Here is a 110,165-nt window from a genome sequence, read left to right as displayed (position 1 = left end):
AGAGGTGTTTACCTCAGTGTATTGGCCATATTCCAGTTGCTGGGTAAAATGAAAGAAAAGTGCTAAAACAAATAGGATTACAGGTAAGCAATCTTCACTTATTTTTACACTTTCACATTTACAAATTGTAATCCTGATCTGCTGTCAACCTTGGTGTTGGAGTCATCAAAGAGGTCTGTGGACAACCTGCAGTATCCATAAAGATGACTTCTCTAGTGTGTTTCCTTGGAATCTCTTATGTCAGATTATTGACAGTGATTCTAAAGAGATATAAATCCACATGCATCAATCATAGCAGGTTAGACTTCTCCAGGAACAGATTATCTCGTAACTGTCTACATCTGGGCTTTGCGCACCATCCTTTGAATCCTTTGAAAACAACCATCTGGTGTTGGCAGCTGTTAGATTGGATATTGGACTAGTTGGACCAGGGTCTGATCCAGTAGGTCTCTGAACCCATATGCACAGAGATATTAAATCTTACCCTTGTTATAGATGTGCATATTGGGAGTGTAGGGAGCAGCACTTTGTTCTGGTCTAATTATCACTAAGGCTAAGATTTGGTCATGGGTAGTTTTAGTAAAAGTCATGGACAGGTCACGGGCAATAAACAAAAATTCAGGGAGTCCGTGACCTGCCCGTGACTTTACTAAAATTAACCGGGGGCAGGGCTAAGTAGGGGGAAAGGAATGGAGTTCCATGGGGGGGGCAGGGCATGATTGACAGGCCGAGACCCCCGCCATAGCAAGTGGCACAGCCCCAGCTCCAGTCGGGGGCGCAACAACGAGGGGTGCACAACCCCCAGTCCAGAGCTGGCCGCAGCTGCAGAACAGGGGTGCACAGCCCAGCTGTAGCCCTTGCCAAGCCTTGGCAGCAGCCGGGAAAGAAGCACAGGGCTCTGGGAAGCTGAGAATGGAACACACGGCACCCACTGCAGCCCTACAATACACAGACCCAGCTCCAGCCCCTGGCAGAAGCTGCAGGGCTAGGGCATAGGGCCCGGCTGCAGCACGGCCCCAGCCAAAGTTGCAGGGCTGGAATGCAGCAGGGGATGCAGCCATGGGAGGGACGCGCAACCCCCGCTCCGGAGCTGGCTGCAGCTGTGGGACAGGGGTGCCCAGCCTGGCTGCAGCACCCCCCCCCCGCCCCGCCTGCAAGCTTCAGGCAGCAGCTGCAGGATCCTGGTTCCAGCCATCCAGCCCCAGTTGCAGCAGGGCAGGGACGCACAGTTCCGCCTCCTGCCCCAGCTTCAGCTGCTGAAAGCTGAAGCGGAAGAAATCACCGAGGTCCAGTAAATGCACAGAATCTGTGACTGCCATGACCAAATCGCAAGGTTAATGACCACTTCCACCAGGTAGTGGCACAGGTCTTTCAACCACCCCTTTGCCTTTGGAGACTTATAGATCTTGCTGGACTCTCAAATTCTCTAGGGCAGCCACTGCACCAGTGAAGTGATGGGCTGGAAGGGCATTAGAAACATCTGTTGTCATCAAAGCATTAGCTCTCAGATGTCCCCTTCCTTGATGTGTTCTTCACAAGACACCATGATTTATGGATGCCAAAGACAGATACAGCACAAGAGGAAGCAGGGTCTAGTGCCTTTGCCTGGAACTCGGACAAACCTGGTTTCAATTCCTTGCTCTTTCACAGGCTGTGTGAACATGGGGTATGTGACACAATGTGTCTATGCCTCAGTATCTCCTTTGTAAAAAGGGAACAATAAATAGCACTTCTCTACCTCACAGGGGTGTTGTGAAGGCGAGTACATTAAAGATTGTGCAGATACTACAGAAATGGAGGCCATATTGACAGAGAGAGGGAAGGGGACAGGAACAGCAGCAGGGAGCACTGATTGCGGAACTGAGAGATTTTACAATCGAAGGCCAGGGCTCTGATGAGGACTTGGAGGTCTCCTCTCTCCTCTGTTACATAACATCTGTGAATTCCCTAGCAGCAGAACAGCCACAGATAGTGAGCCATCTGATTAAGCTGGACTGTCTTCCCCAGGGCTCAGTCTAATGTTTCCTGCCCTCAGGAGCTTTCATCTTACTTTGCAGAGAAGATAGACTGGATACAGGACAGGGTCCCTATTGTCACCGTGGGGCAGCTCGAGGAGCCCTCATACCAGCGAGCACTTGGTTGGAATGGAATGACACCCATCAGTAAGTGATGATCACCAACACAAGGGTTTCACAATTCAGCCGTTCAAGCAAGCTAGAGCAAACGCACTGAACAATTCAGTGGGAGTTGGAATCCTAAACACTATCAGCTCCTTTAATAATCCCAGCCACAGGTCCATCCCATTTCACAACAGGGTAAGCAGGGGAAATCTGCTGTACTGTGTGTGATGATCTATTGCGCCATAATTGATGAAAGCTAATGAGAAATGCCTAGATCTACTGCTGATGCGGGGGATCATTAACACTTCCCTTAAATATGGTTTAAAACTTTTTCTTGGGTGAACTTTAATTTCAATGACAATGAAATTGTCCCTGTGCCTCTGTCCCTGTCCTTTGGTTACTCACTCTATGCATTACCTGAGGTTCTTTGAGATGGTTGTCCGGTGGGTGCTCCACTTTAGATGAATATGTGCTCCTGCACTTGTAAACAGAGATTTGTAGTAGCAGCGCCTGGTTGGGTATCACATGCGCTGATCCCCTCTCACACCGTCTCTGGCAGTTACATAGCACTGTGACACCAACTCCCACTCAATTCCTTCTCTACCGCAGAGTCACTAGCATGAAAACTCAAAAGTAGAAGGGAGGGTAGTGCAGCACCCACAGGGACAACCATCTCAAAGAACCTCAGTTACTGCACATGGTGAGTAACCTTCTCCTCTTCTTCAAGGGATGTCCCTGGGGATGCTCCACTTTAGGTGATGGTAGAGCCGTGTCCCTCAGAGGAAGGGAGGGGCTTAGGAATTGCAGTCGTGGCGGATGATAAAACCACTGAGGTCGAGTGCTGCTCTATGGCATAGTGCTGTGTGAACATACGAGCTGGTTCCTAGGTTGCTGCTCTGAAGATGTCCACAATGGGCACATTGTCGAGGAAGGCAATTAATGTAGAGAGAGCTCTGGTGGAGCGTGTCCAGGTCCCCGGTGAGGGTTGTAGCTATTGATGGCGATAGCAAAAGTCAATGCAGCTGGAGATCCATTTCAACAGCCTTTGTCTGGATACAGCATCTCCCTTAGATTGTTCTGTGATGGAAAGAAATAACTTTGGTGACTTTCTGAAAGACTTTGTCCTTTTAATGTAAAACGCTAGTGCCCTTCGGATGTCCAGAATATGAAGCATTGCGCTTGCTCCGTGAGGATTTGGGAAAAACGATGGGAGATGGATGGGTTGATTCAAATGGAATGATGGAACTATTTTAGGTAGGAACTTGGAGTGTAGTCGTAGGGTAACTTTGTTTTTGAAAAATATGTATGGGGGATATGCCATGAGGGCCCGCAGTTCTCCCACTTGACAGGCGTAGAGCTGCCAACTTTCTAAATGCACAAAACCAAATATGCTAGCCCCGCCCCTTCCGAGGCCCTGCCCTTCCCCAAGGTCCTGCCCGCACTCACTCCAGCCCCCCTCCCTCTCCCCAACCCTCACTTACTTTCACTGGGATGGGATGGGGGTTGGGGTGCAGGAGGTGAGGGCTCTAACTGGGGGTGCAGGCTCCGAGATGGGGCCAGAAATGAGGGGTTCAGGATGTGGGAGGGGGCTCAGGGTATGGGCTCCATCTGGGGTGCAGGCTCTGGGGCAGAGGGGTTCAGTGTGTGGGAGGGGGCTCTGGGCTGGGGCAGCAGGTTGAGGTGCAGGGGGTGAGGGCTCCATCTGGGGGTGCAAACTGCAGTGGGGCTGGGGATGAGAGGCTTGGGGTGGAGGGGGCTCTGGGTTTGGGGGGGTGCTCAGGGCTGGGGCTCGAGCTTACCTCTTTGGTGGTTTATATAAAACATACAAGTGGCATTGTTGTCAGCACCTTTATGACCTTGTCCCTTATCATGCGTAGGAAATGTGAACATGCACTGAGGACTGCCCAGAGCTCCAGTAAGTTTGTGTGTAATGTTGCTTCTAAGGGGACCAACAGCCTTGGATCACGTGGTTGCACAGGTGTGGCCGCCCCTCCCCACCAGCAGAGAGGCGTCTGTTGCATCATCACTGGATGGGTCTGTGCGAAGGGAATTCCTGTATAGACGTTGTGTGGTTGAGTCCACCAATGGAGAGATGATTTTTTATTTTTATTTTTTTTACCTTGCTTGCCATCGTAAGATGCTTGTTTGTACTGTGTCTATGTGGAATATATACTGTCCTGAGCCATGCTTGCAGGCATTGCATGTGTAGTCTAATATGATTGATGACAAATGTCATTCCTGACATATGGCCTAATAGTTGGAGGAAAATCCTGGCCAATGTCTGTGGGCTGCTTGTGTTATAGCAATTAGGTTGACTAGAGTGGGCAACCTGTGCTGGGGCAGAGAGGCTGTAGCTTCCAGAGAGTCGAGGTAGGCCCCAATGAACTCCAGTCTCTGCACTGGTGTGACCATTGATTTTTGTTGGTTTATCCTTAGACCCAGCTTTGTGAAGAGAGCTACTGTCTTTTGGGTAGCTTCTAGCTCTTCCTGAGTTGAGGCTTTGAGTAAGTCATCATCTTACTCAAATAGAGGAATATTATGACCCCTTGTATGTGGAGGTGAACGGCCACCATCGCGAGGATTTTCAAGAATACCTGTGGAGCTGTAGACAAGTCGAACGGAAATAATTTGTATTGGTAGTGATCTTTGCCAGAACAAATCTGAGAAACCACCTGTGTGAAGAATGTATCATTATGTGGAAATATACATCTTGTAGGTCGAGGATCCGAGAACCAGTCTCCTTGTTACAGTGCTGGAGTTATTATTGCTAGTGTGACCATCCTGAATTGCTGGGTCTTCATGAATTTGTTGAGTCTTCTTAAGTCGAGAATGGGCCTCCATCCTCTGGTTTTTTTCTGGGTTAGAAAATAATGGGAGTAGAAACCCTTCCCCCTGTGTTATGTTGGTACTGGTTCTACTATGCTCAGGCATTTGAGATGGTTTACCTCCTGTCATAGTAGATGTAGAGAAGAGTCCCTGGAGAGGGACGGGGAGGGATGATGGATTGCAGGGATGGAGGTAAATTGGATTGAATAATCAGTCTTGATGATTTCTAATACCCATTTGTCTGATGTGATGTTTCCCCACATTAGGTGGATGGAGTCAGACGGTCTCTGAATGGGTAGATGGTATTGGATGATTCCAGCAATAGAAGATGTGGGAGATGTTTCAGGTCCCTGACCAAACCCTCAAAACTGTTGTTTAGAGGGAGGCTGTTGGGATGTCGAGGGCTGAGAAGGGAGTGGTCTCCTCTATTGGGTCTCTGCCTCTGCGTGTCATATTGCCTCTGAGGTTGGGGGTAGAGCACAGATTAGGTTCTTTATGCTGAGTAATATTTCCCCCGTTTTTTCCTTTTGAGTAGGTTTGTAAATACCCAAGGATCTGAGGGAAGCCCTGGAGTCCTTTAATGTGAAGCAACTCATCCATCTTGGCTGCGAATAGCTTTGGGCCCTCAAACAGAAGATCCTTGAAGGTAGATTGTACCAATTTTGGGAAACCCAGAGATGGAGCCAGAAAGCTTGTTGCATGACTACAGCCGTGGTAATGGAACGTGCTGTTGTGTCTACAGAGTCCAGTGAGGCTTGTAAGGCTGTTCAAGCAAGAAGGTGGGCCTCCAAGATGGTTGCTTTGAATTGCTCTTTTTTGTCCTCAGGTAGAAAAACCAATACATTCAGTCATTTTTGAATAATTTGTTCAATTATATTTGGCGATCAAAGCCTTGCAATTGACATTCCTAAATTGTAGGTTGCTGACGAGCAGACCTTATGTCCAAAAAGGTCCAACTGTTTCCAGTCCCTGTCATGTGGGGTGGTTCAGGAGTGTTGTCGTCTGTCCCTTTCTTTCATGGCCTCTACCACCAGAGAGTTTGGTGTGGGATGTGAACAAAATTTCCATGCCGGGGTCTGCCAGATGGTCTTGGTCATGTCCACGAGAACCTCATATGTTGGTAGGGCAATCTTGTAAGAAGTTGAAATCTGGAGGATGTCCAAAAGCTTCTGTTGGGACTCTGCAACTTCTCCCAACATAATCTCTAATGAATCAGTGATCCTCAAACAATTCTGGAACTGTTTAAAGTCGTTCCCCGTCATGGGTGGTGAGGGCATAATAGCTTCATCCGGAGAAGGAGGAGAAAAAAATTGGTAGCTGGAGTTAGTTCTTGATCCAAAGTCCACCCAGTTCCTCAACTGCCTCTTCTGGAGGTTCAAACGGTCCAGGTACAGAGGGTGATGGGGAATACCTTACTCTCTCTCTCTTTCTCTGTGAACTGGGAGGCTTAGCACAGAGTTAGTGGTATGCTGCCCATGGGCCGCAGTAAGGCCACTGTGATGGGAACGGCATTGGTGGTGGCATCCATGGGTGTCTGCATCATCCTGGAATTTCAGGTCTGGGGTGGTATTCGTGGTGCTCAGGCGGACCTGGTCTAGTAGTTGTGTGGATAGACAAGGAGTGATGTGAGGAGTAGATTTCCCCTTCATCATTATCATCCTCGTTGCTGGATAAAGGAAAGCCCGTAGGAAACCAGGATTGATGATCAGCAAATGAGGCAACATTTAAAACCTGGGGAGCTGACCATGCCCCTTAGAATACGGTTTCTCCCATGAGGGAGGGTAACTTTTCTATACTATGGGGTGTCTAATAACTGAAACTTAAATTCTTAAAGTTAAGAGGTTTTTTTTTTTTTTTTTTAAATAAACGGGGAAGAGGTAGGGTAGTAAACTAAACTACTAATTAACAAACTAGCATTCTAAAGTTAAACTAGGATAAAGATAAAGTGCAGAGGCGCTGCCAAATGCTCTGTCTCAACCAAGGGCGGTAGAGATGGAACTGAGGCGGGGTTGGTCGCACAGCACTATGTAACTGTCAGGGGTGGCGCTAGACGGGGACAGCGCATGTATGACTCAGCTAGATACTGCTGCTAAAAATCTCTGATTACAGGCGCAGATTCACCTAAAGTGGAGCACCCACAGGGACATTCCTAGAAGAACAAGCCTTTGTTAAAGAATAACCGTACTACACGTAAGGTGCAAGTGCCAACAGTCTACATTCTCCAACAAGTCTTCCAGCAAAGCCAGGAAGACCAGAGCTGCTGTTCCTGATGCCCTTAAAGAGCAAATTAAACAAACCAAAACCAAAACCCCCTTTACTAAATCCTGACTAGAACTTTCTACATCATGGGAAACACGAAAAGGGCCACTGACCTGTCTCCTCCATGTGCGTGTTTGCCTCAGCCACCTATTATGTCTTGTCCTTTAGATTATAAGCATTTTGGGGTAGGGACTTTCATTTTATATTTTTTACACAGCACTTAGCATAACGGGGGCCCAACATGGCTGGCCCCTGGGTACTATCAATGTTAAATGAGTTCAATTAAAAAAAACCAAACACATTTGCAGATCACCTTTAAGGGCTTTAAATATGACAGATTGCAAAATAGTAAGGAATTATATTTATATTACACACACACACACACACACACACACACACACACACACCCTCCCCCCACCCCAGTACCAGTGTTTTAGCTTTATAAAACACTGGTACACATTCTAGCTGGTTATACTCATGCAATTCCATTGACTTCAGGTTGAATGGGTGTAATTAAAGGCAGAAATTGGTACCTTTAATTAACAGTTTATAAAATTTTAATATGAGATTTAACCTCCTATAAATAAAAACTATCCTAAAATGCAGGTGGATAAGTGTGTTTCACAACCATATTAGTGCAAAAAGTTGTTGGTATTGGCGTATGACTGGAGGAGAATTTGAAGCTTTATCTTCTTGTGATTAAATCCTAGGCAGCATTCATGTTGGAAATTACACCAGATGGGTTCCAGCACACTGCAGCTCAAGGTCATCTAAAAGCTGCGTTCTGCTCCAAACGGTAAGCATGATCATGATGAACCACGTAAGGCCATCAACAGAAATTTAATACACTGTCAGACGGTGGATAATCCTCAGCTAGAGCATTTTAAAATGCTGCTTACCACCCAGGACAAGGACACAAATAGCCCTCATGTAAAGGTGATACTGGAGGAACTAAAGACCTCTTCACGTGCAAATCTATTTAAAAAAGAAAAACTACATTTACGTTGCTGCTCTTTAAACTGTTTATAGCACAAGAGCTAGTTATTCATGTGATGGATTCCATTATGCCCAAAGTTATTATTTTCCGCCCTTAGGCATATTAAAAAGGAAATTGCTTACCTGTAATTATATATTCCTGAAGATAGTATGCTCTACAGAGCTACATTGCTAGAGCAGTCTGGATGCCATGCAGTTGATAATCTAATAAAAACAGCCAGAAATATGAAGATATAACCCACTGAACCAAATTTAGCTTTCTTTAAAATGGGGTTCTACTATATTTGAAACATAGGTACTTACAAAGTACTTTGTAATAGTGTTCTAGGATTTTATATTTCAATTTTATGGAACGATGCCCTAAACTAACAATACATCCCTGGATGACAATTACATTATTTTTTTTAGCTGTAAAACTTACTCTGTCTACTGTTTATCTCCAGGTACAATTCTAATTTTATAGACAGCGGTTAAAGAGAAATAAATATGCAGGGCTGGATTCTGGTCTTATAGCAGTGTACTTTTCAGAGTGGGAACAAAACGTAAATTTTTAACAGTGAGAGTAATTAATCGGTGGAACAATTTACCTAGGGTCATGATGGATCTTCAATCACTAAATTTTCAAATCAAGATTGGATGTTTTTGTAAAACATCTACTCTAGGAATTATTTTGGGGAAGTTCTATCGCCTGTGTTATATAGGAGGTGAGATTAGATGATCACAGTGGTCCCGCCTGGCCATGGGATCTATGGATTCCACTGACTTTTGCTTGCAGTTTATACCAAGACAGAGATCATGTTTTGGCCCACATGTAGAAAATACAGGTCTGCCAGCTTGTGCCAGAGACTAGGTCTAACACCACAGATGCATGCTATTATTTGCCTCCCTGAAGGAAATCCATTTTTACTATGTACAGTGGCAATTAGCCTTTCCATTAAGACAAAGCTGATATTTCCAATGAAATCTAGTTTTTCTGGAACAGAAGTACTAAAAGACTAATGGCTTAGCAAACTAAGACATTATATCTGCTGACTACAGCTAATCCCACGTTTCGAGTATTACACAAATGATGTGGCAATGTGTATTTGGGAAAGAATATTTAACTCAGCATTTAAAGTGAGACAATTTCAGCGAAGATCTGTTAAGTGTATTCTTTCACAAAGAATATGCACATTTTACATATCTTGATTTGGTAACTGACTACTTCCTCACTTCAAATCTTTTCAAAATATTTGTTCCTCACGCAGCTATTATGTAAATTCACTACACAGATGTAAGAATCCTTTCCTATATAGGTCAGGAAGAGAAAAGACAACTTGTAGTCTTTTAGAGAGAAAAAACCACACAGATGGATATAGAACTTGAAGTATACGTTTAATTTCTTTAAGTTCCCCTCTTAAGTACTAGAGGAATTTTTTCAAATGTAAAGAAATCAGTGTTTGCATATATGTACAAAAATTCCATTGACATTTTTAACCACCACCTTCTTCTGAATAACAAATTTGATGTAAGTAAACAGATTATAAAAACGCTCAATAGTGCATTTTCTATTAGGACAATTCGACCTAATACCGTATTTAAAATAAAAATCCTAAAATACAGAGTGAATCCCTTTATAAAGCTGACAATTGCTGATGTGAACCATAAAAATATAACATTCTAGCAGTATGCTTTGGACTGGTATAATTACTAGTTGACAGTATTTCTATTGCACCCCGTTTTTCTAGCTTTAAAAGTCAACTCTAGGGTGAAATGTGACAAAAGTTATAGCCTGGGAACACTTTGTTTTTACTCCATGTGATATGGCAGTGTTTAAGATTTTGGATGCCTTATTTCATGTTTAACACTCAAAATAAAGTGAAAATTTAATATGAATTAATCCCTTGCAAATAAGGTGACATATTCACTTACTTTTGCATTTAAAATGATGGATCTGCATGAAATAACCTTCTTTTGAGTTAGCAATGACATATTCATTCATGATTCTGATTAGCAGGTTGCAACTTTATTAGAAACATTTATGTAAGCCTGCATGACCTGCTAGAACACAACTATTTTTAGCTTCAGTTGAATGTACATTTCAAGTACTTACAAAATATGGATTTAAAAGATTGTGGGTGTGCTTTTTCTTTTAAAGCTACCATAAGTGTTAGAAGGGTTTAATCCTAACTTTTGGGATTAAGAACCTGATTTGAACCTATGTTTGAAAACTGGATATTCATCTCTCAATTAGTTCAGTTCTAAGTATCCTAGGACCTTGCAAACTAAATGCCCCCTCTTATCTATGCACAGAGCGTAAGTGGAGTATGACATTAAATATTCAAGCTTCTTTTTGAATTTCCTTTGCATGTTTCAGCTGAGCGCCTAAAGACTAATTTTTAGTAATTTAATACTATCAAAAATTTTTGTATTAACTAAGAAAAAAAGACAACTTTTTACACTTCAAAGCTCCTGATGAGATACAAAAAAATAATTGTCACTATTGCAAAACATTTGAGAAAAGTAAACAATCTCAAAATATTACAGAAAGTTAATAAAGCAAGCTATTATAGTACACTGCAGTACTCATTAGCATTGCTAAAGCTATATTAGTCAGCTTTGCCATTATAAACCCAGAGTTTATTACTGCCATTTAAATAAAAAAAATCATTTCTTAGTATACAAATTCTTAAACAATGAAAAATGTATTTATTTACAAGTAATTTTGAATCAGTTGAACCAGAGTTTTGCAAAAAAATTATTCAACACAACTTTTGCAAACCATTTGTCCATAATGTGGATTCACTTTTGGTATTAAACTTCCAAAGTACTGTGGATACTTTTTTATTAAGCATATCACTTTTATAGCAATGCCATATTACAGATTAATAAATAGTCCAAGAACCACACAATGACATCTCCCTAATACAGAAGAGATACATCCTAACTTAGAAGACAATGTTTTACCTACAAACATTTTGGAATGGGCCATTATGATTTAATCTGTCAAAACTAATTTTCCATGTCTATTTTCATGGACTCGTAATGTGACTCAAAGATTTATAATGTTCAACTTCAAAGACAAACTGATGTACTCCACGCACAGCAGCATGAATTGAAATAGGACTGCCTAGAAGCAATTTTTTTCCTGGGGTCTTAAACATTGGGCTAATTATCACAAAGAAAATCACTTAAAAACTTTTAAGTTCTTAGACAACAAGTCGGATATTAAGAATGAACCCTGATTCATCACCCTTTTCTTTGCACATTGTGCCTAATTATTACAAGCGGCATGGTATACAATATCTCACCCTTTTCCTCATACCTCTGCAATATCAAGGTACAAAGGGGTTGAGTGCTAAGACAGTGTGGCAGTCTGTTTTCATCACCTTGCTACTGTTAATCAAATCTATGTTTATAAGAAGTATGTACAAGACACCACTGAACTGACAGCCAGCTTTTAAAAATTAGCATTTTAATAAAATATACAGATGGCAGCCTTTACAAATATTTTTCTTCAAAGTTTTATAGTTATCAGCATTTATTTCAAAATAATAGGCTGAGAGCCCTCTGGTATTTATAGGGATATTTTGAGACAGTACAGATTGCTGCATTCAGAAAAGGAATACCAGCAAATGCACATAAATGTAATTTCATGGCTTGGAAAATGTGATTCAATCACATAAAGTTAGTCTTCATAGTTTGTTACAGTAGCATTTGGCATAAGGGAAAAAACCCAAAACCTTAGTGAGTTGTGCTCAAAATGTCCATTCGTCAATGCAGCCAGTCAAATGAATCCACTGCTAATAAGCAAGTTTCACCTCACTCAGTAAACATCCTTCACTTGTGACACTGACAGAACAAAGGTATTACAACATTTACATAGAATTACTAAATACAGTCTACATTGCTCAGGAGACATTTTCAGCTAGATCTGCTGCTTTCACTGGGGCTTCGGTTGTTAGAGTAACTGCGATCACTTTCACTGTCAGAGCCATAAGACCTACAATTAAAGAAAAGAAAAGATTAAAACTCCTTACAAATCAGATTTCAATGTTTTTGTTTCAAGTTCAAAACTGTGGCAATCCAAATCTTAGAAGATGAGTGTAGGTGAGAAGAAAAAAAAATCTGTGGAAACTTCTACAGGAACACAATGTATATCCATTCTGAAGCACTCGGAGGAGAGGAAGGTGATCAGGAACGGTCAACATGGATTCACCAAGGGCAAGTCATGCCTGACCAACCTGATTGCCTTCTATGATGAGATAACTGGCTCTGTGGATATGGGGAAAGAGGTGGACATGATAGATCTTAATTTTAGCAAAGCTTTTGATACGGTCTCCCAGAGTATTCTTGCCAGCAAGTATGGATTGGATGAATGGACTATAAGGTGGATAGAAACCTGGCTAGATCGTTGGGCTCAATGGGTAGTGATCAACGGCTCGATGTCTAGTTGGCAGCCAGTATCAAGCAAAGTGTCCAATAGGTCGGTACTGTAGTGTTCAACATCTTCATTAATGATCTGGATGATGGGATGGATTGCATCCTCAGCAAGTTTGCTGATGACACTAAACTGGGGGGAGAGGTAGATATGCTGGAGGGTAGGGACAGCGTCCAGAATGACCTAGACAAATTGGAGGATTGGGCCAAAAGAAATCTGATGAGGTTCAACAAGGAAAAGTGCAGAGTCCTGCACTTAGGACAGAAGAATCCCATGCACCGCTACAGGCTGGTGACTGTCTGGCTACATGGCAGTTCTTCAGAAAAGGACCTGGGGATTACAGTGGATGAGAAGCCGGATACAAGTCAAAACAAGTGCCCTTGTGTTCAAGAAGGCTAACGGCATATTGGGCTGCATTTGTACGAGCATTGCCAGTAGATCAAGGGAGGTAATTATTCCGCTCTATTCAGCACTCACGAGGCCACATCTGGAGTACTGCGTCCAGTTTTGGGCCCCTACTACAGAAAGGATGTGGACAAACTAGAGAGAGACCAGCGAAGGGCAACAAAAATTATTAGGGGGCTGGGGCACATGACTTACCAGGAGAGGCTGAGGGAACTAGGGTTATTTAGTCTGCAGAAAACAAGAGCGAGGGGGAGATTTGATAGCAGCCTCCAACTACCTGAAGGGGGGTTCCAAAGAGGATGGAGCTTGGCTGTTCTCAGTGGTGGCAGATGACAGAATGAGGAGTAATGGTCTCAAGTTGCAGTGGGGGAGGTTTAGGTTGGACATTAGGAAAAACTTTTTCACTAGGAGGGTGGTGAAGCACTGGAATGGGTTACCTAGGGAGTGGTGGAATCTCCATCCTTAGAGGTTTTTAAGGTCAGGCTTGACAAAGCCCTGGCTGGGATGATTTAGTTGGGGTTGGTCCTGCTTTGATCAAGGGGTTTGACTAGATACCTCCTGAGGTCTCTTCCAACACTCATATTCTATGATTCCACTGAAAATCTGATCATTTTGATAGAGCTTCATCATTTCTAAGCCTATTTGTTACATCCAAAACGTTGCTAAATTTCCAGAGTGAAATCCTGTTTGCGGTGAGGGCATTTGCCATTAACTTCAGTGTGGCCAGGATATCACGCACCACAACTAAATTTTGGAAGCGGAACTAAAAAATATATTTTGTTTTGCTCGAGTTCAGTGAGCTAGCAGAGGCTGAACAGGTAGAGTCTTTTTGAATGGATCCTTACACTTGTTTTACTGTGTTTTCTCCATGGGCCTAATCCTGCAAAACCCTTACCTCATGTGAGTAGTGTCAAATCAACAGGTGAGTAGGGGTTTGCAAGACTGGGCCCCCTGAAATGATACAACTCGGTTTTGGAAATACCAGCATATCAAAATGAGAATAGGCATTCTGGGCTGTATAAACCAGAAGTGATGAATACTTGGCCAGTGGCCAGGATGCAACTTGCTTGATGTTCTTTTTTGGCCCTTTTGGTTGTGAAGAAAACCTTCCAAATGCAAATAAATGTACCCTGATCCAATGCTGTCTTCCCGATGTTTGCAGGCAGCCTGAAACAATGATTCAGAGGGGTCTACTTCCCACTCTCCATTATCCTCATGAGGATGTCAACATTAATGCATAATGAAACTTAACTTTAACAGTGTGGTAATGCACACCAGTGGGGTGTCAATTCTAATGTTGTGCACTAACTGACTGAGGCAGACCCTGTTGATGCACACTAAAAGTTCTCTAGTGCACAGTAGGAGCTCACATCAGCAGGGTTTACACAGGCCAGTTAGCATGCAACACACTGGTGAATGTTGGAATTCATACCTCACTGACGTGCATTACTGCACTGTGTAAGACAAGCCCTATGTCACCAATGGATGGGATGAGGAAGGGGTGGGAGTAATGTCCACAGGCTAGACACGGAATTGTTACAAGGAGAGAAATACAGAGGAAACAAGAAAATTGGGGAATGAAAAAGAAAGGAGAATGCAGAAGGAAGAGAAACAGTGATAATGCTAAACACTGGCACATTTTCCCACCTAGTGATGCTGGTTGAGAGAACAACTAAAACTTAAGTTACTACCAAAAGATCATATTCCACCCTTGATCTTTGTGCAAACCTCCCAAAGGAATTCCATTGTGGATTGAGGGTGCTATATAGTCCCAAATTTATATCACGGACCACACTGTACAGACAGCAATACCAGCAAAGCACTAGGCTTGTAGATAACGATTCTTTTTTGAACATGTGCTAGGAATGTCACCTTTAACAGCAATTGGACTGTGAAGAATGTAGCCAAAGTCTATAGAAGTGTAACTATAATTACACTTACAGTTACTTTAATTGTAGCTGTAATTACATTTCGATTGTCATTCCTGTTAGCATAGTTATTTTTCATCTCCCATTCACAAGTTTTTTGTATTAACATTGAGGTCTAGCTAAAAAAGAAGATCTACCATCCAGTAAAATCTTGACACTCAGGGTAGTATTCAGTATTTTATACCCATGGCGTTTAAGCACAAGCATGGTTACATTTAAATCCTGCAATTACTATTCCTCATTTAGCCAATGGGAATTAACTGGCAGATTTTAAAAAATATGTATATGCAGGTGTAGAGATGAACATATGCACACGTACACACAATGGATTACATAGAATAGTACAATGATTTATCTCTTCTCTTAAATTCCTCTGTGTTCGTCTTTCCTTTGGAATTCTTGAAGTAGGGATTGTGTGTGTTTGTGTTATCTCTTTATATTTCTGGTTCTTAATTTACCGTAAAACGAATTTGCTAGTAACAGTACATTTTATACTTGAAAAAGACTGCATCTGTTGAAATGTTGTTGCTTATAAACTTCCAATAAAGCACCTAAGGAAATTAATTATATACAGTTAAGTTTATGAAGTTGTGGCACTGAAAAATTACATACCTGGACCGTCTGTCATAACTTCGAGATCTGCGGTAGCTGTCACTCCTCTGACTTCTACTTCGACTACGACTTCTGCTATAGTAACTATCATAAGTATATGACCTACTTTAAGAGGAAAAAAATAATTGAAGACTTTGGAAAGTTCTTTTCTAAAATGATAAAAATTAGAATTTTGGATGTTTCTTGTGAAGACATTTATATAAAAGGAAAGATTTTTGTTGCTATATTCCTATTGCTACTTGAGGGATTTGGCAAATAAGGCAAAATAATTGTAAATGTAATAAAATGTTTATCAGGAAGAGTATAAAGTTTCTTCAAAAAGCAATGGCTTACCCAAATAAGTGGTTTACTTTTAAAAAATAATTCAATATATTTTAAAATAAAATAAAGAATTTTACAAATCTGTCTACAAATTTTGCACGAAGTATCAAGAATATCAAGCCTTGACTTCCCTCCTTGACCATACTCTTGTAAAATAAAAAGCAGAAAAATTTGGGGGGATTTAAAACGGAGGACAAAAGAGTAGAAAACAGCAGTAAGGGCACCAATCAATTCAATTCTTTTCAGGGCCTAATACCGTGCCCATGCCTGTGATATCTGGATACTCTGATTGCTCTTTTCCTCTTTTAAAGCAATCTGATTTAATTTCAGGAAATTAAGTTTGCTATATTATGGCTTACTATAAAGATGTACTTTGAACAATATCACTGTCTTAATACATTTGCTCATTATAAAAATTACTTTATTCCCAGTGGTTGTGTAGTATCATAATTCATACCTGGATCGACTGTGATGATCATATGAACTGCTTCTGGATCGACTTCTACTATAGGTTCGACTGTGACACAATCAAAGAAAACATTTTAATCATTAAATTCGGACCAAGGACTGAATTAGAAAAAAAATTTTAAGTGACTTGCTTGGATATTCCTTGTCTACACTGCATGACATTTAAACATATTCTTCAAAAATAAGCAGTTACAGTCTGTTTCTAGTCTTAAAAAGCATACATATTTCAGAGTAGATTGCTTCTAGGATGCACTTGCATAAGTACAACTCAACATCAAAAAAAGTAATTTAACTTACTAGGATATGTCTGATTTGTAGTTTGTGATAAACACATACTCAGGGCGTTCTTATCTCTATCACAGAAACTTACCTATGATTAAGGTTAAGATTTTGTCACAGGAATTTTTCAGTCATGGAAAGGTCATGGGCAATAAACAAAAATTCACAGAAGCCTGTGACCTGTCAGTGGGTGGCGAACTGACAGCCCAAGCCCTGCTGCAGGGGGTGGGGCTGAGAGCCGCTTCAGCCCCGAGATTCCAAGAGGGGGACAAAGAGCTGAAAGCCATACTACTCCAGACCAGGGGTGTGGAAAACGAGAAGAGGGGCCTGAGAAATGTTCCAGCCCTTCTGTTGCGGCAGGGCTGAAGCCAAAGATGTCACTGACATCCATTAAAGTCACAGAATCCATGACTTCTGTGACCTTCCTGACAAAATCGTATCCTTACCTATGACTCTTGTAAGTGTGGTAAGATCTACTTCGACTTCTTGACCAATCTCTACTGTACCATCCTCTGCTTCGGCTTCTTGTATAGCTTCTTGATCTATAATTGATAAACAACTGTGAAAAGCATATACTGAATTATTATTAAAATGAATAGTGATGGAAACAGAATTAACACTTCAAAATAAACTAGAAAAATAAAATGCTTTACTGAAAATTAGTTAGTGAAGACATATATTGCTAGTTTTTAGTTAGCACATTACTGTTGGAAAATGAGAGATCCTGTCAACACAGAACTTGTACTTTTATCTCAAATTTGTTTGCTTACTGTTTAAGTAAAACTGTAGATTACTAAAACAGAGATTACATAACAAATTGCTAACCTATATGAGTAAGTGGAACTTCGTGATCGACTTCTTGAGTGACTGTAGGATAGAGATCTTGTTCGATGTCTGGATTTAGATTCAGATTTACTTCGGGACCTACTTAGACTCCTGGATTGGCTGTTGTCATCTCTACTTGGAGGAGACTGTTCATCACTTGAACTCTCTTGGTTCCTTGGTCTCCGATTTAACCGTGCTGTCTTTCTAACTTCATCAAACAGAGATCCTGGCCTGACTTTATTTTTACTTTTTATTTCTATTCTTAAACCTTGTGGCTTAGAGTCAGGTGCTGAAGTACTGTTTGTAACTTCTGCAGCACTACTAGCAGTAGCAGATTGTAGATTACCTACACCCTGTAATGGTTTCCATTTATTATCTATCATACTGCTTTGTATATTTTCAGTTATTTCAGTTTTCAAAGTGTTTTCCACAGTAGCAACCATGGTGACGGAGCTACTGTCTTGAATTCCTATTTTTTTGACTTCTTTAACATTGATCAATTGTTTAATACGGTTTCCTTGTTTGGCTGTATCTGGTCCAGGGTTCTCATTCTGTAAATCTTTGTTTGCATTAATATTTAAATTCTGAGATTTAGCACTCAGGATGACAGGAGACAAAATGTCCACAACCACCTTCCCAGGAGAGTTACGATCTGGAGTACAAATCTCCATGTTATCATCTGTCTGCATAACATCCTCTGATCCATTTTGTTTACTTTCTTCACTATGTTTAACACCTTTCTTTGAAGTAGCCACATTTATTTCTGGATTTAATGTACTGTCTGAATAGTTGTGATCACTGTTGTCTTTATTAAGGTGACTATGATCTGGTGATGTATCGCACGTAGTGTTTTTATTCGAGAGGTTCTCATCTTCACAAGACTTTTCACCATTTCCAGTTTTATCTTTGCACATTTTGTTGTGTTCATAAGCTTGTTGGTTTTTATCTTTACTGTCCCTGGTAAGTTGCTTTTGTTTTTTATCATCTCTGGTAACAGGCTTTTCATTCATGTCCTCATCTTCTTCCTCCCCAAACTCCAGTGGAGGCTGCCAGTGAAAAAGCTCTTTTTGTTTCTGAACCTTATGCTTCTTCTCTTTTTTATCCTTTGATTTCTCTTTGGCTTTTTTGGAATGTGACTTTTTGAGATTTTTTTTGGACCCATGTTTGTGTTTTTTTGACTTTCCTTTAATATTTGCCAAACTGGAGTGGGAATTCTCAGATGCAGAAGAGGAGGACTGTTGCTTGCTTGTTTTCCAAGTATGGTCAGAAGAATCCAGAAAACCTTCTGAAGAATTTGATTTAGTTTTCACCCTGCTTTTGGTAAGACTGAGCTCTGTATCAGATCCTGATGTGGCCTCACCTTCCTCTTTACTGGATGAGGGCCTAGAATCTTCTCTACTATTTCTAGTCTCGCCTCTTTCTGAATTTGATTCCGAGTCCCATTTACTGCCTGAATAAGTCTTTCTTTTTGTCTGTGCACCACTTCTATGCTGTTCAGAAGTTTTCTCCCTCAAAGATTTCTTTTTTGAATGGTCACTGTCCCATTCAGACTTGGATTTCTCCTCACTTCTGTCAGCAGTCAAATTGTTTTTATTCTCTTTCTGGTTGTCTCCTTCTGGTTGAGAATGTCCTCCTTTTTCCTGGACTGGCTGTATTTTAACAGAATGCTCACTATCTGTAGAAAAGTCTAAAGATGATCTTCTCTCACTCTCTTTTCGTCCTTGAGAAGACTCATCATAGGCTTTTCTCTTCCTGACAACTGTGCTACTTTCAGAGCTACTCTCTTGCCTTTTCTTCAATGATTGGAAATTTTGCTCACTGGATTCAGATTTCCTTTTGCTTCCATGTCTATCGTCATCACTAAGAGAGTAATAAGATGATGACCCGCTATAACCTGACTGGTCACTGCGGTATCTATTTGGTGATTGAGATCTGCCAGTTGACCGAGATCTTGATCTTGAACTAGATGGACTCCTTGATCTTGAATAAGATCTAGAGTAGGATCTGCTTCGAGAAGACCTGCTCCTTGATCTTAGCCAACTATCCGAACTTCTCTCACTATGAGACCTTGAATAATCACTTCGATCACTATCTGAACTCTTTTGTCGCTTATGGGAGGAGGAGGAAGGATTAATTTCTTTAATATTTGTTAAATTGTAGCTACTTTGGGTAGGCATTAAATGGGTTGTTTTAGCTTTCATTTCCTGAATTCGCTCATAGGATGGTTTCCAGGGCTTTTGTCCAGGTTTCCACCTAGAAGGTGGAGGACTGTCACTTAAGGGTATAACTGGAATATTTTCAGCTACAACAGGCTGTACTACAACTTTATCACTCTGTGGTATTACTGCTCTTACAGGTTCAGTTTTGTTTGGCTTATTTTCATTCAATTCTGCCCTAGTATTTCGTGGTGAATTTGAAACTGTCCTGTGGTGCCTGGAGTTAGTGCTAGATCTTGATCTGCTTCGAGATTGAGACAATTTAGATGCTGTTCTTGATCTAGAACTTCTTCTGGAATAAGACCGTGATCTAGATCTAGATCTGGGTCTACACCTGGACCTGTAATATGATCGAGAGTCTCTGCTTGATAGAGTTGATGAACTCTGGTCATCTTTGTCAGATTTAGACCAGTCTCTTCTGGATGAGCGTCTAGAAGATAATGAGGAAGAAGGAGACTTCCTCTCATGATCCCGAGATGACTTTGTCCTCCTGATAGAAGAACGAGAGGATTCTACCTCTGAGGAGGGTGAAGGTCTCTTTTTTTTAGTTTGTTTATGTTTCTTGAAATGCTTTTGCTTTTTGGCTTTTTTTCTGTGTTTTGTCTTCTTTTTCTCTTTTCGGTGCTTTTTGTGGTGGCTGGTATACCTCAGGGTACTGAGATCAGAATAGCCATTATGTGACCAAGACCTTGATCGCTGGGACAAACTTCTTTCATCCCATCTGCTTGAGCATGGGTCACTCAACCTTAAAAAAAAAAAGTACACGATGTTAAAGGAAATTCCCTAAAAATTAGTTTGCTTATTTTCTACATCCAATATAGAATATCAGTACAATTGGGTCTTCAGACTGCTGAATGAAACTAGGTACAGGAAAATGTTATATTTGGTAATAAATAAGGGTTTCTGTCACAAGGATACATATACATCTTTAAAAAAGCCTATTATACTATAAAAAATTCCCTTTCAGATGTGAAATGGCTTTATTAATTATGAAGTTATTAGATAGCTGTTCTCTCCCAGATGAGAAGTAGCTATCAAATATCAGTTAAAATCATTAGTTTTACAGCATACAGATAAGCTAAATGATATGAATGGCTTATATATTGCACAATCTCACCATCCAAAAAATATATGGTAGCTTATCAGTACAGTAACTGTTGTTCTTTGAAATGTATTGTGTCTATATACACTGCAGGTGTTTGTGCACCAAGTGCACTCGAGTCAGACTTTTGGGAGGAGTATCACCAGATGGAGCACGTGCTCTGCTCTCCTTGTGCTCTAGAGTGCAGGCATGAAACAGGTATGGCTACTGTCTCCCTCTTTGTACAACAATGCGAAAGAGCAGAATGTCCAAAGTAGCAGAGAAAGTGGGAGCGTCCTAGAATGCATATGTGCAAAACACATCTCAAAGAACTGTTTTTTCTCTTGTGTGATTGTACATAATACATTCCACTATAGGTGATGCATAAGCAGTTACCTTACAGGTGGAGGGACTTCAGATCATCTGAACAGAGATTGCAACATTGACTTGCCAAAGTTGGCATTGTCATGAGATGCTTGAGAGATGGTGTAATGAGCACAAAAAATACAGACAACCACATTGCTGCCTTGTAGACATCAGCAAATGCAACACTGCTCAGAAATGTTGATGAAGTAGACATGGAGTGAGAAGTTATTCCTGGTGGAGGAAAGACTTCCTACCAAACAATCTTACAATATATGAACAGGCAGAAGGAATTCATAGCAATTGGGAAGTTTTGTTTATGACGAATATGTTACTATTATTCAATAGCCATCAGATACATAAACACAGAAAACTGAGTAAGACTATATTCTGATGGTATAACAAGATTCACACCACAGTTACCAAGTGATCAGAATTTTTTCATAGAGCTACTTCTGTTGAAACATTTATAACTGTATAAGGACTGTTTACAATATTTGATATATTTCTTTTTGACTGTGCTTCCAAGAGAGACTGTGGCATAGTAACAATATGGAAAGGTTATGGAATAAGTCTTTTCTATTTTTATTATTCTGAACTTGAAGAGAGTATCTTCTCATTTTACAAGACAAACAACATATATAACAGTTTAAAATTTGTAGTAAAGATCTTACTTATCTCCTTTACTCCACTTCTCCCCACTGGGTGGTCTGTATGTTCTTAACCTCTGCATCTCCTCTTTCCAATGAGGAGGGGTTTCACTGCTCTCATCATCATCTGATTCAGAACAAGATCGTGATCGAGGTGGTGTGTGGTATCGCTGGAAGAGTACAAAAGCAGGCTTAAACAAAGGCAAAAAGGAAACCAAGTACCCTGCAGGAGAGAACTGAGGCAAAAGCATTATTCAGCAGGTCTCAATAACACAAGCAAAATCAGGAGTCTCAGCCATAAATTCATAGATTTTAAGGCCACAAGTGACCATGGTAATCATTTAGGCCTGGTCTACACTACTGCGGTAAGTCGACCTAAGTTATGCTACTCCAGCTACATGAATAAAGTAGCTGGACACGATGTAGCCTAGGTCGACTTACTGCAGTGTCTGCACTGTGCTGCGTCGATGGGAGACGCTCTCCGGTTAACTTAACTTAATCTTCTTTTTCCGGTGGAGTACCAGAATCGATGGAGAGCACTCTGCAGTGAATTTAGCAGATCTCTGCTAGACCCGCTAAATCAACCCCCGCTGCATCGATCGCAGCAGCGTAGACATGGCCTTAGTCTCACCTGCTCAATAACACAGGACAGACGAGTTCACCCAGTAATCTCTGCATCATAAAGCCCATAAAGAACAGTTACTTACCCTACAGTAAGTGTAGTTCTTAAAGGTATGTTGCGCACCAAAAGTGGAACCCATGTGGACATGTGTCCCTTGTGCATAAGATCTGATTCGCTTGGTCAGCAGTATTCACTTGAGGGCCCCCATCGAACGGCATAATGGATTAAGCGAATCCAACTCTCTCAGTTTCTTTGCCAAAACAGAACCCAGAGCAGTAGGATTCCATAAGAGCCGAGAAGGAGGGAAGGTTGCGGAATCCATGCAGACAACTCATCATCTCAAAGAACCACAGTTACTGCAGGATAACAAACCTTTCTTCTTCGAGTCTACATGTATTTCACTAACAAAGCAGTTGTCTGTCTGCTTGGTGGAGGGTGGTAGAAGTCCTATTTAAATTTGACTGCAGTACATCTCTTCCAAAATGAACATCCAATCTGGAAGCCTATATTAAGGAATAGTGTCTTGTAAATAAGCAGACCAAGCTCAATGTAGCTGTTCTACAAATTACAGCTATAGGGCCATTTGTCAGATAGTCTGAGCTCTAGTGCAATGAGCTCCAATATGGCTAGCTAGATCAAACCTGACTAACTCATAACGTGTCTTTATACAGCTGGAGACCTCCCTAGATAACATGAGTGTATATAGATTACTCCTTAGCTATATCAGCAAAGGCCACAAATGAACTGGGCGGTGCTCCTGAACAATTTTATCCTGTCATTATAAAGAGACAGTGCCCTTTCTGTGTGAAGTTTAGCTTCTCCCACGGTTAAGTGAGACTTGGGAAAGAAAACTGGGAGATGAATGGAGTAGTTTATTTAGAACTCTAAGACAATCTTCCATTTAGCTTTGTAAGTCTGTCTGGTTGAAAATTTCCTGCTTTGGAGCAGAATATTCCAAAACTCAGCTGAACAGCTTCTTTTGGTGTGTGTCATGCAGCCAGGATCCAGGCTGTCAAATGTAATAAAGCTGGGTCTAAGAGGCTATTGCTCTGCAAGACTATAGCAGGCAGGGTCAGCAGGGTGGGGGGTGCTGTGTTAAAAGGTTTGTCAGACCTGAATACAAGAACTGCCTGGCCCATGCTGGGGCTATCATAATCTGAGTCTTGCCTCAGTTTCCTCAGAACCCTCAGTATCATAGGGATCGGGGAAAGGCATACATCAGACTCAGTGTACAGGGGATGAGGAAGGCATCTATCAGGGAGCCTGGACTTGAACCCCTTCGGGAGCAAAACGTCTGACACTTCTTGTTCCTGGTCTTGGGCAAAAAGTCTATTTCTAGGAATCCACACTTGTGAACAATGTTCTGCAAGATGAAGTCTGACAGAACGCCCCGGTTGTCTGAGGATGCCTGCTGAATTGATCTGCCAAAGCGTTCTGAAGATTGAAAAGGTGGAGAGCCACCGGTTTGATCTGAGTCAGAATGCACCAACTACAGAGCCAAATGGTCTCCTTACAGAGCACAGACGCAATCTTTCTCCCTCTTATCTAGTGATATAATGCATGGCTATGGTGTTGTCTGTAAGCACTAGTATTGTGGATCTCCAGAGTAGAGAAGGGAATATTCTGCATGTGAGATAGACAGCTTTGAACGTTAAGATATTTAAATGGAAGCAAGCTTCCAGAGAGGACAATAGGTCCTGAATTTTAAGGTGACCTCGATAAGCTGCCCATCTCTGAGTGATGGAGTCTGCCATCAGAGTCATGGTAGACAGAAGTGTAGATAGAATACTCTGTTGCACACCTGAAGAGAGTCTCCTTCCATGAGCTTAACGAAGAGAGGTCTTCTTGAGGGATTGTAATCACTATGTTCATTCAGTGTCTCTTGGGTAGATACAACGTGCATAGAACATAGGTGAAGTCTGGCAATCACTTCACATGGGTACATGAGACTGCATGTTCTAGAAGCCTGAGGCAGGTTTCCACTGATATTCTGGGTGATCCTGAAGTTGGTTAATGATACCTACTATTGCTTGGAATCTATTTTGTGGAAGGTACACTCTCCACTGATCTGGAGTCTACCAGTCCTCCTATTAACTCTATGCTCTGAGTCCAAGTCATTGTAGATTTTTGTCTGTTGACCTTGAGGCCCAGTGTGGCATACAGGTGTGAATTACTTGAACTGAAAAGATGACCAGTTGGAGTGATCTGCCTCGAATTAGCCTGTCATTGAGGTAAAGGTAGAGTTGGATTCCTTGTCTCCTATAACTGCCAAACACTTGGAGAACACCCATAGTGCGGAAAGACCAGAGAGCCGGACCCTGTACTGATAATTAAATGTCCCACAGGAAATATCTCAGATTTCTTGTAGGGCTTGCTGGCTATATGTAAATAGGCAGCTTGCAGGCCACGAGCTCCAAACCAGTCTTGAAGACCTTATGTAGGAATTATGGAGGGTAGAATCACCATCCTGGACTTGAAATGGTGGATATAGCTGTTGAGATATCAAAGGTCCAGGAGGGGCCACCAACCTCCTCTCTTCTTTAGGATAAGAAAGTAATGGAAATCAAAACCCCAGCCCTGAACTCCAAGGGCAACTCCCTCCACTGGTCTGAGTTGAAGAAGGGAGTCTACTTACAACATTCAGGACCCACAGGTTCCAAGTAATCCCAGCCCAAGCTTCCTGAAAACAAGAGGCACTTTCCAAAGGGGCTGGGAATCTTAGAAAGTAAAAAATCCTTTATTGGTTCTATTAGGCTCTCAACATTGGCATCAAACTTGATGTCTGGTGGAAGCCCAAGACTGTGAGGCAATAGATGAGGAGGCAGAGGGTCATCTGCGATGGCCTCTCTGGCCAATGGTAATACTGGGCAGAGGAATGCTGTCTGAAGGATGGCTGCAGCTGTGGCTACTTCATTCTTGGAGCTGAGTCATAAAGACTCAAAGTATACTCAGTTACCTTTGAATCTTTCAAGGAGTAGAGGGCCTCAACAATTCCAAGGTTAAAAAGTTTGTTTGCCTCAAATGGGAGGATCCACAAGGATGGAAGCATGACGACGGCCTCATAGCTATTGCCATGATCATAATATGCATCATGGTGCCATTCAAAGAACTTCTGTCTGAGTGACAGTATTGCTTCCAGAAAAATATCCAGTATTGATTTAGAGATTTACTGATGGAGAATCCAACATATCCCTATGAAAATTGCTACAGTGGCTAATTACCTTCACTTAAAAATCTGCACCTTATTTCTAGTGTAAATTTGTCTAACTTCAGTTCTAACAAACTTCTTATGCCTTTTTCTGCTAGATTAAAGAGCTCTCTATTATAACTGTCTTTCCCCACGTAGGCTCTTGTAGACTGTGATCAAGTCACCTAAAACTTTTCTTGGATAAACAATGTATTTTGAGTTTCTGTGTCTCATTATAAAACGTTTTTCTGAGACCTCAAACCATTCTTTCAGCTCTTCTCTGAACCCCCTTCTAATTTTTCAACTTTCATGACTAAATTATAGGTGAATGTAACTATGAGATATTGACCTTGCATTAAACAACATTAAAACTTCACTTGTAGCTTATGTAACTCATTGCACAGTGGATCTAAGATGAGACCTATATTGACCAACTGACCTACAACTACACGTCTCTTACTTTGGCTACCCAAACCCATCAAAATAGAGACTGAAAGGCTAATACATCCAAAGATCCCTCCCCCCATACCACTGAATCCTCAGACCCCAACAATGTGACTCTACTTTCTCGACTACATATATACAGTAATCAGAAGAGCACAGTTACTACAACTGGAGACATGATCAACAGTTATCATAACAAAAGGCAAAAGAGACAGTACTTCCTTATCTCTGCACCTTACAATCCTGGGGTTCAACTAAGGCTATTGTGGGGCACTCTGACAAATGGAGAAAGGTAGCAGTTATTGTCATTGTGTCTGGCTGCTTCTGTAGTCTATCGTCCAGGGTGCCATATATTGGGATCCAGCGGTGATTATGGGATGAATCTAGCGGGCATTATTTACCATCTAAGTATGTCTGTTGTGATTAAGTGATTTTGATATCCACTCATGACTAAGGGCAAACATCCTGCTTTTCCCATCAATCTAATAGGTAAGCCTGTTTTTAGTGTAAGGGGTATAAAAATGTGATGGTTTTACAAATACAGTTTTAATTTTGCTGCAACATTTCAACACACCAACCGAGAAAGCTATGGCTCTTCAACCTGTTAAAATAAAATCACATGCAAACCATATGAGTTATTTAAAACTCTGGGAAGTAGGGGTGGGTAGGGGAAAGGGTGAGAGAAATATAAACATACGATTGTTCCTCTTCCTTTAATTTTTCTTCCAGATTTAGAGACTGACGGCTTCTGGTCAGTCAAAACTGGTGCAACATCAAGAAGTTTCCTAAAATAAGAAGAAAAAATGGGTTTAATGTAACACAGTAATAAAAATATGAATTTGTTCCTCATACATCATTAAGCTAATAATGTACAAAATATTTACCAAGAGGTCCAATAAAACAAATAAAGACTGAAAGTCAGTGTACTGAGAAAGCAATATTATGAGGAGAGAAAAAAAATAAGTGAATAGATAGCTTCCCTATGAAAGGTGGATCACTACCACAGTAATTTTCACGCAGCTAACAAGATTAGACTATCTACAGTAAATAATGCTGACTTACTAATGAACTTGCAAAATGATCTGTTAGAACAGTGCACCCTTTTTCTAGGACGCAGTCATTTTTATCACCTGTCTGCTAACCATATGTGCACTGAGTAATGCCTGGATCTCCGCATCCACAAATATATTACTTTAAGGGCTTGTCTATACAGAAATTAGATCACAGCAAATTGGGGTGTAAATCTAACCCATACTGCGCCTGCTACACACTAAGGTTCATGTGTACCCTGACAATGCACACTGACTAGAGAACTGTAAGTGCACATCAGGATAGTCCACACTGACCCTTACCGTGCAGCAAGCTAGCATGGGATAGAATTACATCCCAGCTTGCCACAAACTAAACATTCATGTACACAAGCCCCAAGGGGCATCCCTAGATTGCCACCTATGGACAACTGACCATTTCTAATGGTTTTTAGCAATGAAAGGCAATTCAACATTCCTGTAAATACACTTCAGTATGCTCAGTAGAAATGAATAGTTGTCAAAGCTTGAAGAAATGATTTATCATTTCAAGCAGGGACTTATCTGATATTGTCAACTTTATTATGTTCATGAATATTGTTTGAGTGTAAACAGGCTCTGTAGATGATTGACCAGTATTGTATATATAGCCATTTAGCCCATTACACAGAGTATGCTATAGAAAGAGCATTTGAACTTTGTATAATATTTCTTTTATATTTAATTTGAAACTATTTTACAAATTCATGATTATTTGGTTTCTCTAGAAAGATAGCGTTTTTGGAAAATAGGGAGAAGCATATTAACATCAAGGTCTTGACCAAATTCCAACTGATCACAAGACTGAAATCAAATTCCTCTTACAGTTTAAATTGGAAAGGTAATACTTCATTTTCCCTCTTAAACTACTCTGTTATATTGCTATGCACTGCTAAACAATTACTGCATTTTATCCTGGGGTTTCATACAGAAGCAATGGATGAACTAATCTATTTGTATTGTTTATATTTCAATTTAGGTTTGTAACACATTTGGGATCCTTCACAATGAGTGGCACAATTTAAAGTTATTACTAGGGCTGTCAAGCAATTAAAAAATTAATCTTGATTAATCACTCGATTAATCGTGCTGTTAAACAATAATAGAATACCATTTATTTAAATATTTTGGATGTTTTCTACATTTTCAAATATATTTATTTCAATTACAACACAGAATACAAGGTGTACAGTGCTCACTTTATATTTATTTTTTATTACAAATACTTACACTGTAAAAAAAAAGAAATTGTATTTTTTAATTCACTTAGTACAAGTTCTGTAATGCAATCTCTATCATGAAAGTTGAACTTATAAATGTAGAATTATGTACAAAAAAAACTGCATTCAAAAATAAAACAATGTAAAACTTTAGAGCTTACAAGTCCACTCAGTCCCACTTCAGCCAATCACTCAGACAAACAAGTTTGGTAACAATTTGCGGGAGATAACGCTGCCCACTTCTCGGTTACGTCAACTGAAAGTGAAAACAGGCGGTATCACGAGATATTTACTTGCCAGATGCGCTAAAGATTCATATGTCCCTTCATGTTTCAACCACCCTTCCAGAGGACGTGTCCATGCTGATGATGGGTTCTGCTCAATAACAATCCAAAGCATGTTCGAACAGGACCAAGCATGTTCATTTTCATCATCTGAGACAGATGTCACCAGCAGAAGGTTGATTTTCTTTTTTGGTGTTTCAGGTTCTGTAGTTTCCACATTTTCACTGTTGCTCTTTTAAGACTTCTGAAAGCATGCTCCACACATTGCCCCTCTCAGATTTTGGACAGCACTTCAGATTCTTAAACCTTGGGTTGTGTGCTGTAGCTATCTCTAGAAATCTCACATTCCTACCTTCTTTGCGTTTTGACAAATCTGCTGTGAAAGTGTTCTTAAAACGAATATGTGCTGGGTCATTATCCGAGACTGCTATAATATGAAATATATGGCAGAATGCGGGTAAAACAGAACAGGAGATAAACAATTCTCCCCCAAGGAGTTCAGTCACAAATTTAATTAGTGCATTAATTTTTTTTAACAAGCATCATCAGCATGGAAGCATGTCCTTTCGAATGGTGGCCGAAGCATGAAGGGGCATACGAATGTTTCCATATCTGGCACGTAAATACCTTGCAATGCTGGCTACAAAAGTGCCATGCGAACACCTGTTCTCACTTTCAGGTGACACTGTAAAGAAGAAGCAGGCAGCAGTATCTCCTGTAAATGTAAACAAACTTGTTTGTCTTAGGGATTGGCTAAACAAGACGTAGGACTGAGTGGACTTTTAGGCTCTAAAGTTTTACATTGTTTTGGTTTTGAGTGCAGTTATGTAACAACAAAAATTTACATTTGCAAGTTACAGTTTCCCGATAAAAAGATTGCACTACAGTACTTGTATGAGGTGAATTGAAAAACAATATTTTTGTATCATTTTTACAGTGCAAATATTTGTAATAAAAATAATATAGTGAGCACTGTACAATTTGTATTCTGTATTATAATAGAAATAAATATATCTGAAAAGGTAGAAAAACATCCAAAAATATTTAATACATTTCAATTGGTATTCTATTGTTTAACAATGCAATTAATCACGATTTTATTAATCACGATTAATTTTTTTGAGTTAATCATACGAATTAACTGCGATTAATCGACAGCCCTCGTTATTACGTAAGATTCGATCTGATGAGATTAGAGACAGAGGCTGAAGTGGAAATTCCAGTGGAAAATGTTACAAGCAGCTAAGTTACTTAATGTTAAGAACTTTACTTTCACCACTGGGTGACCCTCCGAGAGTCAGTACAGAAAATCCTTTATTAATGGAAAGTACATCCCCACTGAGTTAATACTATAGTGTAACAAAAAAGGTTAAATCTGCAGCTTACGGCTCAGGTTCTACTTTGACAACAGGCACATCTCTTCTCAGCAAAAATCTATTTTCAGGCACTGGGGGAATTTCTTCAGGTCGAACCACAGGTTTGTCCCTTTTTGTGCTCAAGTCAACTGATTTTCTCTCATTTACATCACTCTTGTCAGAATGGCTGCTGGGGGGTGGGAGGGGAAGAAAGCAATTTACAAAGCAAAACTGGTTTCAGAGTAGCAGCCGTGTTAGTCTGTATTCGCAAAAAGAAAAGGAGTACTTGTAAAACTATTATCTAAACCTAGGCTGAAAAACGTACAGATTATCAAAACTGATTTCAAAAAAATAATCATAAGTGACATATCCAACATTAAAGGTGATTGGGATAAGACTTTTATCACATTGTTAACTCATTTAATTTTATGCCAGCATCTACAAGTCAAGCTATCAAAGAACTAGAGAAAAAAGGCTCCTTTCACATTTAACAGACAAAAGTTATATTTCCTTCTTGGATCATCAGTTACCTGTTAACACTGTAATAAGTTATCTTAATATTCTAAAATATAGGAAATCATAATTGAAAATAAATATATCACATTTTAATATGAGCATCCTTAATACAGTACAGTAAATTTTCCTCTACTTTAAAAATTATGCCAAATAATTAAATCTTGTCTTCATGCATTAGTTTCTCCTTCCCAATGTATGTAAATATATTATGTCCCAAATGGCTGTCAGTGTGCAGAGATGCAGTTTATTAGTTAAGTTATTAATAGCTTCTCTATAAGTAGTAAAAAATATTTAATTAAATCTACAATAAATGGTAATTTCACACATGATTTCTTTGGGATTCTTAACAGATTAGTCACCCTCTTTGGTTTGATTTCCGTTTGCACCTTGGCTCCTCTTTCTTTCTCTCTTCCCGTCTTCGCTTTCTTGATTGTTTTATTTTAGTTCTTCTCTTACGCTTTCTTCTTCTACTTTTCTCATTTTCAGCTTCACTTTCTGATGAAAATTCTGAAGAGGTTGATGAGCTGGAAGAGGAATCTGAAGCTTCTGAGTGAGTAGACGCTTTCCTCTTTTTCTCTAAAACTTAAGACGACACTATTATAGAAACATGATTCTCCAAAAGAGCAGAGTGTAAACTATAAAAAAAATCATCATCAGCTCCTTTATTTCCCGATTAGCCACAACTGAAAAGAAACAGGACACTTAAATGTGCAATTACATTAAGTAAGTGTTCGGACCATACATATTAAATGAATGAAATATCAATGAAATGATTAACCTGAAGTATAATAATTTTTTAAATCAGAGTAAGGATGAGTGTGGTAAAATTCTTCAGTTTCTACCAAATGAACTATACAGCTCTCCAATATACATCTCTCTACCCTAAAAAACAGAGTGTACCACTTTATAACAAACATTTCAATTATACATAACACAGGATTTTTTTAATATTTCAACAAACAAATTATAGTATATGAACAAGATGAAAAGCTTGCCATATCAACAAATAAGCGTTTTATAAAGAAATGTTAATGTGTGGATATTTGGTCATATGAACAGAACAGTTACACAAATTAAACCATGTTTTTGTAGTTACTTTAAAATAGGGCTCTCAATTAATCGCAATTAACTCATGCAATTAACTAAAAAAATTGTGATTAATAGCATTTATAATAGAATACCAATTGAAATTTATTAAATATTTTTGAATGTTTTTCTACTTTTCAATATTGATTTCAATTACAACACAGAATACAAAGTGCACAGTTCTCACTTTATATTATTTTTATTACAACTATATGCACTGTAAAAATGATAAACCAAAGAAATAGTATTTTTCAATTCACCTCATACAAGTATTGAAGTGAAATCTCTTTATCGTGGAAGCGTGCAGCATGCTTTCAGATGTCTTAAAAGAGCAACGCTCTGATATGGAAACTATAGAACCCGAACCACACCCCCGCCCTCGCAAAAAAAAAAATCAACCTTCTGCTGTTGGCATCTGACTCAGAAGATGAAAATAAGCATGTGTCAGTCCACACCACTTTGGATCATTATAAAGCAAAACCCATCATCAGCCTGGATGCACGTCCTCTGGAATGGTGGTTGAAGCATGAAGGGACATATGAATCTTTATCGCATCTGGCAAGTAAACATCTTGCAACACCAGCTACAACAGTGCCATGCAAACACCCGTTGTCACTTTCAGGTGACATTGTAAACATGCAGCAGGCAGCATTATCTCCCACAAATTGTAACCAACCTTGTTTGTCTGAGTGATTGGCTGACCAAGAAGTAGGACTGAGTGGATTTCTAGGCTCTAAAGTTTCACATTGCATTAAAAAATAAAACAGTTTTTGTTTTAACATAATTCTACATTTGTAAGTTCAACTTTCATGATAAAGAGATTGCACTATAGTACTTGTATGAGGTGAACTGAAAATATTTGAACTGTAAAAAACCAAAAATTTGTAATAAAAATAAATTTAAAGCGAGCACTGTACACTTTGTATTCTGTGTTGTAATTGAAATTAATATATTTGAAAATGTAGCAAACATCCAAAATTATTTAAAATAAATGGAGGACTTGTGGCACCTTAGAGACTAACAAATTTATTTCAGCATAAGCTTTCGTGAGCTACAGCTCACTTCATCGGATGCATTTGGTGGAAAATACAGTGGGGAGATTTATATACACAGAGAACATAAAACAATGGGTGTTACCATACACACTGTAACAAATCTGTAATTGAGTGACCTAAAAGTGGCAATTCTTAACAAAAAAACTTCAGAAACAGACTCCAACGAGAGACTGCTCAATTGCAATTAATTTGCAAACTGGATACAATTAACTTAGGCTTGAATAAAGACGGGGAGTGGATGGGTCATTACACAAAATAAAACTATTTCCCCATGTTTATTCCCCACCCCCGCTGTTCCTCAGATGTTCTTGTCAACTGCTGGAAATGGCCCACCTCAATTATCACTACAAAAGGTCCGTCCCCCCACTCTCCCCGCCGCTCTCCTTTTGGTAATAGCTCACCTTACCTGATCACTCTCATAGAATCATAGAATCATAGAATATCAGGGTTGGAAGGGACCCCAGAAGGTCATCTAGTCCAACCCCCTGCTCAAAGCAGGACCAAGTCCCAGTTAAATCATCCCAGCCAGGGCTTTGTCAAGCCTGACCTTAAAAACCTCTAAGGAAGGAGATTCTACCACCTCCCTAGGTAACGCATTCCAGTGTTTCACCACCCTCTTAGTGAAAAAGTTTTTCCTAATATCCAATCTAAACCTCCCCCATTGCAACTTGAGACCATTACTCCTCGTTCTGTCATCTGCTACCATTGAGAACAGTCTAGAGCCATCCTCTTTGAAACCCCCTTTCAGGTAGTTGAAAGCAGCTATCAAATCCCCCCTCATTCTTCTCTTCTGCAGACTAAACAATCCCAGCTCCCTCAGCCTCTCCTCATAAGTCATGTGCTCTAGACCCCTAATCATTTTCGTTGCCCTTCGTTGTACTCTTTCCAATTTATCCACATCCTTCCTGTAGTGTGGGGCCCAAAACTGGACACAGTACTCCAGATGAGGCCTCACCAGTGTCGAATAGAGGGGAACGATCACGTCCCTCGATCTGCTCGCTATGCCCCTACTTATACATCCCAAAATGCCATTGGCCTTCTTGGCAACAAGGGCACACTGCTGACTCATATCCAGCTTCTCGTCCACTGTCACCCCTAGGTCCTTTTCCGCAGAACTGCTGCCGAGCCATTCGGTCCCTAGTCTGTAGCGGTGCATTGGATTCTTCCATCCTAAGTGCAGGACCCTGCACTTATCCTTATTGAACCTCATTAGATTTCTTTTGGCCCAATCCTCCAATTTGTCTAGGTCCTTCTGTATCCTATCCCTCCCCTCCAGCGTATCTACCACTCCTCCCAGTTTAGTATCATCCGCAAATTTGCTGAGAGTGCAATCCACACCATCCTCCAGATCATTTATGAAGATATTGAACAAAACGGGCCCCAGGACCGACCCCTGGGGCACTCCACTTGACAACACTCGTTACAGTGTGTATGGTAACACACATTGTTTCATGTTCTCTGTATATATAAATCTCCCCACTGTATTTTCCACTGAATGCATCCGATGAAGTGAGCTGTAGCTCACGAAAGCTTATGCTCAAATAAATTTGTTAGTCTCTAAGGTACCACAGTCCTCCTTTTCTTTTTGAAGATACAGACTAACACGGCTGCTACTCTGAAACTTAAAATAAATGGTATTCTATTGTTGTTTAATTGCACGATTCATTTTTTTAAATCACTTGACTACTTTAAAATAAATTTTAGCTTGCAATACTGTGACTTCATATCATTGGTTCTTCCTAGAACAAAAGAGAAAGATGAACAAGGACCATCCACATTCATCTGATTTTTTTTTACTCAAACATCTTAGATGAACAACGCACAAGTTACACTTAAAATCAATATCAAGACTCTCAGAGTCAGTCCCAATGTCCACCTCTTCTCGTAGAAGCCACATCAGTCTGCTCTATCATTCATCTTCATACTTGTATAGAATTTGTCCACTACCCTCTAGGACAGAGGTGGGCAAACTTTTTGGCCCAAGGGCCACATCAGGGTGTGAAACTGTATGGAAGGCTGGGTAGGGAAGGCTGTGTCCCCCAAATAGCCTGGCCTCTGCCCCCTATTCGCCCCCTCCCACTTCCTGCCCCCTTATTGTCCCCCTCAGAACACCCGACACATCCAACCCCTGCTGCTCCTTGTCCTGACTGCCCCCTCCTGGGACCCCCTGCCCCAAACCTCCCCCCTGCGACCCCACCCCCATTCAACCCCCCTGCTCCTTGACTGCCCCGACCTATCCACATCCCCGCCCCCTGACAGGCCCCCCGGGACTCCCACGCCCTGTCCAACCCCCCGTGTTCCCTGACCCCTAACTGCCCCAGAACCTCCTCCCCTGCTCCCTGTCCCCTAACCGCCCCCTTGGTACTCCCTACCCAACCCTCCCACAGCCACCCCCTTACCATGCCGCTCAGAGCAGCAGGATCTTGCAGCCGCTGCCTGCACAGCAGCCTGGCTGTGGGGGAGGGGAAGAACAGCGGGGGAGGGGCCAGTGGCTAGCCTCCTGGGCCAGGAGCTCAGGAGCTGGATGTGGCCCATGGGCTGTACTTTGCCCACCTCTGGTCTAGGACCACACCTAATCAACTAGGGGGAAACATTCACAAAAGGGAATGTCATCCTCCTCTCCTCTCCTCCCCTCCAGCAGGAATACTGTAAGCTGTCCCTCAGGCAACAAGTCTCTTTGTTCTACCCCTTTGAAAACGAAGCTTCCAGAGAGAGTGTTTTTCCTCTCTCTCAGACTTGGTGTTCACTTTCCCAACCAAGCCAGGAAGACTCAACAAATCTCTGCTAATCTTCACAAGATGACAGAAGGAAGTTGCTGAACCAGCAGTCAGATAAGAAATACTTTCCCTCCAATTCAAAAATCACTCCATCTCTCTTCCTGGGATCAGTATCATGTGAAATATTTTTTTGCTATATTGTCTGCCCATCTGTAGTCTCTCATTCCATAAGTCTTCACAATTTTAAATGTTTGCACCATTTAAAAAAAAAAATAAGAAAATCTTATATTTCACTCAAAATTTAAAGGGACTCAGTTTAAATACACAAAATCAATTTTGTCCTTTTTCAATTTGGCAAGCTTATTATTGTAGTTTATTCTGGGTAATTCAGAAACCTATGCTGACTGTCTTTAGTTTATTTGGCATGTAAAACCAATTTCATCGACACCAGCAAGAACGTATTTTGCACAAGTGTTTTGCAGAGCATTGGGGAAGCCTGCATATCATATTTTGGTGTACTGTCACTAAAATGGCAAGTGGTTTTGGTTAAGTTCAATTAAGTTGTGGAGAACTGGTTGTGGGAGAGGAAGGGGATGGATGGGAAAATATTTAGAATCCGTAGGCCTACCCCAATCTTTTAACAGTTTTCAGAAAGGTCAAATCTTGGCCTATACAAATTTCCAGTGATGCTTTGGATATAATTTTTACAAGTTATGGGATACTAGTAAAGTTTGGTCCTCGTACATTTTCCTCCAATGATTTAAGGGGAAAAAAATTCTGTTAACATTAATTTCATGACTAGTTTTATGTTAACAGCTAGTATATCCTGAAAGGTCTATAGTTTGTGCAGTACCAAGGACTATATTTAGAGCTCCACCTCTAAAATACTGGGAAAGAAATTAGTATTCAAGTTCAGTATGGCAATTCACAAAAATAGATGTAAGCAATGTTGACAGGAAATGGGCATGCCCTTTTTCAAGTGAGAGAATCTTCAGTTTAGAAAAAAAAAGTATCCAATTCTCAGCCATCTTTAAATCCAAATTAAAATGCCAGAGAACCACTAAGTTTTTAGAAATAAGTAAAAATTTTGTATTCTTTGCATACAACAATTTTCAATACATTTCAAGCAACATGTTTGCTTACCATTTTTTGCTGATTTTGTAACAAGCACCCCACAGTCAATAACTCGCACGTCTGCATATGGCCTACTTGCAGTATCAGTTTTCAGATTTTCTATTTGTTCTATCACTTCAAAACCAGAAATAACCAATCCAAAGACAACATGTACACTGCAGAAATACAAGATTCAGAAAGTACAACTGTTTAGGTATAGCTGGGATTCTTCTCCACTGACTTCTTCATAGACTGAAAGTCATATTCTTACATGGAATAATTCAGTTCCATCTGTATTACAGGATTGTTTATGTCCAAAATTTAGGGTTAGTAAAACCATCTTTCAAAAAAGAAAACAAAACAAACAAACAAAAAAAACACCGCAACATCATGTTATCTAAAATGTAAGGATTTCATGCAATATTTAAAAAAAAAAAAAGCGTTATGTCATGCATAGCTTCTTCTGTTTCAGAGTAGCAGCCATGTTAGTCTGTATTCGCAAAAAGAAAAGGAGTACTTGTGGCACCTTAGAGACTAACAAATTTATTAGAGCATAAGCTTTCGTGAGCTACAGCTCACTTCATCGGATGCATTTGGTGGAAAAAACAGAGGAGAGATTTATATACACACACACAGAGAACATGAAACAATGGGTTTATCATACACACTGTAAGGAGAGTGATCACTTAAGATAAGCCATCACCAGCAGCAGGGGGGGGGAAGGAGGAAAACCTTTCATGGTGACAAGCAAGGTAGGCTAATTCCAGCAGTTAACAAGAATATCAGAGGAACAGTGGGGGGTGGGGTGGGAGGGAGAAATACCATGGGGAAATAGTTTTACTTTGTGTAATGACTCATCCACTCCCAGTCTCTATTCAAGCCTAAGTTAATTGTATCCAGTTTGCAAATTAATTCCAATTCAGCAGTCTCTCGTTGGAGTCTGTTTTTGAAGCTTTTTTGTTGAAGTATAGCCACTCTTAGGTCTGTAATCGAGTGACCAGAGAGATTGAAGTGTTCTCCAACTGGTTTTTGAATGTTATAATTCTTGACGTCTGATTTGTGTCCATTCATTCTTTTACGTAGAGACTGTCCAGTTTGGCCAATGTACATGGCAGAGGGGCATTGCTGGCACATGATGGCATATATCACATTGGTAGATGCGCAGGTGAACGAGCCTCTGATAGTGTGGCTGATGTGATTAGGCCCTATGATGGTATCCCCTGAATAGATATGTGGACAGAGTTGGCAACGGGCTTTGTTGCAAGGATAGGTTCCTGGGTTAGTGGTTCTGTTGTGTGGTGTGTGGTTGCTGGTGAGTATTTGCTTCAGATTGGGGGGCTGTCTGTAAGCAAGGACTGGTCTGTCTCCCAAGATCTGAGAGAGCGATGGCTCGTCCTTCAGGATAGGTTGTAGATCCTTGATGATGCGTTGGAGAGGTTTTAGTTGGGGGCTGAAGGTGATGGCTAGTGGCGTTCTGTTGTTTTCTTTGTTGGGCCTGTCCTGTAGTAGGTGACTTCTGGGTACTCTTCTGGCTCTGTCAATCTGTTTCTTCACTTCAGCAGGTGGGTATTGTAGTTGTAGGAATGCATGATAGAGATCTTGTAGGTGTCTGTCTCTGTCTGAGGGGTTGGAGCAAATGCGGTTATATCGTAGCGCTTGGCTGTAGACAATGGATCGAGTGGTCTCGTCCCCTAATGCCCCTACTCTACTTGCGCTACATTGATGACATCTTCATCATCTGGACCCATGGAAAAGAAGCTCTTGAGGAATTCCACCATGATTTCAACAATTTCCATCCCAACATCAACCTCAGCCTGGACCAGTCCACACAAGAGATCCACTTCCTGGACACTACGGTGCTAATAAGCGATGGTCACATAAACACCACCCTATATCGGAAACCTACTGACCGCTATTCCTACCTACATGCCTCTAGCTTTCATCCAGATCATACCACTCGATCCATTGTCTACAGCCAAGCGCTACGATATAACCGCATTTGCTCCAACCCCTCAGACAGAGACAAACACCTACAAGATCTCTATCATGCATTCCTACAACTACAATACCCACCTGCTGAAGTGAAGAAACAGATTGACAGAGCCAGAAGAGTACCCAGAAGTCACCTACTACAGGACAGGCCCAACAAAGAAAACAACAGAACGCCACTAGCCATCACCTTCAGCCCCCAACTAAAACCTCTCCAACGCATCATCAAGGATCTACAACCTATCCTGAAGGACGAGCCATCGCTCTCTCAGATCTTGGGAGACAGACCAGTCCTTGCTTACAGACAGCCCCCCAATCTGAAGCAAATACTCACCAGCAACCACACACCACACAACAGAACCACTAACCCAGGAACCTATCCTTGCAACAAAGCCCGTTGCCAACTCTGTCCACATATCTATTCAGGGGATACCATCATAGGGCCTAATCACATCAGCCACACTATCAGAGGCTCGTTCACCTGCGCATCTACCAATGTGATATATGCCATCATGTGCCAGCAATGCCCCTCTGCCATGTACATTGGCCAAACTGGACAGTCTCTACGTAAAAGAATGAATGGACACAAATCAGACGTCAAGAATTATAACATTCAAAAACCAGTTGGAGAACACTTCAATCTCTCTGGTCACTCGATTACAGACCTAAGAGTGGCTATACTTCAACAAAAAAGCTTCAAAAACAGACTCCAACGAGAGACTGCTGAATTGGAATTAATTTGCAAACTGGATACAATTAACTTAGGCTTGAATAGAGACTGGGAGTGGATGAGTCATTACACAAAGTAAAACTATTTCCCCATGAAGAAAAGGAGTACTTGTGGCACCTTAGAGACTAACAAATTTATTAGAGCATAAGCTTTCAAGCTTATGCTCTAATAAATTTGTTAGTCTCTAAGGTGCCACAAGTACTCCTTTTCTTTTTGCGAATACAGACTAACACGGCTGCTACTCTGAAACCTATTTCCCCATGGTATTTCTCCCTCCCACCCCACCCCCCACTGTTCCTCTGATATTCTTGTTAACTGCTGGAATTAGCCTACCTGCTTGTCACCATGAAAGGTTTTCCTCCTTCCCCCCCCTGCTGTTGGTGATGGCTTATCTTAAGTGATCACTCTCCTTACAGTGTGTATGATAAACCCATTGTTTCATGTTCTCTGTGTGTGTGTATATAAATCTCTCCTCTGTTTTTTCCACCAAATGCATCCGATGAAGTGAGCTGTAGCTCACGAAAGCTTACGCTCTAATAAATTTGTTAGTCTCTAAGGTGCCACAAGTACTCCTTTTCTTATAGCTTCTTCTGGAAGTCAATAGCAGCTTTGGAAGACAAATCCACCTTTGCATGTGTACTTTATTAGGCCACAATTTGGCTCCTAATCACAATCAGGGTCAGCACCAGCCTCTTCTCACTGGAGGGGCTGAGATGGGTAGATAGAAAATTGGGGGGAGAGGTGGGAGGAATGCACCATCCCTCGTCACAAGATTCCGCCCCCTCTTGTGAACCAACTCCCGGCTCCTCCTCAATTAAGTGCTGGCACTGCCTCCTCCACCACTCCCCTGCAAGGTCTTGCCCCTGGCCAGGTCAGAGGCCAGAAGCCAAAACTAGGTAGCTGCTGCCATGAGGCGGGTGACTATGGCACTCCCCCATCTTCTCCTGCTGCTCAGGGCCCTGGGGCTGAAGCTGCTCCTCAGCTCCCCATTGTCCTTTGATAGGGTGGGGATGAGTCGGGATTTAGTCCAGGGCTGAGGTGCTGCCAGACTATGGCAGAGGGTAAATCCTTGGCACAAGCAGGGGCGGGGGAAGAATAGTTATCCTGATGGAGTGAGCCTCCTACTGTGTTTGCAAAAACAGGGTGGGTGGCAGAGGGCCTTTTTTATTTCCCCTCTCATAGGGCCATATGTCTAAGCACTCACTTCCCAGGGCTGTGTCCTTAAAGACACAGGGAATCCCAATGCCTAGAAACAGCAGCTCTTCTCTATCTGATATAACATACTCAGGTGCTAAAGGAGACCTGATTCAGTGAAATATTTTACATACACCCTTCAAAAATTGCATGTCACACATTGAGTGTTTAAAAGAGTCCCTTATCAGATCCCAGCCTGCCTGGCAAAAGGGTATAATGGCTCAGGAAGGTAGGAAAGGCATAGCCTGCTGAAAGAGGAGCACAATGACAACCCAGCAGACAACAGTGTGGGTTGCCCTTGCCACTGACAAGCCAAGGAAGAGTGGGATCATGGAGGCACCCTGTGGAGTGTTCGCAGGGCTCTAAATTGCCTTTATTGAGGGAACTACTCAATTTAGGTATTTGATATCTCAAGGCATTGACAAACTTATTTCTCATCGCATATCAGTAAGGTAGGTAATCATTATCACCATTTTAGACAGGAAATTAAAACAGAAGTTAAAGGGCTTGCCCAAAGACACATGGTAAATCAGCAATATAGATGGGATTATTCTTTACTCGCTATTCATTAGAGCACAATGACTTCTAAATTCTTCCTCCCATTTTCTAGTCCCATAATTAATATTTGCAGTGATTCTAAAGTATTTGGGGATACCATCTATATTGAAGACACTAGAGAAAATAAGTTTATTATAATTTTATTTTTATATTTTTAAACCCAGAGGCCCAAGGGTTAACAACAAAAGCTGGAAGTTAAAAAAAACCCAAAAAATAAACCCCTAAGTTAAAAATAAAGAATTTGATTACATTCATGCCTATGTAGGGTCTTTTTAAAAGATAGTCAAAAAAGCTGAAATGGCAACCCTACGCCACATTTTTCTACCAACCAACCAACCAACCAACCATTTTTTTGTTTCTAAGTTCTGTCCACCTTTAAATTGAGATGTGAACTACTTATTCCTGAAAAGAAAAGGAGTACTTGTGGCACCTTAGAGACTAACAAATTTATTAGAGCATAAGCTTTCGTGAGCTACAGCTCACTTCATCGGATGCATTTGGTGGAAAAAACAGAGGAGAGATTTATATACACACACACAGAGAACATGAAACAATGGGTTTATCATACACACTGTAAGGAGAGTGATCACTTAAGATAAGCCATCACCAACAGCAGGGGGGGGAAGGAGGAAAACCTTTCATGGTGACAAGCAGGTAGGCTAATTCCAGCAGTTAACAGATTGACAGAGCCAGAAGAGTACCCAGAAGTCACCTACTACAGGACAGGCCCAACAAAGAAAACAACAGAACGCCACTAGCCATCACCTTCAGCCCCCAACTAAAACCCCTCCAACGCATCATCAAGGATCTACAACCTATCCTGAAGGACGAGCCATCGCTCTCTCAGATCTTGGGAGACAGACCAGTCCTTGCTTACAGACAGCCCCCCAATCTGAAGCAAATACTCACCAGCAACCACACACCACACAACAGAACCACTAACCCAGGAACCTATCCTTGCAACAAAGCCCGTTGCCAACTCTGTCCACATATCTATTCAGGGGATACCATCATAGGGCCTAATCACATCAGCCACACTATCAGAGGCTCGTTCACCTGTGCATCTACCAATGTGATATATGCCATCATGTGCCAGCAATGCCCCTCTGCCATGTACATTGGCCAAACTGGACAGTCTCTACGTAAAAGAATGAATGGACACAAATCAGACGTCAAGAATTATAACATTCAAAAACCAGTTGGAGAACACTTCAATCTCTCTGGTCACTCGATCACAGACCTAAGAGTGGCTATACTTCAACAAAAAAGCTTCAAAAACAGACTCCAACGAGAGACTGCTGAATTGGAATTAATTTGCAAACTGGATACAATTAACTTAGGCTTGAATAGAGACTGGGAATGGATGAGTCATTACACAAAGTAAAACTATTTCCCCATGGTATTTCTCCCTCCCACCCCACCCCCCACTGTTCCTCTGATATTCTTGTTAACTGCTGGAATTAGCCTACCTGCTTGTCACCATGAAAGGTTTTCCTCCTTCCCCCCCCTGCTGTTGGTGATGGCTTATCTTAAGTGATCACTCTCCTTACAGTGTGTATGATAAACCCATTGTTTCATGTTCTCTGTGTGTGTGTATATAAATCTCTCCTCTGTTTTTTCCACCAAATGCATCCGATGAAGTGAGCTGTAGCTCACGAAAGCTTATGCTCTAATAAATTTGTTAGTCTCTAAGGTGCCACAAGTACTCCTTTTCTTTTTGCGAATACAGACTAACACGGCTGCTACTCTGAAACCTGTACTTATTCCTGAGTATTAGAATTTTATTAACTGTACAAGTTAAAAATAGAAGTCTTACCCATCAAGATGAGGAGCAGGCTTTGTTGTTCTAATTTGACATACATCAACATGGATATGATGGTAAAAAATCAGGGATTCAGATGAAGAGGTAAAAAGCAGAATGGAGAGTAAACAAAAAAGTGAAAGTAAAAGACAAAAAACAGTGAAAAAATCCAGTTAAAAATTTGATAAAAGTCTAAATAAAGATTAAAATCATACTAAATACAGAGAATTGTGAACATTAGTATAAAAAATAATTTACGTTAATGAGTACAACATTTACAAGTCCTATTTTTTAAAAAATCATTAAATGATGCAATATTCATAGATATGCAATAAACAATTTTTTCATGTATTAATGTCTGTATAAATATATACTCCAAGACATCTCATGGTAATATTTTTAAGGATAAAAAAACTATACCATTTGGCAATAAAAAAAAGAGTGGGTGAAGTACTTCTGAAATTATTACAGTATAAGAATGTAACTATTATTTTTAAGTGAGTTCTATTAAGCAACACACAAACCAACCCCCTCTCCCCCGCAAAATAAAACAAAAACAGGAGTTACAATACAGGAAAGCACATTTTTCCTACTTTTTCATTCTCCTTCTATTTTGCTGGCTCCATGAATCAGCTTCCAAAACAATACATCTATATATAACATCAAGACTACAATACTGCCTCTCCCATATTAAGTTTGCAGTCCTCCCTACAGCGGCAGATTGCTCTGCTGGGTAGGGAATCAGCTGTATAGTAACAGATGCTAACATTATCCATGATTAATGCCTCATATAGATATCTCCATTCATTTAGGTTAGAAATAGCTGGGTGTGTAGGAGCCAACAGAGAAACAGTCACTGCACTACATCCAGTACAACAGAGCTATGTCTGTCACATTTCTTATTTCCCTTCAAAATCAGAATATTAATTTAAAAAGATGCGACTCAAACAATTTTGTAAAAGAGATTTAATTTTATCATAAAGGATTGGAGTCACTCTTTAAATTCTCTCCCAGTGAGGAAAGGAAATTACTTCCAAGTTGCGAAACACAACCATGACATAATACTTGCATCCAAGTTCAGTCTGTTCAAAGCAAGGATGCATTAAAAGATGCAAGAGGAACTGTGCTATTTAGACACAGAAATTCAACAAGGGACATCATTTAAAAAAAAACAACAACCCACCATCACATTAATTTTACTCAGAGTATCAACATGACCTGTATGTGAATTTCTTTTCTCAAATTATTCCCTGAACCCGCAGAAATCATGATTTTCCTTTTCTATGCCCCTTCCACCAATTCTTTTCAAATCCTGGGGGGTCCAGAATAGATGTTCCATTTGAGGTTTCATTAAAGCAGACTTGATATCAACGATTCAGTACTTAAACCATCATTGAAAAGTTACTTTTTAATCAGACAGTTCAAAACTAGATTGGCGGCCATGAGTCTATCCAATAAAATCAATGGGGTGTTGAAGCACTAGATCACATCTGCCAAAAGATGGAACTACAAAAAATATTCATGCCTCACCTTTATTTGTGTCCAAACACCACCACTCCCCTCTTTCCCCACATTAAATAATGCAGGAAATCATTCTAGTGTAACTCCAAGACAAGAGCTGCTTACATGGAAGACATTTAATTTATTTTCCTGTGTTGCGTGTCCCTTCTGTTCGTTCATAAAATAAATCTTACTTTCTCGATGAAATATATTACTACGGATAAACACTCTCTTATGGCCATTGTAGTTTGATGAACAAAAAAAAAATTAATTACATTAACAATCTACATTCAAGTAAATATTTTATTTTAACCAGGTTTAATTATAAAACTGTTCTAAAAGATTGAAATTGAAACAAGCGGTTACTTTAGTGAAACCAGCACTGAAATGTATACTTTTAGTTTTTAGAAGTCAAGAAAATAATATGCAACAGTTAAAACACAATGAATATACTAGTGATTATTGAGTGACAAGAAAGACTTGGATACTGATTTGGCAAAGCACTAAGATGGGCTCAGGTACTTTGTTGAACTGGGGCTTTAGAGTCTTGGATTAACAAAGAAAAGGGCAGCCATTGTGGCAAAACCTATCAAGAGGTTTTTCTCCCTAATTTCACTGGCAGTTTGAGCCTGCCAAATAGATAAACGTTTTTCCTCATTTGCTTGCTCATGAAACAAAAAGAGGAAAAAGTCAAGGGGGAGATTTTCAAATGCACAAATGACAATTAGGTGAACAACACATAGGCCTTTAATGGAAGCTGGGTGCCTAACTGTTCATTGTGCCATTGAATATCTCCTCACAAGACTACTTCAAATTAGATTTATTATATTTCAGTTATTTTTTTAAGGTCGGCTAATATTTCCATAGGAAGAATACTCTGAAATTTCATCTGTCTCATTTCTTGCACTATCACTTTTCAAGAGCAAGAAGTAGGCTCTGTCTATCCACAGCTGTGCATAGAATTCATTCCCCAAGAAACATTTAATTTCATATAGAGAACTGTATTTCTACATAACTTCATTTTACTAACTATTAAACAAATTTCAAAAACTGCCATATAAGAGACAGTATTATCCAAGTTAATATTTACAGAAAAAAAGTAACCATAGTCAGTGAAGATAACTAGTAAATAGATTAAAAATATTATTGCCACACAGAAGAGAATACTTGTGATAAAGCAAGTTTATTTGTATTCTTAAAAGGACTTCAGTACTTACATAGGATTCAATGCATGTAATAACATGATCAGAAAAAGACAAGAAAGAAAGAAAGAAAAACAAGAAGAGAAGAAAAGAAGAAAGGACAGAGCCTTAGAGGAATGAGACATTACCTTTGGAGCGAACGATGTAACACTGTTTCTGTAAATTTTACACAAAAATGGCAAGAAGTAAATTGTAATACATTTTCAAACAAAATGGAGTCTGTTTTATTAAAATACAAATTTAAAGTATGCAAAACAAGGATGCTTTAAAAATAGAGGGCTCTAAATTTTCTATAGAACAAAAGGGTATTTGGAAAGCTAGAACAAGTTTTGCTTTTAAACACTAAAGAAATGCTCTGCTTGAGCACTGAATTACAAAGATAAACCATTGAGAAAATGGAATCCAGTCATACCCTGAATTAAATCCTCAATCCAGCAAAGCACTTGAAAACAAGCATAATTTAGTAAATGAGTAGCTGATTTCAATGGGACTACTCAGATGCTTATAGTTTCACAGGTGTTTAAGAGATTTACTGAAGCAAGTCCTAATTCTATACTTTATAGGATGCCATACTACTACATTTCTTATATAAATATGATACTGAAAACTACTGATTTACTAGTAAAACACATTAGAAATCTGTTAATCCACACTTTCACAAGTTCCAGCAACTGGCTAAGACCTCTCTCATGTTAATAAGTTTCCCTTAAAAAAGGAAAAATAGACACTATCACTAAAAAGCAAGGGAGGGCTATCATTTAACTAGAAATCTAACAGTGAAATCAAGATTGAAGATGCAAACGGAGGAAGTATTTTTACCCTATGACTTTACATTTTTGTTTTGACATACTTCTAAAACTGCAACATTATTTCAGTAATACAATTAACCTCTTTGGAATAAAGAAGATATATTGAACAGCTAAATATTGCTTAGTTAAATTAATCTCCAAATTAACAACTAAACAAAAAGCAGTTTTGTTTTGTTTTTTTACTCTGCCTTTACGCACATAGGCTATGATCCTGCAGTGCTTGGTATGTGCTTAACTTTACCCATGTGAGTCGTGCCAATCAATGGGATTATTCATGTGTTAAAATTAAGCACGTATAAGCATTTTGAAGGACTGTGGTCAAAAACAATGAAATATTGAGTCCCCTTTGATCTATTTAGTAGTTTAATATATTATTGTAAAATAGTACAAATAAAATTAAATAGAAAATTTTACTTCAAAGTAGTAATAATGGAAAATTCTGAATGTTATTTGGGACACTCACATTATAAGATCTTAACTGAAAAGCTTAGTAATTAACTGTTTTCAATTAGTCATTAGTAATATAAAGAAGTGGCTGTAATAGTTCTCATATAGCACAACCCTCAAAATGAGTTTTCGTCTTCACTCAGGAGTTCAAAGAGGTCTATTTATTCTATTTTTGTTACAAAACATGGCAATGTGCTTCAGAAATGTGACTTTCTGAAATATTAAAATTCTACCAGGTATTAATTTATCAGCATGAAAAAGTAGACATGTAATTCCTGTGGCTCACAGCATTAAACTGATACTAAGTAAAATTTTTTCCTCAAATGATGTTTAGTGCAGAAATGAATGGCTTCAGAACTTCATAAACTAGCTCTAAAATATAAATGCAAAAATTCCAAACACTCAAAATAATGGGGAATAATATTTAGGACTTTTCACACATCTTCAAGAAGCTTTGGAAAAAAAGTCACCTGAATTCTCAGTAGGCTAACTGATTAGTTTAAAGAAATACTGATAAGATCACAATATGAAAAATGTGTACCTATTATTGTTACAAATAGTATCTAGACTATGATAACAAAGAGAAAAATGTGTTTTCTAGCTTTTCAGTTTGGGGTTTTTTTGTTTTTTTACTTTGGGCCTGATCCTGCAATCAAACACGTGCTTATCTTACTATTTCAAGTAGTCCCACCAAAATTAATCAATGAGGTCTGTCTTTGGATTCTTGAACTCTCCCCCAGCCCCCCACCTCCTCAACTGTGTCTGTGAAAAGTAATGTTGCCAATAAGTGTTTGAAGGATCAGAGCCTTTGTGAATTTTATAACATTTTGTATGTACTCAGTTTCACTGTTTTGTTGATGGTCAGTTACACTTGTAGTCTCAAGTATTACCAGTATAATTATTACCACATTATACCCATACACCACTCTAGGATGGCTCACACATGTTCTTCCCCAGGCGTTGCAAGAAGATATTTACCAGCAACAGCAGCAGCACAGCTAAAACTGAGCAGGCACTGGGCAGTGAGGAGAAAGACGGATAAGCCTAGTATATCCACTATTGATTTCTGTCCCATCCAAAAACCACTTCTGAATATCAGCATGGGATCAGGAATATCTTTGTTTTTTTTCAAGGTTTAAAAAAAAGTCTGGACATACTATATTTAAAGGGTGTTCTCCCAGAACCCTGAATGATCTGAAAGTGGTTAATATAAAAAAATTGAAGTTGGCAGTGGTCCTTTATGAGAAAAATATCAATGGGTAATTTTTAGTTTTACACTATTGCTTTATAATTTGTTTTCAACATGTAACAGCCAAATCTAAGAACCTGCACCATAGTCTCATGAAATATTAGGAGTAACACCTTGAATATTTAAAATCAAATGGTATAGAAAGACTTCTTGAACATCTACTTAATTAAGCAACAATGTGCTTCAGTAACACTGGTAAACAGAATAACTCCTTTTAGTACATTTAAAGATTGGTTATTCTGATAAATGTGATCTTGTCTTCAGCTAAGTATTTTCAATTCATCCCAAATCATTCCCTGCATTTAATAATCATAATACAAAGTTAAATGGCAGAAAATAGTCTAACAATAAAAACCTTTTATTACCACTTGTGACACAAAGCACACTTCATTACGCTTCTGTGACCATATCTTATTCTCTACTAAAGGGTTTTTTGCCCTGTTTGTTCTCTCAAATTGATCCTTAATTTTCCCCCCTAATCTATTTCTTCAGTCTTTTCCATTTAAACTTCTCTAGCAGTACTTGATAACAGACCATTTTCTCTGCCCTACTCATTCACACCCATGACATTCCTGATCAATAAACTACAACTGAAGTGGTCTGAAATTAGTAAAATTCTGTGCTTATAAGATCAGAGCATTGGTGTCCAGTATAATCAATTTCAAGTAACTCACAATATAATAATTCAACTTAAATTTGTTTTTCATTGGGCATTTGATGGAGCATCATACTGGACAGTAGCAACTATGCTTTAATCCAGTCTATCAGCCAAGAGAATATTCACAGCCTAATAGGTTATTGAAAAGTCCACATTTATACCAAACAGCACTAATGCCTGATAAGAGGAAAGGCCCTTTTAAAATGAGGCCAACAAATACGTCATTTTGAACAACCATGTCTTTAAAGTTGTGCAATCCTTTATTTCTACTTAGGCTTCAGTCCGGCAAACACTTATGCTTAACTCCAAGCACTAATCCATGGTTTTAGAGTTCAGCACATGCATAAACACTTGACAGACTGGGGCCTCAATTTGTATGGAGAAACAGGGTGGATAGAATTTAAAATTAAAAAAAAACAGATTTTTTTTAATATAAATTGGATTTTTTTTTATAAAATGTTTTTTGAGGAAAAAACCTATTTTAATTAAGATACATTATAGCTCAAAGATATCTCATCATGGAATAGGGATTATTAATTCTAATTCTATAGTATGAGACAATATATTCATGTAATGTTTCAGAAAAGTTTTGTAAATGAGTTCCAATTGTTCATGGATTAGGGACCCAATCTTATGCTGTTCCACAGGCTTCTGTATAGGTTATTTAGGTTAATCTTTCTATTTACTCAGTGCTGAGTCTAGAAGATACCATCAGAGATGCTTAGTTTTGCAGTTCTCAGACTGTGGATTTGTGTCTCCAGAGGTAACATGCTTGTTAACAGCAAAAATGGTTTTAAATAAATAAATAATATATAGAGATGAGAAATAACAGACCTCAACTCTATTGTCCCTCTGCAAATTTGTGTACACAGGGACAATCCCTTACCTCTATCTAAAAGTGCAAAGTTTCAAAAAGTTCAATGAATAGAAGACTGTTGGTGGTGGAATAGATCTGGACAAGGAGAAGAAGTCTGGAGATAAATGTGAGAAGCAAGGGACATATGCTTATTTTGTTAAAATATTATGTTTGCTGTTGAAGAAAAAAATCCAGAATACATAATGTTGTTTTAGTTAAATGAAACAATTGAAATGTCTGTCTGGTGATGGTCTCCTCCTAATACAACATGGCAAGAAAATCCTGCAAATATTAATGATTAACCTGTTGAATTGGAGATAGTTCACCTCCCAATGACTTCATAAATATCTGCTTCAATTACCTTTGGTAAATGAAATAACCAATCAATCATTCATTTTCTGACATAGCTGTAAAACTAATCTGAAAAGTTTTCAAAATAAATCAGTTTAAAAATGTGTGTACCTTCAAAAAATGAAACCTGCTTCTAATCTCTGAGCTGTGAAGAATATGTATTAAGGTTGTAACAACCAACAAGAGTGCACTTTTACATAGAAAACCATGATTAAATCAAGTCTTCCTGACTTAGTGATTTAAATCATGATTGAAAATCAATTTGATTTAAATCAAATCCACCCTGTGGAGAAATATAAAGCTCTTGACATCAATACAAATATGTGCAATATCAAAATATGCTATCCAATCATGCACCAAACCCTGTATGTGCAGGACTGAAAAAAATTAAAGGAAGAGTTGACATATATCTCCTTCTATAAATCCAACAAGTTGGATGTATCATTTCAAAAAGGTTTCAGAGTAGCAGCCGTGTTAGTCTGTATTCGCAAAAAGAAAAGGAGTACTTGTGGCACCTTAGAGACTAACAAATTTATTAGAGCATAAGCTTTCGTGAGCTACAGCTCACGTGAGCTGTAGCTCACGAAAGCTTATGCTCTAATAAATTTGTTAGTCTCTAAGATGCCACAAGTGCTCCTTTTCTTATTTCAAAAAGGTATGACTGTGTTTTATTTAAAGTTTGAAAATGTCCTTTAAAACCTACCCAATAATCTTTGATTTGTCATCTTTGAAGAATTTAAATCCTTTTAACTATATAAATGGAATTCTAGATTTTAAAACAAACATTCTATTTAATATTAAATATTAAGATTATATTATATTAATTTTGCCTCTCAAACAACTTAAAGGATGAGGCCAGAAAAGGACTATTTTGGGTTTCAAGAATTGTATACTTTAATAAGGGTAAATCAGGCTGTACAAACTTAATGGCATTCAGCCTGGAGGAATATTGTAAGTTGAAGTAACTTTGCTGAGCAAGAGCAACTACTTTCATATATTACATTTTTAACTTTTAAACGATGAAATCATTGGGAGTGAAATCTGGAAATAATTACTTTTACGAGCTATCTAAAACCTGAAACTGTGCATGTTAGAAGCTATCTTATGAGCAGTTGCTATGATTTGTGAGTTTATACCCATAAAGGAGAGTTTGCATGAAAAGAAAGCCATGGTTGTAGTTTGTGGTCTTTCATGACCCATTCTTGCCCAACCACAAATCAAATTACTAAAGACGACCCTGCCTCTGCAACTGATCATGCATAGCCATACTGCTGCACCTGTGTAGCATTTCAATACAACTTGTATGGTTGCGGCCATCCCACCCTGTGAGCTATCAGTTGTGGGATTCACGCTTAACTGTAAAACTTTTTCTTTGAGAAACAAAAGTGATATCAATTCATGCAGTTTTTAAAATACACGTGCTCTTAAAAACATTTCATCTGTTTGAAAAATATAATAGAAACGTTTCTTTAAATATTTATCATTCAGTGATTAAATCAAATAATTTAAATTTTGTATTCAGTTACCTTAATGTTCTTTTTTATTTAAAAAAAGTAAAACTAAACACACCACTCAGCTTGTCTATTTAAGAAAATTTGATACACATATCTAAATATAATATGGGAAAGATAAAAGAAACTTTAGAGCCCTCAGATGGTAGCTTCTTGATTGATGTAGCTTATTAAATTTTCAAGTTTACAGTTCAGATAAACTCAAAAATGGAAAATTATGACTTGAAAATCAAAAAGCAAGTCACTATATATTACATTTAAAAGGAATAGTGAACTAATCTGTTTTAAATACTTATTTGTAAGTTATGTAATTTTATATATATGTAACATGTGTTATATATACACACAGCTAAATGTATAAAGTATACTGTACTCAGTAATACACAGCCATCTTCCAGCCAAACTGACAGAGATAACAGCAGGTGGCACCACAAAGCTGCAGCTTTTTGAGGAGCAGAGAGTTTGAGTGTAAAATCAGAAGTAAATCAATTTCCAAAGATTGCCTCTTGTGCTTCTGTTTTCCATTTTTAGGACATTCTTTAGGAAGTGACCTAAAAATGTCTCTTATCTGAACCTTATTAGATACGTTGAAGAACTCTTTTCAGGCAAAGAAAATGGGCATCCTTTTGGACAATTTACTCCTTTATTGAAGACAGTGAAGCGCCATTCATTCTTATCCATCAAGAAAGATGGCAAAGTAAACAAGGTTTTAATGTAGCAAACTATATGACTGTTTAATTTCTGAAGAACAACAATGTAAAGATACTTCACAATGAAAACCTCCTCCCCAACATAAACCCAAAGTTAGAAACCAGATTTTTTTCAGATATGCATAGCTGAGTGTTATGAGCATTGGCCTGCTAAACCCAAGGTTCAGAGTTCAATCCTTGAGGGGGCCATTTAGGGATCTGAGGCAAAAATTGGGGATTCGTCCTGCTTTGAGCAGGGGGTTGGACTAGATGACTCCTGAGGTCCCTTCCAACCCTGATATTCTATGATTCTATGAAATGTTAAAACAGAGGACAATTTTTAAAAGATAGTGAAGTAGATGCATAGTCAAACATTAGCAAATTTAGAAGAGATATTAGTAAGCCTAAAATTTGATGTCAGCCAAAACGTTAGTTATTTCTTTCAGTATAGAACAGTTATTCCTGTTAGAGCTGTACTTTAGTCAAATATCTTGCATATTGTAACAGAAGCATGCTTATAAACTGGGGTGTTTTATAATAGAAATAACTGTATGAGAAGGGATCTTCTACAGTTCCTTCAACAAACACCCTTAATTTAAATCCAGTTTAAGCGGTGTTGGCAGAAAAGCCATTTGTACACAGATATGTACAGTACTATGCAGCAATACAGAAGGAAGGTACTTCAGGGATAGACTAGAATAGTAAGTATGAATATCCCACAAAAACAGACCACATTTTGAAAACACATGCAACTGTTGACACGTAAACTATCTATATATTAGACATCTTGTCCTTTTTCACAGAAAATTTTGAAGTCTGGAGTTTACAGTTGCTCAATTATAATTTATTTCATGTGCATGATATTGAAGAAGAACACAAAGCAAAAACAATCTACCCCAGGGACACTAATGAACACAAAAGTCTAGGCCAATGTTATTTTAGAAAAACAAGCAATAAACAAGTAACATTCATATATGATCAATTCTCGTGCTCCAGGAAAACACAAATAAATTGAGACTATCATATTTAATGTTTCCTAATTACAACAGCTCACAGACAGCAGGTACCCATTGGATTGTAGTCAAACATCCATATATATATTTAATTTAGCAATACCATCTTTCTCATGAACAGCGCTTCTCTGTTTAAGAAAAGTTGAGCTCTCAAACTACATCTACTTACATGAAAAACTGGGAACCATTGGTATGTTTCCCTCGGTTTGCCATTGACAAAAGGAATGCTCTGTCATGTTTGAGAACAAAGTTTTCATCTGTTTGAAGAAAAAAAAAAACATGTTAGTCAGTTTCCCCCATAAATGAATACAAGTATAATTTTCTTAGCAGCACATGGACAGTACAATGAGAAATTCTTCTTCTGCTCACTAAGGAAACTTGAACACTTTAAAAAAAAAGAATGCTATGCAAAATCTCTCAAAAATTAAGAGCGGAGACAGATTTATATTTGTTAAGTCAGAAATACCAAGTAAAAAACACAGGAGTTTGCTTTTTTTTTTTTTTAAAGTCACAACTGCTTGAGAAACAGTCTGAAACATATTGTTAAGAATAAATGAATTTAAAATGTTTTGTTATTGTCTTCCAAACAACTTGAACTCATCATACGCTTCCAAAAACTTAAACCCAACAGTGTCTCCTGAAAGAAAGCCACTTTGATAACAGACTCTCCCTTTCCCACCCTAAAACACAGCTGAACATATTCAATGCTATCATTTACACATAATGTTGAGTATTACTTAGGTAGGAAGACACAGTTAAACAACTTTTTCCCTGCCAGGGTGTTAACTTGTGCACTACATCAATCTGCGGAACTCAAACTTGAAGTTTCAAAATCCAAAAGGAAATTAATTTAACAGTGACAGTTGCATGAGAGGAGTAAAACACGTCCTCCTCTTCAACCCAACTGTAAAAGACAGATTAGAGGTTGAAAAATAAGAATGTATTATTTAATCCAATAAACTAAGTAAAGAGGATCTATAGTTGTGCAGTCAAAATATTTTCAATCAGCAAAATGAAATAACTACACAACTAATTTACCACACACAACTAATTTACCACAGACAAAATCGTATTAGACTTAAGATTGTGCCATTAATGTTTAAAAATGCAGACAAATATACAGTACCAGATTTTTAGCACTTACCAATCCAAGTGTATTCTTTAGAAACAAGAGCTGAACTTTTTAGAGTAAGGATCTGTTCATATAGCTGCTTCTGATTAACAGCTGTAATATTCTGACATCTAACTATGCTTCCTTATTACATATTAAAGAAACTTCACAGCATGCACCTAACTACAAAGAATTGCTCACAGCACACAACATGAAACACCCAACAGTTTATGTACAGGCTTGTGTCAAGACTGGAATAGCACAGTAACTTCCCATTTTTTACACTTAAAAATTATACTGTACCTTGTCTCCTAAAAGCACTGATTACCATTACAAACTCTCACACCTCTTTCTTTCCAAAAAAGCTTTAGAAAGAAGGTGAATGGTGTACATTTATCTACGCTGTGCAAATAAATTACTTGCACAGAGTATAAATACAGCCACATATTTTTAGAAACCAACACTAAATATACAAACCTCGGAGGCAAAAAATGGACAGTGTTTTTAAAGAAATAAGAATGGTTTTGAACTGGGAATAATTCCAAGTATTTATTCTCCAAATAATTAATTTTCCCTCAAAAAAGTTAGATACAGAATTCTCCACGTCTCCAAGCAATACAGATATCCATCCACAAACTGATACATTATCAGTTGTCCATATATTTACTAGGGAGGGTGCAAGGGAACAGAGTTTGAATTTGTGTTACTGAGCTTGTGTCTCTTACCTTTTCATTTTGCAAAAGACCACATTCTCTATAAACAAAAGAATATGTTGACAGTTTTAGGCAGGAAGATAGGAGTTTTCATGAATCAAGTTGCCTAACCTCCATGCTGAAAGTCATGTTTAACCAGTAAAGTTAGCCTTAATTAATTTTGTCAGTTAACATTAAATATCTCAATAAATGTATCTGAAATCCATGCATATAAAAATAACTGTCATGCAATATTAGTTTCATGCAAAAGGTGACCTATAAGTAGACCTTTCTACATTAAATATCTTGGGAATCAAAACTTCTTTTATCTCTGAAATGAAGCAACAGACCATAAAGACATATTAGCCCTTACCTTTAAAATATCCACCATAAATAGATTCACCTCCTTTTCCATTACCTATGTAGTAAAAGCATGCATTAAATCTTATCCGAAGATTTTAAGTTTGCTTTATAAACAAACAGTTTTAGAATAGCAAGTAACAAATTATTTTTAAAAGGTACTATTTGCAAATACACCTCTACCCCGCTACAACGTGATCCCCAGGAGCCAAAAAATCTTACCGCATTATAGGTGAAACCATGTTATATTGAACTTGCTTTGGACTCGAGCATTTCTGTTATTAATACAGTATTTGACATAAGAAGTTTTATTCTTGGTATTGTTTTTAGAAAGAGCACATCTGATGTCATCCTTCACATCAAGCCCGGGGTCAGAGCTCGCAGTCCCGTGCCCGTCGGGGTCGGGGCTTGCAGCCCCGAAGCTCCACACGGGGTCAGAGCTCGCAGCCATGCGTCACGGTTGGGGCTCATAGCCCGGCGTAGGGGTCAGGGCTCGCAACCCCCCACATAACTGGGTTGCGACCCCCCAAGAGATCACAAACACCAGTTTGAGAGCCAATGTTGCAGACAAGACAGAAAACCGCTTTTGCTTTACCGCGTTATATCCGAATTCGTGTTATATCGGGGTAGAGGTGTAATATGAATTACAGGGATACACTCAAGTATATCAAATACCCAACATTTAGATTTTGTACACAAGTTTTATAAAAAGTCTAACATGAAGAGTTTCTTTTAATTTCATGAAATATTTTTGTTTGGCTTTAAATATTCCCCTATAGAGTCTGCAACCCAGACCTTTGCACCAGTGATGTAGTTCACAGTCCAATAAAGTTTGCCCGGGGGATGGAGGGAACTGGAGAAAACTCAAGTGAGGCTCCAAAGCAGTGGTGGGTAACCTGCAGCCCGTCAGGGTAATCCGCTGGTGGGCCGCGAGACAATTTGTTTACATTGACCACCCACAGGCACAGCCGCCTGCAGCTCCCAGTGGCCGCAGTTTGCCGTTCCCGGACAATGGGAGCTGCAAGAAGTGATGCGGGCTGCAGGGACATGCTGGCCGCCGCTTCCCACCGCTCCCATTGACCGGGAACAGTGAGCCGCGGCCACTGGGGGCCATGTTTGCGGACGGTCAATGTAAAACTGTCTCGCGGCCGGCCTGCCACTGGATTACCCTGACGGGCCACAGGTTGCCCACCACTGCTCAAAAGGCTATTCCTCTCCCTTAGCACTTATTGATCTCCATACAGGAGGAAACAGGAAAAAGTAGCAGCAGGTATCAGAGAAGAGAGCTAACAAACAAGGTTGACAGCTTTCCATGCCCACAGAAATCCAGCAGTGGCTCAGATGCCACAGAAGTGAAAAAGTAGCTACCAGTTCTTTCAAAGCAACCCCGCTCTATATCTGTCCCCTAGCTTCTTCGTTGGTACAACGTACCTGCAGAGGCAGCCTTTTACCAGTTGAGAGAGTTCAATCTGCAAGGCCAGTAAGTAAGAGTGCAGCAGTAAAGAAAAATCCACTTTGAGGAGGGCAAACATTTTAAGGAAGGGCTGAGGGAGGGACCCTAAGTTGTGTGTATATTGGGGGAAAAGAAGCAGAACAAGTCCTTGTTGCTTTGAATTTGCATTTGGAGGCTCATCCAATAAGTATTTTCAATGCACCTATCACCATTGTACTTATTCACACAGTTACATCCCTTTAATGCAGTATTGTACCAGCACAAAAGAATCAGAGTTAACATTATTAGCATTGCCCACACTGTGTAAAATGTAACAAGGAAAAGATTTAAAGTAAATTAGATTTAAGGTGTTTTCTTTAAACAACAAAAGATCATGTTAGCAACTTAGGCAAGGAAATCTGTGTTTTAAAACTATATATTTTTAACATCTAACAAGAACATTTTAGAATCTCAGTATCAAAAAATACTTAAAGGGATTCTTATGGTATTCCAAAGACTCCACAATATGTGCAACTCTAAATATAATCTTAATAATAATATATAAGAATGAAAAATAATGTAATATTTGGCTTTAAAAACTACAAAGTATAAAAACATTTAAGGAATTTTCTGGCAGTAATTTTAATTTCATAAATTAGAACTTCAATTAAATCTCTTAGCACAGAGAAAGAATTTTCTGTTTTACCTTCACTGAAGTCTCCACCCTGAATCATGAAGTTTTTAACCACACGATGGAAAGTAGAGCCTTTGTAACACAGCTTTTTTCCAGTTGTTCTTCCAATTCCTTTTTCACCTGGTAAAAGGAAATGTAAAAAATAACTACCACCAATTTATTTGCTAAAAAAGTCAAATTACTGCCCAAACCCCTAAGCAGGGATATTTTTTTCTGGGAAACTCGGAGCTTAAGAGAAGCCATCAAAACGGGGAACGTAAGACAGCCTCATACAGATAAGGAAAAAGGTATGAAGCCCCAGATACTATGACAATCAGACAGCATCTGGTCACAGCAAAGACAGTGCACTAAAGAGTATTTTAAGGAGGCTGACCGAGGAGGACAGCAGCACTGAGCACTGTTGCAGACAGGAACTATCTGCAAAAAGGTGATCATCTCCAAAGAGTTCAGAATGGCCTTTGTAACAAAGAAAGGCAGTATAGGCAAAGCAGCTACAGAAGGCAGTTCAAGCAAGTACTGCTGCATTACAGCCCCTGCTGTAAAATGGGGCCTCCTCCCAGCATCCTGCAAAACCACAACAGGGCAGGGGAAACTCTCCTCTTGAGGTTCAAGGACCCATGGGAAAGAAATTGCAGGAATAATCCAGTCAGAGTCTGAAGCCTGCACAACAGCTGCAGAAAGCAGGGACCAATGGACAGTGATGTCAAACTGCTTTCTGCGGTTCTTTCTGAACATTATCTTCCTGTGCAGATCCCGTTTGCTTCAGTTCCCTCCCAACTGCCTTCCTCATGGTCTCCAATCCATTAATCTCCTTCTAACATAATCCCAAGAATTTAAACACAAAACAAAAAAAAAATTGCAGAACAAATATGATGGTAGTAGCCATTGTATTGCTCACTCTGCTTGTATATTTTATCCCTTTTCACTTACCCTTTGTCTGTCTTGTTTGGTCTCACTATAAGATATTCGAGGCAGGGACTGCCCCTTATTCTGTTTGTACAGTGTCTAGCATAATGGGTCCCTATTCTCAGTTGGTTCCAATGCACTACCATAACAATGATGATTAATTAAATAAATAATAAATAATAATAATAATAGGAACGGGAGGGAGAAATATATGGAGCATCACTATGGACGGCTCAAAAAATTAAAGTTTTAAAGCTATCAGTTCCCCACCGGGCCATAGGTTGGAAGAACGAACCCAAGAGGAATAGAGATGGGTATTTTTGAAGAAACAATTTTCTCAGCCGAAAATTATTCTAATCCAGGGTTTATTGTAAAAGATTAGAGTATAATCATGCCCAACAAAGAAAAAAAAGTGTGAAAAGTAATTCAAAAATATTAAAATTAAAGGCCACGTTCCAATTTCCTCACCACCTTTGGATAGGTGATTTTGGACCTCCCCTAAAGCATTTAACAATTCTAGATAACAACTGGTGTTTCTGGAGAATGTGCTAACCTCTAACATTAAAAATAAATGCTGGAGTTTCCCTATTGAGACAGCATGCAAAGATGTCCCACTGAGGGGAAAAACCTGGTCAACAGAGTAGGTGTGCATGGCTAAGGCTCAACTCTATGCTCTGAAATGAATTTGTCTAATGGAAGCAAGTCTTCAAAAAGACAGGTTTCAGAGTAGCAGCCGTGTTAGTCTGTATTCGCAAAAAGAAAAGGAGTACTTGTGGCACCTTAGAGACTAACAAATTTATTAGAGCATAAGTGAGCTGTAGCTCACGAAAGCTTATGCTCTAATAAATTTGTTAGTCTCTAAGGTGCCACAAGTACTCCTTTTCTTTTTTCAAAACACTGTGTCACAGGTTAACTAATCAGCTGTCTATTTAATTCCAAAACAAAAAAAGACAACTGAATCCAATCGTGTGAATGAAAAGTTCTACACTGCCGGCCAAATGAATACTCTTCTTGGTTTAAAAAAAAAGCAGTTAAGTGCACAGTAATCAGAAAAGCAGAAAAAGAGATGATAAAATACTAAAGGACTGCACACTTTACTGCTTATGTAGGACGAGCTGCACACCCAATGAGACAGCAGCATTTACACTGCTTCTTGTGATATGTACATGCATTGGGAGGGGGCACCAGAGAGATTCCTCTGTCTGCAGCACCAAATGGATACACTGTGGGCCTGATTTTCTTTTCACAGCAGCGGAAATTGGGCTTTCATTGACTTTGGTCAAAATCAACAGGGTTATTTCCTAACATTTCAAAACTGATCTGATGTTCAGCACCACAACCCTTCAGGCCATGTTACTGCTAAGGAGTCAGCAGAATTGTATGTTACAGGCAGGTGGTGGGAGGGGCAGAAACAGAGTCTCTATCCCTGAACCCGAATGCCCTACCCTTAACCTTGTAGATCTCCACCCACATGAGAACCTAAAAGCACTTTATAGGGCTGAGGAAACTCACCTTCCTGCTTCCTTGGGCCAAGAGGAGAGAATGTAATGACAATTTCCTGTCAGTTCCTGACACTTTGACCCCCTCATGCTTCCCCGTGTCCCCACTACCCAGACTTGTAACCTCAATGTTGTCTTTTACTCTCACATACATTCCCACCCCAAACATCCTGGCTGCCACTGAATAATCTTTATTCTCCAACACAAACACAATCCCAACAAATCCTGACAGTTCTGCTTATGTAGGCCAAGCTGTATACCCAACAAGAAAGAGCAGCCTATTAAGCTGCTGCCGGTGATGTGTGTACACAAGAAGCAGGGAGTGACAGAGATTTCTGTCTGCAGCACCATATGGGCATTCTGTGGGCCTGACTAGTGGAAATCCGGCTTTTCCAATTTTCACCAAACTCAAAGTTCTGCCCATTGACGCCTACAACATTCCCTGAAATTTTAGAATTGATTGGATGCGGTGTTCAAAAGTCATCACATTATATACACAGAAGGACATGCCCCTGAGCCGAGTACAGGGTCTCACTTTACTTAGCCAATAGGCCGTATAGATAAGCATACTGTTAGCGAGAAAAAAGCTGACAGTTAATGTTAAAACACTATATTAAAATCTACTTAGGAGGTTTATATATTCAAATATGTGAAATATATCTATGTACTTCACAGAGTGGGATGAGATTTCAGAATACACCTTTCGTCAATTGCTCCGCTCAAGTTAGCTTTTAAACCCTCAAAAGCTGAAGCAGGAGTATATGCAGTCTCAACTAAACAGCAATGAGTTACTGAAAATGAGTAATTCATCTATGCTGCCACTCCCATCATAACATAAATGTGGTAACGCTACATTGCTAGTGCTCTGATCTCCATTTTCAGCTGTCAAACCCAGGCATAACCTTCCTATAGTCCCCAATCCATTCTCTGGTACCAAACCCTCACAATCTTTTATTCCCCTAATGAGCACCAGGAAATAGCCCACCCGCAATCCCCCTTTACCAATCTAGTATTCTGAATGTCCCGGAAAACTTCTAAAAACACACTTGTTCCACAAAACCTACCAGCGATAATATCCACTCAACATTGTCTGTTCTCTGTATGGTATGCATTTAGATTCTTAAATTTTGGGGGCTGGAATTGAGCTCGTCATGGTATTCTGCAGATTACATACTACCAAAACAATTACGGTGCTGTAGTTAATACTAAGAAACAACTGTAATGATAATTAACAATAAATGATTGATAGTAATAGGGAAAATTACTTACCTGAACATAAGCAAAGAAAGTTTTTGCAAGTTTTTGGACATACATCTGAGAACAGCTGAAACATAATTCGACCAACTGGAAGAAAATGTAAGTATATGGTGTTACAAAGTTTTCAGTTTGCCAATTTTTTGTCATAATAAACAAGTAAGCATGATTTTTACCATTTCACTGAAAATGTATTTTAACAAGTAGACTGAGAACTGAGCAAGTTCTGAAAATGTGGTATTAAAATAAGTGGCTGGAAAGAGAACAGTGACTGGAAACATTTACCTGAAATTAAAAATTAAATAACTTCACCATATGTTATTTATGAAAAATTCTAATCACTTAATAGTGGCTTGAAATTAAGAAATAAAGGTCAAATTATATCTACAAAAATATTTTATCTTGTTTATAACAACTGTTTTGAAACAAGGCACCTAAATTGCTTTGTGCTTTAGTTAAATATTTTCAGTATCACAGGGGCTGTGGGAATTTTTTTTAAGGTAGCACACTTTGTACAAGGATAGATAAATTTGAAGCTGTAAAGGTTATTTATATTTTGTTATCACCCAGAGGCCTCAACTAGATCAGGGCCCCACTGCATGAACTATTGTACAGATGTAAATCACAATCTCTGGCCCAAAAAGCTGAGTGCAGCACCTAACTAGCTGCTTTCAGACAGCTTTTTTCTTTATGCAAAGAGAGCTGCACAACTTCCATTAACAATAATGTTCAGTGTTTCTCAACAACCAGTCTGTGGAGCAGCAACGGTCCATGGAAGCCTCCTTGCCGGTCCCTGAGATTTCCCTGACACAGTTTAGGAAGGCAGCAAAAAGAAAAGGAGGACTTGTGGCACCTTAGAGACTAACAAATTTATTTGAGCATAAGCTTTCATGAGCTACAGCTCACTTCATCAGATGCATCGAAGGCAGCAAGCTGGTCTCTGGTATCAAAAAGGTTGAGAAACACCAATCTAGTCCATCTCCCTATTCAGGCACAGGCCAGTCACACGCATTCTTAGACTTAGGGCTCAGAATAAGTGGCAACTTACGGTGCCTTATATCATTACTTTATCAAGGCACATATTAATATGTTCAAGGCACAAAAAGTTTTTTTTAAAAGAAGTTTTCATATTTCATTTTCTATATTCCAAGCTACCTGAAATTGCATTCTATAAACCATAGATCTGCAAACATTGTTTATGAACAGTATAGTGAAACGCATAATTTGCGAAACAAAATTCACTTGATAGACTTTATTATAGCTTGTGAAATAAAAACCACAACAACTAAATCATTGCCAAATGTTATACAGATCTTTGTGATAACCTATTAAAGAGTATCCTCTAGTGGTATAAAACAGTAACACGTCAACACTGACTGTAAAAGCAGCAAAAGATTGTATTGCTCCTAGTTTGCTGAAAAGCTACTATGGAATTAGTTCTACTGTCCTGCCATGAAAAAAGTCTCTTGAAATTGAGACTGAAATTATTCTATACTTTGGCATCTAGGAATATTTTCAGATAACTTCCTTTCTAAGAAATTCATCAAGTTTTAATTCTGATTCTCTAAAAATACATGCAATTGTCAGAATGTCTTCCCAATAATTTACTGGTTTGAAAGTCAGGAGATTCTCTACCTTAGCGTAGGCACAAAGGTTCATCCAAGACAGACTGGAATGCCCCACCTCCCTCCCTTCTCCCACCAGCAGTCAAGGAAGAGAGGAGGGGAAAAAAGAAGGATGAGCTCACACTTCAGCAGAATTTCCCTCCCATTTGCTTGAAGTTCCCTCCACAGGACCAGAAGCTGCTCCTGAACCTGGTTAAGCGCCCTTTTTTTAATATTAACCCTAGCTAGAATGTTTTTAGCAATTTTTATTAACATTAGTTAATAAACTATTTTGCTTAGTTAAGAACACCGTAAAAGTCTTATATGTAACATTTACTGGTTAGTTTAATCTTAACCATCATTATGCAGTGCTTATTTTTAATTCCACGTCCTTCGTGACAACTGTCTCCCTTTCCGCATCATGACAAGGGCCAAGGAGATGGGTAAAAGAATTTAACACACTAAACTGAGGAACTCATCATCACAAGACACCACGGAGGTCAAGAGTTTAAATGGATTTGGAAAAAAAAATCAACGCCCATAGTTACATTTGATAGTATAAATAAAATATTTTTAGAAGAAAAATACTTCCTATGGAGGTAAATTATTCCATAATTATCCACAACAGCATTTGTTCCATCTTGAATCATCTGGTACTGACCACTGTTAGAAACAAGATACTGGACTAGATGGACCATTGGTCTGATGTGGTGTGGTAATTCTATGAATATTAGAGCTTAAAACTGAGAATTTATAATAGAAAAAAGACTACCCATCCTCATAGTACCACTAGAATATATGTTAATGAATCTAACTCAACTACTGTATATCCCAAATTTTGAACATTTTTCTTCATCAGCTTCCAGTATTACACCATGATTTTACTTAGTTTGGAACACCTACAGTCAGACCTGTGGCTCTTCATAGTTGTAGACAGATATTAAAAAGTACTTAAATAACTAAAGAGAGAAAAAAACTGCTTGGTTTGTAGCAACATGGATGTAAATGGTACCCAGCAAGGAAACAGTTTCATTCAAACAGCATTTCAAACACAAAGGCAAAAACAAATATTGCACATTTCCACTACCAGATAAAATGTTAAGATGCTCTTAAATGTTGAACAGGTTTCAGAGTAGCAGCCGTGTTAGTCTGTATTTGCAAAAAGAAAAGGAGTACTTGTGGCACCTTAGAGACCAACAAATTTATTAGAGCATAAGCTTTCGTGAGCTACAGCTTGAGCTGTAGCTCACGAAAGCTTATGCTCTAATAAATTTGTTGGTCTCTAAGGTGCCACAAGTACTCCTTTTCTTTTTTCTTAAATGTTGAAGTAACTCTGTCCCAATAATTGCTTTTTTAAAAGAGTGCATAACAAGGGTATAATTAAAGACACATGGGGGAAGAATTGGGACATAAATAAGTCTCCTCCTTAGATGAGCCCTGTTCTAGGAGCTAAAAAGTCACGATGTTGGGCATAGTATAACAAAGCCTTGTACTGACTTGAACAGAACTTTAAAAAGCATCTGTCACGGAGTCCCCGGTTGATGCTCTGGGACTGCTCCCTACGAAGCCAGTCAGGACGCTGGGGAAGTCTCCTTTCTGTGAGCAGACTGTCTTCAGGACATACAGCTCACACAACTTCCACCTTCCTGGGTCTGACCTCGGAGCATTCAGTATCCTCTGCCCCTCCGTGCGCTTCCCACACAGGTGGGCTCCTGGGGAAGCCAGAGGGTCCTGCACCCCAACTTCGCAGTCAGATGTGACTCTCAGCCAGCCAGTAAAACAGAAGGTTTATTAGACGACAGGAACATGGTCTAACATAGAACTTGTAGGTGCAGAGAATAGGACCACTCAGCTGGGTCCATTTTGGGGGGCAGTGAGCCAGACAATCACGTCTGCACTTCACTCCATGTCCCCAGCCAGCCCCAAACTCAAACTCTCTCCAGCCCCTCCTCCTCTGGGCTTTGTCCCTTTCCCCAGGCCAGGAGATCACCTGATTCCTTTGTTCTCCAACCCCTTTAGCTCTCTCCTTGCAGGAAGGGCCCAGGCCATCAGTTGCCAGGAAACAGTGCGTGGGCCATTCTCTGTGTCCAGACCCCTGCACACACCCACCCTTTAGGGCTCTGCAACGATCATACACTCTTATCCCACCACCTACATACTTAAGAACTGCATTGGGGAAACTGAGGCACCCCCACACTATTCAGAGGAAACATTAAGAACAGTCCCTCTTTGTCACATCATCTATCATCTGGTTTAAGTGCCCTGCCACAAATTAAAAATTCATTTCTTAAAACAAGTAGTCTCACCTCCATCCACAACACTGGACCAACCAAAACTATGGCAAACAAAGACAGCCCTCTTTCCTCATAAACACAATTCTCCCTCTACCTCCCCCAAAGCTAGTGAAAATAGCTGGGGATAGGAACAGGATGCAGTCAACTTGAAACAGCCAGGATGGGCAACTGTGATGCAAGGGTATCTGCTCCAGGGCTCCCTGGGTATGTCTACACTGCAATAAAATACCCTCAGCAGAGCTGCAGCTGGTCCAGGCTTGCGGACTTGGGCTTTTGGGGTTTGGGCTGCAGAGCTAAAAACTTCAGGCTTGGGCTGAAGTCTGGTCTCTGAAATCCCACAAGGAGGGTCTCAGAGCCCAGGCTCCAGCTTGAGAGGGAATGTTGATGCTGCAATATTTAGCCCAGCAGAATCAAGCCCCTGAGTCAGCTGACCCAGGTTATGAGACTCAGTGCTGTGAGTTTTTTATTGCAGTGTAGACACACCCCGAAGCCAGAAGGAGATCTGGGTCAAGAGCAAGCATCTTCTCTACCCTTCCAGGAATTCAACATTAATATTGGGAGATGGAAGAAAGACATGCAAACTTTCCTCACCCTGCCAGTAACCCACTGAGGTTCACCAGCTAATGACTCAAGGAGCCAGAGCAGGACATAGTTGAGGGACACTGTGAAGAGCACAGATAGCAGGGGTGTTGAAACTGTCTCAACCAGCAAACTAAAGGAGATTCAACAAGAACAGAGCTGGTAGCAGTATTTTTAACACACTCCTGTACTGTGAGGTCAACCTGAACAGTGTGTGCCAGCATCTCTGTCCATACTGGCACACAAATGACTGAGCCTGGAATGACTGAAGCTCAACTGTTGCCTAGCCCTGCAAAACTAAGGAGTTTCTGGAACGTTACAGTACTTAGTCCTGCAAAATTCTATACTGTAGGTAATGCTAAAGGTGTAGCTGATGTCAAGACCACAAACCAATCCCATGGATTTAGAGCTCCTATAGTTGAGGCTGTCATAATACCCAATTTGCATTTTCAGATAAATTATTGAGAGCTCTCCAGAATAGGACAAAGCCCTTCAGTTCTCTTACGGATAAGAAGATAACGAAAGCATAACAACTCCCTTCTTCAATGCTTCTGAAGGATCATTTCTGTTGTAGAAGAAGTTTGAATTTGTCCCCTAGCGGATTCTTTATCATATAGAGATCCTTGAAAAAAGATGTGTGTATTAATCTGGTGATATGCAGTGGAACTGTATAGAATAGCCTCTCTGAATGATTTCAATTACGCACTTATCAGAGATCAGGCTAATCCAGGGGTGGGCAAACTACGGACCACAGGCCACATCCAGCCCATGGGACCGTCATGCCCAGCTCCTGAGCTCCCGGCCCCTGCTGTCCCCGTCCCCTGCAGCAACGCTGCCGCGCAAGCAGCACAGCTTGCGCCCACCCACCTCCCAGGCTTTCAAATAAGCCTGTCCTGCCACTGAGTGGCATGGTAAGGGTGTATTGGGGGGGTTGGATAAGGGGCAGGAGGCCCCGGGGGACAGCGGGCAGTTGGATGGGGCAGAGGTTCCGGGGGGAGAGGGGTGGTCAGGAGACAGGGAACAGTAGTGGTTTGTATAGTGGGTGGGGTGCAGGGGAGAAAGGGAGCAAGGGGGGGTTGGATAGGCGTGGGAGTCCCAGGAGGCCTGTCAGGGGGCGAGGATAGGGGTCGGGGCAGTCAGGGGACGGGGGGGCAGATAGGGGGCAGGGCCAGGCTGTTTGGAGAGGCACAGCCTTCCCTATCCGGCCCTCCATACCGCAACCCCGATGTGGCCCTCAGGCCAAAAAGTTTGCTTACCCCTGGGCTAATCCACAATACAGCAGAACCCAATTTTTCCAACCCTCCATAATCCGGCTCTGTATTAAATGAACAATGAGCACATACAGCTTCAGAAGCGGGTGTTCTCTCCTGTGATCTCTAGATGGCATTGCAGCCTTGTGCTTTCCCATTCTCTGGATTATCTGAATTTTTGATTATCTGTTCTGGCCTGGTCTCAATTAAATTGGATAAATGGAGTTCTGACGTGCCAAAATCAAGACAAAGGGTCCCCAAAAGGGGGCAGATGGAGGAAAAAAAACAAAGGGAAAAATGCAGTGGCTGGTTCAGGGTTTTCAAGTGCATTTTCAAAGGTTTTGTTTGGAGATGGCTCTAAGGCCACAAAAGACGACAACCTGTGGGTCTGTCTACTGAATTTCAATTTTTGCCTTCTGAATTCTTTTCTGACAGTCCAGTGCTGGAGAAAGCTGAAATGAACTGTGGTAAATAAAGGGTGCTCTTCTTTTAGAGGATTGTTTACACAGGTGCACGCATTTCAAAGTTGATCCAGGGTCCCTTGCTTTCTCCCAAGTCTCACTGTGCAAGTTCTGAAGAAGTCAGATTCCTCCACTTTTGCCTGTGTGTCCACTGACTAACTCACGTGCACCAGTCTGTCAGCTCATTTTATGATGGTAGCTCCAGAATAAACAGCTACGTGTCTGATAAAATGTAAGCTGCTCTTAGAAGAATGACTCACTGCTTTCTGACCTTCCAGATATTATCTCCTTTACCTCTTCCTGTAGTTCTTCTTCCAGAATACAGCTTGCCACACAACAGATAAATAGTAGCTGAATATGGCTTTTACTGTAGAAGATTCTTCTTCCTGACACCAGTGTAGCCTGTGGTGGTTTTTATCTTGTTTTTTTTATTTGCCAGGGACATCAGAAGAAAAGGAGCCTGGGGGGGGGGGAGGGGTGTGTGTGTGTGTGTGTGTGTGTGTGTGTGTGTGTGTGTGTGTGTGTGTGTGTGTGTGTGTGTGTGTGTGTGTGTGTGTGTGTGTGTGTGTGTGTGTGTGTGTGTGTGTGTGTGTGTGTGTGTGTGTGTGTGTGTGTAATCCAATCCTCAAAGAAGGACTTGCTATAACAAGTCTGTCTTCTGCTAAACTAGTGGGATGGACACGTGTTATCCATAAACCTGTGTTAGGATCCATAAGGACTGCACTGAAAGGCAGGGTCAGTCTGCTGGTTGATGAAGTTTCAAGATCTTAAACTTATGAGCCTTTTCTTTAACTGTGGAAAATTTGAAATCCAATGGATCTTGTGAGCAGATCTTAAAAGGATTTAAATCTGCCATGCTTGACACTGATATCTCCAGCATAACAACCTCTAGAAAAGAAGAGGCATTAAGATTATGGTTTACAACCTTGTCCTTAGGACAGTTTCTTTGCCTATGGATTCTGAACACATCCTCGACAAGATGCATAGGTGCTTTGGCATGGTTCGAGGCTGACCTTATAATTGCTGATGCAGCATGCAGGAAGATATTCAAGAGCAATTATTTGTTTCTGCACTGATTCTTAGGTTGCTGACCTTATAACTGCAAATGCCATAAAGAGCCAAGTTACTCAAAGAACAGCCTCCCCATAAGGATATGAATGGAACAAACGATCCAACTCTGCAAAAAGCGCTCAGGGTGCTGAACAACATCTCATTCATTAATAAAAACATCCCTCCCTCAACAAAAATTATAGACACAGTAGCTAAACAAAACAAAAAACAATAAATCAGTGGTCAGAAATCTTGTTCCTCTATCTGCAAACTAAGTACAACCAACTGTGCTCCAGACCATTAGAAATCCAAGTCTGGAGGTTCCGGTTATCAATTTGGCTTTATTATGCAAAATAATAAGTGATAATACTTAGCTTTTATACAGCACTTTACAAATATCATTACCCCCATTTTTCAGAAAGGCAAACTGAAATACAGAAAAATGAGGTGACTTGCTCAAGGTTGCAGAACAGGTCAATTGTAGATCCAAGCTAGAATCCAGCTCACCTGACTCATAGTCCAACACCAATGCTGCCTGCTTTTTGAAAAACATCCTACCCTCAGCCACAAACTGAGATGGTCTTTCACATTGCAAACCACTGCACTACATAGAGAAGAGTGGTCTAGTGGCTTAAAAGTTCCTGCTATGACTATGAATCCCTGTGGCCCTTGGCAAGTCAACTATGCCAAAATTTTCAAACCTGACTGCATAACTTTGGGCATCTAAATCCACATTTGGGCACCTACATTTGAAAATGCTGGCCTTCAGCACTATTTGCTTCAGACTATCCATAAAATGAGCACAGAAATTTACCTGCCCGCTTCACAGGGCCATTGGGAAAATACTCCTGGGGGAATTCTGCGCCAAAAAATTAAATATTCTGCCCACAATATTTTAATATTCTGCATATTTTATTTGTCAAAACAACACAATAAAATCACACCAGTTTCAATTATTGTTGGTAATTTATTTAAAAATATCTGTCAGCAAGTATGTCTGTAACAATACAGACAGCTAAAAAGATTCAGGAAATGCATTTTGACAAATATATTTCTTACTAGGCATATTAATTTAACAGAACTCTGAGTAATAATTCATTTAAATACAATACAGAACCGTATTTCCCAAACCCTTCAGAAGCAGTGCAAAGGCTTGGAGGAGTCAGGGGTAATAGAGGAGCTGAGGGAGAGGGAAGTAATTGCTGGGAAGGAGCCTGGGTGTGAACGTGGAAGGTTGTTGGGTATGGGTGGGAAAAGTATGGAACAGGTTTTTTGGAGGGGTGGGGAGGGATTGTTACGGAGCTTCCCCCATGCAGACCCTGGCTGACCCCAGCCTCTCCCATTCATAAGGCGCATGTGCCCCTGTCCCCATGTGTCCCTGCACCCCTGTCCATGTGTCTCTCCACCCCCAGACACCCCCTTCCCCATGTGTCCCTGCACCCCCTATCCATGTGTCTCTGTGCCCTCACTCAGCCATCCCCTTACCCTCATGTGGCCCTGCACCTTCTTCCCCCTGTGCCTCCACTTCCATTCAGCCCCTGCCCCAGTCTGTCCTCCCTCACTAGCCCTTACAAGCCCCGGTTTGTGACACTCCCCCCCCCCAGAATTCCCATGCTGTCTTCTCTCCCTGCCCCTCCGCTATAGCCCCTGTCTCTCTGACCTGGCCCAACAGGCACTGTGAAGAAGGCACTGCAGGCTCTCTCTCTTCCCTTGCTGGCCAGGAGCTACTGCTCTGTTCTATCGCCACAATGCCCTCTGGCACACAGAAGGCAGAACTGCAACAACTTTCCAGCAGAAGCTATTTTCTGCGCAAAAAATTAAAAGTATGCACAGCTCATTAATTATTTGTGAGCGCAATGGTGTAGAATTCCCCCAGGAGAAGGAAAATAAGAACATTTACAAAGTTCTTTAAACAAAACTACTTCATAGATGTATTGTTGTCTTTAGCCCACAACCCAATTGAAAAAGTATATCAATTGCCTGCATACAATTTAATGGTGTAGCCAATGTTGTGACCAAAAAAGCCTGGTTTTAACTATTAAAGTCCAATCTACACTAACTAGAGAAAATACATTTCCTGCTGGGATCCATGTAGATGAGTACGTACAGCTTCTTTCACAGCCTGTTCTACTCCTATGTTGTCATTTCCTAATTGTACGGCTCAGCAATAAAGCTGACACTTTTCCTTTTAGGGCTTGTCTATACGATGAGTTGTGTGCGTGGCAAGCTGGAGTGAAAACTTACAGAGCTCCAGTGTGCCACGCAATAACTGTCTGTGTGGACCCTGCTACTGCACACTGAAAGTTCCCTCGTGTATTTTGATAGACTGCAGTACATGAAAGCACGAGGGAACTTTTACTGTACAGCAGCAGGGTGGATGCAAGAGTTAGTGCCCAGCATGCTGTAGCACTGTAGATTTAAACCTGTTTGCCATGCACTAACTCATTGTATAGACATGCCTACAGGCTGATGAATACAAAGAGGTATTTAATAGCTGTGCAATCCCCACTAGTGAGCCTCACAACCTGAAGGAATTTCAGGATATTACAGAGTTCTTAGCAGCAGCAAGATGTTACAAAGTGCTTTCTTTCTGGGCATGACTGGAATTGTGCAGGAAAAAACCATAGATGGTAGCATGCTGCCCACAGAACATGTTCAATATGTGGAGAGTGGCATTTTAGTGCGTGACCACCTTGTGACAGTGCCCCCCATAAGACTTTATGGAAATATGTTATATATATGAGAGACACATATGTTCTATGTTACATATATATGACATAACTGGAATATGTTCTATGTTACATATGCCATGTAACATATCTATGTAAAGGTTATGATCTACTGAATCTATTAATCCTATTTGTATTCAAAGTTATGAATATTGGCCGTGTACTGGCTTGATTTTATACAGGGTAAAACGGATTTATTCAGGGTTTGGCCCTCATTGGGAGTTGGGCATCTGAGTGCCAAGGACAAGACTACTTCTGCTCCTGCTTTCCTGCCCAGTCAGCTTAGGACTTCAGTGCCCTGCCTCATTTGAGCCAGACTAGATAGCCTGCTGCAAACCCAGACCCAGGTCTGAACCACGTCCCCTAACAGCTGTAGACTTAACTGAAAGCAGGTTACAGAAGCGTGCCTGTCCTTCACACTCAGATGCGCAACTCCCAATGGGGTCCTTTCTCCAGGAACTGACCAAATGCTCTACTAAGGTTATTTAGAAATAAAGCCAGTACACGTCCAATATTCATAACTTTGAATACAAACATGATACATGCATACAAATAGGATTAATAGATTCGGTAGATCATAACCTTTACATAGATATGTTACATGGCATATGTAATATAGAACATATTCCATATATATTCATAAGCATATTTCCATAAAGCCTTATGGGGGGCACTGTCACACCCTCCTCCTGAGCTTACTGCCAGAGACTTGGACACTGTCCATGGCGGAGGCAGTACACGTAAAATCCCTGTTTGTCTTTGGTCACATTCCTTTTCAGTACCTTTAAACCATACGATGTCATTCCTAAGGGTCCTAGCCAGTTTTGGGGTTCCTGGTCCCCAGATGCCTGAAAACAGGTTGGGGTGTAGTATTGTTAACAGAATGCAGACAGCAATATCTGTTAAAGTGTAGGTGTCTTGGCATTTAGCCACAAATGCCATGAGGTGGTGTGCCTCAGTTTCCCCTTCTACATAGCAGCATGGGCCTGTTATGCTTTTGCCGCTGTGCCAAGCTTCCAGTCTATTTATAGGTATAGGCTGAAAAGTAACATGCTTGTGGGGCTGTCCTGTCACCATCACTAGCGTGTACAACAATTTCTTCCACAAATCAGGTATGTCCCACATCTTTAAAGGGTTAACCACTAGTATGAATTCCTTTGTTACAAGGTTAACAGCAAATCTATGGTGGACAGGTTTTGTTCACTCAATTTGGCTTGTTTAGTGTCTATTGCATTTTCCCAGTTCTCTGTGCCCTCTGGTAGACACTCTGATGCAGATTCATCTTTCTCTTTGGAGAAGGCTTTTAATTCAGACCTGTGTTTGAAGCTTTGTCAAGGCAGCGGTGTACTGCAACCATGCCTGCCCTCGGCCCCTCCCTCTGGAATTTCTCTGGGCTTGACCCCACTCCCTTGTGAAGTTTCACCCATGCAGAGATTTTTCCCTTCCTGTCTTGGAGAGACAGTTTTATCTCTTACAAGCGTAGCAAGAACAACATCTTTCAATGGGGTGCCTTGGATTGGTAAAACCTCTTTGGGCACCCCACTTGCTGTTCCCAACAGGTCACCTGGATGGACTCCCTCCTCCAGGAGATCTGACCCCTGGTTTTCCCTTAAAACCTGATCCAGAGGAGAGGAGTCTAGCATTTTAAAAGCAGATTTTTCACCCTTCTCCTGGGCAAGATCCTCCCTACAAAAGGTGAGTGGGCTCTCCGGCTCCCCCACACCTTCTGTCTGGGCTTCACCCTCTGGGCTCACCTCTGGGCCAGACACTCCTGTGTTCCCCAGAAGGGAAGGTGACCCTGGTACAGCTGTGGGCTCACAGCTACCAGCTAAAACAGACCCTTCACTGGCCAGCAAAATTCCCCCCTTTTCACTTAGGTTGGGCTTGCTTCCAGCTACAGAGTCCTTGGGGTCTGTACCCACTGCAGCCGTCACCAGGACCCCCAGTCCCACTTTCAAGACACATATCTCTGTGCACCCCAGGGCAGGTCCTGCCCCCGGCTGACCTGCAACTTCCTGGCAGCCAGCAACTCGAGTGGCCCACCTGTTACAAAGTGGTATATTCCCCTCCTCTGGGGAGATGATTACAGGACAGGAGCTGGCTTCCTTCAGCCCCTCCCTCTGGGACTTGCCTAGAGCCCCAGGACTACAGGAGCTGGTTAGGACCATTCCTGCCCCTACAGCTGCATGCTTTACTGCTACAGAGGAAACTAAGAGACACCCTCCTATTCCCCCAGCAGTCCATGCGACTTCACCCCCTCCCTCACTGGAGCTTTTAGCACAAGATTCCTTCTCACTGCTAACCAACCCTGGGGCAGATTCTTCCACATTAAAGAAATCATTCCCCAGTAGAAACGGTGCAAAATTCCATACTACCGTTGCAACACTCAGTTCAGCCTGCAAATGACTAGTTTGCATGTGAACTTTAGCTAAAGGTGCAAGGACTTTGTAACCCCCCACCAGTTCTAATTCTGCCATTTTTCCTGGCAACAAATCCTTCTCCTAGATCAGGTCCCAACTGACCACAGAAATCTCAGCACCTGTGTCCCTCAATCCAAGAAGTACTTCCCCATTGATTTTAGCATGCATATGCTCATTGCTTGATTGTGTGGAAGTAAGCTTTACAAATCCTGTGTGGAAAGAGGCCACAGCCTATGTCTGAGAAGTAGTAGGCTCATGTGTTTCTTGCTTGTTTCCACTCAGCAAGGGACACTTATTCCTCAGGTGCTCATTGGATTTACAATGATAGCACCTCTTGGGCTCCTCTGCTTGTTCAGGAAATTTGGGACAATTAACAGGGGAATGAGGAGGCGAATGCCCAGCCTCCTTTTTCCCAGGGGCAAAGTTACCAGAGTTACCAGATCACACATTCCTTCAAAGCTTGTAATGCCTTTCCCCCTCACCCACTTATTTAGCAAATCTCTCATTTCATTTACATAAGCCATATACTCAATCCAGATCCCCTCTTAAGACTCCTGAATTTAACCCTGTAGGTTTCAGGTGTAACCTGAAAACTGTTCGGAACCAGTTCCTTAAATTTACCATAGTTGGAAGCATCATAAGTAGGCATCTTATTGGATGTGTCCAGAGCTCTGCCAGTCAATTTTGTTATCAATGTGGTCATCTTTTGGTCTTCAGGGATCGCATGGAGGGTGCACAGTCTCTCAAAGGTGATGAAATATTCAACAATATTGCTGGATTCATCATACTGGGGACATAGTCGCTCCCATTTGTGATTTTTGGGGAAGTGGAGCCAGCAGATGGAAGGATTTGTCTCTTCAACTCCATAACAGCCAGTTCATGCTTCTGGGCCTCCATAGCTCTCTTGTGGGCAGCCTCTTCTGGGCCTCCATAGCTCTCTTGTGGGCAGCTTCCACCCTGGCTGTTTCTGCCTCCGCAGCATTAATTTCTAATTGTCTTAATTCTATCCGTCTCTTTTGGTCAATTTCTTTCTCTTTTGCTTCCAGTCTAGCCAGCTCTAGTTTATTAGCTACTTCACTGGCAGTTATTTTTCTGCTTCCTTGTGCTGGGCCACACCCCTCTGCAATTCACTGAAACTGGGATGCACTCAGCTCCGGGGATTCTTAGTTAACCGAGACTTTCACAGTGCCCAGTGTTCAGCCTTTCTGGGTAATTTGCAACCTGCGTGGTTCTAGCTTGTTCTGATCTTCACTCTTTATTTATTTTGCTTCCTTTTCTGTCCCTACTTCCCTAACCCGAAATAAGCAAACAGAAAATAACAAACCAGTAACCACTTTATCTGTTCTCCAGCCACCACACTTAAAACTCACTACCAGTATCTCAAAGCAATCAGCCGTGCACAGACCTTGCTCGCTGCGCCACTGTGATGGGTTGGTTCACAGAAATCCTCTGGGAGCTGCCACCTGATGTGCCAAGACTACTACTTCTGCTCCTGCTTTCCTGCCTAGTTAGCTTAGGACTTCAGTGCCCTGCTTGGTTTGAGCCACACCCGGCTGGCCTGCTGCAAACCCAGACCCAAGTCTGAACCACGTCGCCTAACAGCTGTAGGTTTAACTGAAAGCAGCTCACAGAAGTGTGTCTGTCCTTGACACTCAGATGCCCACTCCCAATGGGGTCAAAACACTGAATAAATCTGTTTTACCCTGTATAAAGCTTATACAGGGTAAACTCATAAATTGTTTGCCCTCTATAACACTGATAGAGAGAGATGAGCAGCTGTTTCTTCCCCCCGCAGGTATTAATACATACTCTGGGTTAATTAATAAGTAAAAAGTGATCATCTGGTGTCAGGAAAACTTTTGCTTCACCTGAAGCTCTTGCATATTATAATGCACAACATAAAACCGACATTCAGAATTAAGGTAAGGTGATCCCAGCAGTACTTTTAGCCATATACCCTTTCAAAAGCATTGTTTGCTGGATTGCCTTGACTTTGAGGACTAAATTCACAAAGGAACTTACTCAGCATCGCTAGGCTTATCACCAGGCCTAACTTTTAATGGGCCAGAAAAATCACTGGGATTCACAAAACCCGAGTTAGGTGCCTAGGTTCCATATATAATGGATGGAAAGGGCTAGGCCCTTCAGAAGAGGATTCACAAAAATGAGCATTCTAGGTGGCTCCCCGCCTAAGTTAGCCAATGGGAGATGCAAAGGCAAGGTGTGTGTCCTAAACCCCACCCTTCCCAAGGAGTTTGGCTCTTAAATCCAGGATGCAGGGAGATGCCTCCCTCTGCTGGGGATTCTCAGCTACAAAACCTGTCTTGGAGTTAGGTGCCCGTGCAGTTTTGAGGAGAAGCAGCTCCTTCACAAATTTTAGTGGTTAGGGTACCCACTTGGTATGTGGGAGATCCCTGGTTTAAGCTCCCCTTCACCTGAGAGACACCTTCACCACAGTGGATAAATACATCTCTACCCCGATATAATGCGGTCCTTGGGAGACAAAAAAAAATCTCACCGCGTTACATCGAACTTGCTTTGGCCCCCCATTCCTTGTTCCCTAACTGCCCCCTCCAAAGACCCCCGTCCCTATTCGACCCCACCCTCTACCCAGCCCCCCTGCTCCCTGACTGCTCTGACCCCTATCCACGCTCCCCTCCCCCTCACAGGCACTCACCGGCCCCAGCCCACTCCACTCCATCACCTCCCAGCCGCGGCGCTCCGCTTCCTGCTGCCGGTGAGTGCGGAGAGGTTAGGGAAAGGATGCCCTCCGTGCTCACTGGCGGCAGGAAGCGGAGTGACACGGCCCCAGCCCGCTCCGCTTTCCTTGCCCCGGCCCCAGCCATGTCGCTTGGGGGAGGAGGGGGATTTGGGGAAAGATCCTGCACTCACTGGTGATGGGAACCGGAGCCCTGTGGCTGGGAGCTTGCAGAGTGGAGTGGGCTGCGGTTGGGCTGCTCTGCTTCCACCGCTGCTGCTGGTGAGTGCAGGGGGATCCCTTCCCCCAAGCCCCCTCCCCCGAGCAACACGGCTGGGGCTGGGACGAGGGAAGCAGAGCGGGCTGCTCCTGGCCCCCCGCCAATCCCCCGGGCCACTCTGGGACTGTGGGGCCCCCAAAAGTGCCCCCCCACAGCTCCTGCCTCCCAGATCCTGACTGCCCCCCAGACCCTCTACTCCTTATCCAACCCCTCTGCCCCAGCCCAGCCCCCTTAACATGCTGCTCAGAGAAGCATGTTGGAGCTTTACCACATTTTATGCGAACCCGCGTTATATCGAGTTGCGTTATATCGGAGTAGAGGTGTAATTTAAAAAGTCACTGGGCCAGAGAGAGTGCGAGCAAGCACAAACATGAGACTGACTCTGTAGTCTGGTGGCTTGAGACTCACCTGGGAAGTGGTACACCCAGGATCGAGTCCTCCTGCTCCACTGGCTTTTTAATTATTTATCCACAGCAGAACAGCTTCAACAAGAGAGATCGAGGGATCACCCACAACAAAATATCCGCTATCCGAAGGCTAGACAACTCACCTGAGAGGTGACAGATCCCAGTTCAAATCCCTTCTCCACCTCAGACAGAGGGGGACTTGAACCAGGAGTCTCCCACATCCCAGTTATGTACCCTAACTACTGGGCTAAAAGTTCTCCCCGTTCCCCCTGTATGTTTTGTACAAATTCACCTATGAGGGCCTGATCTGGTAAGCATACTCTGAGTGAGTTAGGCATTCCACCACTTATCTTCCTCTAGTTCTTGCATCACACTGGGGCTTAGGTGTCTGGATGCCTAGAATGAGGTTGCAGTGTACATATTCCCTAGGCGCCTATGCTTTTGCCTCTGGATGTCTACTGCAAAAATATATACGCTGAGCAATTTTAGGCACCTACAGGGTTTTGTGGCAGCGGAGCAAGGGTTTTGTGAATCCCAAAGGAGCCTGATTGTGGGATTTAGACACCTAACTCCTTTTGTGAAGGTAGCTCTGGGAGTCATAAAGACACAGGTGAGTGTGCTCATAGTACATCTTTTCTATGTCAAAGGATAAGCTTGACCTTACACAACACACAGTGACAATGAAAAAGGCTCTTGTCAGAAACATACAGCTAAGGGTAACATAAAATCCCTCCTTTACCTGTAAAGGGTTAAGAAGCTCAGATAACCTGGTTGGCACCCGACCAAAAGGGCCAATAAGGAGAGAAGATACTTTCAAATCTGTGGAGCAAGGTTTTTGTTTTGTGGTTTGTGTGGGTGTTCTCTCGGGAGGCAGAGAGGCACAAGTTCAGGGAAATCCATCTCCTGCACACAATCTTGAAACGAGTCTCTGATATTACAAAAAGTGTAAGTAAACAAGGCAAGGCGCGTTAGGTTATCTTTTGTTTTAGCTTGTCAATTTTTCCTTTGCTAGAGGGAGGTGTATTCCTGTTTTTTGAAACTTTGAAGTTAAACCTAGAGGGGAATTCCTCTGTGTTTTAAATCTTTTGTTACTCTGTAAAGTTACCTTCCATTCTGATTTTACAGAGCTGATTCTTTTACTTTATTTTTTTTAATAAAATTCTTCTTTTAAGAATCTGATGGGTTTTTAGAGTCCTAAAAACCCAAGGATCTGGTCTGTGCTCACCTGGTTTACCTATTTGGTTGGTAGATTATTCTCAAGCCTCCTCAGGAAAGGGGGTGAAGGGGCTTGGGGGGATATTTTAGGGAAACAGGAACTCCAAGTGGTCCTTTTCCTGAATCTTTGTCTAACTCACTTGGTAGTGGCAGCAGTATCCATCCAAGGACAATGAAAGATTTATGCCTTAGGGAAGTTTTTAACCTATGCTGGTAGAAAGAAGCTTAGGGAGTCTTTCATGCGCGTCCCCACATCTGTATCCTAGAGTTCAGAGTGGGGAGGGAACCCTGACAGTTCTCCTCCACATAAGCTATGCTACAATTCACCCTGCTTTATCTAAATATATACCTTACTCTGATCGTGCATCATGCAGTTTTGTATACATCTAGGTATCCATTGGGGGGCTGATAACATATCATACAAGTTGCACAGTTTTATCACTTGTCATTGTGAAAAAAAGAGCTCCCACCAATGCAGGCAAATAAGTGAGTCAGACAAGGATCTTTCAGCAACCTTTACAGCTAGGACAATACACATAAATGCACACACAATTATTGGTATGAATTTAACAAGCAAAAAGTGTACGTGAAATCTGTTTGATAGCCAATAAACTTAGTTTTTATCTTTCTCTCCCGAGACAGGAAGGAACCCATTTTAAACCTAGAGTCCACAGCCATATACAAGGTTCTCTCTCTCTTGCAAAGTAGGTAAGAAAATGTTTAGTATCCTCAATTTTCCTACGCCTATCAACTTTCTGAAGTGCTCCCTCCTTCTTTCTGACTGAATCAACACCCCAAAAATGTATTTAACTTCTCTTCCTGTTATAAAGATTAGATCATCCAATTAGAGAACAGAAAACATGCCACGACTTTGGTGACTAACCACAGAGCTTGAATAGCAAATTATGGATATGGAAGGATTATTTACTATGAACAAAAAGAAAGAGTACTTGTGGCACCTTAGAGACTAAAAAATTTATTTGCGCATAAGCTTTCGTGAGCTATTGCTCACTTCATCGGATGCATTTGGTGGAAAATACAGAGGTGAGATTGATATATTAATCTCTCCGGTCACTCGATTACTGACCTAAGGGTGGCTATCCTTCAACAAAAAAGCTTCAAAAACAGACTCCAACAAGAGACTCACTTCAGCTTATGCTCTAATAAATTTGTTAGTCTCTAAGATGCCACAAGTACTCCTTTTCTTTTTGCGAATACAGACTAACATGGCTGCTACTCTGAAACCTGTCATTACTATGAACAGTTTGTGAACAACATATAAAGCCTATCTGAACAAGTAAAAATAAGTTAGCTAAATATGAACTGTTTGCAAATAAATCTGCAATGAATATTTCAGCCAGTTTTAGTTAGGTGGTCCTTCAGAGCTTTCACTTTCACAGGATACCTACAGCACAATGGGGGTCACTGTCCATCACTAGAGCTCCTAGGTGCTATAGTAATATAAATACATCAGAAAGAATGGTCTGTCAATCTGTTTCTTCACTTCAGCAGGTGGGTATTGTAGTTGTAGGAATGCATCATAGAGATGTTGTAGGTGTTTGTCTCTGTCTGAGGGGTTGGAGCAAATGCGGTTATATCGTAGAGCTTGGCTGTAGACAATGGATCAAGTGGTATGATCTGGATGAAAGCTAGAGGCATGTAGGTAGGAATAGCGGTCAGTAGGTTTCCGATATAGGGTGGTGTTTATGTGACCATCGCTTATTAGCACCGTAGTGTCCAGGAAGTGGATCTCTTGTGTGGACTGGTCCAGGCTGAGGTTGATGGTGGATGGAAATTGTTGAAATCATGGTGGAATTCCTCAAGGGCTTCTTTTCCATTGGTACAGATGATGAAGATGTCATCAATGTAGCGCAAGTAGAGTAGGGGCATTAGGGGACGAGAGCTGAGGAAGCATTGTTCTAAGTCAGCCATAAAAATGTTGGCATACTGTGGGGCCATGCGGGTACCCATCGCAGTGCCGCTGATCTCTATCATGCATTCCTACAACTACAATACCCACCTGCTGAAGTGAAGAAACAGACTGACAGAGCCAGAAGAGTACGCAGAAGTCACCTACTACAGGACAGGCCCAACAAAGAAAATAACAGAACGCCACTAGCCATCACCTTCAGCCCCCAACTAAAACCTCTCCAACGCATCATCAAGGATCTACAACCTATCCTGAAGGACGACCCATCACTCTCACAGATCTTGGGAGACAGACCAGTCCTTGCTTACAGACAGCCCCGCAATTTGAAGCAAATACTCACCAGCAACCACACACCACACAACAGAACCACTAACCCAGGAACCTATCCTTGCAACAAAGCCCGTTGCCAACTCTGTCCACATATCTATTCAGGGGATACCATCATAGGGCCTAATCACATCAGCCACACTATCAGAGGCTCGTTCACCTGCGCATCTACCAATGTGATATATGCCATCATGTGCCAGCAATGCCCCTCTGCCATGTACATTGGCCAAACTGGACAGTCTCTACGTAAAAGAATGAATGGACACAAATCAGACGTCAAGAATTATAACATTCAAAAACCAGTTGGAGAACACTTCAATCTCTCTGGTCACTCGATTACAGACCTAAGAGTGGCTATCCTTCAACAGAAAAGCTTCAAAAACAGACTCCAACGAGAGACTGCTGAACTGGAATTAATTTGCAAACTGGATACAATTAACTTAGGCTTGAATAGAGACTGGGAATGGATGAGTCATTACACAAAGTAAAACTATTTCCCCTTGTTATTTCTCCTCCCCACCCCACCCCCCACTGTTCCTCAGATATTCTTGTTAACTGCTGGAATTAGCCTACCTTGCTTCAGAGTAGCAGCCGTGTTAGTCTGTATTCGCAAAAAGAAAAGGAGTACCGGTGGCACCTTAGAGACTAACAAATTTATTAGAGCATAAGCTTTCGTGAGCTACAGCTCACTTCTGAAGTGAGCTGTAGCTCACGAAAGCTTATGCTCTAATAAATTTGTTAGTCTCTAAGGTGCCACCGGTACTCCTTTTCTTCCTACCTTGCTTGTCACCATGAAAGGTTTTCCTTTCTCCTCCCCCCCCTCGCTGCTGGTGATGGCTTATCTTAAGTGATCACTCTCCTTACAGTGTGTATGATAAACCCATTGTTTCATGTTCTCTGTGTGTGTATATAAATCTCCCCTCTGTTTTTTCCACCAAATGCATCCGATGAAGTGAGCTGTAGCTCACGAAAGCTTATGCTCTAATAAATTTGTTAGTCTCTAAGGTGCCACAAGTACTCCTTTTCTTTTTATAAGAAAGAATGTTGAGGATCTAGTTGCTTTTTTTTCCAAGTGAACTCCCTCATCCAATCTGAGCTGCAAATCTCCCTGTTACCCACCTTTCAAAACCTTCTTGGACCAAACAGAGTACTGGGAAAATTACAGCACACTCATACTACCATTAATAGGAGGCTCATAATAAAATATAGGCTCCTAATGTCAAGACAGTGGTATACAAACTCTGCTGCATTTAGTGTGTAATGATGCCAGAAGCCTGAGGACCACACAATTTGAAGCCAAGTTTAAATTATTTAATAAAAAAGATGCATGATCACAAATCCCTCAGAGTTTGAAACTCATGGGAATAAAAGGTTTCAGAGTAGCAGCCGTGTTAGTCTGTATTCACAAAAAGAAAAGGAGTACTTGTGGCACCTTAGAGACTAACCAATTTATTTGAGCATAAGCTTTCGTTGCAGCCGATGAAGTGAGCTGTAGCTCACGAAAGCTTATGCTCAAATAAATTGGTTAGTCTCTAAGGTGCCACAAGTACTCCTTTTCTTTATGGGAATAAAAGTTTAACCAAAACAAAAAATTTTAAATGGCAATAAAAGTGAAAGGGTGGCTACTTTTCTTTTTTCACAATAAGTTATTCTATTAAGAGAAATGAATAGCTTTGTTATTTAAATTATTAGTTAAAAAACACTTTTTGTGTCTCCCTCAAGCCCCACAAAAACTTCTTCTTTCCTCAGCACTAACCCCATCCCCAATAAATGCTTCTATCTTCTGTGCTGCCCACAAACATAAATGTATTTGAGTACTACCTGAAAGCGATTAGGACTGTCAAAAATTACTCTTTTGCTGAATAACTGAATAAATTAGGTGGGAGACCATAGTAATCAATTTTCTCCAAGCCCTAGTTTCTGCTTCAACCTCTGATTAATTTGGTGCCTTCAGTTTGCTGTGTTCCTAACCACAATTTGCTTTAGGCTTCATTTCAAATCTCTATGGTCTTTCACTAAACACTAACAGTGAGCAAAGCTCTATATAAAACAGTGAAAGATATTGAGCTTGCCCCAAAGATTTATCAAGTCAGCTCAGAAAGGAGACTGCCCCATCCCATCTCTTTCATACTATACTATGAGTGAGGGAATGAATGAAGAGAAAACACATGGGAGAGAGATTGAGAAAAGAGAACATTAATAAGGAAAGTTCAGTAGAATTTAAGGGATAGAGCAGAAGTGAGACAGAGCAAATAAGAATAGCAAACACAGTATGTTTTCTTGAGGATGAAGGGATTGTGGTCATAAGTATTAAGTTCGGGCTTATTCAGCTTTAAATTCACCACTCGGGGGAAAAATAAATCAGAGGAAACATTGCTCTGCCCTGCCATGCCATATAAAAATTACTGAAACCTGTGAGTGTATAAAAAGAAAAAGAAAAAAGAAAAACCCCACACATACTCCTATCCAGAGCTTTACAAACCTTTGACATGTTTAAAACACAATCTAGAACACCACAATGTTAAATGGAGTTATTCAACTGTGCATGTGCTGGTATACCAGACTATTTGGGAAAACAGGTATTGCAACTAGTCAGTCCCTATAAATACATATTTTGCATTATTTAAAAAGTGTTTTTTCCATGACATTGTCAAAAAAGGTAAAAAGTATACCAAGAACAAATACACTACACTATTAACAGCTCTCTGCGCTACTGTCAAATGCAAAGTTCTCATACTTGCTTATATTCCCAATTTATTTTGCAATTAGTGCTGAAAAAAAAATACATACTAGAGAAAACTTACTTTGAGTAACTACAGTTTCAGGTTGTACTGAAAAACACTAATTTCCAAAGCATGCTAATAAAGTCCACCACACAGCACAATACAAATACATGGATTAAAAAGCTGCGTTTCAAGATCCTGTAGCTAAAATAAAAATAGGACGTAGCTATTTGTACAGACCCATACTATCTATCTATATATGAGATCAAGGCTCTGCCCCCCAATGTACTGTGTAATATAACAGATCTAATAATGTGGCAGAGAACCCCACTCAAATTCTGTCCCCATCACATTGCCTTTCAGACCAATAAATACAGTATCCTTTATTTTTATATTACATTAAACTCAACTTTTGTTTTATACTGTTCCCATATCTTAAACTGCTGCAGATATCATGACAATAAGTAACTGCCTTGTAGTACATGTCAGGGGAAAGCTGAAGGTTTTGAATGTATGGACAGTTTGGGGCTTTGGGCACCCAGGAAAGCTTAGGTGTGTCACTACACCCTGCTCCAACATCTTTGCTATATCCAATAATGATGAATAAACACACTAACCTGATATTTTTCTAAAATCATCCACAGCTAAGCAGATAATGACATTTAAACAGTCATCAGATTTCTGAATTAATACCTCCCTGATATGAACAAGGCAGGGCAGTACATATCTCTGAGAGCCATTGTTTCAAGCCATCTGTAGATTCAGGCAGACATCACTGTATAGTTTACATTTAATTCAGATTTTGAATGTCATAAAAAGGGGTACAGAGAATAAATAGGTACTGGGTTCCTAAGGGTGATATGGTATTGCAAATAAATGCAATATTTATCTAATCTCAAATAATAACCCATAACAGTCTCACGCACCAATACTGCAATTGGGATCTTCACTGCTAGAAAGCACTATTGTCTGTTCATTTTTATAAGGGTGTTGAGTATGGTTGAATGGTTTAGAGCAGGGGTCCCCAGTGTGGTGCCCATGGGTGTAATGGCGCCCGCCGGGGCAGTTGTGGGCGCCCGCAGGACACTGCACTGCCAAAATGCCGCCGCTGAGCGCAGCCGCCAGAGAACCTCCAGCCGAAATGCCGCCGAGAAGCGTTGCCGTCTCTCGGCAGCATTTCGGCGGCGACGCTTCTTGCTGCTGCCGCTTCTCGGCAGCATTTTGGCAGCAAGGTGTCTGGCGCCCGCCACAGTCTTCTGGAAATAGGAATATGCTATTCCCACAGAAAGGTTGAGTACCACTGGTTTAGAGAGACAACAAATCCTGCATCTTGGCAGGGGGTTAGACTAGATGACTTTTTCGGTCTCTTCTAACCCTATGGTTCTATGACTTAGCTTTCCATTTAAAAGGTTAACATTCTGAAGTACAATTAAGTGATAAATTCAAAAAGAATAATTATGTACCAATATATAGTGCTGCACAATCACATTATACATCATTCCTGATCTTAATGTTAGCGCAATTTGTAAGTCAGCCTGGTTGGCATTTGCACAGGAAAATATTAACCAATCGCAATAAATACAGCAGAGCTTTAAAATTGTTGTGCAGTTGTGAGGATCATTCAATTTTAAAGATGGAACAAGTTACATCATACCACTCAAAGAGGTCAAAGCCCCACCTCTGCTCAGTGCAGCCAAACATCTGAGTTGAAACAGAATGGATTAATACCCAACCTTCCTCCATTTGCACCAGCAATATGAGGTAATCTCTAAGAGAGGAGCAGCAGTTTAGGCCTCCATTAGCTTGATAGTCACATTGGCAGTCTACCTCCTCTTGCGGATGCAAACAAATGGCTGAGGATGGGGCCAGAAAGCAAACAAGAGACAGGTGGAGTTGGGATCAGAAGACTGAACAAGGTAGGGGAAATCAGGGAAAGGGATCAAAAACAAAACACACAAGATGAGGTCCAAAATAAAATCCCAGGATAGGAGAAATGAAGAGGGAAGAGAACTTAGAATCAATAAGCAAAAGCTTTTGGGTGGAAATTGCATCGTGTTTCTTTCTTGTGCAAATCCATTTAACTAACGCATTTAGACAGCAAAAAGAAAAGGAGTACTTGTGGCACCTTAGAGACTAACAAATTTATTTTTGCGGATACAGATGAACATGGCTGCTACTCTGAAACCTGGCATTTAGGCTGGAAACCAAAGATGCAGAATTGTAACCTTCCCCCCACGATCTATTTCTGAGTTTGATTTTTTGAATGCTCCCATCCTATGACAAGAGTGGATTTAAAGTTGTGGAGAATTGTGACTTTTGTATTACAACCGAAGCTCTGTTTTTTATTTCTATTCAGAAACAGAGTTTAGAAAATGTACAGTAGTATGAACTTCTAACAATACAGCTGTGAATTATGTTGCAGGGAGCTTATTCTTGTAACAAGCTATTGAAAACAGTTAATCTTTGCTCCTGAAGAGTTTATGGAAGAGTGAAAGCAAGCAAAATGGCTTCAATATACACCTAAATATGGCAGAAATTTGGAAGTATAAACAGAGAAACTTTTATTTCAGTGATAAGTCTAAACTTAAAGGCTTTCAGGGAAATGGGAGATAGAAAATGAAAGTAAAAGGAGCCATCGCCCTTTAAAATGTTTATTTTGGGGTGTGTGTTGGGGCAGTGAACGGTAGTAACACAACATTTGAACAGCACTTTACAAGTTCAAAGTGCTTTACAAACATTAATTCTCATAACAGTGAGGTAGACACAAATACTACCATTTTACAGATCAGGAAATTGAGACAGACGGTGAAGACTGTGCAGCAACTCACATAGCATAACTGGGACTAGAACTCAGACCTCCCTATACTGGCAGACTATACTGCTTCTCATAGGGAACCATGAGCTAGGTATGGAAGAGATGTTTTAGACCATCCACTAATGGCACTTACATGTAAATGATAAGTGCTTTTAAGAACTTAAAAGAAGGTTGAGGGGAGATATGATTGCTCTCTATAAATATATCAGAGGGATGAATACAGGAGAGGGAGAGGAATTATTTCAGCTCAGCACCAATGTGGACACAAGAACAAATGGGTATAAACTGGCCACCAGGAAGTTTAGACTTGAAATCAGACAAAGGTTTTTAACCATCAGAGGAGTGAAGTTTTGGAATAGCCTTCCAAGGGAAGCAGTGGGGGCAAAAGATCTATCTGGTTTTAAGATTCTACTCGATAAGTTTATGGAGGAGATGGTATGATGGGATAATGGGATTTTGGTAAGTAATTGATCTTTAAATATTCAGGGTAAATAGGCCAAATCCCCTGAGATGGGATATTAGATGGATGGGATCTGAGTTACTACAGAAAATTCTTTCCTGGGTATCTGGCTGGTGAATCTTGCCCATATGCTCAGGGTTTAGCTGATTGCCATATTTGGGGTCGGGAAGGAATTTTCCTCCAGGGCAGATTGGAGAGGCCCTGGAGGTTTTTCGCCTTCCTCTGTAGCATGGGGCATGGGTGACTTGAGGGAGGTTTCTCTGCTCCTTGAAGTCTTTAAACCATGATTTGAGGACTTCAATAGCTCAGACATAGGTGAGGTTTTTTGTAGGAGTGGGTGGGTGAGATTCTGTGGCCTGCGCTGTGCAGGAGGTCGGACTAGATGATCAGAATGGTCCCTTCTGACCTTAGTATCTATGAATCTATTCATTTCAACTTGTTAGCACTTATACCATACAGTCCTTTTCACCTTCCAAGTACTGAGCATTTATTAACCCTACCAAACCCCTGTAGGAAAAAACCTGTTTAAAGAAAAATTCCACAGTACTATTAAAGACATTCTAAACACAACATCAAATTTCAAAGAATATTAAATTATTAGAAATATTAAGTATCTTAGATAAAGTTGATCAAATCCACAAGGAACATGCTGATTGCCTAAATCAGTGGTAAGAGCCTATCCAATATCTAAAGCAGAAAATTGAGCAAACATAAATAAATAAATAGTTCGCAAAAAGAAAAGGAGTACTTGTGGCACCTTAGAGACTTTCAAATTTATTAGAGCATAAGCTTTCGTGAGCTACAGCATCCGATGAAGTGAGCTGTAGCTCACGAAAGCTTATGCTCTAATAAATTTGTTAGTCTCTAAGGTGCCTCAAGTACTCCTTTTCTTTCTCCTTACAGTGTGTATGATAAAACCCATTATTTCATGTTCTCTGTGTGTGTATATCAATCTCCCCTCTGTATTTTCCACCAAATGCATCCGATGAAGTGAGCTGTAGCTCACGAAAGCTTATGCTCAAATAAATTTGTTAGTCTCTAAGGTGCCACAAGTACTCCTTTTCTTTTTGCGAATACAGTCTAACACGGCTGCTACTCTGAAATAAATGTCACACAAAGCCCCAAATCTTACCTGGTTCCCGATTTATTTCTATATCAAAGAAGCACTGAGGCCGGTCCTGAGCCCCCATGGCAGCAGAGAGCTCCAGCCCCTCTCCTCCTCGCCACCTTGACACAGAAGAGAAAGAATAAACCAGGAGACATGCAGTACATCTTTAAGATCCTGCCCCAGTGAGGGACTCTATCCTATTCTAGTCAAGTCCTTGTATTACAGTCCCCAAACTGAGCCAGGGCTCCCTCCCATGCCAAGAAGGGACAGAAACAACAACATTGTATCATTTTCAATCCTGAAAACAACAGCACCTCACATCTCCCATCCTCCAAAAGCAGCCAATAATGACTCGTGCTTTAATGAGATGAGACAAAATGAAATAAAGGTTTATTATTATTAATAACGATGAGTATCTCTCACTGACAAGTAGGGAGCGAAGTGGGCCCTTGCCCTCTTACCCACCACAGGGAACTGGAATGGAAGAACAGACTCCTTTTTGATCACTGGAAATTCGGAGGAGCAAAGAATGTAAACTCCTGCCCCCAAATCATTCAGAATTGAGGGCAAGTTTGGGAAACCTGCTCCACTTTGGTACAAATACTGCAAAAGATGGGTGAGAACTTTGCTTACTGCCCCTTCCTCGGAAATTTGGGGTGGGGAAGCAAGGAATCTGAGTACATGGCAATGCTAAGTCCTTCCCCGCTGCTTCCCCTACTTTAGGGGGTATTTGGGTGTGTGTGGGGTTAAGATCTTTCCCTATCCCCCCACTTTTTTGGTGAATTTGGAGGGAGAGTTCAACTCCTACCCTGCTGCACCCTTTTGGGGGAAATATGGAGGAGAGTTAAGATCATTCCCTGCTGCCCCCACTCTGTAGGAGATAGGATGGTGAGTTAGGTCCCTTCAACACACACCTTTTAGGGGAATTTGAGAGGAGTGAGCCCCCTGCCTTGCAGTCCCCCCTTATAGGAAAGGGTATGGAGTTTAGGGAATACACTGCCCCACTTGGGAATGTGTCATTGAAGAGTTAGGGAGGCCCTTTCCTGCTGCCTCCCCCTTACAGAAATGCAGGGATATGCACAGGGGAGGGAGGGGGGAAGAAGGGACATCCCCTTCCCCAATAATCAGCAGCAGCACAGAACTTCTCCAGCCCCACGGTGGCGGCCTGGGCTGCTAGGAGAAGAGCAAGCGCCTTCCTGGAGTGAGGGGGAGCAGAGGAGGGAAAAGTGAGGTCCTATGTACCGGAGCCGGGAGCAGCAGGGGAGGGAAGAGTGAGCTCCTGCTGGAGGCGGAGGGGGTTCCGCAGAAAGGGGTCAAAGTTAAATTTCTCTGCATGCCCCTGCAGGAAGGTGAGGGTGATGACCCCAACAACCCTCAGTTCTGGCTGAAATGGTGACATTGCCTCACTGGGAATTTGGGGTGACCCGATAGGAACTAGTAGGCCTCCCTCCCCCACCGCGCAGAATTAGCAGTAGCTGCATCCTTCCATGGCAGCTCCTGCACTTTATTCCCATTCCCCCTTGTGAGGAGCAGCAGCTCCAGCCACTAGCCCCAAACACCATTAAACTGGCTGACTTAGTCCCCTGTCCTCCTTCCACCTCCCACTCCTGTGTGTCCCCACTGTTCCACACACACTCTCCTCTCATCACAGGCACTGGGCTCACCACCACACCCTGCACCTGTATCCAGGAGGGACGTGCCCATGCCCTCCACTCCCTCCTCGTTGAGCACACCAGGAGAGGAGAGAGCAGATTCCAACTGTAATCCTGTGAGAACAATCACACAGTCTCACTGCCAACCCCAGGCACAGCAACACCCTCCTCTGCCCCACAGCAATGACTAGTGCTGTACCCAGATGAGACACAGCATCAGATAAAGGTTTACTGTTCTGAACAGAAAAGAGCACCTCTCCCTGGCAAATAGGGGGCAAGAGGGCCCCTGCCCTCTGACCCACCCCAGTGAATTAGAAGTGGGGAGCAGACACCACTTAGATCACTGGGAATTGGGGGGGAGGGAACAAAGACCCTAGACTCCTGTCTCCACATCAGTGACAATACGGGGCAAGGTTTGGGGACCCTGCTCCCACTATGGTAAAGATACTGCGGAGGAAGAGTGAGGGCTCTGCTTGCTGACCCCTCCTCCCTTAGGAATTGGGGGTGAGGGGAAAGCAAGGAATCTGGGTTTCTGGGGAGGTTATACTTTGTCCTTGCTGCCCCCTTTGGGGGATTAAATATGTTGTGAGTTATTATCTTCCCCTACTGCTGCCCTTCTCCCCGCATTTTGAATAATTTGGGTGGTGGTAGGGGGGATACAGCAGAGTCCTTGACTGTTCCTTCGTCAGGGAACCTGACCATACCCAGTTATCTACATGTGTGGTCACACCACCAGCCCCACTTCCCTATTATTCACAAGGGGGGGGGAGGGGGAGCGACCCCTTGTTAGCCTCCTTAACACTCTCTCCAGCTGGGGAGCAAAAAGGGAGCAAAACCACACCCCACACTTTCAGGGATACTCTCTCCCTGAGGTCTCAGAAGAAGGAAGGTAGTGAGTCTACAGTGCTGCCAACAACCCAGTCCCTTAAGTTACGGGTTTGGGTAAATCACTCTGGTTGGGTCTCTGTGGCAAGCTCAGCCTATCTGTCTTATCCTGAGAGTCCGCTCTACTATTCTCAGGGTCAAGAGAAGGTCTCCTGCCTAAATCTTCCCTCTGCACCATCGGCAACCCGCTCCTGCAGTCTGATGCTTTAGGGCGATCTTGCTCCTCCCCGTCCCCACTGCAGTTTCCCCTCTTTCATGCATGATTGACAAGGCCAGAGATGTGGGGCTAAACCTACCAAGGTCTTTCTGGCCTCTTCCTCATCCCTAGGGACTACATCCTGTCACAAGGGGGTTAAGATAATTTCTCACTGCTCCTACCTTGTAGGAGCTGGATGGAGAGTCAGGACTCTTCTCCACACACCCTTCAGAGGAATTTAGGAGGGAGGGAGTGCCCTGCCTTACTGCCCCTCCCCTTATAGGAACACATATGGAGCTAGGGGAAGACACTACCTCCTATGAAAAAAGAGCGAGGAGTACTTGTGGCATCTTAGAGACTAACAAATTTAGTCTTTACGGTGCCACAAGTACTCCTCATTCTTTTTCCTGATACAGACTAACAGGGCTACCACTCTGAAACTACCTCCTATGGGAATGCGTGTGTGTGTGGGGGGGGGGGGGGGCTTTTCTCAATACCTCTTCCATGGAGGAAGGTGAGGGTGAGAATCCCACCCTCCCTCTGTGTGGTGACTGGAGGGGTGACCCCCAATGGGGACTAGGGGGTGACCCTGTGGGAAGGAACAGGCCTGCCCACGCGGGAAAAAGGGAATGACCCCGTGGGAACCATCTGGCCGACATGAACTGGCTTGGCTGGCCCCGCCCCGCCGCGTCCCCGCAGGGTCCCAGGCACTGCGCGCGCCCCCGCCGGTGAGGCGCGCCCCCGCCCCGGGAACGGAGTCCACGCTGTAATCCCGCGAGAACACGCCCGTGTCCCGTTTGCCGCCCGGCCCGTGATGTGGCAGAGCGAGGGCAGCGGTAACCAAGGGAGGGGGCTCGGGTCGCTGTCTCCTGAGCGGCGCTTCTTCCACACGCGCCCTGCCCCCACAGCCCCCCCCCCCGGGCTCGTTTCCCTGCTCTACGAGCACCCGGCCCGACATCGCCCCAAGTCCCCGCCCCCCCCCCGGGCAGACAGCCCCCTCCCCTCCCAGCAATGGGGACCCGCCCCCCCCAAAGGTTTACCTCTCCCTGGCGAGGCGGGGGGAGGCCCCTGAGCCCTGCCCACCCCAGTGCCTGAGACTCAGTGGGGCGCAGACGCCGCTTGGTCAATGGGAAGGGCGGGGGGCGAAGACCCTCGACTCCTGCCCCCACGTCCCGGGGAGCAGGTTTGGGGGGGATCCTGCTCCCACGTCGGTGCTGGCACCGTGGAGAAAGAGTGAGGGGCTCCGGCTGCTGCCCCCGCCTCCTTCCCCGGGAATTGGGGGAGCGAGGAAGCTGGGGGGGGGGGAGGTGTGGTCCTGCTGCCCCACCCCCACTTCGGGGAAGTTTGGGTGCCCGTGTGTGTGTGTGTGGGGGGGGGGGGGGAGCTCTTCCTCTGGGGGAGTGAAGAACCAGACCCCTTCCTGCTCACACCCCTTAGTGGAATCTGGGGGGAGTGAGCCCCTGCCTTGCTGCCCCCCCCCACATGTGTGGAGCTGGAGAAGACACCGCCCCCGATAGTAACATGGGGGGGGGAGGCACTTTCCTGCTGTCTCCCCTCACAAGAAGGGGGAGTGAGGACCCCACCCTCCGTGGTGACTAGAAGGGCGACCCCGTGGGAACTAACAGGCCTCCCGTGCCCCCCCCCCCCCCCCAGCAGTTAGGGGGTGACCCCGTGGGAACCAGGCGGTCTCCCCTCCCCCTTAGGGGGAGATCAGCCGCAGCTGCGTCCTTACCTGGCCGCTCCTCCGCTTTGTTTCCCTTCCCCGGTTCCTCCCCGCCCCGCGTGAGGCGCCACAGCCGGAGCCACCGGCCCCGAACGTCATTAACGGGCTGACTCGCCTCGCCTCGCCTCGCCTCTCCCGCGCGCCCCCGCCCCCTGCCTTCTTCACGTGCGCGGCGCTCGCCACCGCGCCCGGCCGGCCTGCGCACGCGCCCGGGGCCAGAGGCAAGCTCGCGCTTCGCCCTCCCCGCGCCCCCCGTCGCGCGCGCGCGCCTCTGCCCCAACGGTCGCTCCCGCTCCTGTGAGGAGGCGTGAGCGGGCCGGGGGCGAGAGCAGTAAAGGGAGGTGGCGGGGCGGGGGGGCAGGTTTCATAAGCGCCCCTCCCCCGCTACACACCCGCAGCCCCTTCTCGTGCCCCACGTCTTCCCCCGCCCTGGGCTCGGTTCTCCTCGCCTGCAAACACAACCCCCTTCTTTCCACCCCCACTTTTGGGGGAAAGTGGGGGGGGGGGGAATGAGCTTATGATCCTTCTCTGCGCCCCCCCCCCCTTGGGGGGGAATTTGGATGTGGGGGGGGGGGGTAAGAGTCTTCCCTGTTGCTCCTTCTTTGTGGGAGCGAGGGTGGAGAGTCGACACCCTTTATGGGCATTTGGGGGGAGTGATCGCCCTGCCCTGCTGCCCCCTCCTTATGGGATGGTGCAGGGTGTGGCCCCCGCCCTCCCCCTCAGTGGTGGCTGGAAGGGTGCATCACCCCCACTGGGAACTTGGGGGTGCCTGGGGGAACTGGCAGGCCATCCTCCCCTTGCCCATGGGGTGGGGGTAGCAATAGCTGCGATCTTGCCTGGCAGCCCCTATCATTTTGTTCCCTTTCCTCCTCTCGTCCCCTCACCCCCGAAGCGGCCCCATAAACGCCAGTAACTGCTTGATGGATCAGCAAAGCAGGGACTGCAACTCCCCTCAGCAAAGGAGGGTCTGCGTTTCCCACCAGACTAGGGTGACCAGATGTCCCGTTTTTATAAGGACAGTCCCATTTTTGGGGACTTTTTCTTATATAGGTGCCTATTGCCCCCGTTCTGTTTTTTCACAGTTGCTGTCTGGTCAACCTACACCAGCCCCTTCCCCGTTGCACATCCCTTTCCCCTGGCCAAGTGAAGGGAAGGGTAAGGTCCTGAACCCGGGTGAAGCTGGGCTCTGTTGGATGTGAGAGCCATAGGGGAGCATGGAGCTGCAGAGAAACCCTGGGAACTGTGGACAAAGCTGCATGTAGACCAGGGTGTGTGTGACTGCCGGCCATCATAGCCACGTACAGGTCTGTGTGGGGCTTATGGGGGAGCAGCAGCACTGCAAAGGACCCAAAGCGGAGATACTAAAGCCTGGCTTGGAAACCCACAAATGTGGAATAGAGACTGGACTGGAGAGGATACCCCAAGCTCTAGGCCTGGAGAGACCTGACTCTCCCTTGGGCTGGCCTGAGCCCAGTCCGGAATTGTTCTTGCTCGCTTTGAACTGTAGCTGTTTAAACCTCTGTATCTGGGGTGTCTGCAACGTTCCCTGTCCTGCCACCCCTAGTAAAAACCTTTCCTTCAGCCATGTGTCTGAGTGATTATTGGGATCCACCAGGGCTAGTGTCTGTAAGACCAAGCTGCTGAACCACCTGCCGTGTTTGCCTCCAAGACGCAGTACACTGGGCATACTACTGACGCTCTAGGGGGTTGGGGTACAGAGTAACCCCAATAATTACAGCTGGCTGATTTGCTGTCTTCTTCCCATTTCCATGCAACCCTGCACTGCCAGGCTCACCCCACCTCCCCCCGCCCGGTCCAGCCTTCCCTCACGGGCACTGCTCTAGCTACTTTGCCCAGCAGCCCTCCCCCTGCCCATGAGACGTACGTACATAGAGACAGAGTAAAGCCTGTACTTTGCCCCCCTCTCCCTCCATTTTTCCCGTGCCCCTGGCCAAGGGTCAGTCCTGTATCCCCAGCTATTACCACTCTGTTTCAATTCACACTAATGGTGGGGAGGGGAGGGGAGGGGGAGTGTGACGTTCCCCTCGGGTTCTATCCGGCCCAGTGATCTGCTAGGTCACTCCAATTCTTGACTTCGGGAGCCAGCCTTACCCTGCTCTGCTATGAGAACCCCCACTCTTGGGCTGGTCCCGCACAGCCTCTGGCATGTAAGCTGCTCCCAGATACTTGCAACTGAATGACCCTAGCCAATAGCTCCGGTCCCAGACACAACCCTAGGAACCTCCATCTTGCAGTGTCCAGTTATGCCTGGGACACTGCAAGCTTATGAGTTTGTCAATTCAACAAAGAAATTGATATGTACCAGGCTTGTTATCCCCAGGGGAGTCTCTGCCATGCTTCAAACCAAACGCGCGGCTTCAGGTAGAATAAACAAATTTATTAACTATGAAAGATAGGTTTTAAGTTATTATAAGTCAAAGCATAACAAGTCAGATTTGGTCAAATGAAATAAAAACAAAATGCATTCTAAGCTGATCTTAACACTTTCAATGTCCTTACAAACTTTGATGCTTCTCACCACAGGCTGGCTGGTTGCTCTTCAGTCAGGGTCTCCCCTTTGATCAGCGCTTAAGTCACTTGGTGTGGTCCAGCCTGTAGATGGAGGTGGAAGAGAGAGGAAGAGCATGGCAAAGTCTCTTCCTTTTATCAGGTCCTTTCCTCCCTCTTGGCTTTGCCCCCCAACCCGTTCAGAGTCAGGTGAGCATTACTGAGTCTTTCCAAGCAAGGTTGAGCAATTCCCCTGGTGTGGCCTCATGCAGGTGAGTCATTGCATTGTAGCTCCCTTGCTAGACAATGGCTGTTGATGGGTTGTTTGACACCTGGCCTGCGCTTTGATTACTTTCCTTGCTGTTGCCTTTGGGGACCTAATATCTGGCTGATTCCCCCAGTTTACAGTATGTTTTAGTAACAACCATACTACACAATTCTCATAACTTCATATGCATTAATGATACACATCTATGGATAGAGAAATGACTTTTAGCAGATCATAACCTTTCCCCTGATACCTTACAAGGCGTGCTTTATACGTAAGATCGTGATTATATGAAAATGAGGAATAGGGAGATTACAGCATGCTCCCCCAAGTATAGAATGTCACGGAGTTCTTCAGATTATTAAACAGGTTCCTAGCTAGTTCCCCTCCCCCCTTCCCTGCCATCCTCAAGGGAGGCCAGGATGCACATGGGATTGTCTTTCCTTCTTCAATTTATTAGTAAATTAAGTACCACCACAAATCTCCCTGAAATTAATTTGAAAACGTTGGTCAGTATGATGCTCACTAGAGAATTAACAGTAGATCTGGGAAGAGGACACATGCATGCAGTGTCATGAAACGTGTCATTTCCTCTCATCCATTACAAGGGGCTTTTCCCCCAAATGAGTGGGCTGCCAATGTTGCCTGCATGAGGATCATGCCTTGTTGGTGTAAAATAGAACCAGTTGAGTCCCTTATTCTTTGTTTATGGCTGTTTATTTGGGAAGAATAAGCACTTTTACAAATCATTACCATCATGCACCAAAAATACAGCATTGTTAACAGTTGCCCTGAACATATCATTGCTTGTATTGTTCCTAATGTTTTCCTATGAGATCTATGATCTTGTCAATGGGGGGAGAGGGGAGGGTGAGTTGTATCAACATAACTGTATGTGTGCAAAGCCCTGTGTAAGTGCTCTGCACAAGTACAAGATGAGGCTTCTACTGATGCACCTTATTCCAGTAGGTCACAAGCCCTGTTTATACCAAAAACACTGTGTTCACATTAGGGATTTGACTGGTGTAGTTACACCAGTGCAAGTTTCCCGAGTCTAGACAAGCCCTACATTTTTATATTATGCTGTTACTAAACCCCTCTGCCAACTTTTATCTTCTTAGTCTTCTCTGTGTGTTCCCGTATCAGCCCACTCATACGTCCAGAAAGAGCTGCTTCACTTTGGGAATGCTCAGAGACTAAATGTAGGTATAAGCATAGTCTCCCATATTTATTCCATCATTTCATCTGTACAGTCACATGCATCACAGTATCTTGATTCCTATTCTTACAGTGGCCAACACCTTGTATTGCACCCAGAAAGAAGTAACCAGGGCAGAGCTCTGACCACTGATGAAATATGCTCACAGTAATAACCACACCATCTGAGAGGTGAGCTTTTGCCTTCGCACTTGGTGACCCACTTCCAGATGCTCTTCAAAGGTAGCACAAATGAGAGCCCATTGTAGAATCTAGCCCGGAGATGAGAACTGTTTTGAAGTTCACATTGGAGAGGAGGGTTCAGAAGTCTCCTGGCAACCTTAGATAACAAACATACTAGGAGTGAACAGTGGCAAGATGGAAACAAAAAGATATTTTAGAAGTCAGAAATAAAATTGTGACAGAATTTGTTGGATTTTGGTTATATACAGTCTTTATGGCCTTCATCACTATTTCTGAGCACCTCACTAAACAAAAGATCAGATTTTTTCATCTTGACTCATGTTTAGTGATACATTACTATGCACTGTAGTCCCACTGGGGATTCAATTGTTGTGTACTTTTACAGGTTTGTAAGACCAACTTGCAAAGTGTCATTTCACTAAACATGAGTAAATATGATAAATCTGGCCCTAATGGATCTATCTGCACAACAACCCCGGTGAGGTAGGGAAGCAATATTATCCCAGTATTATAGTTGGAGAACTGAGATACAGAGTGATTAAATGCCTTGCCCCAGGTCACACAGGAAGTCTGTGGCTGAGCCAGGAATGGAACCCGAAACCTTTGCTTTTCTTTATCTTCCTAAAGTAACAAATATAACTGGGTATTATTCTTTTCTTCATAACTGAAGTACATCTGTACTAATTAATTTCTCCCTTCCTACATTATCTGATCTTCCAATTTTATCGGAACTTGAACTCTTGGCTTAGAGCAAACAAACAAATTAAAAACACACACATAAAAGACTTGGAAATATGCTAATTATTCTTAATGCAGGTAGCAAAGGATTTCCAGCCATTAAAAAAAAATGTCAAGTCCCAATTACTTGAATAAAGAAATAAATTAAGAAGGTCTGGTGCTCTGGGAAATGAACTCTCATAATCAAATCTAGGACAGAAGCTGATAAATATGCAGCTCAGTGAAGGAAAATATGTTATATGAAAAAAAAAGTTTGCTAAGTAGTTTTGAGGCCCTTCTTTTGAACCAGATCATGAAATATGTACACCAGTTGCAAATAATTATTTGTTCATGTTATTCCAATGCTAGATGCTACTGCAGATGCTGCTTTAGTTGAATTAGGGTCTGATCCTGTGCCCACTGAAATTAGTAACAAAGCCTGGGGCCCTATTGATTTCAATGGGCACAGGGCCAGGCTCCTAGAGGAAGAGAGTACAATCAGTGGTTCATCTCTAATGATAAGGCTGCATAATTGTGTTATAAATCTTGTTTTTGTTTGCCATAAATTCCTGAAACATTAAATTTCTGGATGAAATTTTCCAGGCTTAGGCCCCAGTCCTGCAAACACCCATGCACAAGAGTAGTCCCACTGGCAAATCTGCTTGAAGGTGAATTTTTTTGAGAGATTGAACAAACTCGGTTCAGCTATTTTTGAGAAAACGGAGGGTGCAAAAATTACACTTTCCCCATTATAATACATACCTTTCTACCATTTATTGAACAGCTGTGCAGCCAAAACAGCTGGGGTTAGAAGGTTTAAATTTGGAAGCTATTCCTCCTTGTGGGAAGTGCCTTTGATCTGGTGACCGTTGATTTAGATATGACTGCAGGAGGGTAGCTAAGTAGTTTTAGCTTCTGGAATTTTTTCCATCTTTTTGGAAATTTTGTACAAAAAAAGCATTGTGTTAAATTTAAAAAGAACAGCAACTTGTCAAATAGTGCTTGCTCTTAAATTTTCCATTGCACTTAGATAACTTTACTGAATTATTTGTGGTATTACACAGACTTCTCTGAGCCTACTGTACTTGTGGTCTGTTTATTGGATGCCGCATAAGGATCCATATAGAATTTACACTTGGAGTGCTTCTTAGCTACAAAGGGCAGACAAGGAAATGTTTGGACATGGCCTTACAATACCTGAAATTTATCTGTGTAGGGCCCAAATCACTTGTATGAGGCTGGTTCATAACTGTATATTCTGTAGCTGCTCTACAATAAAAGGCCAGATCCTCATCTGATATCAATCAATATAGCTTCATTGACTTCAATGGAACTAAGTCGATCTGCACCAAGTGAGGAACTGACCTAGAACTCTCAGTGAGGCCCAGTGAAAGTACAGAATACCAAGGAGAGAACATACCGGACAATAGGAGTAGAAGTTTCATAGCTAAATCTGAAAACTTGCATAACGAAGAAGATCAAAGCAGAATTCAGGGTGTTGCCCTTACTTGTTTAATCATGCAAAAACAGTTTTTTAATTTCTTCTTTCTGGAATGATAATATTGCAGTGCAGAATAACTTAAAAAGTACTTTAATTAGCAAATGCTTCGCTGCTGAGCAAACAAGCAGTTAAGAGCAAAAAGCCAGCAGGCAGTTATCCATTAAGCAAATTCAAATAATGAAAAGGAACTTAATTAAAAATATCCTTGCCAGCTCTTGTTTTAGGAGTTCAGAATTTTAAAGGAAACTAAATGGCTTTGGGGTTGGCTCTTTCTTTCTTTCATATGGCAATTTGAAAAGCAACATTAAAAGTCAACATCCAGGTTTATCATCTAATCTGTGATATCTGTTGACATGGAATGAATCAAGGCTGTCCGTCCTGACAAGGATCTGAGAGGGCAGCAGTTCACTAGATGTTCCATGGTTTGCATGTTTTCTCCACATTGTCATATCCAGCTGTCCTTCATTTTCCATTTGTGTAGTAGGTAATTATATCGGCTACACTCACCTGGTTTAGCCCACTCATTGAAGCAGTTTACCAGGGTGTGGCCACTGTCCTATGCAAACAGCTACTTGGAGCCACAGGTGAGAGCTGGGTGTAGGTGAGGGCCAAAGCAGATGAACTAATCCCTAAGGAGCATGAGAGGTTCCTCCAACAGAGGTACTACCTTTCCCTCATATCCCCCATATACCTCATACACCATGAGGGCAGCCAATGGGTCTTTTGCCTTCAGCGAGATAGGGAAACCACCTTTCTCTAGCATGTGAAGACTGTTCCGGTGGACAGGGTGAGGGAAATCAATTTGTTATTCAATGGCCATGTAGGTGGTTAAGCAACGTGCTGTGGTGCGTGCAGAGCATGACGAGGCATGGAAGATGTCCTGGTCACCCACTGCAGCTAAGGAAGTCCCCAGCCATAACGATTCTTCATGCTGCTGGAATCTGACTTCCACAGCCGAGAGAGTGTGCAACGGTTTTCTCACTCAAAAGTTTCCAGCACAGGTTTTCTCACAACTCTCATCCCATTAACATCTTATCAAATCTTATCATCATTATCATTTTATCATTAATTCAAGTCCTGTGGCGATGGGGGCCTCGAAAAGCGACAGATGGAGATGAACTGGCAGTTGTAGCTACAATCCTGAACGTAGGCGGCCTTAGGCCATTCAGCTCTGTCCCCAGGGCAGCAGAGAAGTTCATCAGCATCCTAGATTACTGAGCAGCCCTTTTTAGGATAGCACTGCTCACCCTTTTAAAGGGAAGGGCCTAGAAAAGGTGCCCAAAACATTGCCTGCCCCATAACATCTGGCCAGACTACCATGGCTGGCAGATCATCCTACAGCAATTAAAAAACAATAAAGAAGAAAAGACTCACTCTGGGAGCATGGAATGTCCACACTCTTATGGATGGAGGCAATGCACAAAGGCCTGAGAGAAGAACAGCTCTTGTCTCCAGAGAACTTGTCCACTATAATATTGATATTGCAGCACTGCTTGAGACTAGATTGGCCAGAGAAGGTTCCATCAGTGAGCTAGGAAGCAATTAAAATTTCTTTTGGAAAGAAAAAGCAGAGGATGAAGACCGGATCCATGGAGTCAGATTTGCAATAAGATTTTCACTTCTGAAACAACTTCCTGACCTCTCTGTTGGCCTGAATTAATGGCTCATGAAACTTTGATTTCCCCTGAATCCTCTATGGCATGTCACTATCATCAGTGCCTGTGCACCTACACTGTCCAGCACAGAGGAAAGCAAGGAGCAGTTCTACTCTGACCTGGACTCCATCATCAGATCAACTCCTGCATATGATAAGCTCATCCTGCTGGGAGACTTTAACACTAGGGTTGGTAGAGGCAGTAGTGACTGGAGAGGTGTGATAGGATGAAATGTAGTGTGAGAGATAAACAGCAATGGACTCCTCCTCTTGAGAAAATGTGTAGAACACAGTCTGCTCATCACTAACACTATCTTTAGGCAAAACTATAAATATAAAATGACATGGATGCACCCACACTCCAACCAATGGCACTTGATCGACTATGTTATCACCCGCCAACGAGACATCTGCGATGTCAGAATTATCAGAGCTATATTTGGTATGGAATACTTGACAGACCACAAATTGGTAAGAGCAATGCTGAACCTGCATATAGACCCTTCACAGCACATGTGTCCTAGACTTAATAGAATAGCCTTCAGCATAGCAAAGCTCAAGCACTCCAACTATCAGGCACACTTTCAGCAGTCACTTGATGACAAGCTTTTTTCATGCCCGCCAATCACCGGCAACCAACAGAAAAAAGGGAAAAAATTGAAACGTGATTATTGACACAGCTAAATCAGTGCTGGGGCCAAAGAAAAGGATACACCAGGATGGTTTGTGAGAACAACAAGGACATCTCCAAACTCCTAAGTGACAAGAAGAAAGCATTTGGTGAATAGCAGAATAAACTCACTTCCATCTCACAGAAAGATAGGTTAAAGTACTACAGTGCAAAGCCTAGTCTGAACTAAGGAGAATGCAGTGTGAGTGGTGGGAGAGAAAAGCTGCAGAAGTCCAGCATTACACAGATAAAAACAATGCAAAGATGTTCTTTGACTCTCTCAAAGCAGTCTACGGACCATTTAACTCTGGCACAGCCCTCTTGAAGTTGGCAGATGACACAACCCTCATCAAAGACAAGGAGAGAATCATACGGAGATGGGCTGAACACTTCGATAGTCTACTCAATAGATATCCACTGTCGATCAGCGTGTCCTTGATCATTTACCTGAGAAACCCATCAAAGAGGATCTTGATCTCCCTCCATCAGTTGAAGAAGTTATAAAAGCCATCAAAAAACTGAACTCTGGCAAAGCTTCTGGAAAGGATGATATTCCAGCAGAATTGTATAAAGGAGCAGGCCCAAAGGCTATTGAGGTGTTTCATGACATTTTGAGTAGCCTTTAGAAGGAAGAAGAAATTCCACAAGACTTCAAAGATGCTATTATTGTATCACTGTTCAAAAACAAAAGCAGCAAAGCTGACTGTGGAAACTACAGAGGCATTGTTCTCCTCTGTACAGCAGGCAAAATTCTAGCTCACATTCTACTGAACAGACTCATCGCAAACATATCTGAGGAGATTCTGTAAGAGGTGCAGTGTGGTTTCAGACCAAGTCATAGTATTATAGACATGATCTTTGTCATAAGGGAGGTCCAGGAAAAATGTTTAGAGCAGAACATGGACCTGTATGCAGTTTTCATCCATTTGACCAAAGCTTTTGATATGGTCAACAGAGAGGGTCTATGGGCTATTCTACATAAACTGGGCTGCCCAAAAAGATTCATACAAATCATCCGTCTGTTCCACGGTGATTTTTCTGATGCATTCAAAATCTTGAATGGAGAGAAGCAAGGCTGCGTACTTGCTCCAGTGCTGTTCAACTTGTTCTTTGCCTGTGTCCTCAGACACGCAACAAGGGACTTGGATCAGGGGATATACATCCACTATCGACTCAATGGCTCCCTCTTTGAGCTTCAAAGACTCAATGCTAAGACCAAGACACTGGAGAGATTTCTCGTTGAGGCACTTTTTATGGATGACTGCACCTTGATGGCCCATAGAGATGATGACCTTCAGGTCATCGTTGATAGATTTTCTGAAGCATCCCAGCTCTTTGGCCTCACCATCAGTCTTGGGAAGACAGAGGTCTTGTTCCAACCAGCACCTCATTCCAATGCCCCAGTGCCAGCCCTCTTCATCCAAGGCACACAGTTTAAAAATGTGGATCAGTTTAAGTATTTGGGCAGTACCATCTCAAGTGACGGTTCCCTTGATAAGGAAATTTCCTCCAGAATTAGTAAAGCCAGCCAGGCCCTTGGCCAACTCCGAACAAAAGTTCTTAACTGACACAACATCCGTCTCTCCACCAAATTGAAGATCTACAGTGCTGTGCTTCTAAGTTCTCTGCTGTATAGATCTGAGATGTGGACTTTTTATAGATGTCATACTAAACAGCTTGAGCAATTTCACATGCACTCCCCACCGTTCAGTAATGAGCATTCGTTGGCAGGACAGCGTGACCAATATTAAGGTCCTTGAGAGAGGAAACACAACAAAATGTTATTGGGAGCACAACTTACGTGGACCTGACATGTCATCAGAATGGAAGACCACCGTCTCCTAAAATAGATCTTGTATGGGGAGCTGAGTCAGGGCAAAAGAAAGAAGGGTTGTCCATATAAGCACTTCAAAGATAATCTGAAGAGCAGTCTCCAGTGGGCTGGCATCAGTCTGAAAGAACTTGAGCAAATGACTCAGAACAGGACTCACTGGCAGTTTCTGACAAGATCAGCATGTGACAAGTTTGAGTGGGATCGACAAAATCATCTCTAGGCTGCACGTGAAAGGCACCACAGATCTGCATAATCAAACATCATAGATACAGACTTCCCACGCCCTCCATGCGGCTGACTCTGTGCATCAGGGTTCGGACTGCAGAGTCATTTGCGTAGCCATATATAGAACTGCGACAATATCATCAGCAGCAGCAGCGATGGACTACCAACAACAGTAGGTAATTGCAGCATCTGTATGAGGTTCTGATGTGGTTCTCTATGATCCATATTTTACATGGCTTGGTGAAGCCAGGTGGTTGGTCAATAGGATCTGTGATCAGGTCTTGATTCTTGACCCTGCTGTTTTCCTGAAGTCTCCATCTCTTGACTTTTGACAGTTGTCCTAAGGTTTTAAGAGCTTTGGCTGCTAACTAGACTGGACTTAAGGTGGCATCACAGAGGTGGTCAGATATCTTTGTAGATGGGCACGTCCTGGTTCATTATCTCACAGTCATATTCTCATATTATTGCTGCTTCTCTTCTGAGGGATGGTGGCAAGATATGCACGAGTATGGGAAGTCAAATTGTCAGTATAGACTTTAGCACTCCTGTGACAATTGTCATAGTAGTGTCCAATTGGATGTGGACAAGTTTAATACATATGCTACCTGCTCATACTGGCATGTAATATTCATCTACTGAGAAGACAAGGGACAATATGGTTGTCCACAAGGTGTGAGTATCTAGTCCTCCACTGGTCCGAACTAATTTGTTGATAATATTGTTCCTAACCTTTATGTTGGTGGTGGTCTTCATTATATGTTGGCTACAAGCCAACCTTTCCAAGATATTTTTGGAAATCCTCATGCCCACATCCCTAAAGAGCAATCTAGGTTTAGACCAGAACAAAGCACTTGTGATCAGGTAATTGCACTGATGACCGATACCAAAACCGGATATCAAGGTGGGCTCAAAACAGTTGCAGCTTATGTGGACCTGTCCTTGGCATATGACTCAGTTTGACAGAACAGCCTATTTCTGAAGGTGTTGAAAATAGTGTGGTGCAGAACAACATTGCTCCTACTGACAGTTATGCTCACCAATCACAAGTTTTGTGTACATTTAACAGACCTGCAGAGCTTGTCTATTGAATAACGGGCTCCCACAGGGATCTGTCTTGGCACCATCACTATTTAATATTTATATCAGTGACCGCGGAATGGAAATTTGGATATTCAGATGATTTTGTGCTTGTCATCCCAGCGAGGAATGCATCATCCAAGAGGAATGCATCATCACAGAAGATCTGAAAAAAAATGGAGGAATGCGTTGGTTATTGTGATTCTAACCAAACCCTCAATAAACAGCTGTCTCCACATTCCACCTAAGCAACCAAGATGCAGAAAGGCACTTGAATGTCACCTTCAGTGACACCAAACTTGGGGTTGGTAAGAGAAAATAAAATCTTGTCAACCCTAGGCAGCTGATTCAAATCCAGCTCAAGTGTCTGTAAGTTATTACTGACAACTATTCAGTGGACTGTATAACATGAGTTTGCTGGTCTTTCCCCAGATCTTAGTGGACAATTGTCCATGTCACAAAAACCATTACCACCATGAGCACTAATTGGGAATCACAGAAGAGAGAGAGAATGGAAACAATAATGCTATCTGATTTCAAGAGGCTACGTCAGGGTTGAAGAACTTTTATGGGGGAAGCTCCCATTGTTGTTGCCCTTGCTTTTACTGTCCTGTGGATGAACATATCAAAAGAGAGATTATTTTATACAATATATAATTAACCTGTGAAAGTCAGTGCCACAGGATATTATGAAGATTAATAACTTTAAACCAGTGGGAGTGATGTGCCACAGAGTGACAACACAAGTGAGCATTAATTTATTCTCAGAACAGGATTAGACAGTTTGTCTCATTGTTTCCTTGAATTCCCCAATCTGTCTCTTTATGTCCACCTGTTGTCTCTTTTCTTATATTTAGAGTGTAAGATTTTTGAGCAAGGGACCATCTTTTGGTTCTCTGTTTGTACAGCACCTAGCACAATGGGGTCCGGGTTCACGTAATGACAGAAGACAACTTTGTTTCCTATCCAAGTCAGGGACATGAGGTTCAGACAAAATCCATCCAGACTTCCCTATCATGGTGTTTTCCCCACTGAAAAGTTGTGGTATCCCAGAGCACATACTTTGTTTCTGAGCCATACCACCTTTTCACTCTCTTTGACTGGTCGGATCCAATCTCTCTTGCTTGTGGTCAAGTTCATCTTGCCAAGAATTCACAGAACCATCTGTAAACCATTTGTTTACAGCAGGCTGTGTTTATTTTATTTCCTCCTTGTGTTGCCATCTTCACTCTGGGATACTGCTGTTTATATGACCCACTTTCTATTGTATGCATGCTTTTAACATACACCAACTCTTTAGGAATCCCTGTTCATCTAGGAATAGCAATTATAATTGGCACATTATAATTATAATTGTTAAATTATTAATTTCACGTGGTGCTCAGTGTCCAGGACCTTTAGCCTTGCAAATTTTCTTCTCCATTATTATCAATTATTAATCAGTGTGCTGTTTAACAGTCTTGTCCATTCCCCTGTCTTTATTTCTCCTATTCCCTGAGTTAAATGCAAAACAAATTTAGTGCCACATATGCAGAAAGCAATTGATTGAGAAACATTATTATTATTATTATTCAGTGAATCAAGTACAGTATTTACAGATATATTAATAATGTCTGCAGGATTCCATAGGGAGATTCCCAGCTCCAGTGCCACCCAGTATGGTTCCCACTGGGTCCCTCTTGCCTCTACAGTTTCTGTGTTTATGAAATATGCCTCCCACCAGATCCTGGCATAATCAAATGTGTGCCTTATAATTTAACTGAATCATTTCTTACACGGGGCCAGGCAGGTTGCAAGCAATATGTAGTTTGTAAAATTTAAAATGAGGTATATCCATTTTACATCTTCCACCCCTTTTTCCTGAGTGGGGTGTATAAAAATAACACATTCTGACCATGGAGTGGTCATTGGACATAGAGGAAGAGTGTAATATTTATGGTGGTCAATACCAGAGGTACTCATTTCAGGCTGGGATGTGAGATGGGCCTACAAGAAAATATCTTGCCCAAGAAGTAGGGGAGAGACTGACAGGCCCTCAGGGAAGATGGGGCTATGCCCAGTTGAAACTGGGGTGAAGACTGCATGAGTTTGTGTTTTGTTTTGAAACACTTTGCGTTGGACTACTGGGAGAGACACTGAACTAGAGGGCCATTGGGCACCTGAGGAATAAATAAATGAGACCCTTCTGGGGATTGTTTGAATTCCTTTGTGAGTCTGAGTTTGCTTAAGGAGCCCTGAAGCAGGGAAAAACAGAGACATGGCTCCACAGCAATGTCTGGTCATGAGGGGGCGCTCTGATGGCAGTCAACCCTGCTACAAGTCCAAAAAGAGTTGGCTGAAGAGATCTCCAGCCTGCTGATGTTAATTTTTAATAAACCTTCGAATACAGGAGAAATTCCAAAAGACTGGAAGAGTTCTAATGTTGGGCTTATATTCAAAAAGAGCAAGCAAGATGACCTGGATAACTATCGATTGACTAGGTTGACATCAATCACAGACACAATAATGGAAGAACTGATACAGGATCCAAGTGATAAAGAGTTAAAGGATAGGAATATAATTAATGCCAGTCAACATGGTTTTATGAAAAATAGATTTTGTCACACAAACCTGATTTCATTCTTTGGTGAGATTAAAAGTTTGATTGAAAAAGAACAGCACAGATGTGAGTTTTGTAAGTCATTTGACTTAGTACTGCATGACATTCTGATACAAAAGTTAGCCCTATACAATATCAATAAAATTAAATGGATTAAAAATGGGCTAACTGACAGCTCAGAAAGTAGTCCTCAGTGGGGAATCATAATCGACTGAGGGTGTTTTTAGTGGAGTTCCACAGGTATTGGTACTAGTCAAAGACTGGCAGAATGGTAAGTAATGATGAATACAGGTCAGTCATGCAGAGTGATTTAGATTCATAGATTCATAGATACTAAGGTCAGAAGGGACCATTCTGATCATCTAGTCTGACCTCCTGCACAGTGCAGGCCACAGAATCTCACCCACCCACTCCTATGAAAAACCTCACCCATGTCTGAGCTATTGAAGTCCTTAAATCATGGTTTAAAGACTTCAAGGAGCAGAGAAGCCTCCCTCAAGTCAACCATGCCCCATGCTACAGAGGAAGGCGAAAAACCTCCAGGGCCTCTCCAATCTGCCCTGGAGGAAAATTCCTTCCCGACCCCAAATATGGCAATCAGCTAAACCCTGAGCATATGGGCAAGATTCACCAGCCAGATACTACAGAAAATTCTTTCCTGGGTAACTCAGATCCCATCCATCTAATATCCCATCTCAGGGGATTTGGCCTATTTACCCTGAATATTTAAAGATCAATTACTTACCAAAATCCCATTATCCCATCATACCATCTCCTCCATAAACTTATCAAGTAGAATCTGAAAACCAGATAGATCTTTTGCCCCCACTGCTTCCCTTGGAAGGCTATTCCAAAACTTCACTCCTCTGATGGTTAAAAACCTTCGTCTGATTTCAAGTCTAAACTTCCTGGTAGCCAGTTTATACCCATTTGTTCTTGTGTCCACATTGGTGCTGAGCTGAAATAATTCCTCTCCCTCTCCGTTATTTATCCCTCTGATATATTTATAGAGAGCAATCATATCTCCCCTCAACCTTCTTTTAGTTAGGCTAAACAAGCCAAGCTCCTTAAGTCTCCTTTCATAAGACAAGTTTTCCATTTGAATCACTTGATAAGCTGGGCCCATTCAAACAAAATGCATTTTAATAAACCCAGGACAAACCTATACATCTAGGAACAAGGAGTGCAGGTCATATCTACAGAATGGGTGACTGTATCCCGTAAAGCAGAAACTATTAAAAGGATTTAGGGTTCATAGTGGACAATCAACTGAACATGAGCACCCAGTGTTATACTGTGGCAAAAAAGGGCTAATGCGATCCTTGGATGTATAAGCAGGGGATCAGGGAGTAGAAACGGGGATGTGATTTTACCTCTGAAGATGGCATGGGTGAGACTGATACTGGATTACTGCGTACCGTTCTGGTGTCCACATTTTAAAAAGGATGTTGAGAAATTAGAGATGGTACAGAAAACAGCCACAAAAATGATTCAAAGGCTGGAGAAGATGACTTACTGTGAGATGCTTAAAGAGCTCAACCTACAGGTCATCAGAAAGAAGACTGAGAGGTGACTTGATGGTATAGCTTCAGGGGAAAATACTGGGTACTAAAGAGCAATTTAACATAGCAGAGAAAGGCAGAACAAGAACTGATGGCTGGGAGATGAAGCCAGACAAATTCAAATCAGAAACAAAGCACCATTTTTTAACAGTGAGGATGATTAACCATTGAAACAAACTCCTAAGGGAAGTGGTGGTTTCTCCATCTCTTGATATCTTGAAGTCAAGCCTGGATTCCTTTCTGGGAGATATGCTTTAGCCAAACACAAGTTATTGGGCTCAATATAGGGGTAACTGGGCAAAAGTTGTTAGCCTGTGATAGACAGGAGGTCAAACTAGATGACTTGTTAGACTCTTCTGGCCTTATACATTCGTAGATGCATAGAGTTTGACTGGCACTACTGCAATAAATAAATAATAATTGGATGTAATTATCCACAGATCAAAGAACAAGCTGATATCTGCCAGCAATACCTTCCAGCATAACAATACACTGCCCCATCTCAAGTTCTGCCCATCCTACCAAGAAAGTTTCAAATATTGGCACGAGAGTGACATCTCCCAGACAGGAAAAAAATAATAATAATGATGCATGAGGGGGGAGACACATACATGCAAGAGCCCCTGGCATGATGGATTGGGGGAAAAGAGTTACAGGGAGACTCTGAACTAGAGAGGGAGGGGAGGGTCGCATACAGAGAGCTTCTGGGGGGAATGGAGGAATACTAGAAGCCCATGGCATGTGCAGTGAACTTGTCCAACAGAAGCAGCGAAGTCTGCAACCATTTGACAGTAGTAGTTATTATTATTAATAATAATATGAATAAATAAGACTAGTGTAAAATTATGATCAGTTTGTTGTATGCTCCTATTGTTGTTTGTTGTATGACCCCATTGTTTGGGAGTGAACAATTATATGCAGAGTGCGCGTGTGTGTATTCATGCAGGGGACAGGACTAGATGACCTATCGGAGTCCCTTCCAGTCCTTCATTTCTATGATTCTGTAAGTGTGTGTGTGTGTGTTCTCCTCCATTGTTTTGGAGTGAACAATTAGATGTGGAGAGAGAGAGAGAGTGTGTGTGTGTGTGTGTGTGTGTGTGTGTGGATGCACCTATTCTCCTCCATTGTTTGGGAGTGAACAATCAGATGGTTTCAGAGTAGCAGCTGTGTTAGTCTGTATCTGCAAAAAGAAAAGGAGTACTTGTGGCACCTTAGAGACCAACAAATTTATGTGAGCATAAGCTTTCGTGAGCTATAGCTCGCTTCATTGGATGCTTGGTGTTGGTCCTGCTTTGAGCAGGGGGTTGGACTAGTTGACTTTCTGAGGTCTCTTCCAACCCTAATCTTCTATGATTCTATGGGGTGTGTGTGTTTTCCATTGTTTGGGAGTGTAGCAGGCTGATCACCCCGCTCCGGCCCTGAAGGGATTAAAACAGCCTGAGAGAGCCAACAGTAAAAACAGTCCTGGAGAGGGCTGTGGTTGAGAAAAGGGATTAAGAACAGCTTGGGGGAGGTGTGGCTGGTTTACTCAGGGCTCTGCTGGCCCTTATAAGAGGGCTGTGGGCCAGAAGCTGTAGGAGTCTCACTCTAGCCTTGGAGTGGGAAAGGCTAGCTGTTGCAGTGCAGTGCAGTGCAGTGCAGTGCAGTGCAGTGGCTGGGGAGCTCCAGCCTGGAAAATGCCCCAGGCTGCAGGCCTTGCTAAAGGCCAGAAAAGGTACTGGGGCTACAGAGGTGTAGCCTGGGAATAGGCAGAGGCAGCTGGTCTTACCCCCTTGCCAATGATGCGTGGCCATTACTGACTGTAATCTGCCCCAGGGAGCGGGGGCTATATGATGACTGGCAGTAGCCACTGAGGCAAGGTGGGTTTAGAGGGTTGGGGGGGTTTCTCTGAGGAGGGGAGACCCAGAGTGTGGGGGCACTGCCAGGGGGCAGCACCTCAAGGTAAAGGGGGACTGGGGTCTGGGAGGGACATGGGGAGCCAGTGACAGGTGAGACACTGGCCTGCAGAGGGTGCTCTGGGCTGGAAGAGCTAATTCCCAAGACAACCAGCAGGAGGTGCTGCACTGGTGAGTCATTGTTTTGCTACAGGGAGTGAACACAATTAGACGTGGAAAGTGTGTGTGCAGGGAGACTATAGGGCAGTGGTTCTCAAACTTTTGTACTGGTGACCCCTTTCACATAGGAAGCCTCTGAGTTTGATGTCCCCCCTTATAAATTAAAACCACTTTTAAATATATTTAACACCCTTATAAATGCTGGAGGCTGACAGCTTGTGACCCTCCCCCCCATGTAATAACCTGGTGACCCCCTGGGGGTCCTGACCCCCAGTTTGAGAACCCCTGCTATAGGGTCTTCTGAAGCATTCAACAATGGCCACTGTCAAAGGCAGGATATTGTATTGAT

The 110,165-nt window shown here is 41.9% G+C and overlaps 1 protein-coding gene across 11 annotated transcripts; it reads right to left on the bottom strand.

The window, feature by feature from the left end:
- Positions 1-9,556: 9,556 nt before the first annotated feature.
- On the bottom strand, positions 9,557-91,913 carry NKTR (natural killer cell triggering receptor). 11 transcript variants are annotated; one of them, XM_038389694.2, is made up of 17 exons: positions 91,756-91,913; positions 87,315-87,409; positions 60,956-61,030; positions 57,294-57,401; positions 55,169-55,213; positions 53,162-53,249; positions 42,723-42,752; positions 36,466-36,611; positions 30,824-31,046; positions 29,980-30,138; positions 26,720-26,807; positions 21,794-21,939; positions 17,460-20,420; positions 17,081-17,176; positions 16,345-16,404; positions 15,567-15,671; positions 9,557-12,183 (listed from the first exon to the last, which is right to left on the bottom strand). In XM_038389694.2, exons 2-17 carry the CDS (start codon positions 87,370-87,372, stop codon positions 12,105-12,107), a joined length of 4,467 nt encoding a protein of 1,488 aa, XP_038245622.1. In that variant the 5' UTR covers positions 87,373-87,409; positions 91,756-91,913; the 3' UTR covers positions 9,557-12,104. The 11 variants fall into 11 exon arrangements, with proteins under 11 accessions (XP_038245622.1, XP_038245627.1, XP_038245628.1 ...); XM_038389699.2 differs by having other exon boundaries at positions 30,851-31,046; XM_038389700.2 differs by having other exon boundaries at positions 29,980-30,135; positions 30,851-31,046.
- Positions 91,914-110,165: the final 18,252 nt, after the last annotated feature.

Source organism: Dermochelys coriacea, chromosome 2 (genome assembly GCF_009764565.3).
Source record: "Dermochelys coriacea isolate rDerCor1 chromosome 2, rDerCor1.pri.v4, whole genome shotgun sequence".
Classification (NCBI taxonomy): Eukaryota; Metazoa; Chordata; order Testudines; family Dermochelyidae; genus Dermochelys; species Dermochelys coriacea.
Note: the sequence above shows the minus strand (reverse complement) of the source record. Positions and strands in the feature narration are given on the sequence as shown.

Bases quoted from the DNA above. Each gene is read 5' to 3' on its own strand.
- NKTR (XM_038389694.2), bottom strand. From the start codon at position 87,372: ATGGGGGCTCAGGACCGGCCTCAGTGCTTCTTTGATATAGAAATAAAT. The intron at 42,753-53,161 runs GTAAGTAGATGT...ATGTCAAATTAG, and splicing joins AATGGTTCCCAGTTTTTCAT to AACAACAAAGCCTGCTCCTC. The intron at 31,047-36,465 runs GTAAGCAAACAT...TGTCGTCTTAAG, and splicing joins TACAAAATCAGCAAAAAATG to TTTTAGAGAAAAAGAGGAAA.